Source organism: Trachypithecus francoisi, unplaced genomic scaffold, assembly GCF_009764315.1.
Source record: "Trachypithecus francoisi isolate TF-2019V2 unplaced genomic scaffold, Tfra_2.0 Lachesis_group21, whole genome shotgun sequence".
NCBI lineage: Eukaryota > Metazoa > Chordata > Mammalia > Primates > Cercopithecidae > Trachypithecus > Trachypithecus francoisi.
In genome coordinates this window covers 12,586,913-12,720,805 of record NW_022681467.1, presented here as the reverse complement: position 1 = coordinate 12,720,805, position 133,893 = coordinate 12,586,913, and the positions used below count along the sequence as shown (strand labels likewise).

Genomic DNA, 133,893 nt, shown 5'->3' with positions numbered 1-133,893 from the left:
AGAGCTCACAGCCCAGCCGACTAGAGACCACAGGGAATCTGACATTGTGCCTTTTCTTGGGACCAAAAATACTTTGATTGAGGCACCGATGTGGAAGGCACTGTGCAATGCTCATACCTGGATAAATAGAACAGGGTCACTGCCTTCGTTATGCTGGTATAAGGTGACATGGGCACTCAACCATAGTTCAAGGTAGAATATAAGAAGCGCCAGAAAAGATGTCTAACCATGAGCCTTACCAGTTCCAAGGAAAGTGAGTGCTGTTTGTGTGGTGGAGAGGGTGGTATCAGGAAAGCCTTCATCCATGTTTTCGTTCATTCCACCCAAACCACACCATGCCGGCGGCTGGGGTGTAAGGAGGAAGAAATCCCAGCCATTAGGAGACCTCCAGCCAAGTGGAGCAAAACAACAGTAAACAATACAGTATCTCTTCAATTCTAAGTGCCTTTGACTGCAAATTGCATCCTGATTTTGGAGATGTTAAAATTTGGAAAAAGATGTATTTTAGAATTAATGGAATAAAGGAGTAATAGATAACTCAGATGCTTACTATCGACCAGGCACTGTCCTAAGTGCTTATATGTATCACTGTTTACTTATCTAATAAAAGGCAATTACATGCAGTGACAAGTGGCTTTTGGGAAACACAGTGAATAAATGAGGAAGTGAATGAATAAACGCTAGAAGAATAAACCCTTAATAAACCCTTTGTCTTCCATCCTTAGACCATCTGGAGAAGGCAGTTCCTGGTCTAAGAATTTAGATCCTTACAAATGGTAATTTCCAAACTTTAGTGTTGTCAAGGAAACCACTAAGAGATAGATATAGATAGCTCGGTAATGATCCCATTCCTTATTTCTCACAAGTCCAAAGAAGTAGTGGTGTGTGTGTGTGTGTGTGTGTGTGTGTGTGTGTTGTGAGGGAGAAGAGAGATACAAAGAATTAAAAAACTATTACAGGCAAGGCACAGTGGCTTACACCTGTAATCCCAGCACTTTGGGAGACCCAGGTGGGCAGATCACCTGAGGTCAGAACTTTGAGACCAGACTGGCCAACATGGTGAAACACTGTCTCTACTAAAATACAAAAATTAGCCGGGTGTGGTGGCAGTCACCTGTAATACCAGCTAGTCGGGAGGCTGAGGTTGGAGAATTGTTTGAACCCGGGAGGCAGGGGAGGTGGAGGTTGCAGTGAGCAGAGATCATGCCACTGCACTCCAGCCTGGGTGACAGAGTGAAAACAGTCCGGGCGCCGTGGCTCACACCTGTAATCCCAACACTTTGGGAGGCCGAAGCGGGCAGATGATGAGGTCAAGAGATCGAGACCATCCTGTCCAACACAGTGAAATCCCACCTCGACTAAAAATACAAAAATTATCTGGGTGTGTTGGCTTATGCCTGTAATCCCAGCTACTCAGGAGGTGGAGGCAGGAGAATCACTTGAACCCGGGAGGCAGAGGTGAGATCATGCCACTGCTCTCCAGCCTGGTGACAAAGCAAGAATCCATATCAAAAAAAAAAAAAAAAAAGAGAGAAAAAGAAAAAGAAAACAACTATTACTCTTTTAAATCATTACACAGAGGGCTAACTTCATTTTAAAGGAGGTTGCCATTGCAAATTGTGAGTTCCTGAGGAAAACAGGATCCATTAAATGCATTTAAAGTTTGGTGAGAAGGTCTGCAAATAATTGGAATTCTTGTCAAGGGACCCAAAAATCCTACTTTAAAAACAGCTCTCTGGATGATTCTTATGTACACTAGATTTTAAGAATCATTGGTTTTGTCTCGGTCTCTGAAATAAGGAGGCATATTTGCCACACACACTAACGAGACATAAATAGGGACTGGGGTTTGAGGATGCAAAACCTACTCAAACTGCTTTGTCTTTCTCCCATCCCTCCCTCACTGTACTTCCCAGCCAAGTAAATCACCAGCACCCAAGTTCTTATTCCAGGGTCGGCTTCTGGGAGAACTGGAACTAGTACAGGGAGTTTGACCTTATCCTGAAGGCAATGTACAATCACTGAAGACTTTTTGGCTTTTTGTTCTAGAGATGGGGCCTTTCTCTGTGGCCCAGGCTGGAGTGCAGGAGCACAATCATAGCTCATTGCAGCCTGGAACTCCTCAGCTCAAAAGCGATTCCCCTGCCTCGGCCTCCTGAGTGGCTGAGAGAGACTGCAGGTGCAAGCGACTATACCTGGCTAATACTGAAGAGTTTTAATTGAGGGAGTGGCAAGCAATTTTTTTTAAAAAGATCTTTCTGGGCTAGGCACAGTGGCTCACACCTGTAATGTCAGCACTTTGGGAGGCCAAGGTGGGCAGATCACCTGAGGTCAGGAGTTCGAGACCAGCCTGGCCAACATGGCAAAACCCTGTATTTACTAAAAATACAAAAATTAGCCAGGAGTGGTGGCAGGTGCCTGTAATCCCAGGCACTTGGGAGGCTGAGGCAGGAGAATCACTTGAACCCAGGAGGCAGAGTTTGCAGTGAGCCGAGATTATATCACTGTCCTCCAGCTTGGGAGAGAGAGTGAGACTCCATCTACATATATATATATAAAAGATCTCTCTGATCTCTCTGGATACAGGATGGAGAATGGAATCAAGGAGATAGAACATTTAGAGTAACAAGAGCCCGGGGGAGAGGTGGAGGCAGACTGTGCAGGGGTGAAGACCATGGATGAGGATTGAAAGGGAGGAGGGCAATCAATAGGACTTCATGATTGATTGATTGATTGCTTGGAGCTGGGGGAAGGATGGGGAGTGCTGGATGAAACTGCCCTGGGAGAATGTACAGACTGAAGAGAAAACAGCACACAAGGAGGGATCTTTCTTCCCATTTGAGCTGGCTCTTGAAAGATGGTGAAGACTTTTTAGAAAACATTTTTTTTCTTAGCTGGGCACAGCAGCGTCCTCCTATAATCCCAATTAGGGAGGCTGAGATGGGAGGATTATTTGAGCCCAGGAGTTTGAGGCTGCAGTGGGATATGATCACACCGCTGCACTCCAGCCTGGGTGACAGCAAGACTCTGCTTCTTTAAAAACAAAAACAGACAAACAAACAAAAGAAGCAGGTAGGTAGAAAACATCTTTTTCTAATTACCCCCACCATCATTATAAAAGTTATACTTGTTCATTGTGAAAACTTTGGGAAATGTTTAAACCCTGTAGTACCATCAATCACTGTTAAAATCTCAGTGTATATCTCTCCAGCTTTACTAACAGCTAGCTACCTAGATAATAAAAATCAAATCATCCTATATACTGTATGGTGTCCTGCCTTCTTCACATCATACTATGCTGTGGGCATTTTTCTGTCATTCTTTGTTAAAAAGTATGACTTTTAATGGCTACATATTTCATTGTGTGAATGTACCACACATTATTTGATGATCTCTATTTTTAGGACTATGTCTTTTCCAACCTTTTTTTCCATTATAGATAGCTACATGATGAGTAGAATAAATTACTAGGACTAGAATTGCTGAACTAAAGTACGTGAACATATTTAGGGCTCTTGATATTTATTATCCCAGAATAATTATGCCTCTGTACATCTCATACTAACTGGGTAGGTCAGCTCCAGGAGGGCAGGGGTTTGGGTCTGTCTTGATATCCCCAGGACCTAGAAAGTTCCTGGACCCTAATAGATTTTCGATAACTACTGAATGCTCAAAAATTATGAATGAACAAAGAGCAAGTGATTGAATGTCTCACCATACCCTCACTATACTGGTTATAATTATGTATTAGATCTTTAACATTATATTACTGTTTTCATTGCTAGGATTATTAAGTATCAGCTCACATGGTTTCCTGTGGAAGGATAGTGACTAACTTTGGCATTTGATGAGAACCAGGTTCAAATACACTTATTAGCTGTGTGATTTTTGAGTCTTGCTTCACTACTCTTTTTTAAATGGACATGATAGTAGTATATCCCTTATAGAATCACTGTGGTGAAGAATGATACATGCATAGACTACTCACAGTGTCTGTAAATAGTGGCACAAATAAATGTTGGGTATGTGTTAAATTGATTGTTTATATTTTCACATCCTCTGCCCATTTTCTTTTTCTAGTTCATAGTTTAAGTATTACAGTCCTTAACTCACTGACACATTTATTATGACATTTACCCTCATTTCTGTCATTTTGTATATGGTGGCTTTCTTAATGTTTCAAAATTTTATTTTATTTCTACCCTAACCTGTGCAGTTTTTCCTTTGTGGTGACTTTCATTGCTTTGGTGCTTAAAAGTTATTTCCCCACACTGGGATCTTAAACGTTATTTTTTTAGGTTGGTTTAAATTTTTTCTAGCCTTTTTTAAACGGTCCTGCACAAAATGGTTTAATCTAGTGTTTATTTTTGTCTGTGGTGGGGCATATATTAATTAGAGTAGCCTAGATTAGGCAGCAGTTACAAATAAACTCTGAAATGGCGTCACACAACAAAAGTTGATTTCTCATCCAGGCCTAGTCTATGTAAGTTGGGGAGGGGATCACCATGTAGTGAGTGACTGGGAGATCCACACGCCCTCCGTCTGCTGCTAGCGCCCTCTCATCCGATGTTTTCTAAGTTCTTAGCAGGAAAAAAGAAGGGTGGAGGAAGCACAGCAGCTTTCAATTGCTTTGGCTCTCTAGAAGTGACAAATTCCACTTGTACTCACAGTTCATTGATCAGAACTAGTGACCTGGGCCCAACATAGTCACCAGGAGGCTGGGAAATTTCGGGGAGCATGTGGAATGTTGATTAATGGGCGCCCACTGTCTCTGTGAGAGGGGGTGAGGGAATAATCTAATTTTTTCCCGAAATTAGCCCAGGATCCCTTTTAAGTTAGAGATTGTTAACAGTTACAGTGAAGTTTAAGGAATAAAATAGCATTCATATCCCCCCAAACCCTAACTTAACAATTGTCAAGATTTTGTTATATTTGTCACCATTTATTTTTTATCACAGCTTTGAGATGTTATTTGTGTACCACAAAATTTGCCCTTTTATAGTGAACAATTCAGTGGTTTTTAGTATATTCACAGAGTTGTCCAACCATTACCAATATTTAATATTAAGACATTTTTCATCACCTCCACAAGAAACATCATGCCCATTAGCAGTCATTTTCCACTTTGCACCAACCCCTGGGCCCTGGCTACGACTAATCGAAATACCTTCTGTGTCTGGGAATGTTCCTGTTCTAGATATTTCCTGTAAATGGAATCATACAATATGTGGCCTGGCTTCTTTCACCTAGCATAGTATTTTTAAGGTTCATCCATGTTGTTACACGCATCAATACTTCATTACTTTGTATTGCTGAATAATATTCCATTGTATGGATATGCCACATTTTGTGTGTCCATCTGTTGATGGATATTTAGGTTGTTTCCACTTTTTGACTATTGTGGATAAAGCTGCTATGAATATTTGTGTACAAGTTTTTACGTAAACATGTTTTCAATTCTCTTAGGTGAATACTAAGCAGCAGAATTGCTGGCTTATATAGTAACTCTATGCTTAATTTTCTGAGAAACTGCCAGACTGCCTTCTGCATAATGCATTCTGCTGTTGTTCTGTAGGTAACTATTAGGTCTCGTTGGTTTGTAATGTTGTTCAGGTCTTCTAGTTCTTTATGATCTTCTGCCTAGTTATTCTATCCATTATTAAACATGGGATATTAAGCAAATGTTGTTGAATTTTCTACTTCTTCCTTTAATTCTGTCAGTTTTTGCTTCATGGATTTTGGAGTTCTATTATTATGTGCATATATATTTATAATTGCTGTATCTTCTAATGAATCTCCCTTTTTCATTATAAAATGTCCCTTTTCTCTCTAATACCATTTTTTTTGTCTTCAAATTTATTTTGTTTAATACTAGCATAGCCACTTTTGCTCTTTTGGTCACAGTTTGCATGGTATACCTTCTTTCAATCTTTCACTTTAAACCTATTCACGTCTTTGAATCTAGAGTATGTGTCTTGTAGATGGCATATGGTTAGATCATGCTTTCTAGAAAATTATTTCTGCCAATCCCAGCAGAGATAATCGCTGTGATGAAACATCCATTTTCATGTGTGCTTTTGCAGAATTTTCTAATATATTACATATATAGATACAACTCTTTCTTTTTTTTTACAAACTGTGACCAAATTTTATAAACTGTTTTGAACATGTTTTTATGTTTTTTTCCACATCACAATAAAACATGGTATTTCCAAGTCAGTAAATATTAATAAATGGCATCATTTTAAATTGCTCTATGTTTTCTTGACTAGATTTATTTATCTAGTGTATTATTTAGGTGATGTCCAATTTTTTGTCATTATAAGTAACACCAGGGAAACAGCACCTCATAGTTAATTTTATGCGTGTATTTGGTTGTGATTTACTATAAATGTGAAGAGGTGGAATTGCTATAAACTCCCAGACCACCCACTCTAGACTCAGCATGCCAGACTGTCAGTTTTCCCACACTTCAGTCTTTTTTTTTTTTTTTTTTTAATCAGATCACTTAAAAATAACACAGATGTAAAATGCAGTCTGGACTTAGGGGGAATATTTGCCTCGATGGTTAGTTCCCAGTAGCTCAATAATGTAGTCTCCTGCTTTCTTAGTCAACTTGATGAAGTTTTAATTTAATGGCATCCTATTATGGACTAAAATTATGAATAGGCCAGTACAGGGAGAAACTAAAAACAAAACCAGAAGGTTGTCAGTGCTCTTTTGAGGAACTTCAGAAGACCTTATGTTAATAACTGTCCCAGGAAACATCAGCCCTGGGCTAACTATTATAGGCCTAAGTGCAGAAAGCTTTTGCTTTTGCTTCTTTCATTTTTCAAGGACTCTAGTTCCCTAATGAGTGCTGAAGTTCTCAGCACTCTGTTTCCTTGGTGTGTCCTGATATAGAACATATTGGAAAGATGGCTTGGCCCCAGGCTGCTCTTAAAACTACAAAATTTGTGCCTAGATCAGTTGTATTTGTCTAAACCCAGGTCAAAAAAGGGCTTCCCCATTCTAGATTGTAAAATCAAACGAAATCCACTTTTCTTGTAATAGTTTTATAGGTTCATTTATTTATTCGATTTAAATCTTTGCTTGTGTGAAATTTCTTTCAATAAAACTTGTGAGATAGGGATTTGAATTTATTTTTTCCAGTGGGCTACCCTATACTACAGTACACTTCTGGATAACCTACCATTGCTCCTTTTTATTTTTTAGAGTCAGGATCTCACTCTGTCACCCAGGCTGGAGTGCAGTGGTGTGATCATAGCTCAGTACACTCTCAAGTTCCTGGGCTCAAGTAATTCTCCCACCTCAGCCTCCCAAGTATTAATAGGTAGGACTGCAGGCATGTGACATCATGCCTAGCTAATTTTTTAAATTTTTGTAGCGACGGGTTTCAAACTCCTGACCTCAAGCAATTTTCCCACCTCTGCCTCAGTGTTGGGATTACAGGCACGAGCTACCACACCCTCCCTTCTCCATCGATTTGAAATGCCACTTTATGTATCTGGATCATTTCTGGATGCTCTACGCTGTCTTATTCAAATGGATTAATTATCATAGCTTTATATTTTATTGGCTTGTTTAGCTATTTCTTTCTCATTACTCTCCTTTTCCAGAATTGTCCTTGCCATTCATTTACATTTATTTTTCCTTATAAACTTTGGAAGCAACTGACCTAGTTTAAAAAGCACTTTGTTAGTATTTTTATTAAGAATGTATTATCATTATTATTTTTGAGACAGAGTTTCGCTTTTCTTGCCTATGCTGGAGTGCAACGGCGCAATCTCGACCCACTGCAACCTCCACCTCCCGGGTTCAAGCAATTCTTCTGTTTCAGCCTCCTGAGTAGCTGGGATTACAGGTGTGCACCACCATACCCAGCTAATTTTTTGTATTTTTAGTAGAAATGAGGTTTCACCATGTTAGCCAGGCTGGTCTTGAACTCCTGACCTCAGGTGATCCACTCACCTCAGCCTCCCAAAGTGCTGGGATTACAGGCGCGAGCCAGCATGCCTGGTCAAGAATATTATATTTAAAGATTAATTTTGGGAAAATTAACCTCTATATTTTGGCACTGTCCTGTTTGAACACAATAGTATGTTTCCATTTATTCAAATTTTATAGATGATTGTTTAAATTATTACATCATTTCCTGTGATATTATACAATAAGAGGTATATATTTGGTTTTCATCCCTGGTTCCTGGCACAGAGCTTCTAAAATTCTTGTACTTTCCTAAGTGATTGGGGTGCTGAGTGTCTTTTACTCTAATATTTGGTCATTGACCCCAGTTCTGGTTCCTGACAAAGAGCTCCTAAATCCCTTGGAATTTCCTGGGTGATGGGAGCATCTTTTGTTCTAATCAGGTGACTCTTGATGGGCTCCTGGCTAGCTTCAGGATAGGGGCTGGTTGCCAGAAAGACCAAGGCCTGATCAGGAGCTTGGAACCTTGGAACTTTTCGCCCCACTGTACATCTTTCAGGAAGGGGAGAGGGGCTGGAGATTGAGTTAATAATTGATCATACCTATGTGATGAAATCTCCATAAAAATCCACCAAAGGCGGCGTCAGAGATCTTCCGGGTTGGTGAACACATCCATGTGCTGGGGGACGACAGCACACCCCAACTCCATAGAGGGAGAAATTCCTTCACTCCTCAGGGCCGTTCCAGAACTCACCCTATGTCCTCTTCATCTGGCTAATTATTTCTCTCCTTTACAATATTCTTTAATAAATCGGTAAATGTAAGTAAATGTTTCCCTGAGTTTTGTGAACCATTATAGCAAATTATCAAACCTGAGGAGGGGCTTGTGGCAACCTCCAGTGTGTAGCCAGGGCAGACAGAAGTGTGGGTAACCTGGAAATCCACTACTTGTGATTGGCATCTGAACGGGCAGTCAGTCTTGTGGGACTGAGCCCTCTGATTTGTGGGATCTAAAGCTAAATCCAAGTAGTGTCAGAATTGAATTGAAATGTAGGACACTCAGTTGGTGTCCAGAGAGTTAGAGAATTAGTTGCTGGAAAACCTCCCACATATTTGATGTCAGAAGTGTTCCATGAGAATAGATGAAAACAAAGTCTGTTTTATTTATTTTATTTCATATTTCTTTTTTATAACCCCAGTCCTTTCTTTGGCATGAATTAGAATAACTTGTCACTTTAACCTTAGGAGAGAGCTAGGAATCCTCATCTATTTGTTCACTAACGTATTCATTCATTCATTATTCATTTATTGTGTAGGCACAATGCGAGGTGCTGAAAACACAATGGCGAGCAAATTTTACAGCGGCCCCTGCTTCCACAGAGTGTACAATGTACTGGCTATATAAATAAATACTGATTTTATTCCCAACCTGGTATTTATCTCTGTGTCTTCTGGAATGCTTAACATGATCTTTCCTCAGAGTTTTTCTTTTTGCTATAGGTTCCCTAAAAACCATACTCTTGAGACAAGGATTTGAGTACAGTAGTTTATTTGGCAAGAAGTGGGAAGATGAGGGAGTGGAAAAGTGGTAGGGAAGAAAACCAATAACAAAGCGTTAATGAGCAGATTTCTGCAGTGAACAACTGGGGCTCAATCCTGCTGAACACCTTCTGAGAAACTTTACAGAATGTACTCTGTGCATCAGTCCACCAAGGGTCAGGGAAACCGTTCCTGCCTGTCATTGGTGGAGGGGTGCTGGGAGCATTAACTCCCGGGCACTTCTGGTCTGCCTTTCCTTGGCCAACAGTGCTCCTGCAGCCAGAGAACCTCCTCGGGGGCAAATGTCTGAGGTAGAAATCCAAAGATGGCAAGGGGCCTGCCCATGGAAGATGCCAGTGGTCTCAGAACTGGGCTGAGGGATCATGTGTAGGGCACTAGGGTATCTACTCCAGAGGACACGGAGTTATCTTTGGAAAGCATATTTACATAGAGTGGGAAGGGATCGTAACGGGAGAGGAAATCAGACTGTGGAAAGTTAGTGTAGCTCAGAAAACAATCATAATCAATTGGTCAATAGTATTGATTGATCACAATCAACATTCCATTCTGAGTTGTTAATAAATCACATAGCAAAATTGATGATGTCTTTCTGGGCTTCACTGCAAGCTCCGCCTCCCGGGTTCACGCCATTCTCCTGCCTCAGCTTCCTGAGTAGCTGGGACTACAGGCGCCCGCCACAACGCCCGTCTAATTTTTTTGTATTTTTAGTAGAGACGGGGTTTCACTGTGTTAGCCAGGATGGTCTTGATCTCCTGACCTCGTGATCCGCCTGCCTTGGCCTCCCAAAGTGCTGGAATTACAGGCGTGAGCCACTGCGCCCAGCCTGAAACATGAATTTTTTTTTTTTTTTTTTGAGACGAGTCTCGCTCTGTCGCCCAGGCTGGAGTGCAGTGTCGCGATCTCAGCTCTCTGCAAGCTCCGCCTCCCGGGTTTACGCCTTTCTCCTGCCTCAGCCTCCTGAGTAGCAGGGACTACAGGCGCCCGCCACCACGCCTGGCTAGCTTTTTGTATTTTTTTTAGTAGAGACGGGATTTCATTGTGTTAGCCAGGATGGTCTCGATCTCCTGACCTCGTGATCCGCCCGTCTCAGCCTCTCAAAGTGCTGGGATTACAGGCAACATGGATTTTTTAAAAAAGAATTTTCAGCTGGGCTCGGTGGCTCATGCCTGTAATCCCAGCACTTTGGGAGGCCGAGGCAGGTGGATCACAAGATCAGGAGTTCGAGACTGGCCTGGCTGATATGGTGAAACACTGTCTCTGCTAAGAAGTACAAAAATTAGCCGGGCATGGTGGCACCTGTAATCCCAGCAACTCAGGAGGCTGAGGCAGGAGAATCGCTTGAACCTGGGACACGGAGATTGCAGTGAGCCCAGATCACGCCACTGCACTCCAGCCTGGGCGACAGAGCGAGACTCCGTCTCACAGAGAAAAAAAAAGAAAAAGAAAAAAAAAGATTTTTCAAAATAAGGTTGTAGATTTTTTTTTGTCCACTTTGATATTTTTAATGGGAAAAGTGAAAAATGATAGATATTACAGTGAAAGCTATGTTTGACAATAAGATAACATGGTGGGGAGGTAGCATAGAAAAAGGCACACTGGCTTTGGGGTGGATCCTGAGTTTGAATCCCCAGTTTCTCCAGTAACTAGCAGTGTGACCTGAGGCAAGTTGCTGATTTGAGCCAGGGTGTTCTTATCTGGAAAATGTAACAATGCTTTCTTCATCAAATCGTTTTAGTTCTCATTCCCCAGAAGCTGACCCTGAAAAGAGAGGCTGTTCAACGCCCAGGAGTTTGAAAACTTTAAAGGATTGCCTCTGAAAATGTGTATCAGCCCAGGACTATCCCTCATTCAAGTTCCCTCTAGTGAAATCACTACTTTTAGTTTTATGATTTTTCTTATTAATAACAAACTATTGTTAGAATGGCATATTTATTGTTGCTATGGGTTGCTACTTTTTCTTATAAAAAGAATGTGTCTTAAAGGAGGTGAGTAGTTTTTCCATATTAATTATATACAAACAAAATACTCTTGGCCAGGCATGGTGGCTCATACCTGTAATCCCAGCACTTTGGGAGGGTGAGGCTGGCAGATCACTTGAGGTCAGGAGTTTGAGATCAGCCTGGCCAACATGGCGAAATCCTGTCTCTACTAAAAATGCAAAAATTAGCCAGACATGGTGGCACACACCTGTAATACCAGTTATTTGGGAGACTGAGGCAGGAGAATAACTTGAACCCAGGAGGCGGAGGTTGCCGTGAGCTGAGATTGTACCACTGCACTCCAGCCTGGGTGACAGAGCAAGACTCCGTCTCAAAAAAACAAAACCAAAAACAAAAAAAACCTCTGGGAGACAGAATTCATTCTTGCAGAGTGAGGAATGATGGGAAGACAGAAATGGGAAAAATTATAGCCCCACATGGAGCAGAATCTCACGTGGAATCCAAGGCTTGTCTCTTCACCCTTCTCCACCTTCCTTTTCTTTTCTTTCTTTCGTTTGTTGGTAATGATTTATTGTAAATTAAAAAACAATTAAATTCCCTATCTGATGTCTCAGGTGGTTTGTGACTGTGGAATAGAGTGAGCAAACACTATTTTTAGGAAGCCATTACAAACTTACAGTACAGGACTTTAGTCTGGCCACAAACATCATTTCTTTGGGCTTTGGGAGACTTTTCTGTCTAACCTCACACAGGCAGGGAGGCCTGTCTTAGTTCAGAAGATGTAGGTGTGCACACTGTTGACAGTTTTGTGGCTTTGGAATTGTTGACTCGTCCAGAAGCTGGAGAGGTAATGTGATCGGGGCCACAGCATTATTCCTGGAGCATCTGGGGCTAAGCCATTTGCTGCGTCCCAGCCCAGGGCATAGGTCTCAACTGTGAAATTGTTCGGGCTTTCTGGGTGATAAAATGGGACCCTTTGAGGGTTTGGTTTGGGTTGAAGCCCAAAGGCTGAGAGTTAAGAAAGAGCCAAGCGGCCCCAATTTTATAAACTGAGGTGCTGGATGTTCCGAGTTGGAACTTGCAAATGGGTGGAAGTGAGGGGCAGGACATTTGAAGGTGGAAGTAGGAGGGCAGAGGCCAAATTTTCCTGGAGTTTTCTGATTGCTGTTGCATTTCCCATTGGGGAGGGGGAGAGAGAGCTCTGCCCCTAACTTTGGTCAAAGGAGAGGGGCTAAAAGAGAGCCACTGGGAGAGCCTCCTCTGTGGTCCTAGAATGTGGGGGACGGAGTGGACTGGGGTGTGACACATGCCAAATGGGGAGAGGCTGAGGCTACTTGCCTGAGGAGAGAGTGAGACTAGAAGTAACACAGCAAGATAAACCCAGTTGCCCTTGGAGCTAACTGCCCTCCACCGCCAGCAGCGGCAAGAGTGTGTGTTCCTCAGGAACCAGAAAAAGAACACAGAGGAGCAGGCGCATGGTGTATTCATTTCCTATGGCTGCTATAAAAACAATTGCCACAAAATTTGTGGCTTAAAACCACACGCATTTATTGCCTTATAGTTCTGGAGGCCAGAAGGCCTGAGACGCTCCCTCCAGAGGCTCTAGGGTGGAATCCACCCCTTGCCTCTTCTGGTGCTGCTGGCATTCCTGGGCTGTGGCCACATCACTCCTCTCTCTGCCTCCATAATGACATTGCCTCCTCCTCTTCTGTCTGTGTCAAATCTCTCTGCCTCCCTCTTATAAGGACACCTGTGATTGCATTTAAAGCCTGCCTGGATAATCCAGGATAATCTCCCCTCTTCTGTCTGTGTCAAATCTCTCTCTGCCTCCCTCTTATGAGGACACCTGTGATTTGCATTTAAAGCTAGCCTGGATAATCCAGGATAATCTCCCCTCTCAAGATCCTTAATCACTTCTGCAGAGTCCCTTTCTAACATGGAACATTCACAGTTTCAGGGATTAGGACGTGGATGTCTTTTGAGGCCATTGTTCAGCCTACTGCAGAGAGTCTGTTCATGGACCAGTGAGTGACCTCAAGGCTCAGGACACCTCACTCACGAAGCAGATGCTTTGACTGCCCAGTGATTTTCGCCGCAGCTGCAGAGGACCTTTCTGTGCAAGCCCAGACTCCTGCTAACTGTGCCTAACACTAAGGGAAGGCATGGGTTCTGCCTCAGGGACATCCCCAAAGCCTCTGAGAAGTAGCTGAGAAAGGATGAGGGGGCAGTTAAAGCACCCTGGGAGCAATCCTTAAATGACAGGGAAGGGAGCCAGTGGGTAAGGGACCCAGCTTCCTGTCTTTGAGGCAGACAATTCTGGGAGGTATTCCACAAACCTTCTAGATCCTGGTAGAATAGGACCCTCACTGCCTACAGCAGTAACTTTAAAAACGCATGCTTTTTTAATGGCTTTTCATCCCTCTCTCTCCCTCAATTCTGAGTCCTGCAATCACTTCCCAAATGAGCTACCTATACCCAAATTCTTGTTTCAGGCTGTGATTTTCGTAGATCCCAAACAAGGACATAAGCTTCCTAGCAGGGAATCCCCAAGAATGCGGCAAAAGTGCTTCATGGGAGTCAACACGGTGAACTTCCATACTCAGCGGGCACCTTGGTCGGATAACTTTTGTGCTGGCTTAGTGAAATCTTTCCTATTCCTTAAACCACCCTCTCACCACCCCCACTCCCTTCAACCATGGAGGAGGCAGAGGCAGGTAGGGTGGGAAGAGGGGAGGAAACAGGGCAGAACTGACCATGTCCCACACTCCTGTCCCCCATCACTCAGGGTTCCAGGCTGAAGCAGGCCCCGGATGCAGCCTACTTACTGCATTCAGTTCTTTCAACACACGGCATGCATTCGTCAGCCCGTTTACTCTGCTCGCATCTGCGTTTCTTCTAGAGGAGGAAACTGTTCATCAGCTAGCATCAATACTACGATCCTGCTTTTAAATATCCTCTGCTGACGGTTACACTGTTCTGAAGAAGTAATCATTTTATAATATGTCTATAAAACGAGAAGAAGAGTCTTACCTCACAGAATGTCTGGGTGGATGCAGTGAGCTAGCTCCAGGAAAGTGCCTGGCACAGAGTGGATGCCCTAATAATGGAGTCTTCTCTCTTCTACAGCACACATTGCAAGCTTCCTGAGGGCAGCTCTTAGTTCCCGGGTCTTTGGCAGAGTGCTTGGGACACTATAAGTGCTCAGGGAATTGCTTATTGAAGGAAAGGGTGTGAGGGTCAGGAAAGCAGCGCTTAATCATTGCCCCAGATGCTGCCAATGTCCTGGCCCCATCCCCTCGGGGCTTCTCATTGCTGGCAGGCAAAGCTGCTAACTGCAAGCACCTGCATCCATTTGCCCAGGGGTTTTCCCGGTTGGCTCCACCTTCCTACATGGGGGATTGGAACTATGGAAAATTAGTGTTCCACTTAAAGCACCCCTCAACCAATGACTGTGAGCAGTTGTGAATACATATCCTGTCCTCGTGTCCCTTGGGTGGGATAACCATGAGGTGCGTGCTCTATACCAGAGTTCCCCAGTGGGACTGAGCTCTGGTGACTCACAGTGGTACCTTTTTTGGTGACACTAGGGTCTCACTCTGTCACCCAGGCTGGAGTGCAGTGACGTGATCTCATTTCACTGTAGCCTCAACTTCCTTAACTCAAGTGATCCTCCCACCTCAGCCTCCCAAGCAGCTGGGACTACAGGCATGCAACACCACGCTTGGCTAGTTTTTTATTTTTATTTTTTCAGAGACAAGGTCTTTCTATGTTGCCCAGGCTGGTCTCAAACTCCTGAGCTCAAGTGATCCTCCTGCCTCAGCTTCCCAAATTGCTGAGATTACAGGTGTGAGCCACCGCATCCAGCCTGGCAACTTTTTTGGTAACTCTCCATACTGGCTTCCTTCCTGATTTATATTTCTTCAATATAACATACCAGATAAACTGTTTGCATGCAAAAATCCTTGTCTCATGGTCAGCTTCTGGGGGAACCTAAATGAAGACAACCACATGGCTGAAATTTGAAATTCATATGAGGCTTTCTTAAGGGAGGCCCTTTTCTTCCTATAGCATTGATTCCTCTTCCTGCTTGGTTTCCGATTTCTGTATAATGTGTGGAAGGGGAGAAAATGATACAATCTTTTTGCAACTCTCATAAATTCATAACCAAGGCACCCTCCTGAAACAAAAGACAGATCAATAAGGGAAAAACAAGTAAGCTTAATAAGGTATGTCATGTTCATCATGGGGGAGAAAAGTAACTCTCTCTGCAAAGTAACGCTCAAAGCATTGGCTGGAAACATGAGGCTTTGAGCTTTGCTTAAATAGCATTTTAACAAAAAGCAATGAATTTTAGTGCAGTGACAAGACAAAGGAGAGAACAGTTCCAGTCTCTCAAAGGGGGAAAGCTGTGGGAAGATACTAATGAAGTAAGGTCTGCTCGCTAGTTTCTCTGGTGTCTGCTAGTGCCATCTCTAGGCTGATAAGTGGCTGTCTCCAGTAAGACAGGATTTATGTCCTGCCTTTAGGCAAACAAAGGAGAGGCAGAGAGTCTCTGTACATCTCAGCTGTCGTTAGCTCACCAATCCTCAATATTTTAGGGAGAAATATTTTGGTTTCCTTCAGTGTAAATACTTGGCCTACCTCAGATTCATTCCAGGCCTGTACACATGCCAGTTCGCAGCTGCTCTGTGCTGGCTGGGGCAGATATCTACTTCTCCAGTTTGCTGGGGCCAGGCCCCAAGGTGGCCTCACAGCTGTTGTAGGGATACAAGTCTTCATGTTGCTGAGGAGTCCTTGTCCTGGTCTGATTTGCCTGCTATTGTGAAGACAGTGGCTGAGTATTGTTACCTTTCTCCTTGGTTCTCTTAATAGGAGTGAATCTTTTTGGAGACTCCCTCCCAGTGCATCTGCTGTGTGTGTGTGTGTGTGTGTGTTTTCTTTTGAGACAGAGTTTCTCTCGTCACCCAGGCTGGAGTGCAATGGCATGATCTCGGCTCACTGCAACCTCCACCTCCCTGGTTCAAGCAATTCTCCTGTCTCAGCCTCCCAAGTAGCTGGGATTGCAGGCATCTGCCACCATGCCCATCTAATTTTTGCAGTTTTAGTAGAGATGGGGTTTTCATCATGTTGGCCAGGCTGGTCTCGAACTCCTGACCTCAGGTGATCCACCCACCTCGGCCTCCCAGGTGCTAGAATTAAAGGTGTGAGCCACCGTCCCCAGCCACGAGTCAGTGTGTTCTTGTTGATAAATGATGTGGGGAACAGTACAAGATGGTGGGAGAGCCTGGAAGAACTTGGAGGAATTTTCAGGTAAAGCTCATTGAAGTTGCTGAAAATTAAACAACGTCAAAATGACGTTCATGGTCAGACAATTTGTGAAGGTTTATTTTTAACAATGGGAGTTCTGGGTTTTCTAATCATTTACTCTAAGAGAGTATAAAATGCAATGTAAAATTAAAATTTGAAAATTAAAAACCATGAATTTTCTAGACCATGAGTCTCCAGTCAGTAACTACCTGACTAGCAGGATGGTTTGGAAGGGTTTTTCCCACACTTTAATACCGAGCCCAGTGCCACCCAATGCTAAACTATTAAGAGGGAAGCTTTGATATTAAAACCCAAAGCAGGGAGCTGGACACAATGGTATGTGCCTGAAGTTCCAGCTACTCAGGAGGCTGAGGCAGGAGAGTCACTTGAACACAGGAATTCCAGTCCAGCCTGGGCCACATAGTGAGACCCCATCTCTAAAGAAAAAAAAAAAAACTGGCAAGAAGTAGATGCTCTTTGTGCATAATAAGGCTTAGGGAATACATGAGCATAAGATCGACCATCATAGTGCAAAAGAAGTTCAATTTATTTATTTGATAGATTCCCATCTAGAGGCTGGTCTGTAGTGAGGGCTGCTTTCTCTCTCTCCAGTCCAAGGATGCACAATTTCCTGTGTCCCCCTATCCAGCAGCAGAACCCTAGGGCAAAGGATGGCTGATAGCAGCCCATGCTGAAGGTCATATCCCCGCAGGAGGACCTTAGCCAGGAGTTGAGGCATAGGAGCTGGGCTTATGGGGACTGTGGATTCAGGAAGGGAAATTGAATGAAGATGGGAGATGGTGGAGAGGGTCTGGGGTGTGTCTCCCACCCACTGCACATCAGGAATGAGTCTTGAGACACAGGAGTGGAGCCTGCACCTAGGGTGCCTCAGGCAGAGAGTCCCAACCGTCCTGGGACTCTGCATCTCTTGGCTCATGTCACTTGAGCCAAAGCAAAGAGCTGAGCATTATTTAAGTGTGTGTGTGTGTGTAGTGGCCAATGTGAGCGGGTGTGTGTGTTTAGCTAAGTAACAGAGGAGGATATCTCTTCTACCCTCCACTTACCATCACACATCTGTATTTCTTCAGTCTGAAAGGTGGGAAGACGAAGAGATTCAGGCACACGTCTGACTGGGCTGTCTAATCCTTGTTTTCCAAGATAGGCAGCTCAGGCTTGGGCTGCATTTTTCTTCTGCCAATTTTTGTACTGGAATTTATGTAACCATTGGTAGATTTTTAAACAGTATCTTTATAGTAGGTTAAATACGGCTGCAAACTCTTTGCTACTCCCACTGAGAGACGGAGTGTAACACTTGACTAATGGAACGTGGTGGAAGGGATGTTCTAGAACTTCTGAGGCTTAGTCTTAGCAAACCTGTGGCTTTTGCCTGTGTCTCTGTGAACATTCTCTGTGGGAATGGTGAGCTACAGTGTAAAAGGCCCAAATACTCTGTCCACCATGCCAAGAGGCCACATCTGGCATGTGGGTATACTGGTCAACAGTAACAGCTGAGATCAGCAAAAGTGCCAGGGATGTGAGTAAACCTGTCTTGGATTCTAGAACAGCCCATCCACTAAGTGACCAGAAGAATCACCTGACCACACCCTGCCCAAATTCCTGACCCACAAAATCATGAGATAAAATGAAATGATTGTTATTTTAAGGCACTAATTTTGGAGAAGTTTGTTAAGAAGCAAGCAATAACTGGAACCGTAACATAGAGGAAAGAACATCTGTGGTGTTAGATCTGGACTCAAATCCCAGCTCCGTTATTTATCAACTGTGTGGTCTTTTCTAGCTTCTTCTGGCCTCAGTTTCTTCCTGTGTTAAATAGAGGTCGTTCTAGCTACCTCCTAGCCTCATCATGAAGATGAAATGAGAAAACAGATGGAACACAGAGCCTGGCTCATAGCAGGTGCTTCAAAATGTTTCTTTCCTCTCCTCTCAGCCTCAGCACGCCCTCTTCTCTAGGGTTTTCTGGGATGCCCAGTGAGGGGAATGCAGCAAACCACAGCACCCCCACCACTCAAGATTTTGGAGAAAAGAATTCCAAGAGAATGTTACTGAGAAAATGACTCTGGATCCCCCTGCTCCAGAAAGACAAAATTATTTTCCTGACTTGACTTTTAAAAAATGGATTTACCTGAAGAGCTACTCCAATTTAATGAAGAATTAGGGGAGGAAATTAAGGGAGCTACAAAAGAGAATTAGATTTTTTTTTTTTTTTTGAGACCAAGTCTGGCTCTGTCACCAGGCTGGAGTGCAGTGGTGCAATCTCAGCTCACTGCAACCTCCACCTCCTGGGTTCAAGTGATTCTCCTGCCTCAGCCTCCCGAGTAGCTGGGATTATAAGCGCCCACCACCACACCCAGTTAATTTTTGTATATTTAGTAGATACGAGTTTCACTATGTTGGCCAGGATGGTCTCAATCTCTTGACCTCGTGATCCACCCACCTCAGCCTCCCAAAGTGCTGAGATTACAGGTGTGAGCCACCACATCCGGCCAACAATTAGATTTTTAAAAAACAGATACCTTGGACCAGGCGCAGTGGCTCATGTCTATAATCCCAGCACTTTGGGAGCCCAAGTCAGGCAGATCATTGGAGGTCAGGAGTTTGAGACCACACCAGGCAACATGGTGAAACTAAAAATACAAAAATACAAAAATACAAATATATATATATATATAGCTGGATGTGGTGGTGCACACCTATAGTCCCAGTTACTTGGGAGGCTGAGGCAGGAGAATCACTTGAACTTGGGAGGTGGAGGTTGCAGTGAGCCAAGACCGGGCCTCTGCACTCCAGCCTGGTGACAGAGTGAGACTCCATCTCAAAAAAATAAATAAATAAAAATAAAATACAAAAATTAGCTGGGTGTGATGGCGTACACTTGGGAGGCTGAAGCAGCAGAATCACTTAAACCTGGGAGGTGGGGGTTGTAGTGAGCCAAGATCATGACACTGTACTCCAGCCTGGGTGAAAGAGAAAGACCCCATCTCAAAAAAAGAAAAACAAAACAAACAAAAAAACTAGATACCTTGTGGTCCACAGGCTATTCATTTTTATCTAAGGTATCAGAAGCAAGAAAATGAAGAAGGGCTCTGTGAGCCCATAGAGGGGGTGGGATTTTGCTATAACCGAGAAGCATCAGTGGTTTTCAGGCAGGAGGCTCTCTCCCTCCCTCTGTCAGTCATCTCAGAGACGCCCAGAGGCTGCAAGGTGCCCAACCATGCACAGAGGTGATGAGAACTGCTACCGTGGCGGCTCCAGGAGAAGAGGCCCAGAAATGGACATTTGAATGATTGAAACTCCCTAAACCACTCCTGCTTTCAAAGCTTGCTCCATGTCTCACATTGACATGGAACAATGAGCTGAAATGGGAAACATCACCTCAGGCTGCCCTCCCTCCTATATTTCAGGCAGTGGTCTACTCTACACAGCAAGTGCCCGAACAGGTCTCCCTTTCTTTCCTGCCTGCAGTCATTCCCACAAGTTTACCTCTAAGGAGCGCATTTTCATTCAGACTTTGAGGCAGGGCTCACCAATGCTGCCTTCTGCGCTCCCCTCTCTGTTCTCATCCAGGTCCTTAATATGCTCACATTCCTGACACCTGTGAGATGTCATAGCACAGCTGCCCTCTCCATTACGCCCTGACCTGCGGTTTAGATGCTGCCCCTTCCTACACATTTGTATAAATTAGGCTGCATCCCTGGGAACTGGAACTCCCTAATAAGGCAGGGACATGACCCCCAAACTCTAAAACACCTGGACCTCAGACAGGCCTGGATTTGTTCCTGGCCAAATAAATGACTGTGGCCAGTATGTGTGTGTGCTATGTTTAGAGAGCACTTTTGATGTTAGGTTTATTTAACCTTCACAATTCTTCAGTGAGGTAGGAAATAATCCCATTTTATGGAGGAAAAGCTGAGGTTTGGAAAAGTTATGCCCAAAGTTACACAGCTACTAAGGGACAGAGCTGGACTTCAAATCCAAGTTGTTTGATCCCAAACTCAGTGCATGCCCACTATTTCATCCCACCTTTTGATTATGATTGACATTAGAAATTAAATTTTCATGTCCCTAAATTGGATTTTTAAGTAAGCAAGCAAGATCTCTTCCTACCTAAGCACCTAGCACATTAGTTGGAGAACTAACTGCGAAGCGCTGAAGCCACACAGATTGTTACCAACTCAGCTGTCTCCTCACCCATTCCAATGGATTTGCCATGAGTTTTTTAAAGGATATTAAAAGTTCCCAATTATGGAACTCATTCTAGGTGCCAGGCCCTGGGCCACTCTCATTACATCCATTATCCCACTTCATCTTCATATCAGTTGTCTAACATAGGCATTATCCTTCCCTTTTTGCACACTGGGAAACTAAGGCTCAAGAAGTCAAATATTGACTGGGTGTGGTGGCTCATGCCTGTAATCCCAGAACTTTTGGAGGATCACTTGAGGTCAGGAGTTCGAGCCCAGCCTGGCCAACATGGCGAAACTCCATCTCTACTAAAAATACAAAAATTAGCCGGGCGTGGTGGCGGGCGCCTATAATCTCAGCTATTCGGGAGACTTAGGCAGAAGAATCACTTGAACCCGGGAGGCAGAGGTTCCAGTGAGCTGAGATCTTGCCACAGCACTCCAGCCTGGGGGACAGAGGGAAACTGTGCCTCAAAATTGTACAAGGTCTATTTGTACATTTGTATCTTTATCATATTCTGAGGGATCTGGATTTCTGCCTTCCCCAAACTCCGCCTTCTCTTCACCTTAGTTTGTCTGTAGGAGTCAGGAAACCCAGTGTGTCCTCTTGACAGAGGGGAGGTTGTTCTAACAACATGAAAATGGGTGGTCTTTATTCATAACGTGGGACTAGGTCACCAAGATGACAGATTGGTAACAAGATCTTAGGTGACCAGTTCCCAGCATCCTCCAAAGGGTTTTCTCAACTAAGCAGGAAGTCTGAAGTTGTTTCTCCAGGATAGTCCCCAAGTCTTGTCCATTTTCCATCACAGCCCTGAGCGGAAAACTGTAGCAGACTCTTGATTTGGATGGGAAACTGTTTATTTAGCGGGGATACCTTGGAGTGAACTGGTTCCCATTAGCAGGTTTTCCCATGATCCTCATCCTACCCACGGTGATTTCTAAGCAACAAAATCAGCCCAGCAACAATGAGGCCAATCACAAATAAGTCCCAGTGTGGTCCAACGGTGTTGTCCGGTTTCAGCCAGTTCCATCTCATTGTGAACTGCTGGCAAGAGACATTCTGTCAAAAAAAATCCAAGCTTCCCACCTCCACTCAGAGCCACCTACTCTTCCCAAACCCACTGCCACCAACCCTCCTCCCACCCATTCCCTTTGCTTCCTTCAGTCTTGGAAAACACAATCTTTGCTTGCTTACAACTTCCACAAGGGGTGTAAATAGCACCTTTAGAATAACCCCAAAGATTTAGACACTTTACTTTTTTTCAAATGGTAGCTCTTTGTGGTACCCCTTGCCACCTGCCGTCTGCCTACCAGTCTCGGCTATTGATGGTAAGAACTGTTTTGAAGAAGTATGTATAGCACATGCCACTGTAGATGTAGTGTATGCTGGAAAAGAACATCTGCTGAATGAATTAATTGCTTATACTGTGAAGTGTCAACACATACTCAATAGAACACACAGAATTACTCGGCATGGTGAGTGTAAGACTTTGAATTTGACTTCTCAAAGGAAAGCCAGTCCAGAAGAGGCTCCCCGATGGGCCTTGTCCCTTTGTCCCTAGGAGTTGCTCATTGGAGACTTTCAGAGCATTGGAGACTTTCAGAGATTCAGGACTTGTTCAAGACAAACTTACATTAAAAAACAGAATATCCCGGAGGAAATGCATAGTTTCCAGTTTCATGAGGGCAAAGAACACAGGTATGTAGGCATCTGGACTCGTTTGAGCAGCCATGTCGTACAATCTTCTGGCCAAGTGAATGTCCTAGAACGAGAAGAATAGCCCATACCCATCAGATTCTCTAGGAGTAAGTAAACAGACACCACTGTTCCAAATGTCAAATGTAATTAAGGGTACAGGACTTAAGATAGGGAGATTATCATGGATTATCCAGGTGGACCTCAGATAATCAAGTGAACATTTAAACAGAGTTATCGCAGGGCTGGGGGTGGAAGAAAGACAGATGTGGTGGAGGGAGACTTCAGAGAGATCCTCAGCATGAGGGACTCAACTTGCCATTGTTGGAAGGGGCCACATGGAATGAGAAAGAATTTGGACAGTCAATAAGGAAACAAGAACCTTGGTCCTACAACCTCAATTAACTGAATTCCACCAAACAACCGGAATGAGCCCTGCAGTGGATTCTTCCCCAGAGCCCCCAATAAAGAACATTCTTGATTTTAGCCTCGTGAAATCCCAAACTGAAGACCCAGTCAAATCACCTGGGCTTTTGGCCTTCAGAAACCATGAGATAATAAGCTTGTATTAAGTCCCCAGATTTGTACTGATTTGTTATGGCAAGCATAGAAAATTAACACAGTCTCCAGAAAGCTTTCTTGGATACCCCTGTAACAGCTCCTAATTGTGATTCCAACAAATAGGGTGGAGAATAGGGCCAGGCACAGGGGTTCATGCCTATAGTCCTAGCATTTTGGGAGGCCAAGGCAGGTGGATCACTTGAGCCCAGGAGTTCGAGACCAGCCTGGCCAATATGGTAAAATCCTGTCCCTACTAAAAATGCAAAAAGTAGTCAGGTGTGGTGGTGCATGCCTGTAATCCCAGTTACTTGGGAGGCTGAGGCACGAGAATCGCTTGAATCCGGGAGGCAGAGGTTGCAGTGAGCCAAGATCGCGCCACTGAACTCTAGCCTGGACAACAGAGTGACACTCTGTCTCAAAAGAAAAAAAAAAAATTGTACAGTTCTCTAAAGTAAGTCAGAATACAGGTAGTTAGTGATCATCGTCTAAAATTCTCATTATCTTCATAGTACTTACCATACCTAAAGTTTTAGAATTTATTTATTCATTTGTTTGTCTCCAGGTCCTCAAAAACAAGGACTTGGACTCTCTGTTCACCCCCGAATTCCCAGTCCTTAATGAAGGGCCTAGTACACAGTAGGTCTTTGATAATACTTAAAGGATGATGAAGACACTATTTTTGGCTCTCATGTTGAAGACAGAGTCCTCAAATGGCATAGTACTGTATTCTCAGGAGCTTTTTTTTTTTTTTTTCAGGAATTATGCCATGGCTTTCTTTTTCATCTACTCATACCTTGCTTTATGTGTTTGTTTTATTTTTGGTTTGCCCAAACAGAGTGACCATAGGCAAGGTGGAGTTGCTTTTAAAGGTAAAAACTGCCCTGGGCCAGTCCCAGAATTAGATTTTGCTTGGGTGCCCATGGGCTATTTTCAAAAGAAAGGGAGGAAGAAGAGGAATTTTTCACAAACTGTGGTATTCCTAATATCTGTCTTTCTTGCTCCATTACTTAGGCTTTGATACTTGTGAATCATTGAGGCCTCTGCTAAAACTGTTTATATTGTTTTGTTTTGTTTTTTTTTTTTTGGTGGGGGGTTGATGTCTTCTCTTAGCTGTGTTCTGCTTATTATAGCTTAAATATTTTCCAAAGCTTTATGGTCTGGAAAATTGATTTGTTGAAGAAAGAGGAATGTTCTTGCTTAAAATGCAGTTCAGGAGATTGGAACAAATCTTCCTGGAAACATAAAATAGATGTTGTAAAAACCCTAATTTGTGTCTCTGATTCCAACAAATTCAGTGTTCGTTTGAAAGTACCCTGCAGATGATAACAGCTGGGTAGGCCGCACACGTGAAAGACATATTGACTTGAATGGGACGTTCGGGGAAAAGCAGCCTTTGTCAATATCTCAGGCATTCATACTTATTTCTTGTTTGAGGCAGTCGATAGTTATTCATTTATTTCTTGTGGTAAAAGCATTACAATTCAGTCACTTAGTATTTTATAGTAAAAAATAGTGAGAAATACCATTAAAGTGGGATGAACTCACTCCTTGTCCAGGAGACCTCACAATTTTCAGTGTGTGTGGGGCTGGGGGGGTGAATGTGAAAGCCTTTCTTTAAAATTCCCAGAGAAGGAAATTCCTGAATGCTTCCAGCTAACTAGGGCAACTCATATAAAATAAATTTTAGTACTAGACTAGAAAAGACTCCTCATTCTTTGACCCTATTTAGTAAAAAAACTAAGTCATGCAAACAAAAAAATCTCCTCCTGATGGTGTTTTGATGATGACCACAGTTCATTAAATGAGAAGTCCACTACATACCCAGTCCACTTAGATTTAACTTTTCTGTGGTACATTTGAGTTTATTTTGCTTTAAATTCAGTGATTAAAGAGATTATGTAAACCGAGCTGCAGACTCTTGTTAAAGAACATGTTTCTAACTAAAATGATATGTGGATACTGCTCAATATTTAGATGTTCAAAATAGCTTCTTTTAATTCAAAGATACAGAATTCTCCTGCAGTAAAGTAGCTGGTTTATGAAAATTTTACAATTGCCGGATGCAGGAGTTTCCGGCCCCAAATCTTTGGATGTCAAAAAAAAATTTCTTATACTGGAACGGAGTATGTGAATGGGAAGGTGGTTTTTGAATAATTTATTCTTATTTTCTTTTTATAAATACACTATATGTTAATTAGAGGAAATTTGGAAATATATAACTGAACAAATAAGAAAAAAAGCCACCCACAATCTCACTGCACAGAGATAACTACTGGTAATATTTTATACACATTCTTCTAGCATTTCTTTTTTTTTTTTTTTTGAGATGGAGTCTCGCTCTGTCGCCCGGGCTGGAGTGCAGTGGCCGGATCTCAGCTCACTGCAAGCTCCGCCTCCCGGGTTCACGCCATTCTCCTGCCTCAGCCTCCCGAGTAGCTGGGACTACAGGCGCCCGCCACCTCGCCCGGCTAGTTTTTTGTATTTTTTAGTAGAGACGGGGTTTCACCGTGTTAGCCAGGATGGTCTCGATCTCCTGACCTCGTGATCCGCCCGTCTCGGCCTCCCAAAGTGCTGGGATTACAGGCTTGAGCCACCGCGCCCGGCTCTTCTAGCATTTCATGTATATTCATATATACATACTTTTTAATTTAGAAATTTTTTACTCAGCATAATATTTCATCTTCTGTTTTCTTAACCTAACAATATATTTCAAATAATATGCTGTGTCCTAATACATTCCGCTAGTCTATAATTTTTTTTTGAAACAGGGTCTCGCCATGTCGCCCGGTCTGGAGTATGGTAGCAGACTCTTGGCTTACTGCTGCCTCCGCCTCCTGGGCTTGAGCAATCCTTGCACCTCGGCTTCCCGAGTAGCTGGGATTACAGGGACTACAGGTGTGTGCCACCATGCCCAGCTGATTTTTGTATGTTTTTTTGTACAGACCGGGTTTCACCATGATGCCCGTCTAGCCTGGGCATCATATATAACATGGCTTCTATTTTGAAGCATTCTTGTTACTTGTAGAAATTTATTCTGTAACTAATGAAACTATACACACACAAAATACTGTTTTTGTATATTTCTGGTTATTTCCCTAGGTGATAGATGTTTATTTTATGAAAAGTTATGATCATTTCTAAGAAGTGTGTTTTCTGTCCTGCCATATTTCTGAGAGGGCCATTTTAAATATCTAATTGTAACTTATCCTTTCCAGAAAATAATTCTGGTGTTTAAAGCTTCAGCTGTAACACTCCATGGGTGGTCAGACCAGACAAATGAGAAATAAAAATGCATTGTGCCATAATCACTTTTATTTTTGACAGGTCTATTTATAATTTATTTGGTAGATGTGATTTTGTTTTCTCTGCAGAATCCAAAAATACATGTTACCTAGTAGGTCTACATATATGTATTTGAAACTCTTCCCCAAAGGATAATTTCCCCCACCTTTCTGTCTTATCTTAGGACAGCTTTCCTATCCATTGTCTTTAAACAGGCCTGCTTTCTTCCATTTAAAAAGTTTATCATGTGTTTCTGGTACTCCATGGTACAAACATACTTTTGAACAGAACCTGGCAGTCCTGATTCTCCTACCTGAGTTAGCTGTTACCTCTTTAACATACTTGTGGTACTTTATTTATTTATTTATTTATTTATTTGAGACGGAGTCTCGCTCTGTTGCCCGGGCTGGAGTGCAGTGGCCGGATCTCAGCTCACTGCAAGCTCTGCTTCCCGGGTTTACGCCATTCTCCGGCCTCAGCCTCCCGAGTAGCTGGGACTACAGGCACCCGCCACCTCGTCCGGCTAGTTTTTTGTATTTTTTAGTAGAGACGGGGTTTCACCGTGTTAGCCAGGATGGTCTCGATCTCCTGACCTCGTGATCCGCCCGTCTCGGCCTCCCAAAGTGCTGGGATTACAGGCTTGAGCCACCGCGCCTGGCGGTACTTTATTTTTAATTGTTATTTTTTTTTGAGACAGAGTCTCACTCTGTCGCCCAGGCTGGAGTGCAGTGGCGCGATCTCGGCTCACTGCAAGCTCCACCTCCTGGGTTCAAGCCATTCTCCTGCCTCAGCCTCCTGAGCAGCTGGGATTACAGGCGCCCGCCACACGCCCGGCTAATTTTTTGTATTTTTAGTAGAGACGGGGTTTCACCGTGTTAACCAGGATGGTCTCCATCTGCTGACCTTGTGATCCGCCCGCCTCAGCCTCCCAAAGTGCTGGGATTACAGGCGTGAGCCACCGCGCCCAGCCTATTTTTAATTCTTTTCAAGTGACCGCCATTTTAGGCTTAACAGTAGCTATGGACAAGTCTCTTCTGTAGTGGACCGTGAGCCCTTTGAAGGCTGTCTTGTTCTTACTGTATCCCCAGAACCAAGCACAGGGCTTACTGATATAGGAAATAGTCCTTGATAAATATTTGAGTGAATAAATGAATGAATGAAAAGCAGAGTGCGATACCATGGTGGTTTAGAAGTATATACCTTTTAAATGTGGGGGTTCTGGCCGGGCATGTTGGCTCACGCCTGTAATCCCAGCACTTTGGGAGGTTGAGGCGGGCAGATCACGAGGTCAGGAGATCCAGACCATCCTGGCTAACATGGTGAAACCCCGTCTCTACTAAAAAAAAAAAAAAAAAAAAAAAAATTAGGCGTGGTGGTGGGCGCCTGTAGTTCCAGCTACTTTGGGAGGCTGAGGCAGGAGAATGGCATGAACACGGGAGCCGGAGTTTGCAGTGAGCCGAGATCGTGCCACTGCACTCCAGCCTGGGTCACAGAGTGACACTCCGTCTCAAAAAAAAAAAAAAAAAAATTAGCTGGGCATAGTGGTGCGCACCTGTAGTCCCAGCTACTGGGGAGGCTGCAGTAGGAGAATCACTTGAACCCGGGAGGCAGAGGTTGCAGTGACCCAAGATTGCACCACTGCACTCCAGCCTGGTGACAGAGCGAGACTCCCTCTCAAAAAAAAAAAAAAAAAAAAAAAAAAAAAAAAAATTCTGGGATTCCTTGAAGGATTCCTAGAGGAGATGACATTGGGGCTGTCCTTTGAAAAATGGACCGGTCTTCAATGGGCATAAATATGGATTAAGATCATTCCAGCAAAAGGATGGTATCTCAGGAGGGCTCAGGCCAAGGTCTTTGAGGGGAAGGAATAAGTAGCCTAGAATCTAGATAGGGCAAAGTGGTGTATCACACCGTTATTATCAAGGTAGCGCTAGGTCACTGGGGGCTTTGAATGTGGAATAGAAGTCTGGACTTCATTTAGCAATAAAACGTAAATAAGATTCTTTTTATTTGTGTGTTTGCTTGTTTGTATTTTTTGGCGGTTTTATTTGCGGGAGAGGGTAGGATAGAGGGGTGGGTAGGATGGAGGAGGTAACAATATCAGAGTTATACTTTATCAAGAATGACCTGGCAGTGCTTTGTTAGATGAATTATTTATTAAGATAATGCTATCTGTAACAAACCCCCAAACTTTAATGGCTTAACACAATAGAAGCTTATTTCTCCCCCATTCAGCATTCCAAAATGTATGTTGCTGGTTGGTGGTGAATTTTCTTCATGTGGTAATTGTGGGGCCCAAGCTCCTTCCATCACCTGGTTTTGGGGTCCCCTAAAGCCTTTGTATCTCCTGGTGCCTTCAGGCGATAGATGGGAAAGCGACTGGGGGCAGCCCCATCTACTTCTTGGCTGCCTTAGCCCAGGAATGACACTCTTCACTTTCACTTCCATGCCCTCGGGAGAGCTAGCACGCGGATCCAAAGGAGGCTGGAGCCCTCGCGAGAGCTGGCACGTGGATCCAAAGGAGCCCTCACGAGAGCTGGCACGCGGATCCAAAGGAGCCCTCACGAGAGCTGGCACGTGGATTCAAAGGAGGCTGGAGCCCTCGCGAGAGCTGGCACGCGGATCCAAAGGAGCCCTCGCGAGAGCTGGCGCGCTGATCCAAAGGAGCCCTCACGAGAGCTGGCACGCGGATCCAAAGGAGGCTGCGGAACATAGTCTTTGACTAGGCGGGTGAACCCCAGCTACAAATCCTCACTATGGATGGGGGATTGCAAATCTTTGGTGAATAGAGTCATCTCGGTCACAGATTTAAAAGGAGAACACTAGAATGGAAGACCCCTGAGTAGTCGTTGCTACAGGCTGAGGTGAGCCGAAAGTCAGAGGCAAGGTACAGACAGAAGGGATGGCCAGTAGGGGATGGGCAACAGGCCTTGTTCATGGTGCAATTTCCAAAGTACTTACAAATCAAGTATCAATTGAAAAACTGTTTGTTTTTTGGGTATTTTTTTGAGAGGGAGTCTCGCTCTGTCACCCAGGCTGGATCTTACCTCACTGCACCCTATGCCTTCGGGGTTCAAGCTATTCTCGTGCCTCAGCCTCCCAAGTAGCTGGGATTATAGGCATATGCTACCTTGCCCAGCTAATTTTTGTATTTTTAGTAGAGACAAGGTTTCGCCATGTTAGCCTGGCTGGTCTCAAACTCCTGACCTCAAGTGATCTGCCCACCTCAGCCTCAGAATGTGCTGGGATTACAGGTGTGAGGCACCACACCTGGCCCCTGAGAAACAGTTTCATAACAACGTGTGTGTGAATGCTTGTGTTTCTAAACTTACTTCAGGTCCTCTCCCAATTCCTCACCAGGCATTATTCAGTGTTCCCAGAACAATGATGCAGTCAGTCCTGGCCCACAGTTTAAGACAATGAGGCCGGGCGCGGTGGCTCAAGCCTGTAATCCCAGCACTTTGGGAGGCCGAGACGGGCGGATCACGAGGTCAGGAGATCGAGACCATCCTGGCTAACACAGTGAAACCCCGTCTCTACTAAAAATACAGAAACTAGCCGGGCGAGGTGGCGAGCGCCTGTAGTCCCAGCTACTCGGGAGGCTGAGGCAGGAGAATGGCGTAAACCCGGGAGGCGGAGCTTGCAGTGAGCTGAGATCCGGCCACTGCACTCCAGTCCGGGCGACAGAGCGAGACTCCGCTTCAAAAAAAAAAAAAAAAAGACAATGAGCTCACTGGCTGAGACGCTTCTCAGTGAAGCTACTAGGATAACTCACCTTCATCATCCTAGCCCCAACTTCCTTTCTGAAAGATGGATGATAACAACAATGACCCATATTTTAATATTGATTTACCAAGAGATGATTTATATCTAACTTTCTTCCCCAGAGGTCTTAAATGTCTGCATGTTTATAAAGCAACACTCTATATCACCTTCTTTGATTCTCGAAGATACTGTAGTAGTGGTATTATACTCATCTTTCTCACTGGTTTGCATGAGGATTAACTAATAAAGAGGATTGCAAAGTGCCTCACTGAAGAAATGCTTAATTATTTGATGACTTAACTGCTGGGAAGTCGTATTCTCCTACTCTCTTTTCTTTCATTTGAACAAGCTTTGGGCTTTTACTTACCAGGATATTCATTTTAAGAATTAGAGAAGGTGATAGCGCCTCGTTAATTTGACTCTGAGATGGCAAGATACCTTTGGGTACTCAGTTATTGTTTTCCTAATTGCTAAACAAAAGAAACCAAATAAAAACAAAGAGCAATGGTCCCTCATTAGCTCAGCCTAAAATTCTCATATCCAGGTGGGAGGTTACTAGTAGTCCCTGCTTTATTTATTTTTTTATTTTTTTAAATGTGGAGACTTTCTGTAGGAAAATAAAATAAACTTCTGACTGAAAGAGACTGAACAAAATGAACTATCCATGATTTAACAAGAACCCTGGCAGAAAAGAACAGAAAACTGGCCAGAGAGAAACTTCAAAGTGTTTTCCTGAATGTATGAAACGTATGTCTTAACAACTATTTGACATTGCGAAGGAAGTGCTTAGGAGAGAGATCAGTGGTGACTCCAAAGAGAAAAACCACACCCTCTGACGGTCTGCCAGCCAGGCACTGGCTCGCAGTGTGCTCTCCCCAGCATTGCTGGCTCTGTGTCCTGAGAGGACACTCTGCCTGTCCCCAGGGACTCAGGCAAGATGGCCTCGCTTAGGCACGAATACAGCTGTCAGGGCAACCAAGTCCTTTTTGAATAACATGGTGGTGCTGGGGATAGGAAAGCTAACATGGATTTGACACATGGAGTGGGGTCACTTCATCCCTTCTATAGACAGTGCTTCTCCCATATTATGTTTTGCACTAGGAATGATGAGTAAAGAAAGGCTTTAATCTTATTGAAGCCTTAGCAGTTGCTCTAATTCCCTTTTGATCTAAATAACAGTCGTTCTACACACTGTTTGACTACAAAGCCCTTTCACAAAAGCTTATTCATTTTATCCTTAAAGCCTGGGGTAGGGCAGGTATCTGTTTTACTGAGGTGGATAATGGTTGAGGGACCCAGGGATGGCTAAATAAAATCCTAAGAATCATCCAATTTAGCTATCCCATCCTGTCCCATTCTTACCCACATTTTTTTTTTTTTTTTTTTTTTTGAGACGGAGTCTCACTCTGTCGCCGGGGCTGGAGTGCAGTGGCCGGATCTCAGCTCACTGCAAGCTCCGCCTCCCGGGTTCACGCCATTCTCCTGCCTCAGCCTCCCGAGTAGCTGGGACTACAGGCGTCCGCCACCTCGCCCGGCTAGTTTTTTGTATTTTTTAGTAGAGACGGGGTTTCACCGTGTTAGCCAGGATGGTCTCGATCTCCTGACCTCGTGATCCGCCCGTCTCGGCCTCCCAAAGTGCTGGGATTACAGGCTTGAGCCACCGCGCCCGGCCTTTACCCACATTTTACAAACGTAGGAAGCTTACACCTGCTAGAAGTGGGGGAAACAGACTGGATTTGGATTTGACATTCCATCGCTTAGGGTGCCAGGGCTAATGAAAAATGATCAACCAAAAGCCAGGCTGCAGGGGAGGACAGGACGGCAGGGATCCATACCTCTGAATAAGAAGCCCTTCACTGTGCACCACTAGCAGTTCTCAAATAGGAAATTCCCTACCAATAATTCTCAATTACTACCACAACTGGAAGAAAGAAGAGAGCATAGGAAAGCCGGTAATTCCCACGTTATTTGGCTCTAGAAATGCAGCCAGGAATATAAACACTGAAAAGAAACACATGCTTGAGCACCAAGAATGACTCACTGCGAGGCCCACTCTTTCACCAAAAAACAGGGTCAGGCAGGGCTGGGTTCAAATTCTGGCTCCACCATTGATGACCTCCGCAAGCTGCTTGGCCAAATGACATAACCTCTCTGCATTGTGGCTTCCTGATGCATGCACTGTGGATAGTTCTAGGGCTTATTTCATTGAGCAGTTGTGTGATGTAAATGACAGAAACATATAGCCCACTTAACCCAATGCCTGGCTATTGCTATCATTATTGATACTGAATACACCTTTCTCACTCTGTGAGACCCTGATGTCATCTTCTGCCTTAATTACACTCACTAAGAGATTTATCAATACCACCTTGTAGTGCTGGCTCTTTTTCTAAATGAATATGATTCATCACCTCAAGTCAAGTGTAGTCTTGGGGGACTGGAGAGTCACTCTCTTGGGCCTTTCTAGAGTATCCAGCACTAGGTCATGTACACAGTAGATGCTTCGTAAGACTTTTCTGGATTAATACCACCTTGGTATCCAGCTGTGGTCTCTTTTCAGTTTCTCCTTGTTCCTGAGAGCTTGAGAACCAGTGGAAATTTTAATGGAAAAAAAGGCCCAGAGGTGAAGGGAAATGGAGACAGGGCCTACTGGAAAAAACGTGCTGGAAAAAGCAGGAACTTATTAATTGAATTGGCCTAGACTAGATCTCTTCTACTCACTAGTTATGTCTTTGGCATAAATGGAGAAAATAACTTCTATCTCATAGGGTTCATATTGGAGTAAATAATATGTATTGGCGGGCCGGGCGCGGTGGCTCAAGCCTGTAATCCCAGCACTTTGGGAGGCCGAGACGGGCGGATCACGAGGTCAGGAGATCGAGACCATCCTGGCTAATACGGTGAAACCCCGTCTCTACTAAAAATACAAAAACTAGCCGGGCGAGGTGGCGGGCGCCTGTAGTCCCAGCTACTCGGGAGGCTGAGGCAGGAGAATGGCGGAAACCCGGGAGGCGGAGCTTGCAGTGAGCTGAGATCTGGCCACTGCACTCCAGTCCGGGCGACAGAGCGAGACTCCGCCTCAAAAAAAAAAAGTAATATGTATTGGCACATGGGAGGGATTTGGCAGATGTTAAGTCCTTTCCTTCCTTCCTCCACATTGATGACATCAATGAAATTCAAAACATTTACACATTTTCTCTTCCCACACAGATGTCATTACTAGGTTTGAATTATTACCAACACAATTACCTTTGTGATGCCTAAGCCGTGTTCATACATATAAGCCAGATTGAACATGGCTTGCGCGTTGTGGTATTTGTCGGCTGCAGTGCTGTAGTGTGTGGCTGCTGTTTGATAGTCTTTCTTAGTCCCATAGCCATAGTAATGGTAATCTCCAATTTTTACTCTAGCAAATGCATTGCCTGATAGAAATATTAGAAAAAGAAGAATCATAACTCAAATGATTTATGTATAGTTTTCAGGAATTCAACCTAATAATCTTGTTTCAGTCCTTTAAAATATGTATGTATCTATAACCAAGTCTAAAAAAGAACCAAAAACACTCAGAACCCCAGAACTGGAATTAGATATACTTTATGCAATACAAATATAACACTCAATGCTAACTGTCTTCATTATAGTGTAACATCCATGGTATAGTACAATTTTATTTTATTTTATTTTTTGAGATAGTTTCATCCTTGTCGCCCAGGCTGGCAGGCTGGAGTGCAATGGCACGTTCTGCAACCTCTGCCTCTCAGGTTCAAGCGATTCACCTGCCTCAGCCTCCCAAGTAGTTGGGATTACAGGCCCCCACCACCACGCCCAGCTAATTTTTTTGTATTTTTAGTAGAGATGGGGTTTCACCATGTTGGCCAGGCTGGTCTTGAACTTCTGACCTCAGGTGATCCGCCCGCCTCGGCCTCCCAAAGTGCGGGGATTACAGGCATGAGCCACCGCACCTGGCCAAATGTTCTTAAATAACAAAAAATTACCAATTTTATCTTTTAATTTTTTTAAGGTTAACTCTTGGGAAGCTGGACCCCATCCCTCCCATTCTCAGATGTCACTCCTGAAGCTCTACTCTCCTGCGTCACCACTGTCACCTTCTTTCCCAGATCAATCCCATCCGCCATTCAAACACGCTCTAGCATCCTCTATGAACAAAAATAAACCCTCTCTTTATCCTGTGGTGTCTCCTTCTAGCTCATGCCCCATTTCTCTGTTTCCCTTTACACTGAACCTTTTCAAAAGTGTGTTCTATGCTCACTGTCTCCAAAGCTTCACCTCCCACGGACTCTTCAACCCACTCCAACCTGGCTTCTGCCCCATTGCCCGTGAAGCTGCTATTTTGAAGGTGGTAGATGGCCTTCATACAGCCAAATCCATCGCCACATCTCTGTCCTCATCTTACCCGACATCCAAGCAGCACTGGAGTGATGGGCCCCATCTGACCAAGCACTGTCCTGTCGGAGCATTGATGGCACTACCTTCTCTTGGTTTCCCTTCTATCTCATGGGCTCTTTATTTCAAACTCTTGCCTGACTCCTCCTCTGCCCACTTCCTAAATGTGGAATGTCAAGGGCTTGCCCCAACTCCTTTTTTTTTTCTCTTTCTTCTTTCTCCTCTTTTCTCTTCTCTCGCCTCTCCTCCCCGCCTCTCTCCAACACTCTGCTTCATCTCAGCTCTTTCTCTGGGTGACCTCGTTTCGTTCCATTGACTGTCTTTATTAACTATTTCTAAATTTATATCTACCATCTTTCTCTCCCCGAGGCCCAGGTTCTTATGATTGCCTTCTTGATGTCTGCATGTGGATTTCAAACTTAAAATGCCCAATAGAGATTTCCTAGCACCCTACACACCTTCCTCCAAATGAAATAGTTTCTTCCCTGTCTCAGTACAGCGCCCCTATTGTTCAGGCCATAAGTCTAGGGGAATTATTCTGAGTTCTTTTTCCCTTGCTTCCATTAGCCAATTCATCAAGTCCTGTTGGTTGTGCCTCTGAAACACGCTTGACTCTTGACATCTCCTCCACTGCCTATTCCAGCCTACAATACTACAATAGGCTTCAAATTCTTCTTTTATCTTCATTTTCCAACCCATTCTTCACACAACAGCCAGGGTGATCTTTTTATTTTTTTAAATTTTTATTTATTTATTTTTGAGACAAGGCCTGGCTTTGTCACATAGGCTGTAGCGCAATGGCATGATCTCAGCTTACTGCAATCTCAGCCTCCCAAGCTCAAGTGATCCTCCTATTCCAGCCTCCCAAGTAACTAGGACTACAGGCATGCACCACCATACCCATATTCACCATATTGCTCTGGCTTGTCTCAAACTCCTGGGCTCAAGCAATCCTCCGAACTCAGCCTCCCAAAGTGCTGGGATTACAGGCGTGAGCCACCACACTCAGCCAGCATGATATATATATATATATGTGTAAAATACACGTATATGTTATATATAGTATATATGTAACAGTTTTATTGAGATACAATTCACATACCATCCAATTTACCCATTTAAAGGGTACAACGAAATGGTTTTTCATATATTCACAGAGATGTGCAAGCATTACCACAATTTTAGAATAGTTCCATCACTCTGAAGAGAAACCTCATACTGTTTAGCTAGAGGATGATCTTTTTAAAATGTAAAATCAAGTTATGTTATTTGCTTGTGTAAAATTTTCCAATGACTTCACTTTGCCCTTGGAATAATAGTCAGAATCCTTACCACCTACAAGTCATGCCTCACCTGCCCTCTGCACAAGATCCCTGCATTTGATTCCTCAAGGCCCTCTACCTGGCAGGTCTGGAATTCTCTGACTCTTCCTGTGGCTGGCTTCTCTTCATTCTCAGAAGCGCCAATGCCACTTCTCTCCTAGAGGCCGTCTCCAATTACCTTGTCTAAAGTTCCCCTCAGCCCCCACCCCAGAAGTTATCTACGTCATCTCCATGTTTTATTTCCTTCATAGCATGTCACTGCTCTCTGATTTGCTTACTAGTTTATTTTTTCTCTTCCGCATGAGGGCAGGCACTTCATGAGGACAAGCACCTTGAACTCTTAATCACTGATACAGTCCCAGAACCTGGAATGGTGCTTGATAAATGCATATGGAATGAATGGATGGACATGCAAGGAAACTTTTTAGATAATACTTTCCCCAGATATTAAGTACTTTAGAATATTACTTTCCAAAAAACACAAATATGTCAAGTAGAAAAAACTCATGTGACTTTTTAAGATGTATCAGTCTTTTGAAGTCCACTTAGGGATGACCCCTAAGGGTCCTCTTGGGGTCTGTGTTCCCATCCACCAGGAGAGTGTTGATTGGAAAGATGAGGGAACACTCATCTAGGACGGCCATCTCAGCTATGGCCAGCCCTTCTGGCATGGTCTTGGCTTACTCAGAAAAAGAGGAAGTGCCCTGTGTGGGCTCAGGTCTAGCATTAAGTGATATAGGACTCCTTCCAAAATTTTCTCATTTGGCCTAATGTAGTGCCTAACATCCTTTGGAATTTATTCCTTTAGGTACTGAAATTCTAATCTTGTAGAATCTTCTGTTAAAATGTAGACACTTCAAAAAGATATAATACCGTGAACCATCTTTAAGTCTCTCTGAATACAGCTAACATTATAAAATTCTTTTTTATTTATTATATTATTATTATTATCATCGAGACATAATCTCACTCTGTTGCCCAGGCTTTAGTGCAGTGATGTGATCACAGCTCACCACAGCCTCAATCTCCAGGGCTCAAGAGATCCTTCTGCCTTAGCCCCTTGAGTAGCTGGAACTACAGGTGCACACCACCACACCCAACTAATTTTTTTTTATCTTTTATTTTTTTGTAGAGATGATGTCTCACTATGTTGCCCAGCCTGTTCTTGAACTATTGGCCTCAAGCAGTTCTCCCAATTTGGTCCCCCAAAGTGCTGGGATTACAGGTGTGAACCAATGCACCTGGTCCATAAAATTCTTAGCTGACAAAGACATTAGTTATCCAGGCTTGCTTTCCAGATGCTTCCAAATGTACAGGTCAGTAACTGGGAGCAAGAACTTATAAGAATGATGCCCAGAAAAGAGGCCTGAGGGAGTCTGGAGAAGCAGGAGGTCCATGGAACCCTAAAGAGAAACCTATTCCTTCTCTAATTTTGCCCAAAGCTGCCATCCTTTGACCGTAAGATTTCTCCTGGGCTATAACCACAAAGAGATAGGACAATTCTGTGCATTTTCAAGTTGTGCGGGCAGTAAGCAGAATCCCTGAAGCCTCTAAGAATGGAAGGCAGTGAACAAGCTGGTTCTTGGGGGAATTCAGCTCCACCCTAATGAGGGGCCTGACTGGCAGCATGTGGCGATCCAGACAGGCTCCCATGGGGATCAACTGACAGTGGAGGGATTTTCACTTCGATTTCATAGTCACAGGGCAGTGACTGAGTCCTGATGGTTCAGCACCCTCTTCACATGAGTAACTGCTAAAAGGAGTACGGCCAGTGACTAATTGGAAAATTTCATTATTAGATTTCCTAACCCCAAGTGAGCCACTCAGTAGCCATATCTTCAGGGACACTTATGCCTGACCTCTCTTAGGACACATGATTATTTTTAGCAGTCTGACTTTCTTATATTGAGAAATTCAGTTTAATATCAGTGTACCAGCTGGGCGCCAGTACAGGCTGACGCCTGTATTACAAGCACTTTGGGAGGCCGAGGCAGGCGGATCACAAGGTCAAGAGATCAATACCATCCTGGTCAACATGGCGAAACCCCGTCTCTACTAAAAATACAAAAATTAGCTGGGCATGGTGGCGCATGCCTGTAGTCCCAGCTACTTGGGAGGCCAAGGCAGGAGAATAGCTTGAACCCGGGAGGCGGAGGGTGCAGTGAGTCGAAATCATGCCACTGCACCCCAGCCTAGAGACAGAGCAAGACTCCGTCTCAAAAGAAAAAAAATATGTATGTATCAATGTACCCTTGTTTTCAATGTCTCTTTTCCTTGCTGCAATTTCCACGCTATTTCCTGGCTTGGAATAAACCTGTATTTGTTGTAATTGAGCTGATTGGCCATGGCTGAGAGGTTGCGGGTATTGTTTCCCCACTCTAAATAAGGCCTTCATTGCATTTTATAAAACATAGACTTTTTAAGGGGAATGTCTCACTAAAATTGCATTGATGGCTTGTTGCTGTGCTACCGGCTCAGCTGGATGTGAGAAAGCACCACTGTGACTTTTTCCTCTGCTTCATATTAGTGTCAGCTGAGAATAATTTTTTATCCTATTCACTTCCTGTGAAAAGGGATGATTTGGCCTTAGCATAAGACAATTTTAAGAAACCTAATTGGAAGCAAAATTGCTCTCTTATTGCAAAAGAGTTTTCACATATCCAAATGCCAATGGTGACAGCTTTGCAGTATTTCTCTGCTTTTAATAATATAATTTTAGGGGAAAAATAGTAAGAGACATCGCAATGCAATGCAAATACCACCTGCCATTGCTTTTCCCACCACTGGTATCTTATATTCCTTATTCATGTGATGCCAGCAAGCGAGACATGGAAACTCGAGGAAAAAGGAGAGGATCCTGCCATGTATCTGTTTTGTTTTGGTTTGGTTTTTCATTCTTATGTGCTAATGATTGTAGTAAAGATCTGAAGTTTATGGTAGTCATCAATGTGATATTTTAATAGAGAAATCACATGAGCCTTAGATACATACATAACTAATTTTGCTTGTAAACTCATTGAGACATGGGTCACATCTCTGATTAGTTCAGTCAAGATCTCAGCAATGAATGAATGAAGCCAGACCAAGAAACTGGTTTCTTGAGTAAAACTGTATATTTCAAAGAACTGTTCTGGTGCCATGGAGACAGAGCCGTAGAAAAATTCCTATGGTTTGCTGAACCAGGGACCTTGATAATAATGGGGAAAATAAATTCCTGGAAATGATCTCTAACCAAAGACTGACCCTAACATCAGTATAGTTTGAAATGTCACCTACTTGATATTCTGCTCCTTGCTGCCTATGTGCACAAACACGCAGCTAAAGCAAACCTGATGAATAACAGAGGACAAGGACCGGGTATGTGCTTATTTTTATTTGGGTTCTATACCTTGAATGGCAGCTCGATTCCATAGTAGAAGCGCCATTGGATACATCTTCTCTTTTTCAAGAATGTTAGCCTTTTCTAAAAAAAGGAGACATTCCGTTAGGAAGGCTTAAAATGCCTCTGTAGTAAAGTCATATATGCATATGTATGATGGGGGATTGCAGAGAATTTTAACTTATCTTACTAGATTCCAAAATGAATGCTAAATTGCTCTGAGCCACTTCATATCCCATTTCTGCAAGCAGTGCATACTGAACAAGAGAAGAATCTATATCACCATCCTTATAGGCAAAGTAAGCTGTCAGGAATTTCTCAGCCCAGTGGCCTAGTTCACAGACACCTTTATAAAGCTGTATACAGGAAGAGAAATCAAGCAGACTAGTTAGCTAGTATGCTTCACCCCAGGCAAATGAGAAATGAAATCAATCTTCAGCTCCTACGAGCTGGTTAGGGAAGGATTTTAGGTCTATATTTTGCAAATTATTTAGGGTAAAGAGTTAATACCTTTTATAGGCACAAAGATCAGAAGTGTTTGGGTTTGTTTTGTTTTTGTCTTGAGGGAAACTTCCTCAGCCTTATTTTAAATTTGTATAATAAACTTTCCTGACTTGGAGGCTATGTGGAAGATTAAGAATGTATCGTTTGTGTGTGTGCGTGTGTGTGTGTGTGTGTGTGTTTTAAAGGGACTTTCTGAGCACTGCGGCTCTGCGAGGGCAAGTTATAAGGCCACAGCTGATGTGAAAAGGAGAGAATGAAGGGAAGACAGCGCCGGAGGGTGTAGGTGACATAACTGTGAGGGAGGTGTGCAGAGCCCTAGGGGACAAATGTCAACTTAGCTGAATAGCCCTTATGTAACCAAAAGAGGTTAGCCATACATAATTCATTAGGAAGTTGGCAAAGGAGCAAATCTAAAGATAGATCATTAGCTGGCAGCTTTTGAAATGAGCTTCAGAGGGGCCAGATTGCAACATAGAGTATTTATGCTGGTGCAGCAGACGTGTTTAATAAATCAATGAAGGACATTAAGGTCCTAAAAGCATTCTTTTGGAAAGTGCATCACTGGCTCAGACTGAAAGAATTCACTTTCTCAACTGTCATCCAAATCACCAAAAACCAAAGGATGCTGCTTTCTGGGAAGAAGTGGGCTACATTTTCTAGGCTAAATCTAGCCTTTCGTTTCCCAAGTAGCAACTCCCTATCCCACTAGAAGTGCCAAATTGCCCTGGTGATTTGATTGAGTGCTGAAACAGAGCTCCTTAACTGCATATTGAGGTGAGCTCTGAACTTGATGAAAAGCCAAATGTCAGAGAGAGGAGAGATCTTTTCTCTGTCTCCCCCAACCTGAGTTACATCACTGCTTTTCCTCTCTGACAAATGTCAGTATTCACATTGTCAACTGGAAGAAAAGAGGTAATATTTATAAAATCAAAGACACCAACAATTTAAGAACAGTATCACCTCCTCTGTGTCATATATGACAAGTGCTTTAAAAACAGCCTCATATTGTATTTACCTCCACAGCAGTTCTGCATGATCTTACTACTCCTGTTCCTGTTGCATACATCTCGGCCAGATAATAAATGGCGAGGGGCTGCCCACTCTGAGATGCCAAGTAAAAATATTTGAAGGCAAGTTTATAATCCTTCCATATTCCAGAGCCAGCTGAAAATTAAAATCGTTTTAAGCCATCCCTTATTGACTTTATTTTTTATATTATAATCACTGGGTATAATAGTCATAGTGATGCCTGCTATTTAAATACGATGGGAAAAGCCAACCAAAAGTCAAGCTACTCTAAATCCACTATTTGTGAAGGTGGGGGTGAACACTGAGTTTGGTTCTAAGTAAGACTATGGAAATTTATATTCTTGAGCCATTCTGAAAAAAAAAATCGAGAAAGAAGGACTACTTAGTCTTGTGAAAGTATCTCCCCACTATGGCTTAACTAAAGTTAATGCAAAGGAAACCAAGTGATGGTCTCTGAGGACCTGAAGCCCCACCATGATGCATCTCGCCATCTTTGTCATCCTTCCATATCAGGGCACCCATATAGCTTCTCCCAGCCACAACTGGGGCGTATGCAGCAGGTAAATCCCAGCTCCAAGAAGCCGAACTCTCACCAAACTCCTGCTTAGAGCAGAAATAGGCATTTGAAGCTAGATCAGAGAACCAGCAGACTCCTAGCAGCCAAAATTCTTGTCCTGGTTCTCTCATTAGTTCTTTTGTGAGTTGGGCACTTTATTTGCAAAAGTGAAGGCTTTCCTTAGATGGTCTTTAAGTTATCTTCCAGCTTTAACACTGGAGCCTTTAGAAGCAGTACCATGTAGCGATTAAGAGCAAAAGCTCTGGAGGCAAATAGCTTGAGTTTGAATTCCAGCTCCACAACTGTGTGATCCTGGGCAAGATGCCCAACCACAACATTGGCTTAGTTTGCTCATCTGTCCACTGTGGGATACCCCATAGATGTGTTGAGAGGGTCAAATGAGTTACAACATACAAAGACTTAATATACATTAGCCATGACTGTTTTTCTTATTCTAGAAACTTGGGAAATCTGGTAGATCCCGAGCCAAGAACTCGGAATGAACTAAAAGAACAAGGCCATCTTAGGCAACCTCAACCCCCAAAGATAGTACAAAACAGGTGCTCCTGCAGTGCCACTGTGGAAAATGTCAGGGACCCCTTGACTGGATGTGACCTCCTTGATGATGCGGTCTGCTGCTGCCCTGGCTCTGCCTCTGACATGAAGGACTTGGTGGGGATACTCAGGTGTGTTCAGATGTCCTGCTGTTTATCTTGGCCACTTCCTCTCTCACTCCCCACAGAGATTATTACAAACTTTCATGGCTTTCTGAGACCTCCTAGCCAACCACTCTACTTTTGCTCACAGAAGTCAACTTTGTACCTACTAGATCATTGAAGAAAACTTCACATCGTCTTTCCTTACTCGCCTCTCTCCCCATCCCATTCCCCCATACTTAGATTCGCATCATCCTTTCCACCCTCCCTCCAGTCTTTGAGGCTGAGCAATCCTGCGTATCTATCAAGGTTAAAGAGGCTTCCACTGCTCTGTGCCCAATCAGGTGCTAATACCACCAACGTTTTTTCAGAGTCTCTTTCCATCAGTTATAATTATGCTCAGGTCTCTTGCCATCTTAAAAGTAACACCTTCTGGGTCCTTAGTCCCCCATATGCTGAGTTCCTTCTCTCTCTTTCCCTTTAAGGTCACGCTGCTTGCAAGAATACTTCTATTTCTCAACTTCCTGATCTTAAATTCATGCCATTGTCATCCGGCTTCCACCCCAAGCAGTCCAATGACCTCACCCACATTTTCTGTATTGCCAAGTCTTATAGATATTTCATTCTTTCTTACTTTTTTTTTTCTTTTTTTGAGATGGAGTCTTGCTCTGTTGCCCATATTGGAGTGCAGTGGTGTGATCTTGGCTCACTGCAACCTCCACCTCTTGGGTTCAAGCGATTCTTCTGCCTCAGCCTCCTGAGTAGCTGGGACTACAGGCGCCCCTCACCACACTAGGCTAATTTTTGTATTTTTAGTAGAGACGGGGTTTCACCATATTGGCCAGGCTGGTCTCGAACTCCTGACCTTGTGATCCGCCCGCCTTGGCCTCCCAAAGTGCTAGGATTACAAGGGTGAGCCACCATTCCTGGCCTCTTGTTTTTTAAACCAGGCTTCTCACTGCGTTTCGCAGGGGTGCTTATTCATTTACTCTTCCTTGAAAGTTCTTCCCTTGACTCCATTAAGATATATATATATATTTTTTCCCCATATTCCGAGATATATATATATATATATATATATATTCCCCCCCCTCCCCATTCCGCTGAACTTGCCTTTCCATTCTTCTCAGTGATGTACTTCCCCTGCCTACCCTTCAATACAGAATGGAGGATCACTAGTTATCTACCATGGTCCACTGCTCTTTCCTCTCACCCTCTTGCTCCTTTCCTTTTGCAACCTCAACTACTCTTAACTAACAGCTGTGTGCTGATGCCTCTCCAACCTTCTCTGTAAGTTTGACCTTTCTTGTGAGTTTCATACTTGCTTCTGGGGATGTGCATGGGATATCGCTAGCACCTCCAACTTAACCTTGTCAAAGGTGAGCTTCCTGACTCTGCACCTCCTTGTCCCCTCTCCCAACTGGTGTACTTTTCTTTAGTCTTTTTCAAATTCTTATTTAATTTGTTGCCTAAATGTTCTGTCTAAACCACTCACACCAACCCTTTGATGTTTGTTATAAAAGGAGCAGACTTAATAGTGCATATGTCATTCTAAATAAAGCAGCCGTATTTGTAGCACTTACAGTAGTACATGAAGCCTAACTGGAACTGTGCATCAGGCCACCCTTTCTCCGCAGCTTTCTGAAAGTATTTAAGTGCTTCGGCATAATTCTGCAGATAATTACACTCTATTACTCAAAGGCACAAGTAAAACTCCATGGAAACAATTGCCTTCCACTTTTTAAAAAGAGTATAGACAGTGCCCTATGTGATTTAGGCTAATTAAAATAGTATCAGAAACAATATATATTTTATTTCATTATTATATTAGACTCTATTAGGAACTAATGTCTCATTTTCATCATAATTATGTCTTTTTCTACATTGACAGTACATTTTGTTAGATATTGGGGGAAGGTCACTTAAAAGACTAAGAAGATAAATTTCTCCATCAATAAAGTCCTCAGAGGAGAGATGATTTCTAAGGTTACTTAGAATCTATGATTCTAAGATATAATTAGAATTACTATTCTTGTCACAAGCTTGTTCTTCAGTGTCTCTTTGGCAGATATTTCACTGGATTATTTTATTCTCTATTATCTGATATAACAGTTTGGCAAACCAGATAATAGAGATGAATTCCTTTAAACTAATGAATGACCATGAATTTTACCCTGTAAATTGCTACAAATGAAAAGATAATAAAATAATTTAACTTACCACGGGAACTCCTTTTCCATAAAAGTAAAGAAGACCAAGCCCATGAAGGCCAATTGCATTGCCCTAGAAGAGTTTTAAAAAACCAAGTAAAGTCCCAGAAGAATTCATGATAAGGAAAATTACTGCAAAATTATTCAAAATATTTGACATGCACCCAGTAAGAGATTAATCAAGGCAGTTGACCGGTTATTCTGACCCACTCTAGTTTCTCCTTTTATACTTTCACAAACCCTTCTGGCTAGAAAAGGGAAGAGGGAAACAAAAGTCAAATCTCCCCTCCATTCTTGTATTCAACACTTATTTAGGACTTGCTTTGTGTATGATTCCATAGTAGGCACTGGGCAGAGGTAGGAGGTGAAAGGTAAAAGATGAAGAAGCTATAATCCCTGCCTTGGAGAATTCACACACTAGTGGGCTCTGAGCCATATCAAAGGGGAGGGGCAGGTCAGACCTCTTAAGAGTTCTGTCAAATGTGGTAAGTCCTAAAGTTTAAATAGATTGAGGCCGGGCGTGGTGGCTCACACCTGTAATCCCAGCACTTTGGGAGACTGAGATGAGGGGATCACCTGAGGTCAGGAGTTTGAGACCAGCCTGGCCAATATGGTGAAATCCCATTTCCACTAAAAATGTAAAAATTAGCCGGTTGTGGTGGCAGACGCCTGTAATCCCAGCTACTTGGGAAGCTGAGGCAGGAGAATCGCTTGAACCTATGGGGCGGAGGTTGCAGTGAGTCGAGATTGCGCCACTTCACTCCAGCCTGGGCAAAAGAGCAAAACTCTGCCTGAAAAAAAAAAAAAAGAAAGGAAGGAAAAAAGAAGTAGATTGAGAGTGTTGCAGACACCTAGAAGAGGGACACTCTAGTGCCTGATTGAGACTAGGAACTGAAGAAGATCGAATTGTCAGGAGTGGGGGTGGTGACATTTGAGCTAGGTCTTAAAGGATGTGTAGGAGTTTTCCAGAAGGGAGAAGTCTATCCAGACACTTGTTACCTACTCAGGTCTAAGGAGGTTGACATAAATGGTCAAATCACATTTTAGAGACTCTGTGGATTTCAGTCCAGCCACTACAGATAGTAAAGCATTGTTGGTATATTTCTTTATTCAGATTTATTGCTTATAACATCCCTGATGTTTCCTTTTCCACTTGATGCTAAATTAATTGCCATTTATTTTCCGATTAATATTCTGAATACTCTAAGGAAGGAAGTATTTCGCACATTTAGTATTCAGCACATGTTCAAATATATAGATATTTAGCATATCAATTTTGGATGATGAGTGAACTTTGAAAGTGACTTTCTCAAGGAGAAAACTCTTTCTTTCCATCTCCTATCATGCATTTCACCCTCTAGTGACTACAGTAAGAAACCATGATTGACCACCTGACTTTCTTTCTTTTTTTTTTTTTTTGAAACGGAGTCTCACTCTGTTGCCCAGGCTGGAGTGCAGTGAGGTGATCTTGGCTCACTGCAACCTGTGCCTCGCGGGTTCAAACTATATTCTCCTGCCTCAGCCTCCTGAGTAACTGGGATTACAGGTGCGGGCCATCACGCCCAGCTAACTTTTTGTATTTTTAATAGAGATGGGGTTTCATCATGTTGGCCAGGTGGGTCTCAAACTCTTAGCCTCGAGTGATCTGCCCATCTCGGCCTCCCAAAGTGTTGGGATTACAGGTGTGAGCCACCGTGCCCTGCTGACCAACTGACTTTCATTCAGCAGATCTGTAGGTATGTTTTACAGGTTTCTAGTATTTCTGCAGGAACTTATGTTCTAATAGAAAGCTCTCCAAATTTCTTCTTACCACCTATATTTAGTTATTGTAGATGCAGCCAGAGTAACCCTTAGTAACACAGGAATAGCACATAAATAGAGAAGGCATATTTCAAAAATGGTTTCAAGACTCCAAATTTTGAGCCTATTGTATGAGAGGATCTGCTATTGTAAGAGTTCTTAAGGACAGTACATCCGTATTTAAAACAGATGGTATAATTCTGCTCTCTTCTTCCCTCTTCTCTCCTGGTCACATCTCTTATGGTTCTGAGAGTCTTGGGTTGCTCTGCTCTGGAAGTAGTACGGCTCAGTGTGATGAATGTGGCAAAGTCTAGTGAGTCTGTCTTCTTCTAATTAGCCTTGTTTAGATGTCATCTTGAATTGTAGTTCCTATAATCCCCATGCATCATGGGAGAGACCTGGTGGGAGGTAATTGAATCCTGGAGGTGGTTACCCTCGTGCTGCTGTTCTTATGATAGTGAGTAAGTTCTCATGCGATCTGATGGCTATATAAGGGGCTTTTCCCTCTTTTGCTTAGCACTTCTCCTTGCTGCTGCCATGTGAAGAAGTACGTGGTTGCTTTCCCTTCTGCCATGATTGTATGTTTTCTGAGGCCTCCCCAGCAATGCTGAAATGTGAGCCAATTAAACCTCTTTCCTTTATAAATTACCCAGTCTCAGGTATGTCTTTATTAGCAATGTGAGAATGGACTAATACAGAAGGGAAGGAAACAGATGAAAGGAGGGAAGGAAGAAGGGAGAGAGAAAGGAGAAAGGTTAAAATAGCAGGGACAAATTACTTTCTCTTCTAAGGGAGTCCCTGGGACCCCAGGGGCTCAGTGAATTACCCATTACTGTTTAAGGCCCAGCATACCTATTTAGAACTTGTCAGGTGAGGAGTGGCCAGTTCAGATACCTGCAGGAACCATGCCAGTGATATAAGAAATAAAATATGCCGGGTGGTGGAGACAGTGGTGCAGATGGAGACACATAGAGTCCCTGCCCTGAGTGAAGGCAGCAGCAGCTCTCAGCTCCTCTGCTCCAGCTGAAAATAGCAGTCTTGTTTAATTAGTGTTTGTCATTTTCTTTTCTTTTTCTTTTTTCTTTTCTTTTCTTTTCTTTTTTTTTTTTAAGACAGACTCTTGCTCTGTCACCCATGCTGGAGTGCTGTGGAATGATCTCAACTCACTGCAACCTTTGCCTCCTGGGTTTAAGTGAGTTTCATGCCTCAGCCTCCCAAGAAGCTGGGATTACAGGCATTCGCCCCCATGCCCGGCTAATTCTGTACTTTCTGTAGACATAGGGTTTCACCATGTTGACCAGGCTGGTCTTGAACTCAGGACCTCAAGTGATCTACCAGCCTCAGCCTTCCAAAGTGCTGGGATTTAGAGGTGTCAGCCACCATGCCTGGCTACCTTTTGCCATTTTCAAGAAAAGCTGGATGTTTAGAGTTGGATGTCAAGTTTACTGATTTATTTATTTTATTTATTTATTTTTTGAGACAGAGTCTTGCTCTGTTGCCAGGCTGGAGTGCAGTGGCAGGATCTCAGCTCACTGCAACCTCTGCCTCCCAGGTTTAAGCGATTCTCCTGCCTCAGCCTCCCGAGTAGCTGGGACAACAGGCACATGCCACCACACCCAGCTAATTTTTGTATTTTTAGTAGAGACAGGGTTTCACCATGTTGGCCAGGATGGTCTCAATCTCTTGACCTGGTGATCCTCCCACCTCGGCCTCCCAAAGTGTTGGGATTACAGGCGTGAGCCACCATGCCTGGCCAGTTTACTGATTTTTAAAACACTTTCTGGCCCAGAAAAACCATATGTATAGCCAACCCCTCTAGTATACACCTGCTGTTTTAGGGTGTAATGCTGTTGCTTAGGTTAACTGACATGAAGTCAGGGAGCAAATAGGTCTTTCTTTGGCAAATATTTAATAAACCCCTGCTCTAGACCCCTTTATTTAATAACCCCTTGGCAGGACCTTTGCTCTCCTCTAGTTGAGGACACATGGCTTTTGGACAGGAGGGGAGAAGCAACAGGTAGGAACCAGTTAAATCCCAGCAGCAGGAGTGAATGCAGGGTAAGTTCAGAAGAGGAAAGAGATCATGTAAGCCAGTAAGGGCAGGGGCAGCTCTGTGGATGGAGGGAGGACTGGGCTGTGCTCTGGGGGATAAGTAGGACTTAGAATAAGAGACTCTGGGAAGGGGAGGCAGATGACAAAAGTGTGGAAATGGGGACGGGCCTGACGTGTTTAGGGGCGCAAGAGAGAACTGGAGGAATGTGGTCCAACATGGGCACAATGTCACATTCAGTCACTGTGCTTGTTTCTAAGTAAATAAGACAAAAGAAGTTGTAAAATCTGTAGCTCTGTGTCATGGTATTGATATCATTTAAAAACAAATTTACAAAGCAGTTTTAAAAAAAGTAGTAAGAGTGAGAAATCTCATAAATTGTCCAGGCACTGATCAAGAAGTATGTGGCCATCTCTACCCAATGCCATTTAGAATAATTACCTTAATTGTAAATTCAGATTTCCTTTGTAAAGGAAAGCAGCTCGGGTTTAGCGCACCAGAGACCCAGATCACTGCTGGTTGGTTCCACAACCCTGAATAGCTTGGAAGCTGAGTTAATTTACGCTCCCATCTCCCTGGCATTATTCTTACGGGCTGACAAATCAGGGTTATTTGCCAGATTATAAGAGATTTTCCTTGTTACTCCTTTTCAGTCTGCTTTTCCTTGTCATCCTAATCTAACAGTACTTCAGATAACTGCCTTGCTGAGCAACAATTTCATACAAATTACAAGGGAGAGAAGCCGAGTACTAGCCTTCTCAGTAATTTACACCACAATAGCAGCAGCTCCGAGGTGCTAGTCACTTATAAATAGGCTCCTAGAGCAGCGTGTGGGTTTTTAAAAACTAGGAACGGTTGAAATGATTCCTGATTTGAGCACAGCTTTACTGCCAGTGTTCCAGTATGCAACTGTAAGACAACAAAATGCTTCCTACTGTGCAGGGATAGAAAGTTTACCAAGGCCATTCGCCAAGAGCAGGCCTATGGGTGTTGGGATGAGGCCATCTTTTATGCATGAAAGGGATTCAGAGGAGTCTACTAAGCCTTATCTGACAGATACTAGCCTCACGGAGCCCAGGAACAAAGGCAGAGACTTCAATGCAGGAGGCATATTATACCATTTCGCTCGTCCCTCATACAGCTAATTCATTCTGTCTGGAATGTGCTCCGAAGTTCACTCTACCTTACTGGCCTCACACTGCAAAAGATAATAGTGCGCTTACTATGTGTCAGGCACTGCTTTAAGTACTTCACAATATGAGGCACAGCCTCTTGAGCAGCTGGGACTACAGGTGTGTGCCAGCACGCCGGGCTAATTTTTGTACTTTTTGTAGAGATGAGGTTTCACCATGTTGCCAGGCTGGTCTCAAACTCCTGAGCTCAAGCAATCTGCCTGTTTCAGCCTCCCAAAGTGTTGGGATTACAAGCGGGAGCCACTGTGCCTGGCAGGCAAATATTCTTGAATTCCCATTTTACAGATGGGGAAATTGAGGCACAGAGAGGCTAAGTAACTTGCTCATGTTCACACATCTAGTCAGTTTCAAGGCTGGCATTCAAGCCAGGAATTCTGTCTCCAGATCCCTATTCTCAGTCTCCTTGCCCTGGCCTCCTCCCTGACAAGCTCCCACCTTGGCCAGAGGGAGCTCTGGCTGACAGAGGGATTTTCCCTTCCTCTGTCCTCATTTCTTTTGTTTCCTGTTCCTAAGCTAGATGGCCTCATATATTGCATAAGGGAGAGGGGAAAGCTGAACTTCTGTCGGGTTTCCTCCTGGCCTCTGCTAGGGCAGCACAAGCCACTGCCATTTTTCATTTTCCAAGATGGCAAGTCGTAGCTTCCCTTACTGTCATTGCATACTCCCATCACCAGTATTATACTTCTTCAGGACACAAAACTCCTTACTGGCCCATTATCTGGGCTTGGGACTTTGAAGTCCATTCTTTGGCACCAGTCTGCATGTAATAAAAGCAGTTTGTGTGTATGTGTTTACAGCAGTGCATTAAGGACATACCTTACTGGCTGCCATGGAAAAGTACTTGAAGGCAGTAGCATTATTTTGCGGTGCGGCAGCATTCCCCTCTAAATACATCTAGGAAGAAAAATGAAAAGAGGATAGAAAAAAAATAATTTGAGGGTAATGCAAATATTTTAAAATGAAATAGAGGTAAGAGTGGTACAACACATTGAAAGTAGTAAATGCCACTGAATTGTATACTTTAGAGTGGTCAATTTTGTGTTATTTACATATTTACATTTTACCTCAATTTAAAACAACAAGAAAAAGTAAGAGTACCATTTATTACAGATTTCTGGAGTGACCCTGCCTGTGGGCAAAGAAATGGACCCTGTTTGTGTTTTCTCTCTCTCTTTTGTTTTGCATCTACATTTACTGTGTGTTGCATTTAGGAAGCAGGACATTTGTCCCTATGGTTACTAATGCAAATCGGCCGCAGGGAGCCAAGGGTGGCACACAGGGGAGTGAACAGTCTTTGAAGGAGAGAGAAGAGCATGCATTTCCAGAGGAACCCTCCACCAGGCTACTCTGCAGTCACAGGAGGCCTCCCATCAGAGGTGGCATAAGGATAGCTCTGGTCAGTCTGCAGCTGATTCACACTCCAGCAGTAGAGGAGAGAAGGGCCTGATTGGGCTCAGACCTGTACCCGTCTCCAGCACTCAACCAACCTGTATCTCCTCTTACATACTGGGGAGTGGGGTGGTCATAGGCTCATAGCTACGCTCAGAGGAGGAGCCCTGGGCCAGGTGCACTTTTTTATTTTATTTTTTATTTTTGGAGACGGAGTCTCTCTCTGTTGCCCACGCTGGAGAGCAGTGGCGTGATCTCAGCTCACTGCACCCTCTGCCTACTGGGTTCAACCGATTCTCCTGCCTCAGCCTCCCAAGTAGCTGGGATTACAGGCACCCGCCACCACGCCCAGCTAATTTTTGTAGTTTTAGTAGAGATGGGGTTTCACCATGTTGGCCAGGCTGGTCTTGAACTTCTGACCTCAAGCAATCCACCGGTCTCCGCCTCCCAAAGTGCTGGGATTACAAGCGGGAGCCACCGCGCCTGGCCCAGGTGCACTTTTAAGGTTGCTTTTGAGGCCGGGCGCGGTGGCTCAAGCCTGTAATCCCAGCACTTTGGGAGGCCGAGACGGGCGGATCACGAGGTCAGGAGATCGAGACCATCCTGGCTAACACTGTGAAACCCCGTCTCTACTAAAAAAAAATACAAAAACTAGCCGGGCGAGGTAGCGGGCGCCTGTAGTCCCAGCTACTCCGGGAGGCTGAGGCAGGAGAATGGCGTGAACCCGGGAGGCGGAGCTTGCAGTGAGCTGAGATCCGGCCACTGCACTCCAGCCTGGGCGACAGAGCGAGACTCCGTCTCAAAAAAAAAAAAAAAAAAAGGTTGCTTTTGGTGCCCCAGATAAAGGCTGCTGTTATATGGGGCTTCTTCCCAAACCATCACCTCAAGAATACCACACAGGTTGCAGCCAAACGCCCCATTCAGCTGCTTCTGTCAGAGAGGCCTGCTGCGCTGTCCCTCTACAATGGGTTCAGTGAGCGGGTATCATTCATTTGTTAGGTTTTTATTTTTTAAATTTAAATTTTAATTATTTTGAGATGAGGATCTTGCCGTGTTGCCCAGGCTGGTCGCCTCTGCTCAAGTGATCTTCCCACCTCGACTTCCCAAGTAGCTGGGACAACAGGCACACGCTGCTAATTTCTTAGGTTTTTAATAAATGAAAACTATGAATCAAGATGAAGCATGTACCTTTCCTATAAATGCCATGGCATTTGCACTCCCGGCCTTTGCTGCCTTTAAGAAGTAGTGTAATGCTTTCTGGAGAGAAAAGGAACAGTGTTATTGCTAGTCACAAAATAAATCCTTCAAAATAGCTTTTTGAGCCACACTTTATTTAATTCAATATGCATTCAAAAAATATCTATGGTTCTTGCCACTGAGCTTAAAAAAAATCTGTGAAATGCCCATTTTGTTCAAGACACTATTCCGACCAAGTGCTTTTTCAACCATAACCTGAGGAGTGGGAGAGTGTCTCCATCTCTTTCTTTTACATCATTTTATAACATGAGGACTTGCTTCTTACATTTGGAAAGCCAGGACGGGAATGTAGCTTTGTAGGGAGAGATGAATCCCAGCTGTGAAGCTAAATAGTCCATTATTTTGAAAAGCAGGCTTCTCTGTTGACACTATGTACTTAATAAGAGGTTTTACTATGGTTGGCAGAATTGGATACACAGTATCCTAATGTTTATAGGCGTAGTAAGACCAGACACACTTGCCCGGCTGCTGAGATTAGGTCTTTATGCGGAAGTGAGCTTTTTTTTTTTTTTTTTTTTTGAGGCGGAGTCTTGCTCTGTCGCCCAGGCTGGAGTGCAGTGGCCGGATCTCAGCTCACTGCAAGCTCCGCCTCCCGGGTTCCCGCCATTCTCCTGCCTCAGCCTCCCAAGTAGCTGGGACTACAGGCGCCCGCCACCTGGCCCGGCTAGTTTTTTGTATTTTTAGTAGAGACGGGGTTTCACTGTGTTCGCCAGGATGGTCTCGATCTCCTGACCTCGTGATCCGCCCGTCTCGGCCTCCCAAAGTGCTGGGATTACAGGCTTGAGCCACCGCGCCCGGCCAGGAAGTGAGCTTTAAGACAATTCCTTCTGACTCAAATTGAAGGACGCCAGTAAAGCCTCTGATTTTTGTCTAGGTCATTACATTAAATGAAGCACTCTGTCTAGAACACGTAAGGGCTGACCTTGTCCCTTGCTGCCACACTCCCTAGGCCTCATCTTGACCTTCTGGAAAGCCCCTCCTCGGAAACCATATAGAGCAATGAAAGAAATCAGCCTCAAGAATGTGATATGAAACCGCTCTTTTTGTTTGTTTGTTTTTGAGACGGAGTCTCACTCTGTCACCCAGGCTGGAGTGCAGTGGCACAATCTCGGCTTACTGCAGCCTCCATCTTCTGGGTTCAAGTGATTCTCCTGCCTCAGCCTCCCGAGTAGCTGGGATTACAGGCGACCCCCACAATGCCCAGCTGTGAAGCCATTCTTTAAAGTGTCTTTTTAGGGTACGACCCTTCTGCTCTTTAAAAAGTCTTGATCAGGTTGATGTGCAAAGATGTTCCTTCTTAAAGAGAAGAGAATGTTTAAGGAAGAACTGCTGGTAGTTATTTGACATGGAAGTTTGCTGTAGGAATGTTGCTAACTTCTTTGTGGACATAAGTACAAATGCTGCCACTGCTGAACCTCATGGCATCATGCATCCGTTCATCCATCCAGCTCTCCCAATCTTCATTTACCCTTTCAAACACTTGATTGAAGCCTGCTATATATAGGATAGTATGTTACGTATTATAGGTGATTCATAGATAAACAGAAACATGATTCCTACATTTGCTCCCTAACAATGTTCCTGAGAAAGAGAATACATATAAGTAGCAGTAAGATAGTAGGTAATAGGTGGTATAAAATAAACTCCATAAGGAATTAGAAGGAGATAGAATAAAAGACATTGTATCCAGTTCTCCAATAAGTGTTTTGCAAACTTTTTCTTACCTAATCTTCACAATAGCACCATCAGGAGGGTGTTATTAATATCTGATCTTATTACCAACATGTCAGAGTTGTGCAGTTAGTACTGGAGATCAATAAGCAGCTCGCCACTCTGTCTCCGCGGTATACAGAGGAGGGCTAAAATGATCGAGGCCTCATGAAAGATGGTGACAAGTCACCAGTACAGAGGCTAGGGGAAGAACCTGAGCAAAGGAATGGGGATGGGAGTGGCCAAGTTGTGTTCAGAAAATAGTAACTACTTCAGCGTGGCTGAAATACAACATCCGAAAGCCAAGACTTACAAAAATACGATGGGACCATTACTATAAACAGTCTTGAATACCAGGCTAAGGATTTTATTTTATTTTTTTAATTAAAAAAACTTTTTTGAGACAGTCTTGCTGTGTCACCCAGGCTGGAGTGTAGTGGTGTGATCTCAGCTCACTGCAACCTCCACCTTCTGGGTTCAAGCAATTCTCCTGCCTCAGCTTCCTGAGTAGCTGGGACTACAGATGTGCGACCACCACAACCGGCTCATTTATGTATTTTTAGTAGAGGTGGAGTTTTGCCATGTTTGCCAGGCTGATCTTGAACTCTTGACCTCAGGTGATCCTCCCGTTTCGGCCTCCCAAAGTGCTGGAATTACAGGTGTGAGCCACCACACGCGGCTATAAGGATTTTATTTTATTTTAAAATAAAAAATACAAAATAGAAGCCACTAAAGATCTATAAATGTTAGGGAATCCTGAAGATAAAGTGTCAGCTGGAGAGGAGAAAGTTATAGCAATGTACAAGTTACTAAATGAGAGAACACTAATATCAAAAATAAAAGTATATCTCATGAATCTCTCTACTGAGCTGTGACCAAAATATGTCCCCAGGTAACTGTGTAAATTACACAAATCACATTATCTCCTGGGCTTGGTTTCCTTATTCAGATTCTCCTCCTCTGTGCTCTCAGGGCACCTCATCCTGTCCGTATTATGGCATTCATCCACTGATTTCATTATCTACTTATTTTGTCTCCTCCAATGTTGAATCTTCTGTACTTAGCATAGTGTGGGCTATATGTTAGGTATCAGGAAATGTTTCAGAAATGAATAAATGAATGAATGTCTATCCATCTCTAAAACAAGGCAGCTGGACTTTAATCTTTATGGGCTCTTCTCGCTCTAGTATTATGATTCTGTAAAATCATTTTCAAAGTCCAGTTTAGTAATTTGGCTCTCAAATATCTTGTAATAGAGACTTTTGAAAACAGTTTCATTCTGGGAAATCAGTGAAATTTTAAAAGAAAGTAACTTGTTCTCCAGAAGCAAATATAAATCCTGGAGTTTTCCCCACCCTTAAATATAATGATTTGATAAAGACCTAAAGGAATTGAGACATTGTCTCACACACTGCTCCACTGTCATGGCTTACTTAGCATTTCATTCCCTTTTTTTTTCATTTTTAAATTTACATGTCCATAATACTGTTGCTTCAATTATATAAATCTTTATTAAACACCACATGAAACTACCACCAAGAAAGCTACCTTGATGGATACACATGAGCCAACCTGAGTTCTTGTTCTTGAAGAGTTAAGATCAAGTATCCATCCATCGATCCGTCCATCCATCCTTCCTTCCTTCCTTCCTTCCTTCCTTCCTTCCTTCAAATATTAACTGAGCACCCATCATCATATTTCACAGATTCTAAGATGTACATCTCCTCCCACCTCATTTCAATCAGGACATTTCTTACTGTCAATGGCATATTATAATGTATATTGGTAGTTTTTTTTTTATTCCTCAGAATATAAAATATTTGTGTGTCTTACAATTGCCGGTGTCTTAGTATGAAATATAGTATGCCCCAGATATTATGTTAAGTAAGTAAAGTTTTATTATTTGAACCCATATCTCTCTTAAAAAAAAGATCATGATTTTTCACTGACTATAAGCAAATCTGTAGTTTAATCAGTTTGTAACATTTCCCCTAGAATGAAATGCCAAGAAAATGTATTGTTCTAAAAATCTTTATGAATACTTTTTTTTTTTCTTTCTTGAGATGGAGTCTTGCTCTGTCACCAGGCTGGAGTACAGTGGCGTGATCTCAGCTCACTGTAACCTCCGTCTCCTAGGTTCAAGCAATTCTCCTGCCTCAGCCTCCTGAGTAGCTGGGACTACAGGTGTGCGCCACTATGCCCAGCTAATTTTTGTATTTTTAGAAGAGACGGGGTTTCACCATGTTGGCCAAGATGGTTTCAATCTCTTGACCTTGTGATCCGCCCACCTCAGCTTCCCAAAGTGCTGGGATTACAGGCATGAGCCACTGTGCCTGGCCTGAATACTTCTTTCATCTCTGACTCTGTAGATCATCCTGAGAAGAGATGGTATTAGCTCTTTTTAAAAATTTTGTAATGGGTAGCAGAATAGACAAAGCAGTTGCCCTTACAAATTTGATATTATTTCTCTGCTAGGTTTAATTTAATTACGCTTTATCCATTTTAATAATATTCACCCAAACATCCCGCTTTCCTAATCCAATTTACTCTGAGCCTGCATATATTTAGAAATGCAAATAAAATTAAAATCTATGTGTAGAAATTTCAAGATAATGTAATCAAGAATTGCATATACAGTATTTTTCAATAATTAAGAATTTGGTCAGGGAGAGGGTAAAAATGTTTTCTGTGATGACAACTCTTGGGAGAGATTAGTTCAACCAAACAATGAGGAAGGAAAAGACAGGCAAGCTAGTTATTTCCAGGTATTTTGAAATTTAATTTTCTGAGCAGTGGACTGGAGCATCATATTTAAGAAGAAGAGTCTTATACTAATAATTCTCTTTGGTGGACTGAAATATTAGCATACTGGCTCAAGTGGTGATCTTCAGGCTGAGGACTGTAGTTAAGAATAAGGTATTGTATATTTCAAAATAACTAGAAGAGAGGATTTTGAATAGAACATGACAAAGAAATGACAAGTGTTTGTGGTGATGGATTTGCAGATTACCCTGGTTTGATAATTACATAATGTATACATCACATTTGCATACATATGTATATATTACATAATGAATATATTATGTAATGATCAAAACATCACAGTGTATCCCATAAATATGTGCAATTATTATGATTCAGTTAAAAAAGAAACTAAAATAAAAAGAAAAGAAAACATTATCCTCTCTGAGGAGGTGAGACTTGGAAAGATGAGAAGTGAGGCATGAAAAGAGCTGCAGTAATAGCCTTTTGGAAACTGGATTTATCTTTGTATCTTCCCTCTCCCTTATGCATCTCCCCTGCCTTCCAAGTTGATTCTGGCACAGCTACACTATGGTATGTTACAAGAATGACCGCAGTACTTTGCAGCTCTGCTCATTGAGAGGAGAAGCCCATTTCCCTACCTCTCCAAGTTTGCTGGCCTTGTGATTTGCTTTGGCCAAAAGAATGTGGCAGAAGTGATTTGTCAGTTCTGAGCTCAGGCCTCAAGAGGCTTCTGTTCTGGTGTTCTTAGAACCTTTGACTGCCATGTGGAAAGCTTGGGCCAGTTGGCTGGAGCATGAGACCACATGGAGAGGGACCTCAGTCATTCTAGCAGTCACAGAGGAAGCCATCATAAACCAGACAGCTCTAGCTAATGTTCCAGCGAACTGCAGATGCATGAGCAAGCCCAGCGAAGATTAGCTGAGCCTGGCCCAGATCAGAATTGCTCAGCTGAGGCTAACCAAAATTGCTGACCTGTCAAAATCATGAATTAAATAAATGGTTATTATTGAAAACCACCTAAGTTTGGGACTGTTTAAAATGCAGACAAAGATAACTGATAGATAAGTCAATTTGTCGTAAGGTTTGATATTTCAACTGGAGTCCTCCATTCAAGTTCAGGTTCATTAGGCTGAGAGAATAAAAAAGGACCAGCCTGTGCTTATCCCAGAGAGTACCTGAACCACAAGGATGGTTCTGGAATGAAACTCGTCTTCTTGGGATATCTGGAAGCAGAAGGCCCAACCCACTATCAGAAAGAGCTAAAGGAAACTGAGAGATCATGTCATTTCTTCTTCTTGCTTTATAAATGAGGGAACAGATTTTAGAGGCTGTTTTTTGTTTTGGCCTGGGTCAAATGAAGTTTAATGGAAAGAGCTCAGGTTTTGATTTCTGAAGGCCTGAGTTCAAATTCTGCTTCTTAAACAATCTTATTTCCCAGTTGTGAGCCTTGAAGCAATTTATTTTATGTCTCCAGCCTCTGCTTCTTATTTGTAAAACAGATGTAATAAAACCTTGTGAATGAGCCCACAGGAGATCCTGGCTGGGCTCCTGGGTGACACTCAGCTGCCTGGCTGCTACACAACAGCTCTAGGATCCTGCCCTGGGATTGCACTTCATCCTCACCTGGAGGCAGCTGCAGCTGCCATCTGGTGACCACAGTGGCTGGAGCTGACTGAAGTACCAACTTTGTGGGATTTTATTGCACTGTACGAAGATTGGTTTGTCTTCCCTACAGCTGAAGCTAGGGTGCCCTCACATCCAAATTTCATGTTTATGGAAAATGAGGAAGCCTTCCTAGTTACACATTCTATGATTAACATGAGAAACTCATTGCAGGCTGAAATCTGACAGAGTAATATTATGAATCCAGATATTCCCATCTAAGAAGCTAAAACTTTGGTTATGATTAAGATGAAAGAAAAATCTATGGATCTTCAACTGAGTTGTCTTGGGGTGAATAGGCTTATTTAAATTCCTACCTATTTTATCACATTTTATGAAATGACTTCGACATTTACCTGATGTTTACTGGAGCTCATATAAAATACAAATTATAGTACCAAAGACACATTCATAAAATAACACAAAATGAAATGCAAAGTAATAACAGATCACTTTTTTAGGTAATAGCCTTATAAAGTAGTTGTTTCTATCACTTAGCCATTGGGACTATGTTGAAATAGGCTATGTGTTCCTTTGAGACAAGGAGCATGTGTCTCCTATAAATGAAAATAGCAGCAAAATCATCTTTAAAAAGAAAAATCCAGTTACTTCCCAGGTCTGTGGTGATGTAGGGCCTTGAAACCACTATCAGAATCTAAGCAAGAACTCATCCCATGACCCTGGCATCTTACAGAGGAGGATCCTGTGTAGGTCAAGTTCATTTGTTCATTTGCTTTTTTCTTCACTACAAATTTGAATGGTTAATTAACTTTTTTTTCTTTTTCTTTTTTTTTTTTTTTTTTTTTTTTTTTTATGGAGTCTTGCCCTATCGCCCAGGCTGGAGTGCAGTGGCATGATCTGGGCTCACTGAAACCTCTGTCTCCTGGGTGCAAGTGATTCTCCTGCCTCAGCCTCTCGAGTAGCTGGGATTACAGGCATGTGCCATCACACCCGGCTAATTTTTTGTAATTTTAGTAGAGACGGGGTTTCACCATGTTTGCCAGGATGGACTCAATTCTCCTGACCTCGTAATCCACCCACCTCAGCCTCCCAAAGGGCTGGGATTACAGGCGTGAGTCACTGTGTCCGGCCGGTTAATTAACCTTTTAACCTCACTGGGATAAGGTAAGGTTAAGCAAAATGATTGAAAGGAGCTTTGCAAATGTATAAGGATGTTTAATATATTTTTAATTATATTAAAAGCAGTCTGTCTTCTGATTTAGCCAAATGGGGATGAAGTTGCTTCTCAGGCTCCTTAGCGGTAATCCCCAGGTGGACTCTGCGGCTGGCCTTGGGTTCAGGCTGGCAGGTGTGGATATTCTCTCTCCTAATCCCGGCCCAAGGTATGTGTGAGTGGGCAGAGACTAGGTTCTCCTGCAACATGGATACTCCCCTGCCTCGATTGCTCCTCAGAAGTCCCTTCCCCTTTGTTCTTGAAGGCAGGTGGGCAAGTGCTCCCTCTGGAGAACTTAGTTTTTCCTAAGAAGCTGGGAAGCATAGTTGACCAAGAAAGCATCAGTGAGCTTTCTGAGCAACTCTTCCACCTCTCCCTCTCCCCGCGTTCACTTCCCTGCCAGCCTCCCTCACTATTACCTTCCCCACCCCATGTGACTGGATCTTGAGATTGACTTACATGGTAATCCTGATCCAGACCTTTCCTCCCAATTAGATGTAATTGTCCAAGAGAGACCTAGGAACGATGAGTTTGGAAATCATTTTAGCAGCAGTATTACTTTAAATAAATAAAACATTTATGTGGTGATTCTACTGTAGTATGTTGATTGTTGGACGCGTTTGAAATGTCCTGAAAAATTTAAGGAAACATTCCAGACTGTATCATTTATTGGGTAATTGGTTGCTGCTGGACATATGACTTCCTTAGTGGCTGGAAGCCGGCCTGCCGGGGTACAGAATCACCCAGGCACGTAAACCTAGGGGCTTTAGCTCTTGACCTTCAAAGATTGTGCAAATACTGTCCTGTTCCCAAACATAGAACCTTTCTGGATTGTCGTAGTTTATTCGTATTAAAATCAACATTGGGGCGGGGCGCAGTGGCTCACACCTGTAATCCCAACACTTTGGGAGACCGAGACGGGCAGATCACGAGGTCAGGAGATCTAGACCATCCTGGCTAACACAGTGAAACCCCGTCTCTACTAAAAATACAAAAAATTAGCCAGGCACGGTGGTGGGCGCCTGTAGTCCCAGCTACTCGGGAGGCTGAGACAGGAGAATGGCGTAAACCCGGGAGGCAGAGCTTGCAGTGAGCGGAGATCGCGCCACTGCACTCCAGCCTGGGCGACAGAGCGAGACTCCATCTCAAAAAAAAAAAAAAAATTAATTAATTTTTAAGGAAGAAATGCAAAAACATTGCTATTATTATGGCAACTAGTTCTCCAGTGGGCTACAGGAACTGCAAGTAGCAGGGAACAAAACAGGAGTAGGGCGAGAGGAGGGCGTGTCTCTCCCCTTTCCTATTTAGGATGGGGTGTTGTTCATCCCTCCAGGACTCAGAAAGAATTAAGGCCCTTGTAATTTTCATGTTCTAAAAACTCAATCTCATCTGTATACATTACTTGTATCTGAACATCTCCTCTTTCTGCCAAAAATTTATAGTATTGGTATATGTCCCAATCCAAAATCTCACTGTTAGAACTCAGATTTTCAGGTCTTTCTGTTAGTCTCACTTTTTCCACTGGAATACCTTCACTTTTTTCAAATGTGTCAGCAACTGTGAATAAAAACAAGCCAGAGAATAGCTAGAAAACAGAGGCTGCAAGAGATAACAGTCAATTTAGAGAAAACACCGTTAGCTTATTATCTTAAATTGTGCAGAAATCTGTTCAACTAATAGAGACAGAAGATCCATGAAAAATAGAAATTTGCAGATTTTTGGCCAGGCACGGTTGCTCGTGTCTGAAATCCCAGCCCTTTGGGAGGCAGAGGCGGGCAGATCACTTGAGGTTAGGAGTTCGAGACCAGCCTGGCCAACATGGTGAAACCCTGTCTCTACTAAAAATACAAAAATTAGCCAGGTATGGTGGTGCACGCCTATAATGCCAGATACCTGGGAAACTGAGGCATGAGAATTGCTTGAACCCAGGAGGCGGAGGCTGCAGTGAGCAGAGATTGAGCCACTGTGCTCCAACATGGATGACAGAGGGATACGCTGTCTCAAAAAAAAAAAAAAAGAAGTACAGATTTTTGTTTTTTGGGTTCTCTAGTTCTACTTTGCAACCTATGCAAGTATTGTATCAACTTATATCAGACTCTACAGAAGATCTTGACCAAAAAGACTCACGGAAAGGGGATATTTTAGGAGCAGACAACTCACTCTATCCATAATTTTTTTCTGGTACTAAGACTGTAATACAGGTATAATCACTGCTCTTTAATTACTTCCTATAGATAGTCTGAAAATAAATATAAATATGCTTGAATACACCTAACAAAGTGTGCAGTTTGAAATATATATAGTAATTCAAATTTCATTAAGCACATGAAATGATCTTGTTATATATAGCATCTTAAATTGAAAACTATTTTTTTCTCCTTCTTTCTTTTCTCAGATCCTCATAGTGCCAAAGATGTGTGTTTAGATGTTATTCTGATTACATTTAGACTAATGGTTGCTTGAATTGTTCTCACATGTGATAGATACCTCCAATGTATGTACCTTGCATTCATTCCTTTAAAATTTTTGGCAGTCATCCCATATTCTAAATGTTATATTTATGGTAACTGCTTAATATTTATTGGTGTTACATTCAAATTCTCAGTAAAGGAAAGATCATCACAAAAGCAAGTAAAACAGAATTGTTTGGGGATACATATTAACGAAAATAAAAACTGAGTATAATCTTTTAAAATTATTTGGAAAGTAGCTATTAAGGAAACAGAAACTCTGTATTATATTAAAATAATTGTATTACAACATGTTAAGAACATACACTGTTGATATTTTCATAAGTTTATATCAATTGAACTGTTATTGATTCATTTTTCTAATTCCTTGGCAGCTGTTTATTTTTAAATAAGTTATGTGGATTACTTACTATGATCTGCCACTTTCTTGTAATAACTTAGGGCAACTTCACAATTCTGTAGAACATTGATTCCTGACAAATATCTGTACCCCTAAAACACCAACAGATGCATCTTAATATTCAAGACAATGCTGTATTTATGGCATAAAAATTTGGTCGCAAGAATATTCTGTTTACAAACCAAAATCATCTGGGACATCATGCTTCCTCCAGCACTTCCAAAGGTGTAATATATCAGTGCCTAAAGTAAAAACAAACAAACAAAAAACCCCCCAAACCAGGTTGGCCATTTAGATTTGAAACTCAAACCAACGATTCCTTTTTTATTCCTAGTCCCACAATGACCCATTGAGTTACTCCAAAATAAATTTCAAATTTCACTCTCCTTTGTAAAGATGGCTGCCGTTTATTAGGGGCTTACTAATCTCTGGAGTCTGTGATAAGGGCATTGTATGAGATATTTCATTTAATCATCATAATTTCCCTATGAAGCAGATACTATCTATCCTCAATGAAGAAGTTGACTTATGAGGCTTTAAGAAACTTATGGCATAAGAACACTACATTTCTTTGACTATTAAGCTGGCGCTTTCAACTACTACACTAGAGTGAACCCCTTTAATTAATGAGTAGATTTTATTCAATGTCCCTTTTAAAGAAATCAATTTTGTTCCAGAATAAAACAGAATGACCTTTACCTTAGCTTGATCATATTCCATTCCTATTCCATAAGAAGACAAAAATCCTAATGCCTAAAGCACAAAAGAAAAAACACAATTTAATCAATTTATCTCATATTTATTCTTATCTATATGGATAAGGGATATCTTAAATGTCTGCTTCATAATTTGCATTAATTTCCTTTTTTTTTTTTGAGACGGAGTCTCTCTCTGTTGCCCAGGCTGAAGTGCAGTGGCATGATCTCGGCTCACTGCAATCTCCGCCTCCAAGGTTCAAGCGATTCTCCTGCCTCAGCCTCCTGAGTAGCTGGGACTACAAGTGCCCACCACCACCCCTGGCTATACACACACACACACACACACACACACACATATATAAATATATATAGTATTTTTAGTAGAGACAGAGTTTCACCATGTTGGCCAGCATGGTCTTGATCTCCTGACCTCGTGATCTGCCCGCCTTGGCCTCCCAAAGTGCTGAGATTACAGGTGTGAACTATGGCACTCGGCCTCTTTCTTTGTTTTTTTTTTTTTTTGAGATGAAGTTTCGCTCTTGTTGCCCAGGCTCGAGTGCAATGGCGCGCTCTCAGCCCACTGCAACCTCCACTTCCTGGGTTCAAGTGATTTTCCTGCCTCAGCCGCCCAAGTAGCTGGGATTACAGGTGCCCACCACCATGCTGGCTAATTTTTGTGTTTTTAGTAGAGATGGGGTTTCACCATGTTGGCCAGGCTGGTCTCAATTGACCAGACAGGGTTTCACCTGAGGCCAGGCTGACCTCAAGTGGTCCACCTGCCTCGGCCTCCCAAAGTGCTGGGATTACAGGTGTGAGCCACCACGCCCAGCCATTGTTAATTTATTTCTTATACCATAACAAAGCACCCTTTTACATTTTTTTAAGGCTGCAGGAATTTGGGAATGCTCACAATAGTGGGAGGTTTGTGTAATATATGTAAATATAGGCTAATTCTTACTGTACTTTAGTATAAATTATAGTAATAAAACCAAGGGCCCTTTTATACTTTATTGGAAATGAAATACATTTCCTTCAATATTTAAAACATTTAGATTTGGATACTTTTCTTCATATTATTTTTAATGTGATGGATGTAAAATATTCAAACAATAACAAATACACTGAATAAAAAAATGAAAGGCTGAGCACAGAGCAAGATGATGGAATAGGAAGCCTCAGACTGCATTCCCTTGTAGGGACAGTGATTTAATTATATATGATCAAAAAAGCCTTTTTGAGAACTCCAGAAACCAGTTAAGAAGTAATAGGACAGCAGGCAAGCTCAGTCAAGAATAGTCCATGAAATAGGTAAGAAAAGCCATTTAATTTCATCCATGATCCCTGCTCCCTCAAGCCAGCACAGCTTGGTGCTCTCAGGAGAAAAAGCCCAGCTGACAGTTACTACCTTGGGAGGGAAAGAGAAGAAAGAAACGTATGACTTTTCAGGGGGTTGTTCCAGTGACTGGTTTTTTCCTCACCTAACTCACAGTGCTGACAGAACCAGTGTATTTTCCATCCCTAGGGGCTACTGAGAACAAAAGATCTCAGTGGCTTACTGCAGTGCCAGAGAACCTGCGGTACCACAGACAGACATCAGAAGGAGTAAGAGATTATAAACTCCTGGAAACAAACAAACAAACAAACAAAGTGGCAAACCACTCTAATTCGGAAATTACATGCACAAGCCCAGAGAAGACGCATCCCCAGAAAAGGTTTGAGAAGCCTTCAGAATTTTTAACTGTGCTGATTGGTGAAGGCCTTTCACATATGAAGCTAGTCTATAAAGACTAGGAGAGATAGTTGTTTTTTCAAGTGCACAAATCATAGCAAAATAATAATAATAACAACAACAACAAGGCACACAAGGAAACAGGAAAAGATGGTCCTATGGAAGGAACAAAATCTCCTGAAATCAACCTTAAAGAAACGCCAAACAATGAATTACCTAACAAATAATTCAGAATAATCATCTTGAAGAAGCTCAATGAGCCGTAAGAGAATACAGAAAATAAAATCTGGAAAGTGATGCATGAATGCAATGAGAATATCAACAAAGAAAAACTATTAAAAAAACAGAAATTCTGGGCTGGGTGCAGTGGCTTATGCCTGTAATCCCAGCACTTTGGGAGGCCAAGGTGGGCAGATCACAAGGTCAGGAGATCGAGACCATCCTGGTTAACACGGTGAAACTCCGTCTCTACTAAAAAAAAGAAAAAAGAAAAAAAATTAGCCAGGCGTGGTGGCGGGTGCCTGTAGTCCCAGCTATTTGGGAGGCTGAGGCAGGAGAATGGGGTGAACCTAGTAGGCGGAGCAGTGAGCCAAGATCACGCCACTGCACTCCATCCAGCCTGGGTGACAGAGCGAGACCCCATCTAAAATAATAATAATAATACAAAAACCCAGAAATTTTGAAGCTGAAGAATACAATATCTGAATTTTAGAAATGCACTAAAGGAATTCAATAATAGAGTTGATGAAACTGACGAATCAGCAAACTTGAACATAGGTCATTTGAAATTATTGAATTAGAGGAACAAAAAAGGAATCAAGAAAAGTAAAGAAAGCTTAAGGGACTTATGGGATACCATCACATGGAACAATATACACATTATGAGAGTCTCAGAAGAAGAAGAGAGAGAAAAGGACAGAGAAGTTATTTGAAGATAAAATGATTGAAAACTCATGAATCTGAGGAAGGAAATAGGCATCTAAATTCAAGAAGCTCAAAGGATTCGAAGTGAGATGAACCCAAAGAGCCCCAAACCAAGACACATTACAATGAAGTTTTCAAAAGTCAATGGCAAAGAACGTTGAAAACCCCAAGAGAAACGCCACTGGTCACATATAAGGAAGCTCCTGTAACATCAGCAGATTTCCCAGCAGAAACATTACAGACCAGAAAAGGATGGGATAATGTATTCAAAATGCTGAAAGGAAAAGCTGTCCAGATCAGGCATGGTGGTGCACATCTGTAATCCCAGCACTTTGGGAGGCCGAGGTGGGCAGATCACAAGGTCAAGAGATTGAGACCATTCTGGCCAACATGGTGAAACCCCGTCTCTACTAAAAATACAAAAATTAGCTGGGCATGGTAGTGCATGCCTGTAGTCCCAGCTACTTGGGAGGCTGAGGCAGGAGAATCACTTCAACCCAGGAGACGGAGGTTCAGTGAGCCAAGATCACACCACTGCACTCTAACCTGGCGACAGAGCAAGACTCCATCTCAAAAAAAAAAAAAAAAAACAAGGAGAAAAGGGAAAGAAAAAGCTGTCCACCAAAAACACTGTATTTGGTAAAAGTGTCTGTCCTTCAAAAATGAAAGAAGAATAAAGCCCTTCCCAGACAAACACACACTGAGGGAGTTTATCATTAGACCTGCTTTGAAGGAATTGCTAAAGGCAGTCCTATAAGTTGAAAAGAAATGGCTCTAGAACTCTAGAAACAACACAAAAGCATGTGAAAATATGAAGCTCTATGAAAAGGTAAATATGTAGACAAATACAGAATCCTGTAGTATTGTAATGGTGGTGCATAAATCAATTCTGGTATATAATTTAAAAGACAAAGCATAGAAATAATTATAACTATAAAACTATATTAATGTATATAAAATATTAAAAAGATATAATTTGTGACATCGATAACATACAGTGGTGGGAAGATATAAATGACTTGAGATTTTATGTGTGATTGACATTAAGTCATTGTCAGTTTAATATAGATTGTTATAAGTATAATATATTTTGGCCATCCACAGTGGCTCATGCCTGCAATCCCATCACTTTGGGAGGCCAAGGAGAATGGATCACCTGAAGTCAGGAGTTTAAAACCAGCCTGGCCAACATGGTGAAATGCTGTCTCTACAAAAATATGAAAATTAGTCAGATCTGATGGCAGGCGCCTGTAATCCCAGCTACTCGGTAGGTTGAGGCAGAATTGCTTGAAACTGAGAGGTGGAAGTTGCAGTGAGCTGAGATCGCACCATTGCACTCCAGCCTGGGCGACAGAGTGAGACTCCATCTCAAAAAAAAAAAAAAAGTATAAGATATTTTTATAAATTCTTCATGATAATCACAAAGAAAATGTGCATTGAAGATGCACAAAGAAAATGAAAAAGGAATCAAAGCACACCATCAAAACAAAAACACACACAACTAAAAACAAAGGAATACAGTAAGAGAGGAAAAGAAGGACAAAATAACTACAAGATATACCGAAAAAAATAACAAAACAGCAATAGTGACTCCTTCCCTATCAGTGATTGCTTTAGATGTAAATGGATTAAACTTCCCAATGAAAAGATATAGAGTGACTGAATGAATAAGAAAACAAGATTCAGCTATATACTGTCTACAGGAGATTCACATTAGTATAAGGACACACATAGGCTGAACCTTAAAGGATAGAAAAAGATATTCCATGTGTCAAATTATGCACCCACTTAACAGACAAGATGGACTCCCTGTGATTGAAAATTTAAAAGCAGAACCAAGAGTTATATGGCAGGGCGAAGAAATGGTCATACTCTCTGTGTCCTTGGAAAGCATTATAAAACCTGTTTTTCCACAACGAAGTCAAAGAACAATTCCTGAAAATAACTGCAACTAGAAATTCCTCAACTGACCCCAACAGACCACCTGGTGCCTCCCCACTGACCACCTGGAACCAGCTAATTAAGACAGACTGGTGAAATGGGGCTTAAAGATCATTTAATCAAGACTCTGTTCCCCACTCCCATGATTCCCCTCCCCTGACCTGTGTTTTTGGCCTTTATAAACTCTAACTTTCCAACCCCGACCTCAGGTCACACTTTGATTTTGCACTGAAGGCTGCATCTCTCCAATCTGCAGATTGCTTTTAGAAAATAAAGCTCCCCCTTTTCCTCAACAGAACTCATTGATCTTTTGTTAACACAGGCAAACGGTAACCAAAAAAGAGCCAGACCAGCCCTACTTATATCAGACAAAACTGACTTTAAGCCAAAAATTGTCGTAAGAGACAAAGAAGAACATTATATAATGATAAAAGGTTCACTTCATTAGAAAGATGTAACAATTATAAATATATATGCATCTAAGAGCAAATCATCCAACCATATGAAACAAATATTGACAGAACTGAAGGAAGAAATAGAAAGTAACGCAATAGTAAGAGATTTCAATACCCCACAGTCAATATTAAATAGAACAATCAGATAGAAGATCAATAACGAAAGACCTCATTATGTTTACACAATAAGGTCCATTACAGACCAGTTGGACCAAACAGACGTATGCGGAACATTCCACTTTACAGGAGCAAAAGTATACATTCTTCTCAAGGGCACATAAAAACAGTCTCCAAGATAGATCACATTTTGGGACAGAAAACAAGTCACAACAAATTTAAGAATATTTAAATCATACCAAGTATCTTTTCCAAATCCAATGGAATGAAACTAGAAATCAACAGCAAAAGGAAAACTAAAAACTTCACAAATATTTGGAAAGAAAAAATGACATATTCTTGAGCAACCAATGAGTCAAAGAAGAAATCACAAGGGAAATTAGAAAATATCTTGAGAAAAATGAAAACAAACAACAAAACACATGAAAACTTATGGGGATGCAGGAAAACATCCCATAAGATGCTAAGAGGGAAGTTTAGAGCAGTATATGATATAAAATGCATTACTAAAGACGATCTCAAATCAGCAACCTAACTTTATACCTCAAAGAACTAAAAAAAGAACAAACCTAACCCTAAGTTAGCAGAAGAAAGGAAATACTAAAGATTAGAGTAGAAATAAGAGAGACTAGAAAGCCAATACCAAGAAGTCAACAAAACTAAAGGTTAGGTTTTTAAAAAATATCAACAAAAGTTTGACCAGGTGCAGTGGCTCATGCCTGTAATCTCCAGCACCTTGGGAGGCCAAGGTGGGTGGATCACCTGAGGACAGGAGTTCAAGACCAGCCTGGCCAAAATGGCAAAACCCCATCTCTAATAAAAATACAAAAATTAGCCAGGCATGGTGGCAGGCACCTATAATCCCAGCTATTGGGGATCCTGAGGAGGAGAACCCAGGAGGTGGAGGTTGCAGTGAGCAGAGGTCATACCACTGCACTCCAGCCTGGGCGACAGAGCAAGACTTCATCTCACAGATCAAAACAAACAAACAAAAAATCAACAAAATTTGCAAACCTTTAGCTAGATCAACAAGACAAGAGAGAAGACTCAGCAAAATTCAGAAGTGAAAGAGGAGACATTACAAACGATGCCACAGTAATAAAAAGGATCATACTGTTATGAACAATCATACACCAACAAATTGGATAACTTAAAACAAATGGATGAATTGCTGGAAAAATACAACCTACCAATACTGAGGTTTGAAGAAATAGTAGATCTGAACGATTTGTAACTAGTTAATAGGCTGAATCAATAATCAGAAACCTCCCAACAAAGAAAAGCCCAGGACCAAATGCCTTCACTAGAGAATTCTACCAAAAATTTAAGAATTAACAGAAATCCTTCACATTTTCCAAACTTTCTATGAGGCCAGCATTACCCTGATACCAAAACTAGACAAGGACACAACAAGAAAACCATAGACCAATATACCTGAATATTGATGCCAAAATCCTCAATAAAATACTAGCAAACTGAATTCATGGCACATTAAAAGGATTATACACCATAACCAAGAGGAACTTACTCCTGAAATACAAGAATGTTTCAACATATAAAAGTCAGTCAGGCTGGGGCAGTGGCTCATGCCTGTAATCCCAACACTTTGGGAGGCCTAAGTGGGCAGATCGCTTGAGCTCACGAGTTTGAGACCAGCCTGGCCAACATGGCAAAACCTTGTCTCTACAAAAAATACAAAAATTAGCTGGACATGGTGGTGCGTGCCTGTATTCCCAGTTATTTGGGAGGCTGTGGTGGGAGGATGACTTGACCCCAGGAGGTGGAGGTTGCAGTGAGCCAAGATCACACCACTGCACTGCACTCTAGCCTGGGGAATAGAGCCAGATCTTGTCTTAAAAAAAAAAAAGGTCAGTTCCATAATACAACACATTAACTGAATGGACGACAAAAGCTATTGATGGATAAAAAATATCTGACAAAATTCAACATGCTTTTGTGAGAAAAACACTCAACCAACAAGGACTAGAAGGAAATTACCTCAGCATAATAAAAGCTATATATAAAAGCTTACAACTTATATTATACCCAATGGTCAAAAACTGATTGCTTTCTAAGATCAGAATCAAGGCAAAGATGCCCACTTTTGCTACTTCCATTCAGCATAGTCATGGAAGTCCTAGACAGAACAATTAGGCAATAAAAAGAAATAAAAGTCATCCGAATTGGAAAGGAAGAAGTAAAATGATCTCTATTCCCAGATGACATGATCTTACATGTAGAATTCCTAAAGATTAGACACACACACACACACACACACACTGTTAAAACTATTAAATGGATCAGGTGCGGTGGCTCACCCTTGTAATCCCAGCATTTTGGGAGGCCAGGGCGAGTGGGTTGCTTGAGGTCAGGGGTTTGAGACCAGCCTGGCCAACATAGCGAAACTCCATCTCTACTAAAAATACAAAAAAATTAGGCAGGCGTGGTGGCAGGTGCCTGTAATTCCAGTTATGCGGGAGGCTGAGGCATGAGAATCATTTGAACCTGGGAGGTGGAGGTTGCAGCGAGCTGAGATCATGCCATGGCACTCCAGCCTGGGCAACAGAGTGAGACCCCATCTCAAAAACAAACAAACAACAACCCCCCTCCCCACAAAAACTAATAAATGAATTCAGCAAAGCTGCAGGACACAAAAACACCGTGCAAAAATCAGTTGTGTACCTATATACTAGCCACAAATAATTAAGAAAAAAGGAAGAAAAGAAAACACTTTCACTTACAATAGCATTAAAAAGATAAAATACTTAGGAATAAACATAACTAAAAAAGTAAAAGACTTTTACATAAGTCACTACAAAACATTGCTGAAAGAAATTGAAGATACAAATCAATAAGAAGACAGCTGTGTTGATGGATCATAAGACTTAATATTGTTAAAATCCTCATACTATTCAAACCAATTACAGATTTAATGCAATCCCTATTAAAATATCAAGTTATTTTTTGCAGAAATAGAAAAACCCGTTCTAAAATTCATATGGAATTGCAAAAAACCCCTGCATAGCCAAAACAATCTTGAGAAAGAAAAACAAAATGGGAGGCCTCATACTTCTGATCTCGAAACATTCTACAAACCTACAGTAGTCAAAACCGTGTAGTACTGGTATATAGACAAACATTTAGACCAACGGAACAGAATGCATAAAACAGAAACAAAACCTCACATACGTGGTCAAATGATCTTTGACAAGGATGACAAGGCTGCACAATGGGGAAAGGATAGTCTCTTCAACAAGTGGGGTTGGGAAAACTGGATATCCACATGCAAAAGAATGTAGTTGGACCCTTACCCAAGATCATATACAAAAGTTAATTAAAGATGGAATAGACCAAAAGTAAGTCCTGAAACTATAAAACTCCTCAAACAAACTGTAGAGGAAAAGCTTCATGACAGTGGATTTGGCAGTGATTTCTTGGATATGACAACAAATGTGCAGGCAACCAAAGCAAAAATGGACAAATGGGACTACACCAAACTTTAAAAAGTAGAAAAGGAAACAATCGATACAGTAAAAAAGCAACCTGTGGAACTGGAGAAAATATTTGCAAACCATATATCTGATAAGGGATTAATATCCAGAATGTATAAAAATTCTTACAACTCAATAATGAAAAACTCCCAAGTACCCCAATTTTTAAAATGGGTAAAGACCTCGAATACATATTTCTCCAAAGATATACAAATGGCCAATAGGTATATGAAAAGGTGCTCAACATCAAGATGCTCAGCATCATTAATCATGAAGGAATGTGAATGAAAACCACAATAAGAGGCCAGGCGTGGTGGCGCATGCCAGTAATCCCAGCTACTAGGGAGACTGAGGCAGGAGAATCGTTTGAACCCAAAAGGTGGAGGTTGAAGTGAACCGAGATCGTGCCACTGCACTCCAGCCTGGGCAACAAGAGTGAAAACTCCCTCTCAAAAAAAAAAAAAAAAAACCAAAACAAACAAAAATAACCCACGATAAGCTATTACTTCATACCTGTAAAGATGGTCACTATAATCACACACATACACACACACACACAATAAGATATTACCTCATACCTATTAAGCTGGCCACTATAAACACACACACACACACACACCCACAAAAAACCCAGAAAATAAAAAAAACTGGTGAGGATGGGGAGAAATAGGAACCCTGTGCACTGTTGTGGGAATGTGAAATGGTGCAGCTGCTATGGAAAACAGTATGGAGTTTCCTTAAAAAATTAAAAATACAATTATCATATGATCCAGCAATTCTGCTTCTGGGTATATAACCAAAAGAACGCAAAGCAGTCTCTCAAAGAGTCTAGTTTCCACCCAGTAGGTGGAGCGGACACATGGTATTGATTAGAAGTCTATAAAAAGAGCAGTCCTAACTCCTGTCCTGTGCAGCCAGGCAGATAGCCCATCCCCTGACCCCACTGGAGATGGGAGGCTTATTCTTTGAAGAAATTAAACCAAGGAGACTTCAGACTTTGAGACACAGACACATTAAAGAATATCGGTGAAGAAAAAGGCTGAAAACAGGAGTATTAGAAAAGTCTACATTCTGTATAATGAGTCTCCGGCTCTCTTTCCCAGAACTCTCATATTTATAACCCCATGCAGGAGGTATCTGAGATACCTCCTACTCTCTTACCCCAAGTAACCAATTTGCCATCAACTTCCAGTGAATTTCACCTCTACAATATCTCTCTAATTCATTTCTTTCAGCACCTGCTATTGTGAGTTAGTCTCAATTCTCATCAGGACAATTGTAGTAGTATCCAGGCTTGTTCTCCTCCTCTCCATTCTTCATGTATGGGTAGAGCCAAATCTGCTTATGTCGCCTTGGCCCTGTTTAGCACCTTTTAATGGCTTCCCATTGTTTTTTATTTTTATTTTTATTTATTTATTTTGAGACAGAGTCTTGCTCTTGTCACCCAGGCTGGAGTGCAATGGCCTGATCTCAGCTCACTGCAACCTCCACCTCCCAGGTTCAAGTGATTCTCCTGCCTCACCCTCCCTAGTATCTTGGATTACAGGCACCTGCCACCATGCCCAGATAATTTTTGTATTTTTAGTAGAGATGGGGTTTTACCATGTTGGCCAACTGGTCTTGAACTCCTGACCTCAGGTGATCTGCCTGCCTCGGCCTCCCAAAGTGCTGGGATTACAGGCATGAGCCACTGTGCCCAGCCTGTTTTTTATTTTTTAAATTTATTTATTTATTTTTAAAAAGATGCCATGTGATGATAACCCATTGTTTTTTAAATGTTCTCTTGAGTATACTAAGTTGACACATTATCATCTGTAAATAATAATTTTGTAAGTTCCTTCATATAACCCATTTCCTTTTGTTTTATTGGGTAAAACTTCCAGAACAATGTAATGAATTGTGGTCATGGCAAGTATTCTTTTTTTTCGTTTCTGATTTTAATATGGATGCCTGTTGTAGTTTGCTATTATATATACATTTTGCTAATAATTTCAATTAAATGTTCTCTGTTTACTAACTTTTAGAATCAGAAACAAATGTTGAATTTTATCACTCTATTTTCAGCATGCATTATAATCATTTATATTTTTTCTTCTTAGCATATTAATAAAATTCACTTAATCAGCATTTACTAAGCAGATAGTGCCAGGCATTGTCCTCTGCACTGGAGGTTACAGAAATCAAAAAGAAAGTCAAAGCCTGTGTGCTTCCCTGGCAGAAGGTGGAAGGGCAGAAGGAACAAACTTCGTCCCTCAGGCCCTTTTATAAGGGCACCTAGTCCTATACAGGGGGCACCACCCTCATGGCTTAATCACCTCCTGAAGGCCTCACCTATTAGTAATGTTATATTGGGCATTAAGTTTCAACATGAATTTTGGAGAGGACACAAACACTCAAATCACAGCAAGTACCATGAAGAAAACTAAAGCAGGATAAGTAGGTAGAAAGTGATACGGTGCTATTTTATTGAGATTAAGCTACAAAAATGTATTCTTAATGTTGAATTATCTTAATATTTCTGGTTAAAAATCCTACTTGATTAAATTTCGTGCTTTTCAATTTGCTAAAATTTTATTTAGAAACCTTATATTGGTGTTTATAAATGAAATCTGCCTGTTTTATTCTTCTGGATTCTTATTAAGGCATTTTAGAATGATATTTAAAGATCTTCTTTTTTAAAAATAATTTACATAATAGAAAAAAATTTATGATGGTTTCATTGTATAGAATTTCCTAGTAAAACCATCTGAGTGTAGTGTCTTTGGAGAGGCTTATCTTTGACATTTTCAATTTGTTCCATAGTTATAGGTCTAGTCAAGGCTCCTACCATATTGATATGAGTGTGACCTGTAATACCCTACGGGAGGAACTGATTTATATTTTCTGGAAAATGTCTTTATTTCATCTAGATTTTAATGTATTCACATAAAGTTGAATATAGCACTGTCTCATAATTGCTTACATTTCTTTCAATCTGTGGTTTTATTTTTAAATTCTCAATGTTACCCATTGGTTATTTCTTAAAAATTGTGATAGACTGGTATGTAACTCAGGGGCCCTGGGTTTTCCGGTACACACTGAAAAAGTGCCCACTTGTAACTGTTGCACCTTGAGTTGTTTCAAAAAGTTCCTGGAAGAAGCTCAGCCCCAGAAAAACAGAAAACAGTTGGATCCAGAGATGGTTGAGTAGGAGATGAACTTTGGCGAACTCTCATTGTTATCATCTTAAAAACCCGGCCCAGGAAGGAGTTTATTCTCCATTTTCTATACATGTGACATATGTAGAAACATAATCTGCCACTGCGCCTGTGCGGCCAGGACTCTCTCTCTACACACAGTGATTCAGCTGACCAGCCCAAGACATGCTCGGTTTTCACACCTGTTTGTAGGGGCACTGCTTTGGGGCACTACCTCGGGTGTCCTCCTTACTTGTTGCAAGTAATAAAATCCCCTTGTTAAATCCTCCTTGGTTATGGGCATTGGAGGCTCACCTGGCAACAACCAAATGCACCTATTGTGTGAGTAGCAGCTAGAGTTTTGTCCCCATTATTGGGGGCATTTTAAAGAATTAAAGAATTATCTCGTTTTTATTTATGAAATAAATGACTTTGTTCTCTAATTCATTACATTGATTTCTGTTTCTATGTTTACTGATCCTTTTGTCCTATGTTTATTTTGCTAGAGTTAATTTTTTTCCTTTTTTTTTTTTTTTTTTTTTTTGAGTCAGAGTCTTGCTCTGTCGCCCAGGCTGGAGTGCAGTGGCGCGATCTTGGCTCACTGCAAGCTTTGCCTCCTGGGTTCACGCCATTCTCCTGCCTCAGCCTCCCGAGTAGCTGGGACTACAGGTGCCTGCCACCATGCCTGGCTAATTTTTTGTATTTTTACTAGAGATGGAGTTTCACCGTGTTAGCCAGGATAGTCTCGATCTCCTGACATCGTGATCTGCCGGCCTTGGCCTCCCAAAGTGCTGGGATTACAAGCGTGAGCCACTGTGCCCGGCCATTTCTTATTTATTAAAACACGTAAAGTTGTATATTTTCCTCTGCATCTGGCATTAGCCCAATTCCATAACTTTTACTATGTAGTATTATCATCATGATTAAATGCTTAACATGTCAGTTCAGTTTCGATTTTGCTATTAATTAGGGGACTTGCAATTTTATAAAAACTGTGACTAAGCTGTCTTTTTGTCATCATTTTGTAATTTTATTGCTTCTAGTCAAAGCTACCATTTCTCAAATAAATTGAGATTTTTCTTTGTGGAATCATTTTTAAAATTTTTTTTTTTTTTTGCAAATTTTAAAAAATTTTGTTGAGAATGCTTTTCTATATAGTCTTAATTTTGCATGTAGATGTAGTCAGGGAATACTTTTTTTGTCTGCCTGGATTTTCTGTCACAGCTGTTCATACTTTCATAACTTCAGTTAAGTTATGTGCATTATTGATCCTACATGTGTCAAGTTTAATTGATACATGCAGTGTTCAAAAAGATTACGTTGAGATTTGGCATTAAAACAGAAGACTTTCAGGTGCTTTGGAAGGCGTAGAACAGAGCAGTAGAGTGCAGATTTCATATTGATGAAGCAAATATTCATTTGTAAGAAGGACCACAACTTCCTATTTCCCTTCAAAGCAACAGTCAAGGTCCTAAAGAAACAAAGATATGCCAAAGCAGATTAAACTTTATTACTAAATTATATGCAAAAGGATTAGCTGTCATAGCTGAGCTATGCAACTGAAGGCAGGAGAAAATGCCAAATCCCTAGGAATCGCTGAAAAACTTCATCTGTGCTTGCTGAGAAAAGTGCACTCTACCCTTTCAATTCTGAATATAAGTACCCTTGTTACAGTTACTTTGGCTGTGGAACAGATTACCCCAAAACTTAGTGTCATATAAAATCCATTTATTATGCTCCAAGATTCTGTGGATCAAGAATTTGGACAGGATACAATGGAGATAGCTTGTCCTCGTCCATGATACCGGGGCCTTAGTTGTAAAACTCCAAGGCTGGGGACTGGAATCATCTGAAGACTTGCTCACTCGCATGTCAGGCAGTTGATGCCAGCTGTTGGTTGAGACCTCAGCTGCAACTAATGGGCAGAATACCTACATGTGGCCTCTCCATGTTGTGTGCTCCCTTCATGGTGGCAAGCACACTGAGAGAGCCAGACCTATATCTTTTGTGTGTGTGTGTGATTTAGCCTTGAAAATGGTACAATATTACTTTCATTAATCTTTATTGGTTGTAGTTACAAGCTCATCAATACAAAGGGAGAAAAGATGGACTCCATGTTTTCATGATATGTGTTAATGTTCTGACACAGCATGTGACACTAGAAATCTTTCTGTTGCCGTTTTAGGGGTGGGGAAAGTTACTACAATTCTCAACAAAAGCCAGACAAGTATAGAGATATCCCACTCCCTTTCAGTAATCTACAGGTCTTGCCCTATTCCATCTATTTTTTCTTCCCTTCCCTTCCCTTCCCCTTCCCTTCCCCTTCCCTTCCCTTCCTTCCTTCCTTCCTTCCTTCCTTCCTTCCTTCCTTCCTTCTCTTTCTTTCTTTCTTTCTTTCTTTTTCTTTCTTTCTCTTTTTCTTCCTTCCTTCCTCCCTCCCCTTCCTTCCTTCCTTCCTTCCTTCTTCTTCCTTCCTTCCTTCCTTCCTTCCTTCCTTCCTTCCTCTCTCCCTCTCTCCTTCTTTCTTCCTTCCTTCCTTCCTTCCTTTCTTTCCTTTCTTTTGATAGGGTCTCATTCTATCACCCAGTCTGGAGTGCAGTGGTCCCATCTCAGCTCACTGCAACCTCTGCCTCTTGGTTCCAAAGGATTCTCCCACCACATCCTCCCAAGTAGCTGGGACTACAGGTGCGTGCCACCATGCTCGGCTAATTTTTTTTTTTTTGGTAGAGATGGGGTTTCACCATGTTGGCCAGGCTGGTTTCAAACTTCTGACCTCAAGTGATCTGCCCCTGCTTGGCCGCCCACAGTGCTGGGATTATAGGTGTGAGCCATCATGCCTGGGCTACTTTTCCTTTTTGTAATAGAATATTTCAAATGTGTGAAAGTAGTCCAGGTGCAGTGGCTCATGCCTGTAATCCCAGCACTTTGGGAGGCCGAGGTGGGCAGATCATTCCAGGAGATAGAGACCATCCCGGCCCACATGGTGAAACCCTGGCTTTACTAAAACACAAAACATTAGCCAAGTGTGGTGGCAGGTGCCTGTAGTTCCAGCTACTCGGGAGGCTGAGGCAGGGGAATTGCTTGAACCCGGGAGACGGAGGTTGCAATGAGCCGAGATCGTGCCACTGCGCTCTAACCTGGCAATAGAGTGAGACTCTGTCTCAAAATAAAATAAAATAAAATAAGATAAAATAAAATAAAATAAAATAAGTAATATAATCAACCCCATGGTATCTATCAGCCAATTTAATTATCCATTATCAACTGATAGTCAAGTCCATTTATACCCACACTGATTTCCCCCAGCCATCCAGTTTATTTTGAAGCAAATCTTAAGATAATATATATTTCATCTGTAAATATTTTAATATGTACCTATAAAAGAAAATCTTTTAAAATAACATAACTATAATACCATATCCACCTAAAAGCATTAATAGTAATTCCATAACATCATCAGTCAGTATCTACATTTGCCCAATTGCCTTATAAGTTTGTTTTTTTCTTCTTCTTTTTTTTTTTAAGTTTGTTTATTTGAATTGGTATCCAAATATGATGAGTACATTGCAACTGAGTGGCATGTTTCTTGCCTTTAAAAAAATCTTTTAAAAAAATCTTAAAAAAAAAAAAATAGAGACAGGGTCCCACTACGTTGCCCAGGCTAGTCTTCAATACCTGGGTGCAAGTGAGCTTCCCGCCTTGGCCTCCCAAAATGTTGAACTTACAGGTGTCACCCACCATGCCCTGCCTCTTAAGTCTTTTTTGGTCTTTAAGTTTTTTTTTTCTTCCATTTTTATTTTAAGTTGAGGGGCACATGTGCAGGATGTGCAGGTTTGGTACATAGGTACATGTTTGCCATGGTGGTTTGCTGCACAGATCATCGCATCACCTAGGTATTAAGCCTGGCATCCATTAGCTATTCTTCCTGATGCTCTTTCTCCCTCCACAACCCTCCATCTGACAGGCCCCAGTGTGTGTTGTTCCCTCCCACATGTCCATGTGTTTTCATTGAGATAGCTGGTGGGAGAGGGTCCGTGGAAAAACACCAACCAGCCTGCACACTGGGGTGGAACTGCTGGTGGGAAGCACTCTAGCAGGGACTCTGGCCTTGCAAGAGTCCCTGTTTCCTCCTTTTCTTCCTTTTTCACCCAGTAAAGCCCTGTCTTATTCAGCATTCAGATTGTCTATGAGCCTGAATTTTCATGGCTGTGGGACAAAGAACCCCGTCTTTAGCTGAACTAGGGAAAAGTCCTGCAACATCATCATTCAGCTCCCACTTATAAGTAAGAACCTGTGGTATTTGGTTTTCTGTTCCTGCCTTAGTTTGCTGAGGATAATGGCTTCTAATTCCATCCATGTCTCTGCAAAGGGTATGATCTCTAGTATTCCATGGTATATATGTACTACATTTTCTTTATCCATTCTATCACTGATAAGGATTTAGGTTGATGTTATGTCTTTGTTATAGTGAAATAGTGCTGTAATGAACATATGCATACATCAATCAATTTATTTGTCTTGTAGAGTTACTCTTAGTCATTATTTTGCTGATTGAAACACTATTTTCTGTAAATTGGTAGGCAGACTTAGAGGGTTGATCAAACTTAATGTAACTTATTTGACAAGACTGTCTCATAGAAAGTACTATGTTTTCCATCAGGAGGTGCATAATTTATTGTCTCTGCTTTGTGAAACTAGAAGCCACTGATGAGCTTGCTTAGGTCTGATGTAGAGCAGACAAGCCCTAAAGTGGGGCTTAGCCTGTGAGGGTTCTTGGCTTTGCTCAGGAAAGAATTCAAGGGTGAGCTGGTGGTAGGGTGGAAGAAAACAGCTTCATTGAAGCAGCAGTGTTAGAGCTTTGGCAGTGTTACAGCTTTGTAACTGCTCCTGAACAGCAGGGCTACCCCTCAGGCAGTGTGCGGAGTAGCAGTGCAGGGCAGCTCTGCAGTCATATTCATACCTACTTTTTTTGTTGTTTTTGTTTTTTTGTTTTGTTTTTGAGACAGAGCCTCACTCTGTCACCCAGGCTGGAGTGCAGTCGTGCCATCTCGGCTCACTGCAACCTCTGCCTCATGGGTTCAAGTGATTCTCCTTCCTCAGCCTCCCAAGTAGCTGGGATTACAGTTGCCCACTACCACACCCAGCTAATTTTTGTATTTTTGATAGAGACAGAATTTCACCATGTTGGCCAGGCTGGTCTCAAACTCCTGACCTCAAGCAGTCCACCCACCTCAGCCTTCCAAAGTGCTGGAATTACAGCCATGAGCCACTGCAACTAGCCTTCATACCTACTTTTAATTACATATAGATTAAGGGGTGGTTTATGCAGAAATTTCCAGGAAAAGGGTAGTAATTTCTGGGTTGTCAGCTCATTGCCATGGAAAAGGGCAGTAACGCCAGGGTGTTGCCATGGCAATGGTAAACTGACATGGCACATTGGTGGGTGTGTCTTATGGAAAGTTGCTTCCACCTCATCCCTGTTTTAGCTAGTACTCAATTCGGTCCAGTGTCCAGGCTTTACCTCTGGAATCGAGTCCCACCTCCTATCTCGGATCCACTGATTCATTAGGGGTGGCAATGAAGACATTATAATTCTGTCATTCCTTCTTCATTTATTAGCTGAAATAATTCTATAAAGAAAAATATCACCTATACTCTATTGTGCAGAACAGGCAAGATAAATACTTGACTCCCTTTATCAGTTCTCAAAATAATGTGAGTTGGTTCTTTAATGTCCCCTGAAGTGATGAATGAGTGTTGTTTTTAGGTATCATTATGAACAAATGAGTTTAAATAGATTTTAGATGTTTCAGTCCATTGCCATCATTATTCATTTTGGTGCTTGATCGTTCCAGCTTTAGCCGGTGGGAGCCTATTTGAGTTGGCTCCTCCATCCCTTGGTCATGACTCTAATTTCCTGACACCATCCTTCCTATCGGGTATGATAAGATATTTTAAGATCGTCTTGTACATTTCTTCCCCACACCTGGAATTTTACATTTTCCAAATTGCTGGTCCCTTTTTAGTACAAGAGGACTTCCAGTTTTTGCTTTAAAAATAATTGTTTTGAGAAGAGAGGGTTAATACCTAAATTTAACTTTTAAAATATTTGTGTCAAATTAATCAATGCACGTGTATTGAAAGTTAAAATTCTGGCTGGGCGCAGTGGCTCACACCTGTAATCCCAGCACTTTGGGAACCGAGGCGGGCAGATCATGAGGCCAAGAGATCAAGACCATCCTGGCTAAAATGGTGAAACCTCGTCTCTACTAAAAATACAAAAATTAGCTGGACGTGGTAGTGGGGGCCATAGTCCCAGCTACTCGGGAGGCTGAGGCAGGAGAATCGCTTGAACCTGGGAGGCGAAGGTTGCAGTGAGCCAAGATCATGCCACGGCACTCCAGCCTGGGCAACAGAGAGAGGCTCCTTCAAAAAAAATAAATAAATAAAAATTAAAATGGTTCTGAAGAGCAGTTCAACCACTCTTAATGATTTCAACTGTTTTGATAATTACCATTGTTATGACTCTAGATAAATTGCTGTTGCTTAATTTACATATTTCACACATTATCTATGGATGTGCTATGGTAGATGATGATTTAGATCATCAGTGTCACTTTCTCATGGTTCCTCCTCACTCCTCTCAGTAGAGTCATTTTTTGTCAGAACAGAATTGTAAAAGTCTGCTTGGGTGTTTCTAGTATTTGCAAGGTTCTACTCATTTGGAACTCATGATTTCTGTCACCATTCTTAGAAGTTCATTCCACACACTTATGTGTGCCATTGGTAATATGCCTTTCCTTCTATCCTTCTTATTAGCAACACTCTAGTCTTAGCTATTCAACTTACTAGTCAAAGAAGTATTTAGGAGGCCGAGGTGGGCGGATCACTGGAGGTCAGGAGTTCAAGACCAGCCTGACCAACATGGCAAAACGCTGTCTCTACTAAAAATACAAAAATTAGGTGGGCATGGTGGTAAGCCTGTAATCCCAACTGCTTGTGAGGCTGAGGCAGGAGAATCACTTGAACCTGGGGGCAGATGGAGATGGCAGTGAGCCAAGATCATGCTACTGCACTTCAGCCTGGGCGACAAAGCAAGACTCCATCTCAAAAAAAAAAAAAAAAAAGTATTTGAAACCCATAGGGTCACGAGCAGAATCCTGTGGAGTACTTCAGAGACCTGCTTTCACCTTGACATTAGTTCATTACTGTTAGCACTCTCCAACTGCCACTATCAAGTCCACATTTTTATTTTTCCATCTAGTTCATGAGAACATCATGTGAGACTGTAAAATGTCTTCCGAAAATCAAAATACATCAAGGTCTTACAATTCAATTAAAACAAAAGTACATCATTTTTTAAGTTTATTATAATTTCAATTATATTTATTACCATTTCTAGTACCAAGAACTCCTTAAATTTGGAAATTGACTATGGAGTTCATTTCCTAGACACATTATAACTCTAACATGCAGTTTATAAGCATAACTTGGGTCATTTATTTAATATATACACCAAAAGTAAAAAATATATATGTATTTGGCCGGGCGCAGTGGCTCACGCCTGTGATCTCAGCATTTTGGGAGGCCGAGGTGAGAGGATCACTTGAGGTCAGGAGTTTGAGACCAGCCTGGCCAACATGGTGAAACCCTGTCTCTACTAAAAGACAAAAGTTAACTGGGTGTGGTGGTGTGAGCCTGTAATCCCAATTACTTGGAGGTTGAGGCAGAGGTTGTACTGAGACGAGATGGCACCACTGTACTCCAGCCTGGGTGACAAAGCAAGACTCCATCTCAAAATAAACAAACAAATAAATAAACATATAAATAAATGCTCTATGATTCTTCCAATTCCTCTGATCGCAAACATTCCTCTTTTAGGAAAGTAGACCATAAAGGCTGTTTCTGCCAATGCAAGGCGTCTGGGATCCTGGTACTCCTCTAACCCTTGTAATATATATATATATAAATGGCTAAATTGGCTCTTTTTAAGGATATCTTCTGCCAATATTAGATTTTTATTTTTCTTGCAACTCTTGGCAATTTTTGATTATGCTCAATTTAGAATCTAATTTAGTTATGCAGAAACATTGATGTAAACAAATATGCTGACCTTTTTTAAATAAGAAAATAAAGATACTGTTCTATTGAGTTGGGGTTATATTTTAAGATACTTTCACCAACAGTGGATCCTTTTGTGCGGTGCCTAGCAAACTATTTGGCCTGATCCTCCTGGAGAAATCTGTGAGCTCAGGAAGTTGTGAAGTGGGTTGTATGAGAGTTATAGTTCCATTCTGTGACTGGGGAGGGGCGTATTCCTCAGTATAAAGCTCACTCTTAAATGTAAAGAGTAAAACCATGCTTTTACCAGCCTCAAATCATCAAGCCAGGGTTACTTCCACTCTCTTTAGCAGAAAACTAACAATGCGTGATTTTGAATTAATTCTCTGGAGGGTTGAGCTTTAATTTAATTTTTAAAATACTACTTGAAGTATGCCAGGACACTAGAGGAAGTCTTAGGATCTTATGGGTCATCATGTGGTAAATATGCTAATTATAGTAAGCACTGTCCTATATATATTTTTTTTTTTTGAGACGGAGTCTCGTTCTGTCACCCAGGCTGGAGTGCAGTGGCGCGATCGCGGCTCACTGCAAGCTCCACCTCCCAGGTTCACGCCATTCTCCTGCCTCAGCCTCACGAGTAACTGGGAGTACAGGCCCCCGCCACCATGCCCGGCTATTTTTTTTTTTTTTTTTTGGTATTTTTTAATAGAGATGGGGTTTCACCGTGTTAGCCAGAATGGTCTCAATCTGCTGACCTCGTGATCCGCCAGCCTCGGCCTCCCAAAGTGCTGGGATTGCAGGCGTGAACCAACGCATCCGGCCTGTCCTATACCTTAATACTTGGGCATTGTCACTTACCAACTTTAGTCCAATTTTAGTATTTGGTCCTTTTCTGAGATAAAGGTGAGATAAAATGATACGGATTACAGAATGATTAAATCTTAATCCAGAAAAGAAAAATGTTGTGAATTAAAAGAGAAGCTCCATAATAGTGATGATACCAATGACACTATCAGTGGTTTGTAAAGGTCAAGTTCTGCAAATTGTTTGTAAGACTTGTTTATTTTTCCTTTCCTTTTTTTTTTTTGGAGACAGAGTTTCACTCTTGTCGCCTAGGCTGGAATGCAATGGTGCAATCTCGGCTCACTGCAACCTCCACCTCCTGGGTTCAAGCGATTCTCCTGCCTCGGCCTTCCAAATAGCTGGGATTACAAGCATGCGCCACCACACCCAGGTAATTATTTGTATTTTTAGTAGAGACTGGGTTTCACTATCTTGGCCAGGCTGGTCTTGAACTCCTGACCTCAAGTGATCTGCCCGACTCAGCCTCCCAAAGTGCTGGGATTACAGGAATGAGCCAGGGCTCCTGGCCCCTGTAAGACATGTTTCTGAACTTAACCATTATGCTGTGTTTTTAAGGAATTGTTAAGTGGCTGGGATTTAAATTAATAGAGTTAAGAGTTAAGTTCAAATATTTTACTGTACTCCAAAGTAAATTACTCAAGTTCCATGATAACAATTTAAGCATTAAATATTCCTCCTTCTACTTTTTATATAAGAAATTATTATTAAAGGAGAAAAAAAGATTAAGCAATTTTCCTTTAATTACTGCATGAAACTTGAAAGCACCTGTGATCATTACTTTTCGGTCAAATTGCATACCAAACAAGTGTGAATCAACCCTAATGAACAACTCAGGTACTATCTGTACTCTTAATACAAAAAGAGCATTAACATCAAGAAGAAATGCTCAATGCAGGTAATTCTAGAATTATCAAAATGATCATTAGGTGGATACTAAAAATAATTTTTTTTTCTATAGTAGCACAGTGCTAATAACCTATAGTCCCTCTGTGAAATGCTTCTGTATTTTAATTTAAAAAAATTTTTTGGGACAGCGTCTCACTCTGTCGCCCAGGCTAGAGTGCAGTAGCCCCATCTAGGCTCACTGCAACCTCTGCCTCCCAGGTTCAAGTGATTCCCCTGCCTCAGCCTCCCAAGTAGCTGTAATTACAGGCGTGTGCCACCACATCCAGCTAATTTTTGTATTTTTAGTAGAGACGGAGGTTCACCATGTTGGCCAGGCTCATCTCAAACTCCTGACCTCAAGTGATCCACCCACCTCGGCCTCCTGAAATGCTGGGATTATAGGCATGAGCCACCACACCCGGCTCTATAATTTAAATTTAGAATAAATAAAGAAAATGTGGAATCTTTGCCATTAAAATTATTATAGAATCAGAAAGCATGATAAAATAGGCAAACACTCATATCTTTCTCTTTTATATGTCAGTGATGTTTATTTTTACATGATAGAATGAATTTTTTTTTATAATCCACAGCAAAACTATTTTAAACTATGTAACCAAGGAAGTGTATACATCTAAGTTAAATATTTTTTTTTCTGATATCAAAGGTAATACATACCCATGAATAAAACATTTAGAGGAAAAAAAAACAGAGAAATATTTTTAGAAAGAAAATAGGTGGCTCATGCCTGTGATCCCAGTGCTTTGGAAAGCTGAGTTTGGAGGATCACTTGAGGCCTGGAGTTTGAGACCAGCCAGGGCAACATAGTGAGATCCTGTCTTTAAAAAAAAAATTAACAAAATATTAGCCTGGTGTGGTGGCCTGTGCTTGCAGTCTTAGCTACTTGGGAGGCTGAGGTGGGAGTATTGTTTGAGCCCAAGAGGTTGAGGGTACAGTGAGCCATGATTGTGCCCCTGCACTCTAGCCTGGTCAATGGAGCAAGATCTTGTCTCAAAAACAAATAAACCCAGAACATAATCACCACATATAGTAGTACCACACTTAGAGATCACCACTATTAAATTAAGTTTTAAGGGCAATACAATGCAAATGAGTAATTTCTCTCTTTTTTTTTTTCTTTCTTTCTTTCTCTTTTTATTTGAGGGACAGGATCTGGTTCTGTTGCCCAGGCTGGAGTGTAGTGACATGATCACGGCTCACTGCAGCCTCAACCTCCTTGGCTGAAGTGATCCTCCCACCTCAGCCTCCCAAGTAGCTGGGACTACAGGCACATCCCGGCACGTGCCAGCACTCCTGGCTAATACTTTTTTTTTTGTAGAGATAGGGCCTTACTATGTTGCCCAGGGTAGTCTTGAACTCCTGGGCTCAAGTGATTTCCCGCCTCAGCCTCCCAAAGTGTTAGGATTGCAGGCATGAGCCACCATGCCTGGCTGATCAATTTCTTGGTTTTTTTTTTTTTTTTTTTTTTTTGAGACAGGGTTTTACTCTGTTGCCCAGGCTGGAGTGTGGTGGTGTGAACACAGCTCACAGCAGCCTTGACCTCCTGGGCTCAAGTGGTCCTTCTGCCTTGGCCTCCCAAGTAGCTGGGACCACAGGCATTCACCATCATGCTCAGCTAATTTCAATTTTTGTAATTTTGTAGAGACAGGGTTCTCATCATGTTGCCCAGGCTGGTCTTAAAATACTGGGCTCAAGCAATCCCCCTGCTTCAGCCTCCCAGAATGTTGGGATTAGAGGCGTGAGCCACCACCGTGTCTGGCCATTTTCGACTCTTAAAGCAAATGAGATTTCATCCAACCTTCTTGTTTGGCAAATTAACAAATTTCCTATTGAGGACAGTTCATCAATATTAAGGAGAGAGTGAGTCTTTATAATTCTAATTTCTGCTTCCTGGATGAGAAATGAGAAATAGGAAAATATATAACTTATCTACCTCCAGCTTGGTACAGTATAATATTTTATAGGACATCTTCTAGGGTATGATTGTTTGAAATTTCCTCTATTTCCACCATTTTCATGAAGACTATTCTGTTAATTAATAGTTCTCATTATTTGAAAGGTACAGAATCTCTGAAAATCAATTTAATGGACTCTGTTTATAACCTTAATTGCTTTTATTGCCCTTATCTGGATTTCCTTCAGTTTATTTGAATTTTTGCAAGGTAAACCACTGAAGGTGCATGAAAAAAAGTAATTATGCCTCCTTTCCTCCATCCAGCTTTCCTTTGTACATAGCCAGAAGTTGCATTTCTTCCCTTCTGTCTCCTTAATAGGAGACACTTTAATAGAAATTCCTATGTTTTTGTTCTTGTTATTGTTAAATAGGGTCCCTACCAGACCTCTGGCACTCCAGGCTCCTCTCATCTATTATATTTCAGTATTTCTGATTGTTCTTCCCTTTCCCCTCAGAGACAGTAGATGTCTTCATTCTCTCTTCTCTCAGTCTCGCTGTCTCTCTCTCATTCTCTCTCTCTCTTTCTCCAGTTTCTTTACCCACATTTCTGTTGCTATGTTGTCCTCACAGTTCCCAACACTTCCAGCAGTGCGGGCAGGATTTCTGTACCAGGCTGGCACAAAAAACCCAAGAAGAAAGGTGGTCACTGGGCCAGCCTTATTAGAGAGCTGTGGTCAGGATGGCCTGTGGCCAGTCTGGTCCTAGCAACCAGCCATCAAACTATTGTTTGTGGCACAGAATCTCTTTAACAAGTTGTTCTTTGCACAAGGAAATACACCAACTGCAAGGGGACTTACTATTGGAAACAGATTTTGCTATAGTGGTGACAGGGATGATAGTTAAAATATAGAACTGAATCCATCAAAGCACTGGAATTTAATCCAGCTATAGTGCTGGGGGCAGGATCCTGGAGGCTCCCTGCTTATCCAGATGTTAACACTATGCTTGCTAGATCATGGGAATTTTTAGGGCGGGGAATTCTAGTGAGGAATAAGGGTAGATGTCAGGGAGGGCATAAGAGAGGGTTGGGCAGATACTTTTAAATCAATCAATTTCATAGTATTTTAGTATTTTAATAAACAGAGGCCGGGTGTGGCGGCTCAGCACTTTGGGAGGCCTAGGAGAGTGGATCACCTGAGGTCAGGAGCTTGAGACCAGCCTGGCCAACATGGTGAAACCTCTTCTCTACTAAAAATACAAAAATTAGCCAGCTGTGGTGGCACAGCCTGTAGTTCCAGTTACTCAGGAGGCTGAAAGCAGGAGAATCTCTTGAACCTGGGAGGTGGAGGTTGCAGAGAGCCAAGATCACTCCGCTGTACTCCAGCCTGGGCAATAGAATGAGACTCCATCTCAAATAACCAAACCAAACCAAAACAAACAACAACAAGAACAAACTTGTTCAGCTGAATTTTGCATACCAGGTCAATGTCAGCCTTTTGGGCCATAAGTTTGTCCTCACTCATTTTCTGTCTTCTGATTCTCCTTGAGACCAAAACACACATATCTAAGTAAATATCCCCATTTTACAGAAGAGGAAATTGAGCCCCAGAGAGGACAAGTCATTAGGGGCCAGCTGGAGCTGAGATGTAAAGCCAGAACTAACTGACCCCAAAGACAATGCTGCTGAGACTAAAATTGTTACACAACAGTATTCATTAATGTTCTTTAACATTTGCTAAGGACTCTTGAAGATATTTTTTAGTTCTTATGGCAACCTTGTGAAGTAATGTGGGTATTATTATCAATCTCTTTTTACCCTAAGATAATAGATACAGGTTTGGGAAACCCAAGGTTTAGAGAAGTAACTTCTTCAGAGATACTAAAAGAATAAACAAAAGATGGAAGAGCTACTATGTGGTAGAATATATGGACTCACATATGGTCAGAACTTCTGATTTGGGAACCTCTTCTCTGCCACCACACTATGCCACCCTGAAGTTTGTAATTGTACATTTCTTAGAGTACCGTCTCAACAATGCCTGCTTTTCTCTGCAAAGATGACTGTAAGAATTCGTGACCAGTGGTTAGACATTTAGAATTGCTCCTCCTGGCACTGGGTTGGCACTCAGCCAATTACATTCTTCCACAAGATTCTCCTTAAAACCAAAGGCAAAATGAGAAACAAAAAATGGCAAGCAACTGATGGTCACTTAACTGGGATTTGAGGATATTTGTGGCCATGTGATAACCACACTACTTAGAGTAACACTAGCTCGATGTAACTGACTAGATGTAACTACATTAGCTTAAGTAACACAAATTAGATGCAATAACCACATTACCTAGAGTAAAACTCCAACTTCAACTCTAAAATCCATGTGTTTTAGGAACCATTCATGTAAGTTTGGAACTTCTTTTCTGGGAGTAATTAATATTTCGACTTTGTATCAAATGCTTTATTTATATACAAACAAGTGAAGTCTTTGATATTTCCTTTATCCAATATTCTAGACTGAGTGTAAATGTGACTTCTTCCTTGAAACACTCTTTACCTGCCCTAGGCAGAACTAGCCAGACCCTCTTCTGTGACTAAAGCACTTTATACGTACCTTAACTCTAGTCCACCTAAATTGTGCTGCTATTATTTGTATTTCAGATTGACCTAGGAGGACTCTGACCTAGTAATCTTTTTCTCCCCATTAACTACATTATGTTTGACACGTAGTAGCTATCCAAGAAACAATTGTTGACTTATTAACTAATGTATACACACACTAAGAATATAAAATTCATGTTGACATAGTTTGGAAAGAAATTAGGTGTTGCCATTTTTAGTGGTGGGAGTGAGGGTAACATTTGGTCTTTAGTGATACCATTTTTAGTGGAGGAAACTAGGAAACTGTTATCTGTGGTAACATTTGGTCTATCTTGGAACTTTATATTTTTGGTTAAGCAAATATGGGGAATGAAGGCTTAATAGCTCTCATATTTTATTATAACATTTACAAATCTGTTTATTGCATTAGTTCACATGCAATTTCAAGAAAGAGTCCCTGATGTAAAAGCAGTATTCAGCAACTTAATTTAAATGATGATGATTTAAATAATTTAAAATGATGATGTCGTTCTGTATATATTAACATGGAAAGACATCTATGATACTTTGTTAAGTGAATAAAGAGCAAGTTAGGAAGGAGTGACTAAAGTATTAGCTCATTTTTGTAAAAAAAAAATTCTATGGAGTCTTGGAAAATATTCCAGAAGAATAATATTGGAGTAATAATATTATTTATATCCTCTCCTTGCTTAAATCTTGTATTCTTTGACCAATATCTCCCTAATCCCCACTCCTCCCACATTTCCTTTCTCTATAATGAAAGATTACAGTGTTCCAGGTATGAAACTGTCTTCCCACATTATTTTAATCCCCACAATAACTCCATAAATTCACTTATAATTAATTAATTAATTCCTCATTAAACTTATAATTCTTGTCCCAGGCATTGTGTTAAATGGTAGAGATATAGCAGTGAACCAGAAGGATGCAGTACCCAATGTTTCATCATTATCTTAACTTTACAGATGAAAATTAGTGAGGTTGCCCCATCCACCAGGGGTCTTCCAGTCCAACTTCTGGTTCAACTAAACATACAGACTCACAGGACACCCATGGGCTGTGTCGCCACCAGTGTATGAAGACAGGTACGGCATAGTAACCACAGTATGCCAACAGGGCAGCATCTGGACATTTTTTCTGTGGGAATTCGTTTTTTTTTTTGAGATGGAGTCTTGCTATGTTGCCCAGGCTGGAGGGCAGTGGTGCAATCTCAGCTCACTACAACCTCCGTCTCCCAGGTTCAAGCAATTCTCCTCCTCAGCCTCTCAAGCAGCTGGAATTACAGGCATGTGCCATGATGCCCAGCTAATTTTTGTATTTTCAGTAGAGATGGGGTTTCACCATGTTGCCCAAGTTGGTCTCGAACTCCTGGCCTCAAGTGATCCACCCACTTCGGCCTCCCAAAGTGCTGGATTACAGGCATGAGCTACTGCACCTGGCCCAGTTTTTTCTGTGGGAGTTCTTACAGCAGAGTTCATACATTTTTCCAGGAACCACCATCTTTGGTCCTTCAGAAGATGGCTCAGATGCAAGGAGATGAGACCCATATTGGGTGGATGCAGGAGTCACCCTGACTTAAAAGCCTCATTCTCAATGTGACAACTCCATAGGCACAGTGTCCATAAGAAGTACTACCTCCATCTGGTATTTATAGTTCATGATCTTTTCTCCCAATTCAATGGCAGTTTGCCAATCAGAGGTCATTTCTACCAGAAGCAAGGTTAACTAAAAATATAGTTGGCATTTTATTCCTGTCAGATCACCAGGGAAACAGAACTAGAGAGTGAAACAAAGGTCAAATTTTCATGCAGAAGAAGGTGAAAGGGTTTTGTAAAGTAGCTTATTCAATAAACAAATGAAAGAATAGATTCAGACTTAGGTCTGTCTGACTCCAAGTCTAGCTTCTGAACTTCACTGTATAGTAACAAATGTGATCTCTGGGGGGAAAGCTTTTAGATAACTTTACTTTCTTTTTCATACTTTCTGAATTCTCAGATTTTTTTCCATAATCAGAAAAAAAGGTTTTCATAGTAAAGACTACAGCAACATGAAAATATGCTTTTGCTATAGCATTAAGTGAAAGTAGCCAGAAGCAAAATGATATATGCAATTGCCCCATGATTAGGATGATGTAAAAAGAGAAACACACAAAGAAAGAAGCCAAGCAGAAGTACAAAGCTGTCCTAACAGTAATTGAATCAAGATGGTTGGCTTGGAAAAAGCTTTTTTCCTCCTGTTTTCCAGATTTTCTATGAAATGGTGATGTTATTCTTGGAATAAAATGGAATACATTTATTAAAATAGAAAAGGAATTACATTTAGCTTATAAAATATTTGAAATGTAAAAATCATGCAAACATATCACCCTAAGATAATATATATAGTTTCATATTTCTTCATATAGGTGAATACATTTTATATAAAATTTAGCTGTTGGGGGTTCGGAAGTCCCAAATTATCTGAAAACACGTACATGGTCATTGACAATAGAAAGGCGGATTAGAAAGCAGTTCTGTTCCATTCCCAAAAGTCACACATGGAGCTAGAACAATTTGCCCAGGATGGCTTCTGCTGCACTCCTGCCCTGACACCACTGTTTCAGGGCATTACGGTAACCTCCCTAGACTGGGTTCATGCAGCAGAGCTGGAATACTATTGCTCAATTCCTTTCACATGCTGTCTATAGTTATTTCAGGATAGAGCTATTTAAGGTTTCATTTTCCTTCAAAACTCACGTTTTGGGCTTTACATGATCCTTCTTTAGCCAAGGACTCATATAATTGGATAGCTGCTGTTATATTTTGCATGCCAAAATTTCCAAATAGCAAAGCGTCAGCCATTTTCTCCATAGCTTTCAAGTTTCCCATGTCAGCTGCTTTGGCAAAAAGTAGGTAGGCTCTGTTTCAAGAATATGAAGTCAAGTTTGATTTTTAAAAATGAAATTTTCTTCTCCCTCTTCAATACTATTCATACTACTTCTCTCTAACAAGCAGGAACCAATTGTCATACAGTTTAGTGAAGTTCATTACATCTCTAGATCAGTAGAATTTTTCATTCCTAAAGCAGTCCTAAGGTTATAATTTCAAATATATCTCACAAACAATGAAGCTACTAAAAAGGAGAAATATATAAGATACACCATCTTATCCACTGAGTAAAGTGAAAAACTGAGGAACTTATCCTAAAAAAGGGAACTCTCCCATGGCCACCACCATTACTCATGAATATTTGTTTTATAAAATAAATTCTGAAAAATGTAAGAATAATCAAAATTGGAATGTAACCTCTAGGAAGTTGCTATCAGGAGTATGATGATCCCTTCATATCTTAAAATAATTTGCTAAACAGAATATATTCTTCAACACAGCAAAGTCAGACTCTTTGGAAAAACAATAGTGAAACAAAACCTTAATGGCTGGGGCTCTAGATTCTGACTGCCTGGTTCAAGTCCTGGTCCCACCACTTACTAGTTGGAGAACTTCAGCCAAGTTATATAACTTCTCTGTGACTCTGTAATCTATGAAATGGGGATAGTATTACAGCACCCACTTCATGGGGTTGCTGTGAAGATTAAATGAGACAATCGTGGGAAGTGCTTGGCATTGTGACTGGTATAGAGTAAGCACTCAGTACATTTAGCTATTATTATTGGGACTGTTGCATTGATTCTAAAGTTTTATAGCATGGTAATTATTCTCCTATAATTAGGTAGTAAGTGATGTGAACATTTAGTGATTAAAATGATAGCTGCCACAGGATTACCTTACACTGCACTCTTCGAGTCCCAGTCAGAAGTCACCTGGACCTCATTGGTATACGAAGTGATGGAGAGTCTTGCAAGGTCAAAACGTGTCAGAGACAGGGAGTATTTTAGGCATTTATTTTCACTTTTATAACTTCTTTTTTGAAGGTAGAAAGACTAGAAAGCATTAACTTCTACCTATGACTTTGGCTCAAATACAGGGAAAAATCCCACAAAAATCTACCATTGCTTCTGACTCAGGAGAATCAGGAGACTCATCTTTCTGGGCAGCCTATCCATGCTGAGGCTAAAATAAACTGCTCTTGGGCAGAAGCTGGAGCAGAATAGTCCAGGCAAGAAGGACCTCAGACAGAGAAACATCCAGGTAGGCATTAGTGTCCTGGATGTCAAAACACAGGGTGAGTACTCCAGTGGAGGAAAAAGAGGTAGAAAACTGGAGTTCAGGAGATCAAGAAAGAAATTAACCCAGGTCAAAGCAAGATGAAATTCTGGAGGTGGGAAGGCAAACAAGGTAGACGGTCTCAAGGTCACTAAAGGCAAATGTCTGGCACCCAGGGAGAGGCAACAGGAAGAGAGCCTGGCATCAGGGTACAGACTCCCTTGTGCCTTTCTGTCACGTGGCTTCCTGCTGCAACTCTATAGCCTACTGGGACAGGAGGAGCACCAGCATGGACTGGGGCACAGAAACCTGAGATAGGCTGCAGGGGCCTCCAGTAGTACACCTGGTATCTCCAGCATTTTATACTCAGTCTCTGGACCTGGGGGGCAGCAACAGGCTGCAAAACAAATCCTTCTAGCTATCTTGCATTCCAAGGGCAGTGTGGGCATATGGGTTCCCTAGGAGAAAAATCCAAGGCGCTCTAAGGGATACTAGAAGCAGGATCCAGGGCTGGAGAAAGTTGCTGATAGGTAAGATTAAGATATGGGCTGCAATCCCCAAGAGGAAAAAGGTGGGAGAAGCTGGGCAGCAGGGGCAGATCCCAAAAGACAATTTAGTTAGTTATCTGGATCATCTCTACAGGGTCTGGCATTGGATGCTTAGGTGGGTGATGGGGGAGGAAGGGCTCAATGCTTTTGCAGGGCACATCAAAAACTTGGTATAAAACAATGGCTTATCTTCAAAACTTCTTTGCTGATGGGGATTGATTCTTAATGAAGGGCCACCACTCTAGCTGTCAGTGAGGCTTCCTGACTCACTCAGACAAATTTGTTCTCTCTGACATATGCTTGCTTAATATCTGTACTTTTAACAGCACTAACTTGTTCAGTGATTTTTCCTACTCATACAAAAGAAGAGGCTGAATGAATGAGTGAATGAACGAATGAATTGGTCCAGGATGTGGGTGTGGAGGAGCCAAAAGGATAGTCTTAACCTATCTTACATCTGTCCTGCCAACCCAGGAAGTAGCAAAGCAAAGAGGGGATAGAACAGAGGAATGAGCGGGAATGAAATTCTTCTCCTTTGGTCAGGAGGGTGTGCAGTCATTTTTTTCTCCACCTGCCCTATGCTTAGGCATGGCTGCACAGGTGTAACTTGCTTAAGAAGACAGCAGGCCATCCTGATAACACAAGAACTTCACCCAGCTTGCCCGCAAACTCCTGAGATTTCTTTCTATGAGCCCATTAGATTTCAGTTCTCCATTGCTACCAACTCAAAAGGGTCAGGAGGCTGGGTGCGGTGGCTCATGCCTGTCTCTACTAAAAATACAAAAATTAGCTGCATGTGGTGGTGGGCCCCTGTAATCTCAGCTACTTGGGAGGCTGAGGCAGGAGAATCACTTGAACCAGGGAGGTGGAGGCTGCAGTGAGCTGAGATTGTGCCACTGCACTCCAGCTTGGGCAGCAGAGTGAGACTCCATCTCAAAAAAAGGTGGCGGGAGGCGGTCGGGAGACTGAGTTCTGGGGCAAGGATGTGGGCAGGGCAGTCTTGGTAAGAATAGCGTGAAACTGAATGACACCCAGGTAGGCATGAAGGTTCCCACACTGATGGATGGTCTGCTATTAGGATTGGGTCTTCTCCCTGTTCTTTAGGCCAAAGAGGAAGATCCCTTTCAAGGTTAAGTGAATGGTTACCTGGGACCTTCTCAGAGTGATTTTGTCCCATTGGGCCAAATCCAGGGTTTCCTTGGACTTGATGCAACACACCTAGTGGGCCTCTTATTTGTGTGGGCTCCCATGCTATCGTCGGGGGTCATCTGAAATCTCAGGGACCAGCCTCTGCCTGGCGCTCCACGTCTGTTTCTTCTAGCTAGGCTTGCTGGAGAATGCTCTGTTCTTACTTATTTAGCCAGTGGGCGTGTTAATGAGATGAGCTCCTATTAGGCTGGATTGTATTTTTGGGATCTGATTTTACCCCGTCCTCATTATAACAGCCCCCAGGGACATTCAGTGTGAGACATTCAATGTGAGGCTGAATTTTGCTGGGGTTGGTTGAACCACTCCCTCACTTCTTCCTTGTCTCTTGGGACGAATTACATCATCTTTTTGACTCTCTATTTCCTTATCTGTAATTTGGGGATAATTATCCATGTCTCACAGTATCACTGTGAGCAATGAATAATTTACACATGTAAAGTACCTAAAACAGTAACTAGCACAAAGCAGGTGCTTGATAAATGAAAGTTGTTGATGTTGTCATAACCAGGATCATAGCTGAGTGCTCCTTATCCTCTGTATTTTTATACTTTTCAAAGTTTTGGGTTTTAAGAACTCATGGACTTTGTTGCTGCCCTGTCTGGGGCTAGCTACCACAGCTCTGGGATGCTTGCCTGTGACTGGTGTGCCTATTCTGTGTGAATACAAGAGGTATCTCCTTGTTGGGAGTTCAGGGCCCATACTTTCTTTTCTTTCCTTTCTTTTTTTTTTTTTTGAGATGCAATCTGGCTTTGTCACCTAGGGGCTACAGTGTTATGGCATGGTCTTGGCTCACTGCAACCTCTGCCTCCTGGGTTCAAGCAGTTCTCCTCCCTCAACCTCCCAAGTAGTTGGGATTACAGGTGCGCACCACTACGTCTGGCTAATTTTTGTAGAGACAGGGTTTTACCATATTGGCCAGGCTGGTCTCAAACTCCTGACCTCAAGCTGTCTGCCAGCCTCGGCCTCCCACAGAGCTGGGATTACAGGTGTGAGCCACCATGCTTGGCCAGGACCCGCACTTTGTATTATTGGTTTAAAATACCCTTGCTTTCTTTGCCCCCATACCTTCAACTTACCAGTTAGGGGACTCAAGATAAAACTAACACACCTGTATTTCCTGGTTACTAAGTGCCAGGCACTATTGTAAGAGCTCGATTGTATTATCCAGGTCACAGAGAGGTTGAATAACTTATCCAAGTGCACACAGCCAGTACATGAGAGAGCTAGGATTTGATCCCAAGGCTTTGAGGTGTGACCACAAGTTGTGCCTCTCCACTGGAAGTGTGGGGTGGAGGGAGAAGATATTGCTGCCTCCCCTTTAGACAAAGTAGAAAAGTGATAAGAGAAACAATGAATAGGGAACAAGACCATGTGGTCACAGCTTGGTCACCTCTCAGCTGTCTGTGCTCAGCTCACTTTAACATGTTTGAATCTCTGTTTCCAACTTTTTAAAGGGGAAAAATGAAGCTCTTCTTACTGTTCTGGAGATAACATGGAATCACATACATGAAAGTGCTTTGAAAATCATAAGATACTGTACAAACACCCAGGCAGAATAAAGCATTTTAATACAACAACTTGCTCTAATTCAAATAACACATTTTATTTCATTTGAATTATCTAATAAATTAAAGCCAAAACAATATTTCCGCATGAATGCTCAGGTCAGTGTCTTCATTCTGAATTTCACTTAATATGGGGACTGCAGTCTCACATGCAGTTCTCCTGTTTGTTTACAGTGATAATTTGTGGGATTCTTTCAATTCAATTTGATCCTTTTAAAAACAATAGCTTATGGGCAAATACGCTTACTCATTATCCCAGTGAGCTTTTAATGATAAACTACATTTGGGATTTTTCTTTTTTCATAACCTGGAAATTTAACTTGGCTGAGGTCACTGTATGAAGACTTACTCTTCTTTTTGTTTTTGGCTTTTAGACTGCTGGAGAACCTTGATGCCCATCTTAAAGAGCTGGTCTCCTTCATCTGTAAAATTTTTCTCTGCTTGCTTTTGTACTGTACATGAATAAACAGGAAAAAATAAAAATAATATTACTTTTATGTTCTAGATTTTAAAAATAATGTGCTAATATAATTTGTTGGCATATTAGTTTGAGTTTTATTCTACTTATTTTTTTAACCTCTGCATTCAAGATCTGTTAATATTATTCCTTAGCTGAGGAGCGGTGGTAGGTCAGAAGGCAGAAGCTGCCTAAAAACATATTCCCTGCTGGTTTTTGTGAAAGGATCTGGAAGGTGAAGTAGATAGAGAGATGCTCCTGATGGGAGAAGGGATGCTTTTGGTCTAGGGAAGGGATACAAGGTTCTCCAAGCAGAAGGCAGGAGATGCCTGGTATATCAGAGGGGCAGGATCTTAGCCCTGCCTGGCAAAGACTCCCGGCTCTTGGCCCTGTCTGGCAAAGATTCTCTTGTCTGAGCATAGCACAGTAAAACTCAGAGCCACAGGATTCCAAAAAAACATGAGGACGTGGGCAACAGGCATCTCCAAGATAACCAGTGTGAATTGCTTTAAAAATTTTGTTGACTGGGTGCGGTGGCTCACACCTGTAATCCCAACACTTTGGGAGGCCACGGCAGGTGGATCACGAGGTCAGGAGTTCAAGACTAGCCAGACCAGCCTGGCCAGGATGATGAAACTCCATCTCTACTAAAAATACAAAAATTAGCTGGGCGTGGTGGCACGCACCTGTAATCCCAGCTACTCAGGAGGCTGAGGCAGAGAATTGCTTGAACCTGGGATGCGGAGGTTGCAGTGAGCTGAGGTCACGCCACTGCACTCCAGCCTAGGCGACAGATCGAGACTCTGTCTAAAAAAAAAAAAAAAAAATTATTATTGGCCAGGTGCAGTGGCTCACTCCTGTAATCCCAGCACTTTGGAAGGCCAAGGCAGGTGGATCACTTGAGGTCAGGAGTTTGAGACTAGCCTGGCCAACATAGTGAAACCCTGTCTCTACTAAAAAATATAAAAATTAGCTGAGGAGTGACATGCGCATGTAGTCGCAGTTACCTGGAAGGCTGAGATGGGAGAATCCCTCGAACTCAGGAGGCAGAGGTTACAAGTGAGCTGAGATCACGCCACTGCACTCCAGCCTGTGTGACAGAGCGAGACTCTGTCTCAAAAAAAAAAAAAAAAAAAGCTTTTTCTACCTAAGGCTTTTCCACCTCCTGGGACCCTTTCTAAGACCTGGGGGAAGGCACAGAGAGAGAATACTCATAATAACTTGCCTCGTAGGATGAGGGCTCAGAATCAGTTTTGTAGAATTCAAGGAAAATGAAGAAATTAAATTTTACCTGCTACAGTGATATTTTCCAAATGTTTATGTAACACCTTGCAATTTTAAAAAAATCATCACCAGTTTATAGTTGGGGAAGGCTGGCTGTGGGAAGAGTCAGACTTAAAGATATAAAGATCCTTCCACCAATGTGTGCATGTGCACACACACAATTTCTCTCTCTCACACACACTCACATACACACACACTCACACACATGCAGCCTTTTACAACATCACAGTGCCTCTTGAAGTCCATTACAACACTTACTGAAATCTTTGATTAGAAGAACCACACTTGAAGCCATTTCAAAGGAAAGGCATTTGGGATTTGATGCCTCATTAACAAGACCACAAAGAACAAGTAGCGCTCTTGTTTTTTATCTTTCTGACAAGCAATCAGAGTCGCTCATTTTCCTTTTTAAATTAAATTTAAAAAATTAAAGATTTAAAAACTAAAAAAAATTCTTAACTGAAAAACCTATTTAAAATTATTTTGAATACTTCACGTTATCCGACCAATTTAGTAATACCAGGCACTTTCAGGATCTAATTTCTGCTCTGAGTTATCTGTTATCTATACTTCTAATTAAAGGGGAAAAATAATGGAGAAAACCTAATAATCTGTGTGTGGAATAATAATAGCTCCTATGAAAATGCTTTTAGAGAGTGAAAATAAATTTTGAAAGATTGGCTCTGTATACATATACATATGAGAAATGATTTACCACTACAAATTTCTACCTATGGCTTTTACTTTTATTTGTAATTCTTTTTTGGCTTTCCAAATGTATTGCAATTCAATTATTTTTTTTCTTCACTCTGTTGTCCCAGCTGGAGTGCAGTGGTGAAATCTTGGCTCACTGCAACCTCCCCGTCCTGGGTTCAAGTGATTCTCATGCCTCAGCCTCTGACTAGCTGGGACTACAGGCGCATGCCACCATGCCACCTAATTTTTGTCTTTTTGGTAGAGATTCGGTTTCCCCATGTTGGCCAGGCTGGTCTTGAGCTCCTGACCTCAAGTGATCCGCTCACCTCAGCTTCCCAAAATGCTGGGATTACAGGCATGAGCCACTACACTTGGCCTCTGTTTATTAAAATACTAAAAAACTATGATATTGATTGATCAAATTTTCTTTTTTTTTTTTTTTTTTTTTGAGACGGAGTCTTGTTCTGCCGCCCAGGCTGGAGTGCAGTGGCCGGGTCTCAGCTCACTGCAAGCTCCGCCTCCTGGTTTACGCCATTCTCCTGCCTCAGCCTCCCAAGCAGCTGGGACTACAGGCGCCCGCCATGTCGCCCGGCTAGTTTTTTGTATTTTTTTTTAGTAGAGACGGGGTTTCACCATGTTAGCCAGGATGGTCTCGATCTCCTGACCTCGTGATCCGCCCGTCTCGGCCTCCCAAAGTGCTGGGATTACAGGCTTGAGCCACCGCGCCCGGCCAAATTTTCTTTACTATAAGAGCGTTCAGGGCCAAGCACAGAAACAGTCAAAATAAAAATGGATATGACTCACCGAATGGGAAAAATGATTTACAGGAAACACTTTCAATAATGTCAGGTAAATAAAGTATTACTTTCAATAAACAATCCATTGCTTAAAATACTTGTAACGACTTGCAACAAATTTATTTTAAAGCAAAAAAGTATTTATGGACCCATTTTCAAGTTTTTCTTCTATTGATACTAATTTATGTTCTCTATCTCATGATTCTGCGTGTTTGTAGCTTTGAGAAGCAGTATGAGCACAGATTCGAATCAGACTGTCCAGATTTGGACTGTCATTTACTAGGTACCAACTATACAAACTTGGGAAGATTATTTAACCTCTCAGTGCCTACATCACCTCATTGTAAAATGGGAATTAAAATAGCCCCTTCTTCTCAAAAGCAGTGAGAAAATTAAGTACAAGAACTGAAACCTGCCGAGTATCTAAGTGCTTTTTAAGTTTCAGCTCTTATTCCAACATAATCGATTTTGCTTTTGATTCTTCACTTGTTTCATGAACCATATTTCTTTCTGCTAAATTAAAAGTTTTTGAAAATGAATTAAGTCCTTGTAACAAATATACAATAATGCATATTATATAATTAATAAATAAGAACACAATTCCTGTTATTTCAAATTTTGTTGAGTAGATATTTGAAGTCAGATTTTCTTTCTACTTTTAAAACAATTTGTTTACCATTTCTCACAATATGACTGGAGTTATTTATGTTTGACAATGATCTGGAGATTGCAAGTAAATCTGATTATTGTAAATATATTTGCTCTTATTCAAACATATTTGAGTCAATTGCATCGTTGACTAAACTCTTTGCTGAGTCATTCTTTCTTGGATGAAGTGTTATTTTTAGTAATGGATCGTTATTCTTCCTTCACATCTAGGATTGTATCTTCCTGACACACATAAGGGCAAATGTGAAGAACTCTTCTGATGCATTATTCACAAAATCTGAAGCTGAAGCTGGTTTATATTAAATACAATTGAAATTAGATATTTAAAAAAGGATGCAGTGTCTGTGTAGGCTAGATTTTCTGCAGAGGAAAAGAATTTCCCATTTTTATCTCTTTGTATCAATTTAATGATGAAAGCACCTGATTTTTAGTCAGACTAAGATATTCACCTCGCTTGCTTGTTAATTTTTTTTAGTTCTATTTGATCCTTTATGTGGTTTGTGATGTAAATATAACTTGAGATTCAAAATAATGGAATGTACTATCTTTCTCCTTTCATTTTTCTAGATAGTATTGATTGATTTATTTTTAAATTTATGTATTAAGGTTTTAGATTTTGTGGTGAAACATATCCAAGACTGAGAAACGCAGCACAGGGCATAGGAAGGAACCAAGCAAGTATAGAGTTTCAGGAGAGGTTTAGAGCTTTGTAGGGTGGATGGCACTAGAGGGTTGCTCCCTTCCCACAGGCAACAGGGCTGGGCTGTTACATCCCCGTGTCTGTTAGACAATGGCTACAGGCCACCACCAGGATATCATATTTAATCAGCAGCACTTTTATTTCTTAGTGGCCGTAAAATAATGGTGTATCTTATAACTTTTGACATCTTAAATTTGACACAAATATGGTATATGAATTTGAAACAATACATTTCTCTCTAGTTACTGTTTTGGTGGCATTCTACAATTTTTATGGAGTATTTTCATTATCAATTATAAATATTTTCAAATTTCTGTTCTAACTTATTCAAACAATGTTTAGAACTGTTTATTACACTTTCCAGACATAAAAGGATTTTAAAAAATTGTCTAATTATGGCTTGTAATTTTATTGCATTGGGATCAGAGAGCCGAGCAGAATCATATAGATTCCTTGGTTTATGTTGAAACTTGTTTTGTGGTCTTGTGTGTGGCCAATTTTTATACAGGTTCCATTTCTTTACTTAAAAAGATTATATATTCTTGGCTGAGTGCAGGAGCTCACACCTGTAATCCCAGGACTTTGGGAGGCCAAGGTAGGTGAATCACTTGAACCAGCCTGGGCTACATGGGGAAACCCCAGTTATACTAATAATACAAAAATTAGCCGAGCATAGTGGCACATGCCTGTAGTACCGGCTACTCGGGAGGCTGAGGCACAAGAATTGCTTGAACCCAGCAGGTGGAATTTGCAGTGGGCTGAGATTGTGCCACTGCACTCCAGCCTTGGCGACAGAGTGAGACTCTTCCTCAAAAAACAAACAAACAAACAAATATATATTCTTTAATTATTGAATTAAATACCATATATTATTAAATTGAGCTTTATATGTTCAAATCTTTTTGATTTTTAGTAATTTTTTGTTTGCTGAATCTACCAGTTTCTAAGAGATGTTAAAAAATCTTCAACAATTGTGGATTTGTTCATTTCCTATTGCAAGACTGTTAATTTTTCGTTTTTATATTTTGAGGTTATATTGATGGATACATGCTTAGAATTATCACAACTTCCTTGTGATTGTTCCTTTGAACATTGTGTGGTGATTCTCTTTTTCTCCCTATTATTGACTTTACCTTGAAGTCTATTTTGTCTGAAGTTAATATGAGCATTTTTTAAATTAGTGTTGCCTGGGATATCATTTCTATCCAGTTAACCTCAGTTTTTGTGCATCATGTTTTAAGTATGTTTCTTACAAACAGCAGGTAGTCGAGTATGGTATTTTTCTTTCAGTCTAAGAGTATCTGTTCTTTAACTTTTTTTTTTGGACTGCATTCAAGACAATTTCTTCTGATTTTTCTGGTAATTTGTTAATGTTCTCTTCTACTGTGTCTGGCCTTCTTAAGCCATCCTTTGATTTTTAATGTCAATGAATAAGCTTTTTTTTTTTTTTTTTTTTAGAAATAGGGTCTCACTCTGTTGCCTAGGGCAGAGTGCAGTGGTGTGATCATAGCACACTGTAATCTCAAACTCCTGGGCTCAAGAGATCCTCCCACCTCAGCCTTCCAAGTAGCTGGGACTACTGGTATATGTCACCATGCCTGGCTAATTTCCTTTTTTCATGGAGACAGACTCTCACCATATTGCCCAGGCTGTTCTCTAATCCTTGGACTTAAGTGATCCTCCCACATTGGCCTCCCAGACTGTTAGGGTTACAGGCGTTTCATTTTTCTTAACTCTAGTGGGTTCTTTTATGTGGCTGCTTATTCCTTTGTCAGGATGCCTTGTTTTTATGCTTTCTTAACCATTTTAAAATGTATTTATTCTGCAGACTTTTTCAGGTTGTTCTACTCTATCAAGTCTTGAGGTGCTGGCCGGGCACGGTGGCTCACACCTGTAATCCCAGCACTTTGGGAGGCTGAGGCGGGCAGATCACCTGAGGTCAGGAGTTTGAGACCAGCCTGGCCAGCATGGTGAGACCCCGTCTCTACTAAAAATATAAAAATTAGCTGGGCATAGTGGTGCGCACCTGTAATCTCAGCTACTCAGGGAGGCTAAGGTAGGACAGTCGCTTGAACCCAGGAGACAGAGACTGCAGTGAGCCGAGATTGCACCACTGCACTCCACCCTGGGCGACAGAGTGAGACTCCATCTCCACCCCCCAAAAAATACTTGGGGTGCTACGCCTCTTATTGTGTGTGTGCAGTCAGTGTGCATGTATGTTGACTCACTGAGTGGATTTTTTTTCACTTGTGTATTTTCTAAAATCTTCTTGTGAGTTTCTCCCTAGTAAGGCTTCATTTGTGGGAATTGTGAGATTGTTTCTCCAGAGTGAGTTTGTGTTGCTTCTGTCAGGTTTCCAGAGTCATTATTTTATTGACTGAAGAAAAATTTTATATTGGTTTAGAAGTTTTCACCGAAAAAATCAGATGGCATAAATTCAAATCCAAATCTGTATGAGGCTCAGGGCTGTGGTGAGGGTTTTACCAGGGAGAGGATTTTCCCTGTGAGAGCTTCAGTAGAGAACAAGTTTCCTTGATATTTGCCTACTATGGCAGGTGGTGATTGGTTGGTTGATTTTCCCTAATCTTCTCTTTTGCTGTCTGAATATCTCCATGAAACTCCTAGCTTTATTCATAGTTCTTCTTTCCAATTCCCTTCTCAAAAGTCCTAATGTCCTTTTTCCTTTCGCAATCTGGGACTTAAAATACAAGGCTCAGCCTTTACCAGCTCTGACTACAACTCCCCAAAACATCAACTACATACTTGCTTTCCATTATTTCTAACATTTGAGGATTTCTGTTCCTTGTGAGCCCAATTCTGCCTTTAAAACATTTAAAGTTATGGCATACTTTAGCCATCATTTTTAGGTATTTGTAGCAAGAGGATTTTCCTTTTGGATCAACCCACCATTTTGCTAGAATGAGAGATCTTTAGAAGTCTTCTTTTAAAATCAATTCACATACATAAAACTGTGGGCTGATTTAAAGAAAAACTTTTAGTAAATACTAGGAAAGGTATTAAATGGTGAGCAGGTTGGGTTCCTTGATAAGCAGATCGTAGGAGTCAGGGTTTTTGTTAAGAAGTGACCTTTAGAACCACATCTAAAGAAGTTGGACTGGGCAGAGGGAGAAACTGTGATGCAGGCTCACTTGGCTGCAAGAGAAACACCTGGCTGACCCCACAGGTAGAGCTCTGTGGAGCTAAAATGGCCTGTTAAAGGGTTGTCTCAGGTTAGGGTTAGATGATCCTGCCCGCATACTCCTGTATCAACTGGCCATTGGAAGTGAGCTGCCCCAGGAATGAGGCATGACCTCAGCTATGCAGCTCTCTGTACCTGAAAACAGTCCCTTCAGAGACTAACTGCCAAAGGCTGTCTACAGACTGTACTCCCAGCAATTGGGCAACTAGTTCCTTGTTGAAGGGGGTCTGAAGAGCAGCACTCCACAGTGTCCATTCCAAATATACTGAAAAATAATCAGTAAAATGGAATGCAAATATTAGATTTAGCCTAGCTGGTAATAGGCCCCAGAAGCAGCAGAAAGGAATGCCAAGACTGACTTAAGACAAGGTTCCAAGATACCTCCCTTCAACCTAGAGCACAGTGGTGATTGGGTACGATCATCAGAATTAATGATGATTAATTCTAAGGGGTGCCAGGAAGGACATGACCTGTAGTGTCCTAGTGGCCTGCAGGAATAGGTTCCACTGTTCCTACTGCATGATTGGTTATTGATTTGTCTTGCTAACAGTTTAATACAAATAATTATTCTTTTAGACTTCATTCTGACTCATATGGAAGAATTAGTTGTTGAAGTTATGGTGTTAAAATACCCTAAGGAAAAGTGAACATGCCATTTTAAAAAAGGTAATGGATGGGAAAGCATCGTGTTCATCTATAAAATACTATCCAAATGTACTCTAAAAAAGTTAAGCCTTATTATTTTTATGTAGCACTATATTGTAATATAGCACATAGAGAATGCTAAATTTGGAGTTAGAAGATCTAGTTTACATCCTAGCTCTCTACAAAAAGAATTCAACTCAATGTAATTCGGCAAATATTTCTTCATTCCAACTATGCGACAGATACAGTGCCAGGCACAGATCTTGCCTTTAAGCTATGGTGGTATAAATGCTATTTGTTATATGTGAGAAATTCTGGGTAAAGAGACAAGTGGCAAAATTCCAAGAATGGGTAAATAGTTTTCTCTATTTTTAAAATGTAGAGAAATTTATTTATATTCTGGAAACATAATGATGTTAATCTCTTTAATTTTTAGAACAGATTATTACATGTGTTTTGTGAGCATTCCATTAAGAATAATCACTAAGAATTAGAAAGAATGTTTGAGAATAAGTTAAATCCCATTTCTCTTTTGTGAAGGACTGGTAGGTCTGTGGAATAGCATTTATAGAACACCTATATCTCACACATATCCTGTGCACAAAATGTTTAAATGGGAACTAAATAAGAATAGAGTTCAATAAGATTCTGAGCCAGTCTGATAATCATGTGTAACCCATATTCTTGTTTCATTCCACAGTTTATGAAGTTCAAACTCTCCTCTAGGGAAGGTAGCTTCTCCACAGCTTCCTCTACTTTCTTAACTCCTAGTTACATAGGTACTGTTCCCAAGCTGTGTCTCATGGACCCACAGTGAAACTTAGTATCTCCTTGAGTTGTCCCAAAAGGCTATTTACTCTTACAAAACATTTATGAGGAATACAAATTTTATCTATGATTTTGTAGAACAGAAAGAGAAGATGAGTTATCCCAGGAACAAAAACAATTTTTAATGATCATCTTAGACATTGCTGACTTAAAAATATCAGTTGGAATCCCCCAACTTTGAAGTTTCACTAACTTTTCAATTTAGCGCAGCCAATCACCATCTTTCTTGCTCCTCATATCTGCTGTTTCGAAAACAAAATGTCAACATTCCTCTCCCTGGTTCTGCAGGGCAATGTCTTTCCATCCTTGAAGACTTGGCATCAGCTGACACCAGGCTTCTGTGTTGCAGGGAGGTGGGAGAGCAGGAGGGGGTGTTTACCAGCCAAGAATGCTTGTTAAGACATGACCCCAGGCCCTCGGCACACTGCCATACAAAGGCAATGCACACCGTATAAGACATTCTGGTAAATACAATTTTTTCACCCGCCATCACATGCAGATTTTTATCTTATCTATATTTGGTTAGATATTCCTGACCAAACAATTACATTTGCCCACCCACTAATAAGATACCCAGTCACCAATAAAACTCTAAAGATTTATGGTGTATTATTGTGGGCCCTAGGTGCTAAATTTGGCCCATCTTGCTAATTTCTCTAACAAGAACATGTGTAAAAGATTAGAAGTGATATGCTTGTCAAAATTTCGAATGACAGAAAGCTAGGAGAGAATAACTAATGAATTCGTTAATGCAATCAATAGGCTGGAATAATGGTCCAGAATGAAGTTTAATCCACATAAATATAAACTGCCTGTTAATGTAAAATATGCACAGTGAAGTTTAATACACATAAATGTAAAATATTACACTTAAATTCAAAAATGTAGACAAACATATAAGGCTTAGGAGACACCTGGTTGTGTTGGTCAATTTCATGTGTCAGTTTGGCTTGGCTATCATCCTTAGTTATTCAAACAGGAATCTAGTTGTTGCTGTGATGCTGTTTTGTAGCTATGATTAAAACCCATCAAAAGGAGATGATTCTAGATAATCTGGGTTGGCCTGAATCCATCAGTTGCAAAGACTTAAGAATGGAGCTGCGGCTTCTCAGAGGAAGAAAAAATTCCGCCTGTGGACAGCAGCTTCAGCTCATGCCCAAGAGTTCCAGCCTGGTCTCCCTGATAGCCTGCTCTTTACATATGGGACTTGCCCCGCCAGCCCCACAATCGCATAAGCCAATCTCTTACAATAAATTCCTAAGTATAGACATCTCCTACTGTTTTTTGTTTTGTTTTGTTTTATTTTCTGGTTGAACCCCGACTTCTACACTGACTTAGTACTTTTAGGTGAGGACCTGTAACGTTCCTTTTTACTGTAAGATTCTGAAACTTTATTTTACTAACTATGCTTCCACTGTGTGCCACTAAAAGCTCTTTATCCTTTTAATTCATGCCATCTAATCTCCCCGGTCTGGTGTGTTGGATATCTTCTAATTGCCTTTGCCTTTTTTTTTTTTGAGACGGAGTCTCGCTCTGTCGCCCATGCTGGAGTGCAGTGGCGCCATCTCAGCTCACCTCAAGCTCTGCCTCCCGGGTTCACCTCATTCTTCCGTCTCAGCCTCCCGAGTAGCCAGGACTACAGGTGTCCGCCACCACACCCAGCTAATTTTTTGTATTTTTAGTAGAGGCGGGGTTTCGCTGTGGTAGCCAGGATGGTCTCGATCTCCTGACCTCGTGATCCGCCCACCTCGGCCTTCCAAAATGCTGGGATTATAGATGTAAGCCACTGTGCCCGTTTTTTTGTTTTTTTGTTTTTTTTTGAGACAGGGTCTCCATCTGTCGCCCAGGCTGGAGTGCAGTGGTGCGATCTCAGCTCACTGCAGCCTCCGCCTCCTGGCCTCAAGTGATCTTCCTGCCTCAGCCTCCCAAGTATCTGGGATTACAGGCACATGCCATCACGCCCAGCTAATTTTTGTAGTTTTGGTAGATACAAGGTTTCACCATATTGGCCAGGCTGGTCTCAAACTCCTGAGCTTAGGCAATCCTCCCACCTCAGCTTCCTGAAGTGCTGGGATGACAGGCATAGGCGATGGCCGCCGGCCTTTTGATTGCCATTCTAGATCCCACTCCATCCTGTTCTGTGCCTTGGGACTCTAACCCATAAGGACCACATCGCATCAATGGACTCCCTTTCCTTTCCGCTTCTGAAGAGATTTGGTACAAAAGCATCACTAGCAGGAGATATGAAGGGTAAGCAGGAAGTGAGGTGGGGCTGTTTCTTCCCTGCCTCCTCAATCTGGGTCTCTGCAGGCTGGCTTTGTCCTTGACTTGAGGCCATAGTTCTGTCACAGAGCCTTCTCCACATACCTCTGGTAGCCACCACTGCCCTATGGCACTTCAGGGCCATGGGGTGGTAATGCCAGTCCTGCTACTCGCCCCAGGGGGAACTTTGTGGTATCCCTATATCCTGTCTAGGCCTTTAGAAATAAATAGTCTCTTTATTAAACTCTTCTCAAATGACTCAATTTAAATGTGCCATTTGTTTCCTGCCAAATCCCTAACTTCAGTTAGCTAAGCATGTCAACATTTTGAAGTCATATCTAGAGCCAATTCTTCAAATGGGCAGTGAACCAGTCTTTTGGAGCTAAATGTGAGGGAAAAATACGCTTAAATATTAAAATTTAAAAACGTGAAAATCCTTGTCAAAGCTGGACTCTCAGAAACAACAGAGACTAACATCAATGAGTTCATCCAGCCCCAAAACTATTCTCTTTCTCCTCCATAACCCATGGTTCATAACCTATGGTTCTCAATTTCTGTCTATTGCCCTTATTAGCAGTGATCACTTTTCTGTATTTATTTGTGTCAGAAGAACACATTTTCTGATGATCAACCTTCCTTACTGTTGTCAGTTCAAATTCTGAATCTAAAATATTGGGTAACAGCCTAGGCAACATAGCAAGCCCTCATCTCTACTAAAAATTTAAAAAATTAGTTGGGTGTGGTGGCACACACCTGTAGTCCCAGCTACTCAGGAGGCTGAGACAGGAGTATCTCTCTCTCTCTCTCTTTTTTTTTTTTGACATAGTCTCTGTCTCTGTCGCCCAGGCTGGAGTGCAGTGGTGAGATCTCCGCTCACTGCAAGCTCCGCCACCCGGGTTCACGTCATCCTCCTGCCTCAGCCTCCCAAGTAGCTGGGACTACAGGCGCCTGCCACCACGCCTGGCTAATTTTTGTATTTTTAGTAGAGACGGGGTTTCACTGTGGTAGCCAGGATGGTCTCGATCTCCTGACCTCGTGATTCGCCCGCCCCAGCCTCCAGAAGTGCTGGGATTACAGGTGTGAGCCACCTCGCGCGGCGCTGTGGGAGTATCTCTTGAGCCCAAGATGCGGAGGTTGCAGCGAGCCAAGATCATGCAGCTGCACTCCAGCCTGGATAACAGAGTGAGACCCTGTCTCAAAAAAATAAAATAAATTAAAATAAAACAAAGGTAGAAGCCTGCAGAATTTAATGCTTTTGTGTGTATAAATATTTATGACTATATCCTAAGACTTCTCAGAAAGCAGCTCTAAAATTTGATTTTATATTGCATGTAGTCATTTTAAATTTACATGTGAAAAGATATTCTACTTACAATGATTCTTATTTCTTAAGATATCTTTATTTTGAATTCCTTTTATTCTTATTTTATGTTGATTCTTCTTTTTTTCTAAGAGATTTTCTCTTTTATTGATTACATTACTTGATGTTCTTTGTTCCAATATGTGTGATAAATATTGTTTGATTTCGTTCACTGATACCTACAAAGAAAAAGACTGTTGCTCATTTTGTTCATGTGTGAGTTTTTTCAAATGAAACAAAGGAAAGTGAAAAATTCATATATTCATGGCAAAAATACACGCTTAATGCAATTACTCTAATTCTTGCTTTTTTCAAATCAAAATGACAGATGGCTTACTTCACTTTAGAAATCCATATGTTTTATGAATAAAAACCTTTAAACCTATTATATTGTCATCCACACTGCAGAGCCAAGCATTAAAAGCTAAATGTTATAAATAAAATAGTAGGAGAATTTAACCAATTTACCTTCCACTGGTAAGTTGTCATAGTAATGTCAATTGTGTTAGCTAAAAAAAATGAAGATGTTAATATTTCCTTACACATTACAACAAATTTATAATGGGTGGAAAGTATAGAAAATCTTCTGATTGACTTTAAAATAACAATATTTCCCAAAATATTAAAACAATATTTCCCAAAGATCCTTTTCAGAAGTTATATAATTACAATTAATCTTTTTTAAGTAGGGTAATAGGCTTAGGGGATTATTTCTGAGTAGTAGAAAATAATGCAGGAATTAAGGGAGAAAATTAAAGCTTTATGAAAGTAAATATTCATGATTTACCTACATAATTTTCAGGGTAAATTATATTGAAAGATTAAAATTTTTCCTTTGTCAATCATTACTATCATTATTATTATTTTTGAGACAGAGTCTCACTCTGTCACCCACGCTGGAGTGCAGTGGCGCCATCTCAGCTCACTGCAACCTCCGCCTCCCGGGATCAAGCGATTGTCCTGCCTCAGCCTCCTGAGTAACTGAGACTATAGGCGCATGCCACTATGCCTGGCTAATTTTTGTATTTTTAGTAGAAATGGGGTTTCACCATGTTGGCCAGGTTGTTCTCGAACTTCTGAGCTCTGGTGATCTGCCCTCCTTGGCCTCCCAAAGTGCTGGGATTACAGGCATGAGCCACCGCACCTGGCCTTCTTTGTGAATTACTGCTTCTAAGAATCAAGAATTTTTGTTTGATTTTTTTCCCTTTTCTTCAGTATAGTTTAAACTTTCTTTTCTGGCATGCTTAAATCCTTTGAGGTGGTAGCAAAGACATCAGAGCAATGACCCAGGGGCCAGAGCAAGCAGAGAAATGAAGCCATGTAAAGGACTTTTTAACAACAACTTTAGGCTAGGCACGGTGGCTCACACCTGTAATCCCAGCATTGTATGAGGCCGAGGTGTCTGGATTGCCTGAGGTCAGGAGTTCTAGACGGGCCTGGCCAACATGAAAGCCTGTCGCTACTTAAAAAACAAAAAAATTAGCCAGGCCTGGTGGTGCGTGCCTGTAATCCCAACTACTTGGGAGGCGAGGCAGGAGAATCGCTTGAACCCTGGAGGCAGAGGTTATAGGGAGCTGAGATCGCACCATTGTACTCCAGCCTGGCAACAGAGTGACTCTCAAAAAATAAAATAAAAATAAAAACAGCTTTAATGAGATATAATTCACATACTATAAATTATATATTAACCCATTTAAAGTATACAATTCAATGGTTGTTTAGAATATTCACAGACTTGTGCAACCATTATCATGGTCAGTTTTAAAACATTTTTATCACCTTAAGAAAAAAACCACAAATCCTTTAGCTATCTCCTTCCCTTCCCTGTACTCCCATCCTCCCTACACCAACCCTAAGCAACCACTAATCTATGCTTTATCTTTATAGATTTCTCTATTGTGGGACATTGATATGAATAGAATCATATAGTATGTGATTTTTTTGTGTGACTGGCTTCTTTCACCTAGATTTGTTTTCAAGGTCGATCCATGTTGTAGCATATATCAGCACTTCAATTCTTTCTATGGCTAAATTAAATAATATGCTCCATGCTGTCATTCAGAGACCCAAGCAGATATTAAATAGATACTGTGCCAGCTTCAACATGTGGATTCCAAGGTCTCCCGGAACATCAGTATCTAGCAGACAGAAAGAGAAAGAGCCTGGAAGATTATGTGGAGAAAAGGTTTCTGTTTTGTTTTGCTTTGTGTCATTCGGCTTGCTTTGCTTTCTTGGTTTGCTTTGCTTTCTTTAATAGGCCAGACCTGGAAGGGGCACATAGTGCTTTTAGCCACTTTCTTTTTTTAAATTTTAATTAAAATTTATTAGATGTTTAGTAAGTACATAATAGCTCAGTAAACATAAGGTTTTTTTGGTTTGTTTGTTTGTTTAAATTTCCGCAGGTTTTGGGGGAACAGGTGGTGTCTGGTTACACGAGTAAGTTCTTCAGTGGTGATTTGTGAGATTTTGGTGCACACATTACCCAAGCAGTATACACGGAACCCCATTTGTGGCCTTTTATTCCTTACCCTCTTCCCACCCTTTCCCCCCAATTCCCCTAAAGTCCATTGTATCATTCTTATGGCTTTGCATCCTCATAGCTTAGCTCCCACTTATGAGTGACAACATCCAATGTTTGGTTTTCCATTCCTGAGTTACTTCGCTTATAATAATATTATCCAGTCCCATCCAAGTTGCTTTGAATGCTGTTAACTCATTCCTTTTTATGACTGAGTAGTATTCCATATATATATAGAGAGAGAGAGAGAGTAGTATTCCATGTATATATAACATATGTATATATGTTATATGTATCTATACACATGTATATATGTTATATATACACATATATGTATATTTGTTATGTGTATAGATACATATATGTATATATGTTAGATGTATAGATACATATATGTATACATATATACATGTATGTGTAATATATACACATATGTGATATATATGTATATATGTAATGTATATACATATATGTATATATATATCACAGTTTATCTGCTCGTTGATTGATGGGCATTTGGGCTGGTTCTGTATTGTTGCAATTGTGAATTGTGCTGCTATAAACCTGTGTGCAAGCATCTTTTTTGTATAATGATATCTTTTCCTCTGGGTAGATACCCAGTAGTGGGATTGCTGGATCAAATGGTAGTTCTACTTTTAGTTCTTTAAGGAATCTTCACACTGTTTTCCCCAGTGGTTGTTCTAGTTTACATTCCCACAGCAATGTAGAAGTGTTCCCTTTTCACCACATCCATTGATTTTTTGATTATGGCCATTCTTGCAGGAGTAAGCTGGTATCACATTGTGGTTTTGGTTTGCATTTCCTGCTTTCAGCCCCTTTTTGTTAGCCCCACCTAACTGCAAGAGGGCTGAGAAACATAATCTATTTAGGTATCTGGAAGAAGAGAACATGGACTTTGATGAGCATCCTGCACTCTCTGGTATAGTGGAATTGTATGTTATTGCCATTTAATTTTAACTTTTCCGTTCAACAATAACTAGCATCTAAGTTGAGGCGGCAGTACAAGTTTGGCAAATGCCTGTGACTGTCTGATGTTTCTACTGGCTCCTTTACAGAGGCCAGTGTTTTTTGACTTTGGGTTTCTCCCTCATCCAGAACAACAGCAGAACGTTGTCAGAGAGACCAAGAAAGAGAGGCTTTCTCTGACTCTCCAAGGCATCTAGAGATTAAATAATTTAATAACAAGCATTTTTGGAGCATCACTCTCAGTCCCTGCTTTCAGAACTAGGGATACAGTCACAAACAAACAACTAAACAAAGTCTCTGCCCTCTTGCAGCTGATTTTCTGCCAGGGAAGATAATAGTCAACTGATAAAAGGAGGTGTTTTTAAAAAGGGAAAGGGGAAAGAAGTGATAGAAGTTAGTGTTATTTGATACAGGGTGGTCAGGGAGTTCCATGATTACATTTGAGCAGACGCCTGTGGGAAGGGAGGGAGTTAGCCAGGCAAAGAAACCTCAGGAAGGGAGTTCTGACAGAGGGAATGGCAAATGCAAAGGCGCTGAAGCAGGGACACACAGGTGTGCAAGGAAGACAGGGTAACTGGAGCAGAGTGACTGGGGTGGGGAGAGGGGGGAATAATGAGGCAGAGAGGCAGCGCTGAGGCCAGGCTCAGGATTGGGAGTCGTGTTCTGTGTGAATGGGAGCCCTGTGGAGGGTTCTGAGCAGAGGAGTGATATTGACTGACTTGAATTTCAGAAGTATCATTCTGGCTCATTTGTGGAGAATATGATATTGTAGAGATGGAGTGGGGAAAAGAGACCAATTGAAATAAGCCACTTGAGAATTGATGGTGACAGTGAAGAAAGAAGATGGTAGAGGGGGAAATGGTGATAGTGGTTGTGGTTGGTTTCTGGAGATATTCCAGAAACATTGCTGACAAGATTTTCTGTTGAAGAGCTTATCATGTGAATTTTAGTTTTTAAACAGGAAATGCAATAAAAGCATGTTTGTAAAACTCTCCTGGGCTCATCTATAGACTAGCTATAGCTCTTCATCAGAAAAAGAAGCTATGTTTAGATAGTCTCTTACATCGTCACTTGCCCTTCTGCCTCTTCACTTCCCTGGATCTTGAAGATCTGAAATAGCCTTTGCTAAAATTATGACAGGGAAAAAATTATGACAGTGAAAGAGATCTGACCTAACCAACTCCATCTTACCTTTAACCTCCAAACTGCCTTTGGTCATTCCTGGGTGTGAGCCAAGCTAACTTTGGGAGAAATGATAATAGCCTTTCCCAAAAACTAAACCACCTTTGTAAAACTAATGAAAGGCCACCAGGTTAGGAGGATGAAAGGGGCCCAAATTCTGCTAAGATGTAGGCATAGTTCAATGATTACCAGCCACTATTCTAGAGGTCACAAGATTTACAACTTCCCCAATGAGTCCTGTAAATAACGTCACTATTGTAGAACGTAAGATTGGCCTTTTGAGATGTCTTTTGAGGCCCACCTGTACCAGTGACTCCTCTGTGGTCCCCATCCAGAACTGGATTCAATGCACAAAGACTGTTTTCCACACCCAGATGATTACATCCCCAAAAAATCAGCATTACCCATTCCCTACCCTCCTGTGCATCAAACTATCCTTGAAAATCTCTAGCCTTGGAATTTTCAGGGAGGTTGATTTGAGTGATAATAAAACTCCAGTTTCCCATTTAGCCAGCTCTATGTGTATTAAGCCCTTTTTCTATTGCAGTTCCCCTGTCTTGATACATCTATCTGGGCAGAAGGCAAGATGAACCCATTGGGTGGTTACAGATTCACACTGGATAAGTTTTTCTCACGCATCCCTTTGAACATATCACTGTCCAACTCAAGTCTTCAGTTCTCAGGCACAACAGGATAAAATCAAACCACTTTGCACAAAATCTAAGATTCCTCACAGTCTGACCTAAAAATGTCACCGTGAGCTTATTTTTTTTTTTTTTTTTTTTGAGACGGAGTCTCACTCTGTCGCCGGGGCTGGAGTGCAGTGGCCGGATCTCAGCTCACTGCAAGCTCCGCCTCCCGGGTTCACGCCATTCTCCTGCCTCAGCCTCCCGAGTAGCTGGAACTACAGGCGCCCGCCACCTCGCCCGGCTAGTTTTTTTTGTATTTTTTAGTAGAGACGGGGTTTCACCGTGTTAGCCAGGATGGTCTCAATCTCCTGACCTCGTGATCCGCCCGTCTCGGCCTCCCAAAGTGCTGGGATTACAGGCTTGAGCCACCGCGCCCGGCCATCCGTGAGCTTATTTTGTTACTACTACCACACCTACACAAACATTGGTGACAGCCAAACTCTTCTACTTGCTGTTCCACAGATAGATTCTTTCCTACTTCCTTGTTTTTTTACTTAAAGAGTTTTCATTGTCTCTTCTTTCCTGTTATCTCCAATATTACTCCTGGTTCAAGGCCCAACTAAGAATCTTTTTCCCCAAGACTCATCAGTATCACTGTGACCCACCGTGATGGCCCTCCCTCTGAATTTGTAGTTTCCTTTCTTCTTGGTTAGTAGTAGTAAGACAGCCAAATGCCTAGGCAGGTAAAAAAGGGGTCCTCGGAGAATCTCCAACCCGCCCAGATGTTTACATCAGATGCTTTCGTGCAGATGAGCGACTGGAGCTCGACGTGCACACTGGGGGAAGTGGGTGGGGCCAGGAGGAATTCGTGCCTTACAAAGTGTAGGAGCCTGCTCTCTTCAGCTCATGTGGTGACCCAGGAATCAATCTGGGAGGTGGTGGGGGCTGGTTACCAGAAACTCCATCTCACTTTGCTGAGCTTATTTTTTCCTTTTTGCCCAATAAAACCCTGCTCTACTCACCCTTCTATGTGTCCATGTGCCTGAGTTTTCCTGGTCCAGTGACAAGAACCTGGGTTTTAGCTGAACTAAGGAGCAAAATTCTGCAGCACAGTAGCTCACTGCTCTGCCTTCTCTAAAACTGACCTCCTAGTACATCACGTATTTCATGTTTTATCTACTCAATTATTTATAGATACTTTGTAAACATTTTGGTATACTTCTCATGTAAAATAGGCTGCCTTGAGTCAAGGGAAGCTTAATGAATAGGTAAGTTTCTTTATTTTGGGGAACCGTCTTGTTTCCTTAAAGGCAGGAAGGTGTTTCACAAGAGAAACTAAAAAGGACAGAAGGTTTCGAGCAAAGAAAGTTTGAATTTATATTGCTACACGTTTAATTGTAATTTGTTTGTGGCTAATGTCTGCTTTTTGTTCCTAGAGACACTTCCAAAGCAGGACCCAGTCCTATGGTACTATGCTTGAAGGCAAAAACAAACAAACCCACAAACAAAAACAGTGCTGGGAGGCAGAAAACCTTTTTTCTTTTTTCTTTTTTTTTGAGATGGAGTTTTGCTCTGTCACCCAGGCTGGAGAGTAGTGGTGCAATTTCAGCTCACTGCAACCTCCACCTCCTGGGTTCAAGCGATTCTCTTGCCTCAGCCTCCTGAGTAGCTGGGATTACAGGTGCACACCACCAAGCCCAGCTAATTTTTGTATTTTTAGTAGAAACAGGGTTTCACCATGTTGGTCAGGCTCGTCTCAAACCCCTGACCTTGTGCTCTGCCCACCTCGGCCTCCCAACGTGCTGGGATTACAGGTGTGAGCCACTGTGCCCGGCCCAGAAGATATTTTTATAGTTTCTAGTTTAAAAGAGTCTGTCAGTCTGCTAAGGCTAGACTTTGACTTAAGAGTTTTTACATTGTTTGGATGAAAATTAGTTTTATTCTCAAAACAACACACAATTTAACTTTTTAAACACAAGAAACTTTGAGTACATGTTAACATATAAACAGATATCTTATTCACAATCATTCATTCCAGTTGCTCACACCCCAAAATAAATGCTATAGATTGTAAGAATTTAATTGACATTGCTCACATCGTATTTTCTGTTTACCACTTATTAGCTGTGTCTAACTGTGAGCATTAATTAACCTCTCTGTGACTCAGTTTACCCCTCTATAAAATAGGGATAATACATTACCTATCTCATTGGGTTGTTTTGAGGATTAAATGAGTTAATACATGTGAAGAGCCTTGGACACTGCAAGCAGTCAATAAACATTAACTGTTATTATTATATTAACTATATATGTTTTGTGTTTAAATACATTTTTCTGTTTTTCTGTTTCAGATTCTAAAATAGAATCTGGGTCCTCTGGCTGTTTAATTTGCTCTGTTTGTCAGTAAATGCAGGTGTTCTGAGCCTTGGAAATCAGTAAACATCATTTGTTTTATTGAAATATAGTGGGCTTTCTTCTTTTTTTTTTTTTTTGAGATGGAGTCTCGCCTTGTTGCCCAGGCTGGAGTGCAGTGGGGGTGCAACCTCAGCTCACTGCAACCTCCACCTCCTGGGCTCAAGCGATTTTCTGGTCTCAGCCTCCTGAGTAGCTGGGATTACAAGCCCGTGCCACTGTGCCTGGCTAATTTTTTGTATCTTTAGTAGAGATGGGGCTTCACCATGTTGGCCAGACTGGTCTTGAACCCCTGACCTCGTGATCCACCTGCCTTGGGCTCCCAAAGCACTGAGATTACAGGCAAGAGCCACCACACCTGGCCAAAATATAGTGTTTTTTAATCTCTTAAGCAGAATATCTTTAAAATGTTTTATTAGTAGAAAATACTTATATGTCATATATTTTCTGAACTAATATCTTTCAAAGACACTGAACAGCAATTTTAGCATATCCTAGGAACCTGTGACTGCCTAGGCTGTATTTGATGCTAAATATTTCAGCCCCCAAATCCTCAACTTATTCTTTAATAGAATTTCAATAGCAGCAACATGACTGATGCTAATGGGACTATTTTAATAGACTCCTCAAATAGTTTTTTGAGAGGCAACAGGTCTAAAATAGTCATGTAATGAAACACCCTTATTCTTTTTTTTTTTTTTTTTGAGACGGAATTTTGTTCTTGTTGCCCAGGCTGGAGTACAATGGCGTGGTCTCAGCTCACTGCAACCTCTACCTCCCAAGTTCAAGCAATTCTCATGCCTCAGCCTCCCAAGTAGCTGGAATTACAGGCATGTGCCACCATGCCCGGCTAATTTTTGTATTTTTAGTAGAGATGGGGTTTCGCCATGTTGGCCAGGCTGGTCCCAAACTCCTGGCCTCAGGTGATCCACCTGCCTCGGCCTCCCAAAGTGCTGGGATTACAGGCATGAGCCACTGCGCCCAGCCAACACCCCTATTCTTTAAAAGTTATACAAAAAGCGGCCGGGCGCGGTGGCTCAAGCCTGTAATCCCAGCACTTTGGGAGGCCGAGACGGGCGGATCACGAGGTCAGGAGATCGAGACCATCCTGGCTAACACGGTGAAACCCCGTCTCTACTAAAAATACAAAAACTAGCCGGGCGAGGTGGCGGGCGCCTGTAGTCCCAGCTACTCGGGAGGCTGAGGCAGGAGAATGGCATAAACCCGGGAGGCGGAGCTTGCAGTGAGCTGAGATCTGGCCACTGCACTCCAGTCCCGGCGACAGAGCGAGACTCCGCCTCAAAAAAAAAAAAAAAAAAAAAAAAGTTATACAAAAAGCACTGATTCACTCATTCAATACATTTATGCTAGGCATTCACTAGGAATTGAAGATACAGTGACACATAAGACAGAAGCCTTTTCTGATCGTATGGAGCTTCCATTTGTCTGAAAGAAATGCAACAACCAGTAAACAAATAAACGAACAAGTTAGTATCAGATATCCATACATGCTATGAAAAGAATAAAGCAAGAAAATGTAAAAAAGTGAAATACGAGGTGAAGAGGGGTTGGTGCATAATTTTGATTGGGTGCCCAAGAAAAGCCTTACAGAAGAGGTGACTTTGGAGCCAAGAATTTAATGAGAAAAAAGCAGTTCTGCAAATATATAAAGGCATAGCATTCCAGGCAGAAAGGACAGCAAGTACCAATGCCCTGAAGTGGGAACAAACTTGTATGTTCCAGGAATGGAAATAAGTCCCAAGTGCCTGAAGGAGTGAGCCAAGGAGATAATTATCAAAGAGAAAGACACAGAGAGAAGTAGGGAGTGATATCATACAGGGACATGATAAGGAGGTGGCATTTTATCTGAAGGACAAGAGGAAGACATTGCAGTCCTAGGTGACAAGCTCTGATTGATGTTTTAGAAGAAAAAACTATCCTGGCTAACGTGAGGAACAGATTATACAGCATCATGAGTGGGAGCAGGGGCCGGGCGTGGTGGCTCATGCCTGTAATCCCAGCACTTTGGGAGGCCGAAGTGGGCGAATCACCTGAGGTCAGGAGTTCAAGACCTCCTGACCTCATAGCCTGGCCAACATAGCAAAATCCTATCTCTACTAAAAAATACAAAAATGAGCCATGCGTGGTGGCAGGCACCTATAATTCCAGCTACTTGGGAGGCTGAGGCAGGAGAATCGCTTGAACCCGGGAGGCAGAGGTTACAGTGAGCCAAGATCTCACCACTGCACTCCAGCCTGGGTGACAGAGCGAGACTCCATCTCAAAAAGAAAAAGAGTGGGAGCAGGAAGAACAGTTTGGAACAGTCAACTAGGTGAAGGATAGTGTGACTCAGCTGAGTGCAGAAGCAATGGAGATAAATTATATGGGCAGATTTAGGGTATATTTTAGAAGTTTAACAGTATTGACTCCGTGTTAGAGAAAAGCTAGCTTGCTTGCTTGAATATAATTATCGTTTTGCTTGAGTCTGGAGATTATTCACTAAAACAGCCTTGGGAAAACAGGACCTTCAACAGAAATAAAAGACACACACCAACAACTCTGGGAATGAGCTGACCGGCCTCATAAGAACAGGTTGACGGCCCCTGCAGAAGGTCACAGGCATTAACACAGAAAGCAATGATTAACTGCCTGCCTGAGATTGTGCACATTTCACAAGAATGTTTTGCTATCACTTCCCCTCATTACTCTTAAAAACTCTTGATCTAGGGGACAATTTGTAAGGGTGGTCTTTGAATGCTAATTCACTGCCTTCCCCAGGTTTCTGGCTTCTTGAATAAAGCTAACTTTCCTTTCATCAAAGCTCTTTTCCTGAGTTTTTCTCTTTCAAGTGATGAGTGGCCCAGTTACAGAAGTGGTGCAAGTAGAAATGGAGATGGACTGAACACAGGGGTAAGAGAAAGGACAAGGTCAAAGATAACTTCTTGTTTTGGAGCGAGACCAGCCGAGTGATTGGGAGATTCCAGTTATAGGGATGGAGAAAACTGGGGACAGAGGAGATTTTTGGAGGGAATCAAAGTCTCTCCCCAACCCCTTTCATGCAAACCTGTATATGTGGTAATATCTTCAAATCGGGTGCCTATATATGAAACATTAAATGTATTTGTCTAAGAGTAAAGAGCGAGTCATGTTTGATACAGAATGGGAAGTGAGCATCATCCCTCACAAATGATAGAAAGGTGGGAAGTAAAAGAACTGGAAAGTGAGAATTCTTTACTTGCCAGTGACTTACTTTCCCTAGGGCTCAACAATCAAAGGCATTTCTTGTTTTCCTTAACAATCTATGTCCCTTTTTATTTCCTGGCTCGTATCCCCCAAAATAGTCACTGTTCCTTGGCACTGTGTAATACATTACATTCTGCTGATAAAGCTCTTGGGAAAAAGAGGAAAAGTAAGAGCTTATAGAAGGCATCAGTGAGGACAATAACAGTAGCAAACTAAGACTAGCTGGTCACCTTCTCACCAGCGGTCTTTGTCTAGGTAGATGAATGAGGTGCTATCAAGATATAATGTGGCAGAAAACACAAGATGCTGCCATTGGTTTGACAAAAGGGAGAAATGAATTTCTACTTTTCCTGCTATATATAGATGCAGATTTCATATACTATGTTTAAACCACTATATTTCCAAAGAGTATGAACACTAGTGCCCCAGATATCATAAGAAAAAAGCCAGGTTATGAAGAAAGCCAAGAGGAAGTGAAAAACAAAGAAAATTAGTTTTTCTATAAGAAAACTAGGTTTTCCTAGGTCATTGGTTCTTAAACTATGGTCCCTGAAGTCTGTGAGACGTGCAAATTATCTGCTCCACCTGAGGTCTACAGAACCAGAAACTCTGGGAGTGAAGTCCAGCAATCTGTGATTTAACAAGTTCTCCAGGTGATTTTGTTGCATGCTAAAGTTTAAGAACCCCTGCCCTAGGTAATAGTGGAAGAAGGTTATTAGCACATGAGAGTGAAATTGAAGTCCAACATTAAATAATACAAAAATTTAACATCAGTCATAATACAGTGAAGGTATGTGTACATATAGCAAAGACTCACGTAGAAGCAGATGTTTTAATTATGGTTTCCCATCAGAAATTGAAAATATGTCAGATTATTAGCTTTCTAGGTCTTAAATAAATGCATGTACGTTTGAAAAAAATTGGGGCTGGCAATTTTAAACTTTAAAATTAACTGTTTTTGTAGTTTTTCCTCCCTTAAAATAAGATTTTATTTATGAGGACCAGGCACGGTGGCTCACACCTGTAATCCCAGCACTTTGGGAGGCCGAGGAAGGTGGATCACGAGGTCAGGAGATCAAGACCATCCTGGCTAACATGGTGAAACCCCATCTCTACTAAAAATATAAAAAAATTATCTGGGCGTGGTGGTGGGCTCCTGTAGTCCCAAATGCTGGGGAGGCTGAGGCAGGAGAATGGCATGAACCTGGGAGGTAGAGCTTGCAGTGAGCCGAGATCACGCCACTGCACTCCAACCTGGGCGACAGAGCGAGACTCCATTTCAAAAAAAAAAAAAAAGATTTTATTTATGAGATGTTTACATTGAAGCAAAGCTGTTTTTGTTAATGGACTTGATGTCTTTTATTTTTTCCTAGGCTTTTCAATTAAGAATATAAAACAATCTCAGCATACATTTTCCTAACACATCTAAGATTTTTTAAAACAAAGCAAATATGTTAGATGCAATAACCACTCCTAAGTGAAAAGAACAATTATCCCTTGTAGAGAAGAAGTAACTCATTCAGTTACTTCAGCAAATTATCAGTAAAAATATTTCTTCCTCTTGGCAAAGCCATTGCTTATTATTTTGTTGTGTATTTGCACATCCACCTTCTAATGTCACCAAACAAGAATAGTAGACAGCTTCCTAAGGGTAAATTATGAAATACAGGGAAATGGTAAAGTAGCAAATAAAAAGGAAAAAAGTGGCATGAGTGATATTAATAATACAGTGCTAAAATAAGATTTATATTAACTGCTAATGCTTTCTGAAATTCAGAGAACATTAACAACTGATACATACTGGAGTCTGTATTTATATTCTGTATTTACATGCAAGGAGCAGAAAATTGTAGTTAAACATATAGCCATGTCAACTCTTCATGGTACAGGGAATACATGGATTATCAAAAGAACTCAGGCTTTTTTTTTTTTCATTACTTTCAGCACTTCTTTTCTCTTAATTTTACTAGAGCTACTGATAGTTTCTGTTCATTCCTAGATACACGGATTGCTAAATGACATTCATTCATTCACAAATATTTAGCAAGCACTTATTAAATTGTAGTGACTAATCAAGAGATATTTGTATCTCTGAGAACAATACAAAAAAGTAAAGAGTTCAGTTTCCTTTGAGGGAGTCAAATGGGGAGTGAAGTAATAGCAAATTTGTAGACACATAATTACATGCATCAAGAAAGCAGATGAAGATCCAGTAGTCTGGGAGAGGAGTTAGAAAATGAGGGATGTGCTATTTTAAATTGATGATAAAAAAAATTCACCAATTTTTATGGGCTTAGAATGGGGGTGTGCGTGCTGATTGGTCCATGGCTTGGAAAAAGCACCATTCAATTGGTTAAAAGGCATCATCCAGAAGGAACCAATTGAGAGAGAGAAAGAGTAAGATGGGGGTAGAACTTCTCATTCTGGGTGTGGACTCCATCCAGAATTGGCAGCTTGGTTTTCAGGCTTTAACCTCTCTTTGGCTTGAAGGTCGGGTTTCACCAGGGACCTGTCACTGTCTGCCTAGGAATTTGTCTGTCTTCTGTTACTATCAGTACAAAGGCCCTGAGACTTGGGTACTCCAGAGATAGCATGGAGGCCAACGTGACTGGAATAGGGTGAGTAATGGGAGTATGGTCAGAGCTCAGAGAAAGAGCAAATGCTAGTCATGTAAGGCCCCGTGGGATGTGATGAAGAGTTTAGATTTTGTCTTAAGTGTAATGGAATACATACTGTGAGGTGAATAGGCTGCAATAGAGCAAGAATGCAGGAGATCAGGGAGTTGGCTGCCACAGAGTCCAGATGGGTGAGCTGGTGGAGTAGTTAAAAGGGATTGGATTCTGTATATTTTAAAGACCAAGATAACTGGGATATTATGTATGAGAGAAAGAAGCCGAGGGTGAGCTTAAGATTTTTATTCTAAGCATCTGGTGGATTAAGGAGCCATTTACTGGCAAAGGAGACATCAGTAAAGGAACAGGTTTGGAGCTGAGAAAAATTAAGAGTTCAGTAGTCAACATGTCAAGTCCCAGCTCCATTTTACACATCTCAGTAGATATGTGCCTGAAGTAGTTTGTGTCTGGGGTTGAGGCAGTGCAGGTTATAGCTGCTGGTAGGTTGATAGAGTTATTGATGGGTGGTTATAGAATTGCTCTTCAAACTGTTTCCTTTTTTTTCAGTGTGAAAAATACGAAGCATTTTGCTAAATGCATTATGAGGGTGGCTTTCTGAAACTGGAGAACAAACAAAACCCAGGAAGGTCATCAGCTGAGATGTGTTGGAATTTTGGGAAGGGAGAAGTCATGAAATAGTAATCTTAGAGATGTGGAATAATAAATTTGACTAGGGAGATGTTCAGGTTTGCTGGGAAACACTGAAGGCCTCCTTGGTCTATGGTCATGAAATTAAAATGAGACTGGTTGCCTGATTCTCTTTATTCCCAGCCATGTTCAGCCACCTAGAAGTAGGAATTGAGTAGATGGAGAACTACATTTCATCAGGGTTAAGGTTTTGCCAATAAATGAAATGGAGTGCAAGGGGAGTAACTAAATGGAAGATCTATATGAGGAAGTGATTTCACAGCGCCCCACAATGTTATCTGCAATTCCCCGATCCAAAAAATTGAACACTGAAAGCTTTTTCATTAGTTTGGTGCTCTAAATCAGTTGGTGTGAAAACTTGACCTGACCTTATGTTAGGTTAATTCTGTTCTTTATTCCATTTAGTGTGATATTCTTATGTTTTTCTGCATAAATATTAATGAAAACAATGTATTTCCTCAATCTCTACTTGGGGTATTCTATAATATGTTAGGGGTGTGTGTGTGTATGTTTCTCCTTCCCTTTCTCTCTTTTACATTTGACATTATTTTACATTATTACACTATTTACATTTTAATATATACTTATAGATATATGTTTATATTTCTAAAAGTTTTTTAATACTTTGAATTCTGCCTCACACTCTTCCAAAAAATTGCAGAGGAGGGAACACTTTCAAACTTATTCTACGAGGCCAGCATTACCCCAATACCAAAGCTAGACAAGGACACTACCAGGAAAGAAAACTATAGACCAATATCTCTGATAAATACTGATGCAAAAATCTTCAAAATATTAGCAAACTGTATATTAAAAATTTATATACCATATAAATTAAATGCATATTAAAAAATTATATACCATGACCAAGTGGGATTTTTTTCTGATATGCAAGGATGGTTCAACACATGGAAATTATGTAATATGTCACATTAACAAAATGAAAGAGAAAAAAAGCACATTATTATCTCAATTGATTTAGGAAAAGAATTTGACAAAATTTGACATGCTTTTGTGATAAAAAGCATTCAACAACAAAAAATAGAAGGAAATTATCTTAATATAATAAATAAAGACCCTATATGAAGTGTTACATACTCAATGGTTAATATCATACTCAATGGTTAAAGTTAATATCATATTCAGTGGTTAAAAATCGAAAGCTTTTCCTTTGAGATCAGGAACAAAGCAAGGATACCCAGTGTTACTGCTTTCATTCAACATAGTACTGAAAGTCCTAGCCAGAGCAATTAGGAAATAAATTTATCTAGGGAAAAGTTAGAAAAAAATAAAAGTTATCCAAATTGGAAAAGGAGAAGTAAAATTATCTGTTCACAGAAGATATAATCTTATATGTAGAAATCCCTAGAGATTCTACACAAAAAAACTGCTACATATAAACAAAGTTTAAACAAAAGTTGCAGAATACAAAATCAATACAAAATAGTTGTGTTTCTATATACTACAAATTAAGAAGTCAATAAGGAAATTGAGAAAACGATTCCATTTTAAATAGCTAAAAAAGAATAAAGTACTTATAAAGAAACTTTGCCAAGAAGACAAAAGACTTGTATTTAAAAAACGATAAAACTTGCTAAAAGAAATTAAAGAAGACACTGACAAATGGAAATGATGGTGGTGGTGGCCCGCCTGGAGCAGCCACTGCAGAAATGCCAGCTGCAGCAGGGGAGGCACGCCCAGGGCTGTGTGCTCTGCAGAGCCAGTGGAAGCTGGGAATAGGAGGGAGCCACGCCCCATTCCGAGTTGGCCAGGTGGGAGCCCCACCTTCCTGGGCGCAGCTGTAGCTGCCCAGCTGTGGCTGCAGACCCAGGCATCCCTGAACTCTCAGGGCGAGAAACCCTCCCATCCCCACAGGCTCGGAAGTGCCTGCTCTGACTGCCTGGCCTCTCCCAGCACCTGGTACCTGCTGTGATTTTGGAGCAAAATTGAGGCGGAGCCTGGGCACTGTTGAAACCCAGCTGGTGTGTGTGCACTTTGGGTGGTGCTGACATGCCAGCCCCCTGCTGCCTCAGCCCTCTCTGGACTTTGGGCACTGACAAGCATGGAAGGGAGGCCGAGGGGGTGCTGAGGATGGCTCAATGCAGGCCTGTAGGTGCCACTCCACATGAACAGCCTGGGGACCATGGATGACATGTATATGGCAGCAGGAGGCAGACAGGCTCCTGGGTGGAAAGGGCAGGTCCCCAGTGAAACCCCATCTTCAAGCCAGGAAGGACCTGAAGCCTGGGGGCCAGGATCCCTTCCAAGTGGAGTCTGCAGCTGGGAGTGAGAACTTACAGTGCTTTTTTAAGGCCCACCCATGGCTACCCATGAACCAATCAGCATGCACTTCCTCTCTTGTGAGCCCATAAAAACCCCAGGACTCAGCCAGACTCAGGCAGACATCAAGATGACCTGCCTGCAGATAGGAGCTACCCACTCGATCTCCTCTCCACTGAGGGCTACAGAGATGATGGAATGACCTGCCTGCAGATAGGAGCTACCCACTCTGGATCTCCTCTCCACTGAGAGCTGCATTCATCAGGACTACCTGCCTGCAGAAAGGAGCTACCCACTTTGGGTCTCCTGAAAGCTGTAGTGTCACTCAATGAAGCACCTCTTCGCCTTGCTTACCCTCCAGTTGTCTGCATCCCTCATTCTTCCTGGATGCAGAACAAGAACTTGGGACCCGCTGAATGGTGGGACTGAAAGAGCTGTAACACAAAAAGGGCTAAAACATGCCCCCTACACTGCAGGCAATGAGAAGAAGAGAAGAGCTGCAGCCCTTCTAGGAACCCAGACTTAGGGGCTCCCCGAGCCAGGGCTGTGACACCCTCTTTGGGGCACTGTGATTTCTAGCATCTCCAAGCTTCTGGGCACCACTGTATTCCCTTCATCCAGACACAGGTGCCCATGGCAAAAGCCACTTGCAGTGCATCTGATCCAGCCACAGGTTTGCATGAAGCTGTTGCCTGTGCCAGTGCCTGTAGCTGTCCACTCTACCACAGCAGTCAGTGTGCCTGGCTGTGCACAGTGGCTGGACCCTGTGCTCGCTCATGCACCCCTCACCACTCCATGCTTGGCTCGCCCTTGGCAGTTGTGGGGTCCAGGCTGGTAGCATGAGCCAAGTGCAGCCTGCCAGGCCAAGTGGCTGGAATGAGCTCAGCAGGCCTGAGCAAAACGTGGGCAAAGGTGCCACCAGCCACAGAGGCTTCCAGCTGGAAAAATGACACCCCAAGGATCCTGTGACAGAAAGACACTTTGTGTTCATGGATTGGAAGTGTTAATATTGCTTAGATGTCAATACTATCCAATGTGATCTACAGATTTAATGCAATCCCTATAAAAATCCCAATGACATTTTTTTTTCAGAAATAGAGTTTTTTTTTTTTAATTCAAATGAAATCTCAAGGGACTCTGAATATCCCAAAACAATTTTGAAAAAGAATAAAGTTGGAGGTCTCAAACTTCCCAATATCAAAACCTATTACAAAGTTACAATAGTCAAAAGAGTGTGGCACAAAGATAGACATATAGACCAATGCAATAGAATAGATAGCCCAGAAATAAAGCTTCTCATATATGGTCAAATGATATTAAAGAGTGCCAAGACCATTTAGTGGAGAAAGACAGTCTTTGCAACAAAATGTGCTGGGAAAACTGGATAGCCACATGCAAAAGGATGAAATTGGACCTTACCTTATTCCACATACAAAAGTTAACTCAAAGTGTATCAAAGACCTAAATATAAGACACAAAACTATAAAATACTTAGAAGAAAACATAGGAGAAAATTTTCATGTCATTGGATTTGGTAATGATTTCTTGGCTATTGTTACTGAAACACCAGGGTTTCGGTCTAGGTCCTACTGCATGCCACACAGAAAGCCAATGCACTGAAAACCAACGATTGAGACAATTGGTATTACCAAAGAAGAAGGCTTTAATGAGGAGATGGGAGATCAGTTTCAAATCCGTCTCCCTGACCAACTGAAACCAAGGGTTTATATAGCAGAGAAGAAATGAAACAATGTGTAAGAAAACAGGAACTAGGGAGGGGCAAGCAATCATGGTGAATGAGGAGGCCAGCATCTCATTGCCTGGATGTAGTGATCTGATGAATTTCAGTTCTTTGACACTTTTTTGAGAGGCCTAAAGGTGGTTTCCTGAGAACAGAACTCAGATAAAACGAATACGAGTTTCACGCTTTAAGACCAGAAGGGTCAATTTCTATGTTTATCCAAAAAACTATCTATGGAACTATTGGGTCAGTTTTAGTATAACACCAAAAGCCCAGGCAACAAAAATAAAAATTGATAAATTAGACTACATCAAAATTTAAAACCCCTGTGTATGAAAAGATACTATCCACACAGTGAAAAGACAACCTACAGAATGGGAGAAAATATTTGCAAATTAGATAAGAAGTCAATATCCAGAATATATTTAAAAACTTCTACAACTCACCAAATAAAAAACTCGATTAAAAAATAAGCAAATGAGTTGAATAGACATTTTTGCAAAGAAGATATGCAAATGGACATCAAGCCCATGGAAATATGATCTGCATCACCAATCATTAGGAAAACAGAAATGAAAACCTCAATGAGCTACCACCTTACACCCTATTCGAATGGCTACAATAAAAACAAAACAATAGGCCTGGGCGTGGCGGCTCATGCCTGTAATCCCAGCACTTTGGGAGGCCCAGGCGGGCGGATCACAAGACCATCCTGGCTAACACTGTGAAACCCTGTCTCTACTAAAAATACAAAAAATTAGCCAGGCATGGTGGCAGGTGCCTGTAGTCCCAGCTACTGGGAGGTTGAGGCAGGAGAATGGCATGAACCCAGGAGGCGGAGCTTGCAGTGAGTCAAGACCATGCCACTGCACTCCAACCTGGGCGACAGAGCTAGACTCCATCTCAAAAACAACAACAACAACAACAACAAAACAAAACAAAAAAAAAACAAGTGCTGGAGACATTAGAACACTTGTGGACTACTGGTGGGAATGTAAAATGTTGCAGCCACTGTGGAAAACAAATGATGATCAGACAACAGATTAAAAATGGAATTACTGTGTAATCCAATATTTCCACTTTTGAGTATGTGCCCAAAAGAATTGAAAGCAGGGTATTGAAGAGGTATTTGTATGTCCATGTTAATAGCAGCATTATTTGCAATAGCCAAAATGTGTAAGCAATCAGCATTCATTAATGGATGAATGAACGAACAAAGTATGATTACATATTTCAGCTTTAAAAAGGAAGTAAATTCTGACACATGCATAGATTTTGAGGAGATTATGCCAAGTGAAATAAGTCAACTACTAAAAGACAAATACTGTATGAACACTTAGATGAGGTACCTAAAGTAGTCAAATTCAAGGAGACAGAAAGTAGAATGTTGATTGCCAGGATCTGGGGTGAGAGGGGAATGGAGAGTTTTTTTGTTTTGTTTTGTTTTTAATGGATATAGAGTTTCAGTTTTGCAAGATGAAGCGTCCTGGAGATTAGTGGCACAACAGTGTGAATATAATTAACACTACTGAGCTGTACATTTAAAAACTGTTAAAATGGTAAATTTTATGTCATGTGTATTTGACCACAATTTTTTAAAGCCTAATTTCTGAAATAGCTTTGTTCCCACCGGCTTTGGAAAAGGTCCTGTGGTCCTGTGGTGATGTGGCATCAACTCTCAGCCGAGTAATAAGGGAAATGAGCATGTGAGGGGAACAATGAGCAGTAAAAAGGGCAAACCGATGTGAGGTCCTGGTGGGATTGAAGCATTTATGGAACAACCTGGAAAGCTATCAGTGGCCATCAGAGACTTGGATACCTGAAATTTCATTTGGAACAGGCACGGTTAAGATTATAACCATGGCAGTGTTGAGGAGGATGGGACTATTGGAAGCAAGAAGACGTAAGTAATGAAACTGAGCTGCTATGATTCATGAATACTGAAATCTCCAATGCAGACAGGAGCTCTCTGCTCCTGGGAGAGAAAGACCACAAGCTACGCTTCTGTCTTCATCTCTTACTACTTTACCAATGAGAATGTGGCAATAGGGAGGGAGAAGGATACCTGCTACCCTATCCTGAACCAATCAATATAAGTGGGTTGTGGGAGAAAATGCTTGAAAGAGTTACAGGGGAAGAAGTCGTCAGGAGACAACGAGGTTTCAGTTAAGATGAAGGGAAAGGTAACATTTGGAGAAGTATGACCCTGAAGTTAGGTGATTAGAAAGAAAATACTGATTAGAAAGAAAATTTGGTGTATTTGCTCATGCCTGTAATTCCAGCACTTTGGGAGGCCAAGGTGGATGGATCACAAGGTCAGGAGATTGAAACACAGTGAAACCCTGTCTCCATTAAAAATACAAAAAATTAGCCAGGTGTGGTATCATGCGCCTACAGTCCCAGCCTGGGGAGGCTGAGGCAGGAGAATCTCTTGAATCCGGGAGGTAGAGGTTGCAGTGAGCCAAGATCACGCCACTGCACTCCAGCCTGGATGACAGAGCGAGACTCTGTCTCAAAAAAAAAAAAAAAAAAAAGAAAGAAAGAAAATAAACATCCCAGGGATGGAGAATTCACACATTTTATAGCCAAGTCTTGAATATATGGTAGTAGGTGTATTGAATTACACCTGTAAACCTTTATTGTATCTACCGCATGCAAAGCATCACACTAAAAAAGGTGAAAACATACTGTTTCGCCGGTCAGAGGCTTACAACCAAGTTTAAGTAATATCAAACAGGTTTCACAAAGCAAAAAAACACATTCAGAACCTTTTGGAAATTCCAAATTCCAGTAACTGTGTAGGGTACATTGTAGGCATTGTGCTGCATGAGTGAATATAGTGATAATTTGTAATACTAAGATCTCTTAAATCGGAATGGGCTTGTTTATTCTAATATGCAAAATGGGGGATAATTAACCATTTAAATAACCAATTAACATCCTTCACAAAGATGTTAGGAGGAATAAATGGTATATATGAAGAGATTTTATAGAGTTTGTTATGTAACTGTAAGGATATGATACTGAATATAAATTCTGAATATAAAGACCTAAATTAAGATTTCTAAATTTTATACTAAATGCCCAATAAGACAATGTAAGTGAAATCTTGAGGCTATCTTTACTACCAGGTTCCTTTCTCAGGAAACAGCCCCTCAGGCTGCTCAGATAGTATCAAAGAATTAAAACTTATCAGAACTGAAATATCCTATTTGTTAGTCAAATTAATTATCTATTGAACCAAGATGTTAATCTAAAAACAAAAAGATTGTGTCTGTTAAACTGAAGAAGAGATGGAACTGAACACTCAGGTGAAACTGCTAAGTGCTGTGAGCCATGTGACTTTTTCCTTCTTTTCAGAGTTTCTACTGTTGCTCGTGGTGGTGATGGCAGTCATAATGAGACAAACCCATAAAGGAGTCCCTGGAGAAACTCCAACCAACGTGCGCACTGGGAGAATGGGGTGGAGCCTCTGGAAGTTCATGCTGGTTTGCAGCGGGAGGAGCCTGGCCTCTCCTGTTCTGCGATTGGTGACCTGGGATTCAATCTGTGAGCCCACAGGCAGGAAACACACCCTCTCACTTGGCTAAGAGTCCCTGTTTTCCCCCTTTTTTTCTCTTTTCACCCAATAAACCCTGCCCTTCTCACCCTTCAAAGTGTCTGTGAGCCTAATTTTTCATGGTTATTACAAGGACCCAGTTTTTAGTTGAACTAAGCAGAAAGTCCTATAACAGCTTTGGTGCCCACCATGGGACTCAAGGAAGGGTGAGTGAAATGGCGACTCAAAACCTCTCACTGTTGCTTCTGAGCCTTCTGGTCCTACGGCATTCCTCTTCTTACTTTCAGGACAGTAATAGCACTTATCTTTTCTTTTACAATACTGGATATGGGCCACACGCATCCCAATGGCCACAGGTGCAAGTGCAGGATGGTTAGGCGAGGCAGCTCCCTGCTCATCCTTTCCTACTAGCCGAGGTGCATGGACATGTCTGGTGCATGGATGTGTCTGCTGCATGTGTGCATGGTGTCCAGTGGCCACACAGGGCAGTAATGAGCCAACAGTAGCTGCCGGGGGCCTCAAGGCGCCCATGCAGCTGGCTGGCATTCCCTACCATGCACCCATGGAGTCTCTACTCCCCCAACCAGGGAGTTCAGCTTTGTCCCCTTGCAATGTTTCTCTCTGGTGGAGGAACTATTTGCATAAGAATAAGAAACTCTTCCTCTCTGGCATCCTTTTTCCTTCTCTACCCTATCAGCAGTTAACTCTTAATTAATGGTTTTTTTTTTTTTTTTTTTTTTTGAGACGGAGTTTCGCTCTGTCGCCCAGGAGCGCCCAGCAGTGCAGTGGCCAGATCTCAGCTCACTGCAAGCTCCGCCTCCCGGGTTTACGCCATTCTCCTGCCTCAGCCTCCCGAGTAGCTGGGACTACAGGCGCCCGCCACCTCGCCCGGCTAGTTTTTTGTATTTTTTAGTAGAGATGGGGTTTCACCGTGTTAGCCAGGATGGTCTCGATCTCCTGACCTTGTGATCCACCCGTCTCGGCCTCCCAAAGTGCTGGGATTACAGGCTTGAGCCACCGCGCCCGGCCTTTTTTTTCTTTTTGGAAAATATTTTACTAGGCCAGGCACCCCAACTATCACTGTTTATATTTTCTGTAGAGTTTTAATGGTGAGAGGATTTGTGAGGTTAGTTTTAAGCTGTAGCCCATCTGGTGTACTTTGCACAGCTTTCCACAGCAAACTTTGCAGCAGGCCTCCATCTTATTTTATATCTTGGGGCTATGGCCTGTAACCCTATGGCAAAGCTTTGTTTAGTTAGCAATCCTGCCTTAGGGAATGAGTCCTTTCTGGTTTGATATCTGCATGTTTTCCTAGCCCCGTCTCTTACAGGGCTCCACCTCGTGGCTGGGTTTTCTTCTGCCTGTCTTTGTAGCTATATATGTGTTATGTATGTGATGTCTGTAAAAAAACTTCTAGTTACTTTGGCCTAAAGGAAGACAAGCACTTGGATCAAATATTTTTCAAAGAGAAGATAAACGTTGTGGTAACTTTCAGTTCATGTGACTTTAATCTTTGAGAAATAAAAACAGCCTTAAAGATTATTGGTAAAAAGCAAATGTCATCAAAATATAAATAGGTGGACTAAATGATGCAGGTTACATGTAAGGCTTGTTAAATGTTTTAAGGTTACAAACTGCCTTTTGGGTTTTGAGAACTATTTGACTTGTCTGCTCCACAATTGGTAAGGCTTGGGGACATACGGAACTAACCATGCCCTTAATTAATGTTAGAAGGAGTCAAACTTTGGCTGCACCTAGCACACAATTAAAACAACTTACCAGGTTTTATGTTAAAGTTAAAAATTGCTAAAAGTTACCATTATGACATGTAATTGAAACCACTGAAAATAGATTTACATGTAAAGTGTGTAAGAACAATAAAATATTTGTGTTTTTTTGTTTTTTTAAGACAAAATCTTGCTCTGTTGCTCAGGCTGGAGTACAGTGGTATGATCTTGGCTCACTGCAAGCTCTGCCTCCAGTTCACGCCATTCTCCTGCCTCAGCCTCCTGAATAGCTGGGACTACAGGTGCCCGCCACCACACCTGGCTAATTTTTTGTATTTTTAGTAGAGACGGGGTTTCACTGTGTTAGCCAGGATCATCTCGATCTCCTGATCTTGTGATCCGTCCACCTCAGCCTCCCAAATGCTGGGATTACAGGTGTGAGCCACTGCGCCTGGGCTGGTTTTTTTTTTCAAAGACATAGTTTCACCATGTCACCCAGGCTGGAGTGCAGTGGTACAATCTCAGCTCACTGCAATCTCTGCCTCCCGGGTTCAAGTGATTCTCATGCCTCAGCCTCATAAGTAGCTGGAATTACAGGTGCATGCCATCACACCTGGCTAATTTTTGTATTTTTGGTAGAGATGGGGTTTTGCCACATTGGCCAGGCTGGTCTTGAACTCCTGGCCTCAAGTGATCTGCCCACCTCTGCCTCCCAAAGTTCTGGGATTACAGGTGTGAGCCCCTGTACCCAGCCTAAAATGTGTTTTGAATAAAAGGTTATAAAAAGGCATGAAAAGGTACATTCTTGCCTAGGGTTAAAGAATTGTTTCAAATTAGATAGGATAAAGCTGAAGGTTCAAACAAGTGGTGGAAGGATTGTGGAA

At 41.6% G+C, this 133,893-nt stretch overlaps 1 protein-coding gene across 7 annotated transcripts; it reads right to left on the bottom strand.

The window, feature by feature from the left end:
- Positions 1-21,674: 21,674 nt before the first annotated feature.
- On the bottom strand, positions 21,675-109,917 carry SEL1L2 (SEL1L2 adaptor subunit of ERAD E3 ligase). 7 transcript variants are annotated; one of them, XM_033185567.1, is made up of 19 exons: positions 109,880-109,917; positions 109,425-109,590; positions 96,864-96,966; positions 91,786-91,948; positions 62,874-62,927; positions 62,357-62,416; positions 62,185-62,266; positions 60,706-60,860; positions 59,763-59,819; positions 51,923-51,991; positions 50,162-50,239; positions 44,313-44,375; positions 43,676-43,763; positions 40,867-41,015; positions 39,538-39,703; positions 39,357-39,431; positions 33,492-33,664; positions 22,573-22,701; positions 21,675-21,983 (listed from the first exon to the last, which is right to left on the bottom strand). In XM_033185567.1, exons 1-19 carry the CDS (start codon positions 109,898-109,900, stop codon positions 21,861-21,863), a joined length of 1,974 nt encoding a protein of 657 aa, XP_033041458.1. In that variant the 5' UTR covers positions 109,901-109,917; the 3' UTR covers positions 21,675-21,860. The 7 variants fall into 7 exon arrangements, with proteins under 7 accessions (XP_033041458.1, XP_033041460.1, XP_033041463.1 ...); XM_033185569.1 differs by having other exon boundaries at positions 60,817-60,860; XM_033185568.1 differs by having other exon boundaries at positions 21,779-21,980.
- Positions 109,918-133,893: the final 23,976 nt, after the last annotated feature.

Excerpts from the sequence above, each read along its gene's own strand:
- SEL1L2 (XM_033185567.1), bottom strand. The coding sequence starts at position 109,900 with ATGACAACTTACCAGTGGAAG. Across the intron at positions 50,240-51,922 it reads CCATGGCATTTATAGGAAAG|ATGTATTTAGAGGGGAATGC; the intron begins GTACATGCTTCA and ends TTTTCTTCCTAG. Across the intron at positions 21,984-22,572 it reads GGGATATTCTGTTTTTTAAT|CAGTTCACAATGAGATGGAA; the intron begins GTAAGTTTGTCT and ends GTCTCTTGCCAG.